Source organism: Brassica napus, chromosome C4, assembly GCF_020379485.1.
Source record: "Brassica napus cultivar Da-Ae chromosome C4, Da-Ae, whole genome shotgun sequence".
NCBI classification, from domain to species: Eukaryota; Viridiplantae; Streptophyta; class Magnoliopsida; order Brassicales; family Brassicaceae; genus Brassica; species Brassica napus.
In genome coordinates, this window is record NC_063447.1 from 13,369,750 (window position 1) to 13,512,309 (window position 142,560).

General features: G+C 39.0%; 12 protein-coding genes and 3 pseudogenes across 18 annotated transcripts; 11 read left to right on the plus strand and 4 right to left on the minus strand.

Annotated features, from left to right (window-relative positions):
* Positions 1-3,338: 3,338 nt before the first annotated feature.
* On the plus strand, positions 3,339-5,381 carry LOC125585010 (annotated as a pseudogene).
* A 3,200-nt stretch (positions 5,382-8,581) lies between these two features.
* LOC106430035 (poly(ADP-ribose) glycohydrolase 1) lies at positions 8,582-11,009 on the plus strand. The gene is made up of 9 exons (XM_048754674.1): positions 8,582-8,880; positions 8,968-9,153; positions 9,228-9,331; positions 9,510-9,711; positions 9,801-9,905; positions 9,997-10,115; positions 10,207-10,350; positions 10,432-10,591; positions 10,670-11,009. Exons 1-9 carry the CDS (start codon positions 8,632-8,634, stop codon positions 10,883-10,885), a joined length of 1,485 nt encoding a protein of 494 aa, XP_048610631.1. The 5' UTR covers positions 8,582-8,631; the 3' UTR covers positions 10,886-11,009.
* A 339-nt stretch (positions 11,010-11,348) lies between these two features.
* LOC125585798 lies at positions 11,349-12,963 on the plus strand (annotated as a pseudogene).
* On the plus strand, positions 12,830-18,406 carry LOC106430021 (type II inositol polyphosphate 5-phosphatase 14). The gene is made up of 13 exons (XM_048754672.1): positions 12,830-13,100; positions 13,180-13,268; positions 13,411-14,448; positions 14,527-14,779; positions 14,888-15,692; positions 15,783-15,907; positions 16,104-16,188; positions 16,370-16,535; positions 16,642-16,682; positions 16,794-17,061; positions 17,185-17,308; positions 17,398-17,734; positions 17,825-18,406. The coding sequence occupies exons 3-13, from the start codon at positions 13,599-13,601 to the stop codon at positions 18,170-18,172; spliced, it is 3,402 nt and encodes a 1,133-aa protein (XP_048610629.1). The 5' UTR covers positions 12,830-13,100; positions 13,180-13,268; positions 13,411-13,598; the 3' UTR covers positions 18,173-18,406.
* On the minus strand, positions 18,345-21,125 carry LOC106430022 (ankyrin repeat-containing protein At5g02620-like). Of its 2 annotated transcripts, none has more exons than XM_013870794.3 (3): positions 19,955-21,125; positions 19,461-19,870; positions 18,345-19,381 (listed from the first exon to the last, which is right to left on the minus strand). In XM_013870794.3, exons 1-3 carry the CDS (start codon positions 20,628-20,630, stop codon positions 18,515-18,517), a joined length of 1,953 nt encoding a protein of 650 aa, XP_013726248.2. In that variant the 5' UTR covers positions 20,631-21,125; the 3' UTR covers positions 18,345-18,514. The 2 variants fall into 2 exon arrangements, with proteins under 2 accessions (XP_013726248.2, XP_013726247.2); XM_013870793.3 differs by having other exon boundaries at positions 19,458-19,870.
* A 2,198-nt stretch (positions 21,126-23,323) lies between these two features.
* On the minus strand, positions 23,324-27,607 carry LOC106430039 (acetolactate synthase small subunit 2, chloroplastic). The gene is made up of 12 exons (XM_013870815.3): positions 27,275-27,607; positions 26,972-27,185; positions 26,771-26,854; positions 26,599-26,667; positions 26,003-26,086; positions 25,671-25,823; positions 25,212-25,298; positions 24,747-24,851; positions 24,553-24,675; positions 24,289-24,441; positions 24,002-24,067; positions 23,324-23,595 (listed from the first exon to the last, which is right to left on the minus strand). The coding sequence occupies exons 1-12, from the start codon at positions 27,490-27,492 to the stop codon at positions 23,506-23,508; spliced, it is 1,446 nt and encodes a 481-aa protein (XP_013726269.2). The 5' UTR covers positions 27,493-27,607; the 3' UTR covers positions 23,324-23,505.
* A 14,171-nt stretch (positions 27,608-41,778) lies between these two features.
* Positions 41,779-45,328, minus strand: LOC106430036 (UDP-glycosyltransferase 74C1). Of its 2 annotated transcripts, none has more exons than XM_013870811.3 (3): positions 44,938-45,328; positions 43,928-44,288; positions 41,779-42,660 (listed from the first exon to the last, which is right to left on the minus strand). In XM_013870811.3, the coding sequence occupies exons 1-3, from the start codon at positions 45,219-45,221 to the stop codon at positions 41,935-41,937; spliced, it is 1,371 nt and encodes a 456-aa protein (XP_013726265.2). In that variant the 5' UTR covers positions 45,222-45,328; the 3' UTR covers positions 41,779-41,934. The 2 variants fall into 2 exon arrangements, with proteins under 2 accessions (XP_013726265.2, XP_022567306.2); XM_022711585.2 differs by having other exon boundaries at positions 44,794-45,026.
* Positions 45,329-48,061: 2,733 nt separating this feature from the next.
* LOC106430008 (probable E3 ubiquitin-protein ligase ARI11) lies at positions 48,062-62,963 on the minus strand. Of its 4 annotated transcripts, none has more exons than XM_048754677.1 (7): positions 62,693-62,963; positions 62,493-62,589; positions 62,366-62,422; positions 62,065-62,148; positions 56,012-56,074; positions 55,308-55,385; positions 48,062-50,572 (listed from the first exon to the last, which is right to left on the minus strand). In XM_048754677.1, exon 7 carries the CDS (start codon positions 50,511-50,513, stop codon positions 49,380-49,382), a length of 1,134 nt encoding a protein of 377 aa, XP_048610634.1. In that variant the 5' UTR covers positions 50,514-50,572; positions 55,308-55,385; positions 56,012-56,074; positions 62,065-62,148; positions 62,366-62,422; positions 62,493-62,589; positions 62,693-62,963; the 3' UTR covers positions 48,062-49,379. The 4 variants fall into 4 exon arrangements, with proteins under 4 accessions (XP_048610634.1, XP_048610635.1, XP_048610632.1 ...); XM_048754678.1 differs by having other exon boundaries at positions 56,012-56,243; XM_048754675.1 differs by having other exon boundaries at positions 48,062-55,385.
* LOC125585799 lies at positions 52,906-54,930 on the plus strand. The gene is made up of 9 exons (XM_048755488.1): positions 52,906-53,143; positions 53,211-53,307; positions 53,397-53,521; positions 53,626-53,710; positions 53,800-53,929; positions 54,016-54,209; positions 54,300-54,423; positions 54,518-54,733; positions 54,841-54,930. The coding sequence occupies exons 1-9, from the start codon at positions 52,906-52,908 to the stop codon at positions 54,928-54,930; spliced, it is 1,299 nt and encodes a 432-aa protein (XP_048611445.1).
* LOC125585800 lies at positions 55,864-62,352 on the plus strand (annotated as a pseudogene).
* A 967-nt stretch (positions 62,964-63,930) lies between the features above and the next one.
* On the plus strand, positions 63,931-67,930 carry LOC106430040 (eEF1A lysine and N-terminal methyltransferase). Its single transcript, XM_048754679.1, has 16 exons — positions 63,931-64,427; positions 64,502-64,603; positions 64,699-64,765; positions 64,835-65,007; positions 65,079-65,327; positions 65,439-65,522; positions 65,604-65,651; positions 65,725-65,789; positions 65,947-65,995; positions 66,140-66,389; positions 66,474-66,598; positions 66,707-66,787; positions 66,864-66,938; positions 67,023-67,192; positions 67,279-67,429; positions 67,536-67,930. Exons 1-16 carry the CDS (start codon positions 64,038-64,040, stop codon positions 67,737-67,739), a joined length of 2,283 nt encoding a protein of 760 aa, XP_048610636.1. The 5' UTR covers positions 63,931-64,037; the 3' UTR covers positions 67,740-67,930.
* Positions 67,931-70,839: 2,909 nt separating this feature from the next.
* Positions 70,840-71,871, plus strand: LOC106373380. The gene has a single exon (XM_048755489.1). It carries the CDS (start codon positions 70,840-70,842, stop codon positions 71,869-71,871), a length of 1,032 nt encoding a protein of 343 aa, XP_048611446.1.
* A 5,248-nt stretch (positions 71,872-77,119) lies between these two features.
* On the plus strand, positions 77,120-79,191 carry LOC106430001 (transcription factor bHLH154). Of its 2 annotated transcripts, none has more exons than XM_048754681.1 (6): positions 77,120-77,431; positions 78,038-78,257; positions 78,355-78,420; positions 78,494-78,559; positions 78,645-78,689; positions 78,782-79,191. In XM_048754681.1, exons 2-6 carry the CDS (start codon positions 78,144-78,146, stop codon positions 78,929-78,931), a joined length of 441 nt encoding a protein of 146 aa, XP_048610638.1. In that variant the 5' UTR covers positions 77,120-77,431; positions 78,038-78,143; the 3' UTR covers positions 78,932-79,191. The 2 variants fall into 2 exon arrangements, with proteins under 2 accessions (XP_048610638.1, XP_013726229.1); XM_013870775.3 differs by having other exon boundaries at positions 77,121-77,431; positions 78,142-78,257.
* Positions 79,192-79,300: 109 nt separating this feature from the next.
* Positions 79,301-80,428, plus strand: LOC106430000 (protein FAM136A). Its single transcript, XM_013870774.3, has 3 exons — positions 79,301-79,540; positions 79,837-79,974; positions 80,062-80,428. The coding sequence occupies exons 1-3, from the start codon at positions 79,412-79,414 to the stop codon at positions 80,242-80,244; spliced, it is 450 nt and encodes a 149-aa protein (XP_013726228.1). The 5' UTR covers positions 79,301-79,411; the 3' UTR covers positions 80,245-80,428.
* Positions 80,429-87,244: 6,816 nt separating this feature from the next.
* On the plus strand, positions 87,245-87,628 carry LOC106430012 (F-box protein At2g35280-like). The gene has a single exon (XM_013870785.1). It carries the CDS (start codon positions 87,245-87,247, stop codon positions 87,626-87,628), a length of 384 nt encoding a protein of 127 aa, XP_013726239.1.
* Positions 87,629-142,560: the final 54,932 nt, after the last annotated feature.

Sequence of the window (142,560 nt, forward strand, 5' to 3'; positions counted from 1 at the left end):
ATGCACTATGTAGTGATGACTGTTATTATGTTTTTGAAACTCTTGTCCACCTCTCACCCTAATTACACTTTCTGACTATAGCTACAAATTGTTTTACTGGCACATTGTAATTGGAATCTATCTGCCTTGTTGTCCTTTGTTAATCTGATCTTGTGGTTTACATGTATGAAAGTGGGATTGGCTGTGTAGCTTGCTTTGAAAATTGTGTTGTTACTATACTGAAGCCTGAAGGAGGCTTGATGATGTTTTGTATTCACTTGTGGAGTCTCAAGACCTCGACTGTCTCTCACTATAGGAAGCTGTGGATTGCCCTAGTTACGCAATTCCTGTATATTTATCGAAGTTCCTAGTTAAGATTCATAGGTTATCTGCTGCTGTTGTGTTAGTCTATATTATCAGGGAGGACAACACAGTTGTGGATTCTTGCTGTCTGAAAAAGAAAAATGAAATAAATGGGGCTTTAACAATATCTCGATCAAGAATAGTATTTTAGATTTGGTTTGCCTTGGTCTTAAAGCTTGTCAAATCATATTTAAGCATTCGTTTATGGTTGTAGAACTTAGACAACCCACCGGGCATCCCATTTCTTATTCTTTGACATGATTTAAGACTATTCAAGTCATTTGCTTGCAGCTGATGGTTGAGGACCTTAGGTCACGGTGTGGCTCATGCTCTCTTCTTTTGTTTGAGCCTCTTAAGTCTTAACAAGTTATTAGCTTTTTGACTTGTTGATTGAATCTCATGTGGTTTGATTTTTTTTTTTTTGTAGTAGACAAGTTATACTTATGTTGTGTCGTACAGCAATCATTGCCTTGCATCTGTCACGATCCACTCATTCTCGATGATCATTAATTTCGAAGGGTAGGCTCTTGCCTTGGACATCCCGAGTATGCAGACATCCCTCGCTATCAGTAATATGTTCTATGGTTTCTCTTGCATTGAATTTTGTGAATAATCAAAAGAAATTCTTCTATGATTTTTTATCCGAATGTCAGGCTGAAATATTGCCGTTGACTAATTTATCAGCGTGATGAATTTTATCTGTAATATATCCTTTCCACGTTTCTTGATCCGCAAGCAAGGATATAATAAACTAATAATCTCTTGAGTAAAAAATGCTTAGTTCAATTAACCAGTCTGGTGAGATCTTTTTATTCAGCAAAAAAAAAACTTCACCTCTCAAGAATCAAGAAAAAGTTGAAAGAAATAAAGAAAACAGAGGAATGGAGAGAAGGGAAGATCTTCACACGATTTTAGCCTACTTGCCGCTAGTGATTCAAGATTCTTCACTGTCTTGGCCATCCTCGCATTTGGAGGAGGTTTTTTTTTTTATTTTTTTGATAAAATGTAAATTATATTATCAAATCAAAGTTTGATTACATCCGTAATAAAACCTATCGCTTCTATGGCCAAAAAAATATGGAAAAACCAGTGAGAAGCCAAAAATTTGCATCCAATGGGGCTCAGCTATGGGTAAACCAAAGGGAGAGGAGACGACCACATCCCTTTCGATGTTTTCGTGCTAGTAAAGTGTCCCTGATGACCCTATCCAATTGCTTGAAAAGAGATGGAGGAGTACTTGCAGTAACCCCATGTCTTCTGATGTTCTGTTCCTTCCAAGTTAAATAGACGACAGCCTGACAGACGAGCTTCAAGAGGAGCCGAGTCTTGGCCGATGTGAGTCCATTTAGAACGGGTGGAGGTTTTAGAAGCTTTAACCACAGGACTGAGTTACAGCCGAGTTGACTCGGGACAAACTCTGTCTGATTCCATTTCTGACATGAGACAATCTCTATTTGTTGGTTTTTTTATCTTCCATAAGCCCAAAACCCAAAATCATGATCCATATTAAAAGCCCAAAAGAAGAGCACAAGGAGAAAGAATTATCTAGAATTACGGAGTAGAATAATTAATGTTAGATATTTTGAAATAAGATAATAATTTAGAGAAATCTAGAACATGTTAGAGTTTACTTCTTCACTTGTATAAATAGGGGTGCTTAGCACTATTTGTATCATCAAGAATCAAGAAAAAAGAATAGAGAGAAAACATTTCATAAAGAGTTCTAAGAGTCTTTAAGAAATCTCCAAACACAAGTCTTAGTAAAAATCTCTTTCCTAAAATACGAAGGTTATCTCAAACATAAACCGTCTATATTCCATCTTAACCTCTCAAAGAAAATATTATCCGCTAACTTTCCCAACAGCTGGTATCAGAACCAGGTTACCGTTATCTTTGAAGAAGTGAAGATGGAGGCCACTGTTACCTTTGAAGGTGACATGTTCAAGCTCACGACGGACAACTTCTCTTATTGGAAACCGATGATGGAAGATCACTTTTATTGTAAGGATTTGCATGAACCCATCATCATCAAGGATAAACCGGAAGGAAAAGATGATAAAGCATGGGAGATTCTTAATAGAAAGACGGTTGCCGTAATACGTAAGTATGTCGACCGATCTCTCTTTGAACATGTCTCTATACCTACACAAATGCTTTTGAATTATGGACAAAACTTGAATCCATGATTCAAAAGCATTTATGTAGATAAAGACATGTTCAAAGAGAGATCGGTCGACATACTTACGTATTACGACAACTGCCTTTTTATTAAGAATCTCCCATGCTTTATCACTATTTTTTAACTCCACAACTTTCTTATTCAGAGAAACTCTGACTTCTCCTTCCCTAGACGCGATCCTTGGGGCACATTCTTTGTTTCGGCTCAAGATGGATATATTGGCCTAAATCACTCAAAAAATGTGGTTAATAATGAGATATATGAAAACAAACAATTAATGATGTCGTAAAAATTGCATAACTCATACCAAAAAAAATTCGCTTAACCACATTCGGATGTTCCTTATGCTCCTCTTCAGTATGACACAATGTATAATAATATAGGGCAAATCTCCAAAATAGCACCTTTCTAAGTTTATATCACAAAAATAGCACTCAAAAACTAAAATGACCAAAATAACACATTTCTAAGTTTATCCTTTGAAAATTTTAATTTTTTTATTTTTCAAAATTTGAATCTTATCCCTAAAACCTCATTTCTCAACTCTAAACTCTAAACCCTAAAACCCTAAACCCTAAACCCTAAACCCTAAACCCTAAACTCTAAACCCTAAACTCTAAACCCTAAACCCTAAACCCTAAATCCTAAACCCCACCCTTTAACTCTAAACCCTAAGTTTGTGACTTTTGATAAAACATTAAGTGCTATTTTTGTGACTTTTGACCTTGAGTGCTAGTTTGGGAACAAAAACTTGATTTAGTGCTATTTTTGTCTTTTTCTCAATAATATATTATAAAAAATACAAGAATAAACTTACCTAGATACGGTCTAAAGTCTAAACACAACTTCATTCCAGACACTAAAAAATCGTGTGAGCAGTTTCAGAGATTACAAGATAATTCCAACTCTCATGTTTCTTTGTAATCTGGAAAATGAAACAAAACTTTAAAGAATTGCTTACATTTTGAAAAGTAAAGAACGATGCGCCGTTTTTACTGGACAAACGACACGCAAATTAACATGATGTCATGTGTGTCGTTTCAATCAAACGAAAACGACACAAAGTGTAACTTTTTTTACATTTACAATCGGTCGGAATCGGATTGGTTAATTTGCATGTCTCCCAACTATCTAAGGTTTGATGAAGAAGCAAGCGTTTCCCTCCACCATGACGTCATGGGGGCTCAACGTCTCGGAGTCTCCTCAAACTATACGGCGACGACGCAGCTCACGGCTCAGTGCAATTGACGAATTACTTCGGAAGCTCCCAATCGATCTCATCATCGAGATATTCTCGAGGCTGCCGTCGAAGTCTATCGCGAGGTGTCGCTGCGTCTCGAAGTGGTGGGCCTCCGTACTCCTACGTCCCGATTTCACGGAGTTGTTCTTCACCAAATCTTTAGCTCGCCCTCAGCTATTGTTCGCCCGCCAAAAGGAGGGTGAGAATGAGGCGATCTTCTTCTCCTCACCTCAGCCTAATAATCCTCATCATGATTCGTCTCCTATAGTCACCGCCATTCGTCATGTGAGTTTCCCCGTGGGGCGCCTCTTATATAAGACAATGCTTTCGTTTACCTAAAATGAAAATGAAGAAAAGAAAATGGGAACCTGATATGAGAACCTTTTTAGGGTATGATCCTGTTGAGAAGCAACACAAGGTGTTGGCAATGATCAGACAAGATGATAGAGTTGCTGAGCATCAAGTTCTTACAATAAGATAACCTGACATGGAGAAGGATTGAGTGTGGCATACCCCATTCTTTTCCTGAGTATGAATATGTATACATCAATGGTGTTTTGTATTACATTTCTGAGGCTTCCAATATGGTAGCTTGCTTTGATGTCAGATCCGAAAAGTACAACTTTGTTAAACTCATGGGAAGAGAAATGCTTGATGCAACTCTAATAAACTTCCAAGGTAAACTGGCTTCTGTAAGGACCCCAATGCGCTATTGTCTTAGTGAAACATGTACAAGTTTTGAGATGTGGATTCTAGAAGACCCTGAAAAACATGAATGGTCCAAACGTATTTTCAATTTACCTCCTATGTGGAAGGATATAGTAGTTGCAGGAGAGAAATTATACTTTGTTGGAGTAATTGCTACAAATGAATTTGTTTTTTCAGTGGACTTTCCATCTGACATTGTCCATGTTTACTGCTACAATTTTGTCTAGGAAGCTATAACAAGAGTTGAAATCCAAGGAATGGGAATGTTTAAGAGGTGTTCTAAACTTTTCACCTTTCTGAACCATGTAGAGGACGTGAAGGTTATATAATTTTTTTAGGACTTCATTCGGAAGTGGATCTTAAGTTTTCATCTAGAAGATCATGCAATGTTTTAGGACTTTATTGTGTGTTTGTTATAACTTTTCGGTTATCAAAATGAATATTCTCTATTCTCTACCAGATAATTACCATATACTCTCTTGTTCATAAAGCTTGCCAAATAATATTTAATCATTCGTTACTGCTTGTGGGAGATGGAAAATGCTAACATGGAACTTAGAGAACCCATCAGGCATCTGTGACATAATATACGACTATTCTAGTCAATTGCTTGCAGGTGGTGGGTTAGGCCATGGTGTGGCTCATGTTGTCTTCTTTTGTTTGAGCCTCTTAACAACATATATTATTAGCTTTTTGACTTGTTGAATGAAGTGGTTTTGATTTTGTGTAGTAGACTAGTTATACTCATTATGTAGTCTTACAGCAATCATTGCTCTTGCTGCCGGAATGTTGGTTTGCTACTGCATTAATTTTGTTATGTCCTTCATATCTTGTGTTGAACAAGAGCTTCAAACATGTCTAAGGTGCCTAGTGAGTCAATGGTTTCTCTTTTTTTTTGAAACACAACTAACTTTCATTCATCAACTTTCTTGAATACAAATACTAGAGGGAATTATCCATCCTCTTTGATAAAAAACATAAGATACAATAACAGACCAAATTAAGAAAGATAGATCTTCAAAGCAAGATGACAGCGAATTCAAGACAAAGCTTGGATGCGTCGATGGAGCATACCCGACAGAGTCGGACAGCTGAGACTTAGTCACATAATGTGACGTTGAGGGACAACCCTCACCTGCGAGACAACACATGGTAATCTCGGTTGCATCTTCTGGCCCCGTACAGACCGCTACACAAGATAACAAACCGGTGATAAAGCTGAAGCCGAAGTTCGGCAGCGAAGCCGAGAAATCATCTTCTTCCATGGGAAGAAGGTATGGTGGAAAAGTCCTCTCTTCAAAAGACGAGGAAGATTGAAATGGAAACTGTCTCGGTGAATCCACCGATAATTAAACTATTCTTAACAAGATAATATGCCATTATACGCAAAAGTAAGGCTCCGGTGAACCCACCGGAAATCCTTATCAGTACAGTCGGTACCTTCAAAAGCAGTACCGTATTTCTTGGTATTGTGTAACTGGTTTGTGGGCTATAACAATAAGGGAGATTAGCAGTCCAGGCCCAATTAGTGTTCACCCTTGGCCCAACCCAAGACGATTGATTGAGTGACGGTGTTGCAGGCTGGAAATCAGGGATGGCAAAATGGTTGATGAGAGCTTGATGGATCGACCAAAGATATGATCGGATGGGCGATAGGATGGAATGCAAGTTATGATCCTGAAAACAAATGCAAAAACAAATGAGATATGATTTCTAATATGATAAAACAAGATAAATAAAGATAGATATGATGGAATTAGGCTGCTGGTCGTGTGACACTCTCAGCCTAATCAGTTGATGATTGAAGTGGATTGAGATGGTGCTTTGCTTGCTGGATGTGTATCACTCTCAAGCTTGGCAAACGAATTGGAATGGAAGGATGGGGGGGTTGAGGACGCCACAAGACTCTATGGAAAGGAGCCTTGATAAGTCAAGGTGCTTTGGAGTTGCTTCACACAAGCTCAAAAGACTTAGAACAATAGTTTTAAGAAAACTAGAAAACTGAATAATTCTTATTACTTTCAAAATGGGGTGATTTACAATGAAACAAAGACTAGAGATTTATAGGCTCGACCAAGGACTCTCTAACAGTCATAAAATGACATAAGGAAAGAAATAAAAATCGAAATAATAAACTTGGAAGCAAAGGAATTGATGGCTCCTTGAAAACTAGCCGTTGGAGGCTTAATGATGAGAATCTTGGCCAAATGAATGTAGATGGTGTCCTCCCTGTATCTGGACGGTTTGAGGGGGTAAGTGAGCTTCCTGGGAATCTTCTTAATGGTCTGGAAGGTGCTGATGTCGTGCATAGACTGAAGGAAAAAGAGCTGTTGGAGTTTTAATGCTTGAGACTCCAAATAAGGCAGTTTGGTGATAATGGGGATCTTCTTATTCCTATGTGGGCTGGTGCATGGGATGAAGTTGTAGAACTCTTCTGGCTCGTGTATAATGTCTCCTGGATGTCTTGGTTTGGTCTGGACGTCGTCTGGTTCTCCTGGTTGGATTGGAATTGCTTGGAAAGGATCAAACCGAAAGATTGTCCAATCTTTCCATAAATAGCTCCGGTTGGATTTAAGTGATTCTCCATTGAACCAACTGATCTCCTGGGTTCTGGTACAGCAAAGGACTTCTGGAATACCTCCTGATTGGTTAAGATGATCTCCTGGTTCCCATAAATAGCTCTGGGTCGAACCAAGTTGAATTGGTTGGAGACTTTCCATAGATGACGTCGGTTTGGCCGGTTCTGTGGAATTGATCATAACTCCTAATTTCCGTGGCCATTTCTCCTGATCTTGGGCTTTCTGGAAAGCCGATAAACTCCTCTTGACTCTTATGATGGGATTTGCTTCAGGACGCTCCTTATTTGAGCTTGAATCTCCTTCTAAAGTTGGGTACTCGCAGATGGACGGGCTGAGAAACCTCTGACTTGTAAAATTCATATCTTCTGTCTCCGTGAATATTTTGGCCCAATTCCAATTGGCCTGAACTCCTTCTTGAGTGTAGAATCCATAAAAATTAGCCTTGTCATTTAAACCCTCCTGGTTTGTAATATATGTCATTTTTAGTGCACGTATGTCCTGGCTGGTGCCTTGGCTGGTTGAGTAGGGCTTTGGGTTGACCTCTGGTTCAGTTGCTGATCTGATGACCACATCAGACGGGAAGGAGTAGATACAGACGCCAGGGATGGAAACTCCGGCGGCGATGGATACTCGGCCGTCTAGCCAGGGATGGTGCGCTTCAGCGAGCGGTGAGCTTGGAACACCGGAGAAGATGGGCCTTACAAACAGACATAGAGGAAGAGCAGCACAGTGGATCTCCTCGGAATCCCGGAGAGGACCGTCAACTTCTGCGTTTGTCAAGCTAAATCTGGTGGGAGAGGTTCGGAAGTGGCTCATCCTTATTAGGTAGCACGATATCGGTACTGAATCCTTGGAAAACAGTGGAACCCCACGTACACAAGGATATAGATTACCGCGACCGGGCACTAGATGTGGTAGAGAAGGTGGAAATGGCCGACGACACTGTCGAAGAGGCGTAGATCTAAAGGTTTGGGGGTGACTGAAGCTGGCCGGCATTATGGAGAAGCATGGAGACCCCAGAAGGTCATGGATCCGGTGTCCCAGACTCCGAAACGAAGACACGAGCGGCGGAAACGATTAGAACATGGTGGTGAGCGGTCTGAAGACGATAAGTAGCAGGAGACAGAGCATAGGGCCCGACGCCGGCGGCCAGAGGCCTCACCGGCGTCGAGAGAGATGATGTTTGTCGGCTTCTCGATTTTCGGGCCGAAGAGATAATTAGGGCGAACTCTTTTTCATAGTTGTGTCTGTCAATGGTTTCTCTTGCACTGAATTTTTGTGAACAAAAGAAATTCTTCTATGATTTTTAATTCGAATGCCAGGTGAATATTGCCGTTGACTAATTCATCAGCGTGCTGAAATTTATCTGAATAATTTTTTTCCACAATCTTGATCCGCAAGGAAGGGTATAATAAATTAATTAATAATCTCTTTTGTCAAAAGTGTTTAGTTTAATTAATTATTCTTGTGAGCTGTAGCGACTTTATATATTTATGTTGTGGCCTCATCTTTCTGAGAGAAACCTGCAACTTCACCTCTCAAGAATCAAGAAAAAGGTGAAACAAAATAAAGAAAACAGAGCAATGGAGAGAAGGGAAGATCTTGAGACGATTTTAGCCTACTTGCCGCTAGTGATTCAGGATTCTTCACTGTCTTGGCCATCCTCACACTTGGTGGAGGTTTTTGAAGCTTTGACCAAAGGACCGAGTCACAGCCGAGTTGACTCGGGACAAACTCTGTCTGATTCCATCTCTGACATGAGACAATCTCTCTCTTTGACTCCTCATCTTTCTTATTCAGCACTTCAAGGCTACGCTCTCTTCTTCGACGAGGTAATATAATATAAAAAAAAAACTCAAAAGTCTTTCATTGTTTTTTTCAGATTGATTTGAGTGAATAATGTATTTGCTTTGGTGCAGAAAATGTCAAAAGAAGAATCAAGCAGATGGTTCAACGAGGTTTTGCCTGCCATGGCTTGTCTTCTTCTGAGATTCCCATCTCTCTTGGAATTACACTATCTTAATTCGGAGAATCTCATCAATGGAGTTGAAACCGGTCTTCGTGTCTTATGCTCCAACAAAGCCGGCATTGTATTCCTCAGCCAGGTAAGTGTTCTTTAAGCCAATTCTCATTACAGCTAGAGATATTCAAATGTGTCTTTTGTTTTGGCTTATGACAGGAACTTATAGGAGCCTTGCTTTCTTGTTCTTTCTTCTGTTTGTTTCCTGTCGATGATAGAAGCTCTAATCGTCTTCCAAACATCAATTTCGACAAACTATTCGGGTAAGTAGATTTGATTTTTTTACTAAGGAATTTGCATTGAATAACACATTTGATTGGAAAATACAACTATATTTTAAAAATAAAAAACAGAAATATAGAAAATAGTTATAATTCTCAGACTACAAACTTCATATACAAAAACAATACTCAAGATCAATGTTTTGACCTATTATTGCAGAAGCCTAATCAGCACGGGACGAAACGAGCACCAAGAGAACAAGATAAGGTGCATAACTCATTACTTCCAGAGGATATCTTCATGTATCCCTCCTGGCTTCGTCTCATTCGAGAGGAAGATTCTCTCTATAGAATCTGGCCTCCAAGCCTTTCCTGACGAAGGCTTTTGGAGTACATCTACTGTCAATCTCTGCCCTGTTGAGGTTATACTTAACTAAGTATATCAATGCTTGATTCTTTTTTGTCTCTGTAAGGGTTTTGTGTCCTAGTATCAGTTCCAAATGGTGTATAGGTTCACACTTGTGGTTTGATAGAGGATCAAAGCGTTGAAGCTCTTGAAGTTGACTTCGCCAACAAGTACCTAGGAGGCGGCGCTCTTCGCAAGGGATGTGTCCAGGTCTATAATAAACTGTATCTTTGAAAATCCTTTTGATCTTTTGAAGTTTTTGTACAAATCTTGACTATGTTTCAAACACACACACACACAGGAAGAGATTCGGTTCATGATAAATCCAGAATTGATCGCTGGTATGCTCTTCTTACCAGCCATGGAAGTCTCTGAAGCAATTGAAGTTGTTGGTGCCGAAAGATTCTCTCACTACACAGGGTGACACACTTTTCCAAAGATACTTTTAGTGATTTATAAAATGTTTTACTTTTTAATTATGAAAGAAAATAGTTTATTCTCCATTCTGCAGATATTCATCTTCATTTAGGTTCTCTGGTGATTACGTAGACACAAAGGAAAGAGATGTTTTTGGAAGGCGAAAAACAAGAATCGTCGCCATAGATGCTCTGCGTCATCCAGGAATCTCCCAGTACAAACCTGAATGTCTCCTACGGTAAAAACTGAATCAAATCTTTATATAGTTTAACTAGTCTTCTTTATATCAAACCGTTTCTGAACATTTTTTTTTCTCCAGGGAGGCTAATAAGGCTCTATGTGGTTTCCTCCATGCCTGCAAGAACCAGTGCATAGATCATGAAGATGGTGTTGGTGTTGCTACAGGGAACTGGGGATGTGGTGCTTATGGTGGAGATCCTGAGGTCAAATCTCTCCTTCAGTGGATTGCTGTTTCACAGGTTAATTCTTAACCTAAGTGTGTAATTTTTAAATCAGTGGCTGTTTCTTTGTCTCACAAAACATTACTTTGTTCTCAGGCAAGAAGGCCTTTCATGTCTTACTACACTTTTGGATTTGAAGCACTTCATAACCTAAATCAGGTAACGGAATTGGTTATATCTAAAGGATGGAGGGTAGGAGATGTATGGAGGAAGCTGGTGGAGTATTCGAACCAGAGATTAAGAAGCAGCAAGAAAAGAAGAGAGCCTAAAGCTGGTTTGTTTGATTGGCTTATTTCTACCAATGCTGCTTAATAGCATTGGCCTCCCAACTTTTTTCTAAGCAACAAAAGATAAATTTGGTTTTTAGCAGTGTGTACCATTTGTATTTTCGAGTGACGTCTTTATAAAATTAAATTGAAGTGAGAAGTAACTAAAACTTGCGTCCCACGGTAATGAAACAAGAGGCCACAATTAACAGAGACTGGTTACATAGCATAGAGCTGCTTTGGCCGTCGTTGTGAGAATGTCTAGTTTCAACAAGAGCTGGAGCCGAATCCCAAGTTTATGCCAGAGAAGAAGAGAGGATGCTCCAGAAACCCTTAGTAGGTTTTAATACAATTAGGCCGACTCCTCTAAAGAAAAAGGAAAAGTTATTTTCCACTGTTTTGAAAACCGGACCGAACCGGCTGATCGGACCGAGTGACTTATCCATCTATCTGCTCCTATGATGCTTCTCTTCCCACTGGATGAGTGAGCAAACTCTGACGTTGGGCGGATGGCGGCTTCATGGCATTCTAACTGGTTACAAATTGTACTAAAAACCGGATTTGAGTTAAACCAACAAACTTGGTTAAAAACGGGTGAAACTCGTTAAAACCGGTGATTCTGTTTGATATTAAAACTCGGTTTTTCAAATTCACAAAGAAAAATATAGAAACTACAAATTTAAAAAAGAATTCGTTAAAAATTCATACTATTTTTAAAATATCAATTGAAATAAATTATTTTTATTTTGTTTTATATTATTTTAAAAAATTTCATTCCATTTTTATATTATTTTTAGATTATAACAATGATATAAAATAATTTTATAGTTATACGTATATATATATATATAGTTACTTAATAAAAATTAAGTTAAATTTAAAACTCGGTTGGACCGGTCCGAACGTTGACCCATCTACATAGTGGATGTCCCATCTGGTTTTGGAAACATTGTTATTTTCGTAATTTAAACAAAAAATATTTGTGTGTGATGGTGTGTAATTTTCTTATTTGACACGATTATTGTTGTACGATTCTGTGATCCTTATCTTAATCAAACAAAAACTCGTTTCGCCAAGGTTTATCGCTCAAATACAGTTTTTTTACAATTGAAGCTTCACAAGTCCAGGTATTGCTGATCTTATTCAAATCCATTTCGATTTGAATATTTTGGTCTGTGAAGTTCACTTAGAAATGTCACTGGGTGTTTGAATTTCAGAGAAAATGATTATATACGAGTGTTCCCGGTTCGGTGAAGGGTAATGTGATGAGGTGGAGAAGAAATATCAAAGCTTTTGGGTTAGTTGATAAAACTTGGCAACAAGTTATGGACAGAAGGAGAAGAAAGCTGACAGTGAAGAAGATGATGAGAAGGATGAAGTCAAGAAAGATACATCTAGAAAAAGATCAGCAGGAGAGACTGGGATGGAGGGAGAAGATAAGAGAGGTGATTGATAATCACAATGATGTTGAAGATGCAAAACCTTTTTTCTTGCTGATTATTGTCAACGAGGAAAATCCTAAGTAGCCTGAAGATGCTGATGGTTTATCTTCAACTAGTTTCTTTAATTAGATAACAATTAAGAACGAAAACAAGGATGATGATGATGGTGGAGATTGTTTTGGCAAGATGATCACTACATACATTACGCCTCATTAAAGATCTCACTGCTGCAGATGGGGAGGAGGCGGCGTTCAAAGATATAATTAAGTCCGCTCATGGTTCTTGTTCGCAACTGCTACAAAAGGTCTGTGGTAACTTCTTTTACTCTCTCAAATGCTTTTATGCCTAGTGGTCTCTTTGCTTGCCTCATACCATACCTGACTGACTCTGCCAAATTTCATGCCTGCTTTGATTCTCGCACCGCTACACATTCAGTACTGTTTCTGACATTTGGTTGATTAGCTTTGTTAATGGATTCAATTCAACTCACTTAGTGTTCACTACTGTCAACACTTTATTGTACTTGTAGGCAGATCTGGCTCTCCCTTCTTTCTTAAATCTGACTTGCTGATGGAATCTTTCAACCCTCATTATAGCATATTTCTAACTTTGTTGTTGAAATGAAGAAGTTTAGGTAAGAACTAGACAAGGGGATACAAGTAAGTGTGCTAATCACCATTCATACAAATTTGGTTTGCTGTGTGTTTTGGTTGATGCTGTGGTTGAGACTTGAGACTGATTTGGTTTCTTCTCTGCAAGTGTCTTTGTTCCCGGAGATCATCTTAACTTAAGCCGGAAAGACATTATACCGTGAGAAAGGTAATGCCTCAAAACCCCCTAATCGTTCAAAACCGGAATCTCTATTAGCTTCTTGTTGTACTTGAAACATATTTTGCAGGCATTAAGACAGCAGATGAGCTGTCAAAGATCATGGCTTTCTTGTTTGAATGGTGTTGCCAATTCCCAAGAACAGATTCCTTCAGTCCTGTAAGTGTGGATTAATCATATGCCTTGGTGATTATGTGAAGTAGTTTCTTTGCTAAGTCTTAAGAGAATGCATGAATTGATGAAGAAGTTATCAGTCTTTTGAATTTAAAATATATATTTTTTTAATTTCTTTCTTTCTCAGGTTGCTATTTATAGTGTGAGACTCAAAAGCAGAGACTTCGCGTTATCTACCATCTCTCTCTCGTGACGTGCTCCCTTCTCCACTTCTCTCTCTCAATCTCCCGTTCTCATCTCCTCTTCATGGTTGCATTCATTCCGGTTTCAAAAAATTTCTTCATTTGGCGAGAGTTCCTTTGATCTTCTTCTTCCATGGATTCGGTTATCATCGAACAAGACGAGCGTGAGGCGTTGTCATCGCTGGTTCCCTCTCATCCACCGCCGCGTAAGACACATTCCTACGTCGAGCAATACGAGCAGAAGCCGCAGCATCACCCGATCCGCAAATACAGCCTTGACGAGGGCTCAAGATCCGTGCCAACAGATTCCGAACCTGTCTATTTCGATTCCTCCGACGGCGAGTTCTCCACCGTAGACGGCAGAAATGGTGGCGACAGAGGCAATGAGGAGGATCACTGCGTCATCACCCCTCCGTCCAAACCAGCACCGCAGCGTGGTGAGATTGCTGGTCACGGAGGAGGAGGAGAAGAAGGAGGGAAAGACATTGAGCCCCTTCCGGAGTTCATGGGAGCAGGAGGTGGTGTAGACGTTTTCAAAGTTCCTGTCCGTGCAGCGGTGAACCCTGGACGCCCGCCGTGTCTTGAGATCCGGCCGCATCCGTTGAGAGAGACCCAAACAGGGAAGTTTCTGAGGAACATTGCTTGCACAGAAAGTCAGCTATGGGCGGGACAGGAGAACGGCGTGAGGTTCTGGAACCTGGAGGAAGCATACGAGGTCGGTTATGGTGTAGGCGGGCAGGTGCGGCGAGGGGACGAGGATACAGCGCCGTTTCATGAATCTGTTGCAATCTCTCCCACCTTGTGTTTGCTTATCGACCACGGGAATAGGCTTGTGTGGAGCGGCCACAAGGATGGCAAAATCAGGGCTTGGAAAATGGATCAGCCGGTTACCAACACTGCCGATGATTCAAAGCCTTTCAAGGAACGGCTTTCGTGGCAAGCTCATCGTGGTCCTGTGAATTACATTGTCATTAGCTCCTATGGTTAGTGTTGGCTGATTCTGATTCTGAGGTTTCATGGTTTGTTGATATTTGGATTCTCACATCCTTTTCGTGCTGCAGGTGATATGTGGTCATGCTCTGATGGCGGAGTGATTAAGATATGGACTTTTGATTCTTTAGAGAAGTCTCTTGTGCTTAAAGCAGAGGAGAAGCATATGGCTGCGTTGTTAGTGGAGAGGTCTGGTATTGACCTTAGGAGCCAAGTTACTGTCAATGGTACATGCAGCATTTCTTCCTCAGATGTCAAGTTTTTGTTAGTTGATACCGTAAGAGCTAAAGTGTGGGCCGTGCAGCATCTCTCATTTTCAATGTGGTAAGCTTTTCTTTGTTCTTAGTCTTCAACAGATTATGAATATATTAGAAATATTTGGAACTTTTTTCTGTTTTGATCATTCAAAGAAAGTGAGATGTAATTGTGCAGGGATGCTCAGAATAAAGATCTTCTGAAAGTCTTCAACATTGATGGACAAGTCGAAAACCGTGTGGATGGCACACCTGCACAAGGGCAACAAGTTGAAGAGACGAAAGCGAAGTTCTTCTCCACACCGAAAAAGGATAAATCTCAAGGCTTTCTGCAGAGATCACGGCATGCCATAATGGGAGCTGCAGGAGCTGTCCGCCGAGCTGCCACTAGAAGCACAGGAGCTTTCGCGGAAGATCCTAGGAAAGTTGAAGCTATTGCCATTGCGGCAGATGGGTCAATTTGGACTGGAAGCATGAACGGAGTAATTGCTCAGTGGGACGGAAATGGAAACCGCTTGCGCGAAGTAAACCATCATCAGCAGGCTGTTCTGTGCTTTTGCACTTTTGGTGATCGAATATATGTAGGTTATTCGAGTGGTTACATCCAGATTTTGGATCTTGGTGGAAAGCTAGTTGCAAGCTGGGTTTCACATAATGAACCTGTGATAAAGCTAGCAGCAGGTGGTGGTTTCATTTTTAGTTTAGCCACTCATGGTGGTGTGAGAGGATGGTATGTGACATCACCAGGACCTCTAGATAGCGTAATCCGAACGGATTTGTCTCAAAAGGGGAATACTTACGCCCGGCAGGACAGTGTTAAGATCTTGATTGGTACCTGGAATGTTGGTGAAGGACGAGCTTCAAGGGGAGCGCTTATGTCTTGGCTGGGCTCTGATGTTTCAGATGTTGGCATTGTAGCTGTGGGGTTGCAGGAGGTGGATATGGGGGCGGGTTTTCTTGCCATGTCTACTGCTAAGGAAACGGTAACTCCTGTTTGAGCTATTTACTCATGACTAATTTTTTGCCTGCGTTTGTTTGGTTTAAGTCGGCTCATCTTTGTGTTCCGGTCGCAGGTAGGGGTTGAAGGAAGTGTTGTGGGGAAATGGTGGATTGATGCAATTGGAAATGCACTGGATGAGAGAAACACTTTCGAACGTATGGGTTCAAGGCAATTAGCGGGACTGCTAATATCTCTTTGGTAGGCAAAGACTTCATTCCAGTCAAGTTACATTTTTGTCTTTCTCTATTGTTTACAGGTGTACCAGACAACAGTCTTTTTCTTTTCTTACATAGCACCTAAAGTCTTTCACCTGTCTTCAGAGTGTTAAGTCTATATATATTGTCCAAGGTTAACCATTATTTTTGTCACCTCATTCTCACAATTTTCTGCTTAGGGTGAGGAAGGATATTAGAACACATGTCGGAGATCTTGATGTTGCAGCAGTTCCATGTGGCTTTGGCCGCGCCATTGGCAACAAGGTCTGCCATTTAATATATCTTTCACTTAGTTATGTCTAATACAAAATCAGTTAGCGTGATGTGTGATTCAGTATCAATTAGTCTGGTGTTGGAAGTAGCTTCTCTTTTAGTGGTTACCTTGCTAACCTCAGTTGAGGATGAGTCATCATTGTTAATCAGATTAATACGTTGTTAAAAACAGGGAGGTGTGGGCTTGAGAATCAGAGTTTATGATCGGATTATGTGCTTTGTGAACTGTCACTTGGCTGCTCACTTGGAGGCAGTTACTCGGAGAAACGCCGATTTCAATCACATATATCGGTCAATGGTCTTCTCCAAAGGACAAAGTTTATATACTGTTCCAGCTGGTTTGTCTTGCTCACTTGTCTTCTCCATGTACTTATTTTGGCTGCTTTATTCTTCTGGCTTACAATTGACTCTCTCTCTCTCTCTCTCTCTCTCTCTCTCTTACAGCTGGTGCTTCATCATCTACCCAAGCACAAAAGAATAACACTGTATGAACTTAGCCTATTAGCGCACTAGTTACAGAATCTAACATTTTTTTGTTCTCGAGCTTTTGGTGTGTGTCCCTTCTAATGTTATTGTTCTTTTTCTTTGCTTCCAAGAATACAAACATCATCACTGAAGAGGAGAAATCTGATTTAGCAGCAGCAGACTTTGTTGCATTCTTTGGTGACTTCAATTATAGGTTATTTGGTATAACCTACGACGAGGCGAGGGACTTCATTTCTCACCGGTCATTTGATTGGCTCAGAGAGAAAGACCAACTCAGGGCAGAGATGAGTGAAGGAAAAGTGTTCCAAGGAATGCGTGAGGCGTTGATCACCTTTCCACCAACTTACAAATTCGAAAAGAATAAGCCAGGCCTTGGAGGTAAAAGATAGATTTGAAATTCTCTTCAAACTTATCCTGGTTGCTCAAGAACTCATCATGCTTGTAGAAAAGGAGAAAAAAATTGGACCAAGTAATTAAACTCTGCGCTGTTTCTATGTCCAGGGTATGATTCAGGGGAGAAGAAGCGTATACCTGCGTGGTGTGACAGAGTTATATTCAGAGATAACCAATCAACTCCATTTTCTGAGTGCAATCTGCAGTGCCCTGTTGTTTCTTGTACTGTAATGTAATGTTTCATCACGCAATCTCATGATCTTCTTTCTCTTTACTTTCACCTTTCGGCTTTCTCACCACCTTTTGCATTGTGTTTAACAGGTATGAAGCTTGCATGGATGTGACAGAGAGTGATCACAAACCTGTGCGCTGCAAACTTCATGCAAACATAGCTCACACCGATAAATCTGTGCGAAGACAGGAGCTGGGGAAAATAATAAAGTCTAGTGAGAAACTCAGATCCATGTTCGAGGAACTAAGATACGTTCCGGAAACATCAGTGAGCACAAACAGTATTCTTCTTCAGAGTCAGGACACGTTCATCTTCTCAATCACAAACAAGTCAAACTCGAGTAGAGCCCTCTTCAACATCGTCTGCAAGGGCCAGACTGTCGTTAGAGATGACGGAGGCACCTTTGGTCTCCCTCGCTGGCTTGAGGTTATTAATTATTCTCTTCTTTGTCACTAATTGTTTTTTTGGCCTTTTTAGAGATCAGAAAGTTTAATGATCAGATAACTATTTGTGTAGGTTTCTCCAGGAGCTGGTATGATAAAACCAGACGCTTCAGTGCAGGTGAAGGTTCATCATGAAGACTCAAACACCTCAGATGAGTCCTTTGATGGCATCCAACAACAAAACTCATCGTGTGAAGAAGCTTGCGACAAGGAAGTGACCCTGATGGTAATCATCCAGGGAAGCTGCTCGACCAGAACAACAAGCCACTCTATCAAAGTCCGCTACTGCTTCTCAGCAGCCAAATCAGTTAATCTCGCTTATTCCAAACCCAAACCCAACAACGCCACAAAGAATAATCAAGAGGGTTCCACTCGTTACCAGCCAGAGAATTACCGCGGTGGGAGCACCAGACGGGGTTGAAGATGATGATTCCTGCTAACATCACACACTATAGCTAGATCTTAGAAGCCATCTAAAGATATGCATCCAAACCAGACCCAGTAGGAGATCAAGTTTTATAATATTCACAACTAAGATTCTGAGTATCATCAGGTTATGGTTTCTTCAGTTCTCATTCTTTGATTCATTTAAATATCAGAAAAAGTGTATATTGCGTTGATACTTCATTGAACTCATTACAAATCTGTTATTCTACTCGAGAAACTCTGAAAAAATATCGAATAGCAACGGTTTACAGATACAAAATACAAGTATATACTGGCCACTCTTACATGAGGAGAGTATCCTGTCCAAATTGGTTGTTCATAGTGCATACATTCTCTTGTTGTATTCACCATTTAGAATCTCTGAATCAGAAGGCATACGAGACATAGAGAAGGACTGAGACTTGCTTCTCTCTTTCCTTATGCTTTTTAACTTAGATTCCTCCACCCTGTGCATGATCACACAGTAACACATGGCACCGATCGTTGTCAACATGATGGTGCCGCCAATGACAGTTGCACATACGGCCAACCACATCTCCTCTTTGCCCACAACAATGTAAGAGAGGGAAACAAAGGCAATGGATATGAACAGACAAGCACACCACATGAGCTTGTTGATCACAAAGACGAGCTTCTTCTTCGCCTTTTCCTCAATCACAACAACTGAAGTCTGCACAACAACAACAGCTAAGGATATAAACAGTGCCAAGCTGTCAAAGATGAAGAAGACCAGAAACGGTGCTTTGTTCGCTATATGAGCTTGTCCTAGCAAATCTCCTTTCGACCGGTCCTCTTCATATTGACCAGGGATTGTGAAAATGGCTGCGAAAGCCACGGTGGCGATAAGCACAGCCACGACGGTTGCCGAGTTGATAGCGTTGTTTAGACCGCTAATGTGAAGCTTCTTGAGTCTCTTTGCTATCTTCTGGACTCTTACACCGGTTTGTCTAGACTGCTGAAGCTGAGATTGTACCTCGTGCTTTATGTCGCTGACTGTTTGCTTGAGTTGCTTAGCTGGGTTCTGAGGCTTCCCTAGATCTTTAGCTGTAGCAGCTCCTGCTTCTTTCAGAACCGACGCAAGCTCTGCGTTTCCTATCCTCTCAGCAACATCGAGTGGCGTATCTCCAGCTTTGTTTATTGGGTTGAGGTTAATGCCTTCAAAAGATAACAAACATCGGACTATCTGCATAGAAGAAAGATCATTCCATGATAAATAACGAATTTGAATGATTGAGAAAAGCTAAGTAAAGAGTTACTACTACCTTGATACGGCCCTTGTTTGTGGCAATGTGCAATGGAGTGTTCCCTTTGTTATCCTCAACGCTCAAAACCGCAACATCAGGCTTCACCAACTCAACAACGATCCCATCGTTTTGACGTTTAACAGCCATGTGAAGAGCAGTTTGTCCCTTTTTATCAGTTCTAAACCCAATGCTTGGATCATTACCTATCAGAGACTTAACAACTTCCACATGACCCATCCTCGCTGCAGAGTGAAGCGCGGTTTTACCATTGTTCTTAGCTATCTTAGCCAAGTTAGAATCCGTCTCCAGAAGAAGATTCACCACATCGATGTGCCCTTGCGTTGCAGCTGTGTGTAACGCAGTTGTACATAGTAAATCAGTTGTCATCGCCAAGTTTGGGAATGTCTCCAACAGAATCTTCAACACCTCTGCAAAAAGAAGAAAAGAAAAAAGTAAGAGAACAATCCAATCCATGGATGGTGGTTCTATAGTTTTAGATTGTTTTTAATTACCAAGATGGCCTTGTTTAGCTGCGACATGGAACGGATCAAACCCGTTTCTAGCAGCGATTGAAGCAGTTTGGAGATCCATACGCTCCAACATCTCCTCAACAACAGCTGAATGACCATTCTCTGCAGCAGTGTAAAGAGGAGTCTCTCCTTCAAGATTCTGCTTTGACAACAACTCCTCTCCATCGCAACCGCCTCGAAACAGATCTTTAACCTTACCTAAGTTCCCAGTTCTAGCAGCTATATGAAGAGGCGAGTCACCTCTCTTCCCTGGCGACTCAGTCTTCTTCCTCCTCTCGCCGATGAAGCTCAACTGCCTCTCCATCACCACACGGAAGCTCTTCTGCTTCTCTAAGAACCCGCCGCGGAAACTCTTCTGCCTCTCCATCGTTGTTGATGCTTTGCCAAAACTAGGAAGCTTCTCCATAATAAGTCCGCGTTTCTGATTCTCTGCAGTGGTCACGCCTCGGAAGCTCTGTTGCTTCTCCATTGATCTTCCGAGCCTGCTTGGGTGATGATGATTCTCGACACTCACGCCTTGGAAACTGACTTGTTTCTCTAAAGATCTAGCCTTTCTTGGCGGGTTGTTGTTGTTCTCCACGCATCGAAAACTCTGTTGCCTCTCCATTGTTTTCGTCTGATGCACAGGACTACTCTGCTTCTCCTCCATTATAGTCATACTGTTACTCCAATGTTTTCGTCGTTATCAACAAAGATACCTAAACCCAGTTTACTTATAACCCCAAATCTAGAAAAAGATACAAACTTTTTCTTGATATCACCTCGAAGAATCCATGTTTAAGAAAGAAAGAAATGAACTTTATGGAAAACGAATTGGCGAGAAGACAGCAGATTTCATCCCAAAGCTGTGAATAAACTTGGAATTGATTGAAGATTGGAAAAGGAAAAAGTTAAGATTGAAGCTGATTGATTCAGTTACCTTCTCAGAAGACCAAGAAAAAACATTAGCAAAATCTGAGAAACCCCAAAAGAGCTCGAGTTTGAGTCTTTTTTGTGCTCTCACCACATGTATGAAGATTTAATTCCTCAGCCGTAGATGAAGAAGCTGCGCAGATACAGAGAAGGGAGAGAGAGAGAGAGAGAGAGAGAGAGAGAGAGAGAGAGAGAATGTCAGAACATCAGCATCATCCAAAATTCTTTTTTAGCAGACACCACAACTCTTTTGTTATTATTATTAGTGCCTTCTTTTAACACGCTTCAATTTCACCTCACTCGAGAGATAATAAAACGTTTATGTTTTTATTATTTTTGTGTGTCGGAAGATATCAAGTTTAAAGTCTGTAAAATACTGAAATGTGTAATAAACAGAGATTCAAATCCTAACTAAACTTTTAAGATTTTTCTAATATTTTTTTTTAAATAAGAACAAATATTTGTAAGTATTAGATTGTTCGATTCTAATATCATTCAATTTATTTCACATATAAAATAGTATAAAAGTGTTTATGATTTATTAGGTTATAAAAGAATTGGTTGGACTTGAAGCCAAACATTTGTTGGTGGAGGACTGGAGGTCACTACTGACTAAAGATTATTGACTCTTCTATTGATGATGGTGCCATGTCACCTAATTCGAGTTTAAAGTCTAAAGAAGGTAAAATTTAAAGACAATACAACTTGTCATAATTAATAGGGATCTCTAATTACTATTCTCGAGTGGTTTGTTAAAAAGACAAGTTATTGTCACTTATAGTAAGCTAGCCTTTTTGTTTATCGCTTTGTTATTTCTTTTTTAATGCATCGCTTTGTTAGTTTTTTTTTTTTTTTTTTTTGATAATTCAGGAATTTCCCACTTACGTGGATCATTCTCCTAGACTCGGTTAGACAGCGGTCCACTTCACCCGGGAGGACTTTACCTGGGCTGGGACAAGGCCCAACACCCAGTACCGCATTTGTTAGTTAAATAACGATTTCTCTTAGTTTTATAAGGACGGCTAAAAGAAAAATGGATTTTTTTTAAAAAAGGTTTTAAAACTCTGCATTTCTAGCCAAAATTTACTTCTTTTATTAAAAGATGTTAAAAATTAATTTTACTGGATTTTTTTTCATAGCTGTTTAAGTTTTATTTTTTCAAGAAAGCAGCTAGTTTGTGTGTTACTATACTCTTTACCTCATTATTAAAGATAATTAATCTCATTTCACTGTAAACTTACGATATTACCGTTTACAATAATGAGTATATTATTTTCAATACTATAAATTCAATAATTTATGTTTCATAGAAGACCAGGAAAATAATGATTTATTTTGTTCGGTCGAGAAAGTATTGATATAAGATGATCAATCATCCCCTAAATAAACGAGCAAGCCATAAAAAAGCACGTGGTCAGCTCGTTAATCATTGTGCTTTTATAATTCCAATATAACAAAACTTTTTCTTTCACATATGCATATTAAAAAAAACACTTCTTCCTCCATTTTTCCAAATATAAGGTTTTCTATCACATGTAATACGATGATTCAAAGCTTTCCCCAATAAATCTCGAAAAAATTGTTAGATATTGGAACATGTATTTAGGGCATTCCCAACCCCTTTCTGGACGTTAAAATGATTGAACTTCTTTTGTCACGATTTCGAAAACCAGTAAATTTGAGGATATTGTTGTCCCCGTCCAGGTGCAGTAGGCGACATTTTTCCCCCACAAAAATAGAGCAAATCCAAATTTATTTGATATTGAGTTTGTGTAAAAGTTTTTGGTAAAAGAATTTGTATTAAGTTTCTATAATCAAAAACAGTAGTCATACGAATAGATAACAAACTCTTTTCTTTAATTTTTAGAATTACGAGGGGATAATAATTCTAAAAGGGGATAGATAATACGAAAACCTTTTAGACAAAAAATTAAGAGGGGAATATATACTTTTGAATTGCTGATATGCGTAGGAGAGCTGCAGAGAATGTTATTAGCATATATGCTATTATTGGTACATGATTTGAGAGTAATCTTGACAACCTATACTTACAAACAACTACAACATAATTAGTTTGTTTGGTTCACCATTTCGTTTCTTTCTTTTTTGCTAAAATTTGGTGCTGGTTGACCATATTAATAAGAAGTTATACTCTAATGGGGTTGCATGTTCGACTAACTTAGGTGGAATAATGGCTGACAAAATGTTGACCACTAGCCAGTTATCCGTTAGTGGAACATGCACGTAAACTTTCAGATACAAATATTTTTAGGTACATGTCCGGTTCAGTCACCGCCTACTTAGTTTGACTTTGACTCTACATTTTAACAAAGTCAGTCCATTTGTGCTCTAGATCTGTAGTCTTTTATAGATGAATCACATACCCCTATTGGGAGAGCGAAGACTGACACATATTTCTCAAAATAGAGGAGCTGAAAATTAAAGTCACTAAAATCCAAAATCTACTTAATTATAAAATAAATAAAGCCCCAAACATATCTACAGTCTCTCTCTGGCTTGACCTTTGGGTTGTCTCATAAAACTAGTGAAACTTTTATATTCAGAAGTCTTTTTTGCTGTTCCATGGATACAGCTTTGTATCCTACTCTGCGATTGGATTATTAACTTGATAAAGGGAAGGAGTATCCACGAAGATAATTAGAGTCCACTCCAGATTCACGAGCCAATGCCACACGCCCGGTTCTTGCTACCTGTGATTCATTGTACATGAGAGAGAGAGAGATATCAACACTGAGGCAATTAAAGTAGCAATGACTGTTAAACTGATTCTTGTTCTAAGCACAACCAGATGAGTTAGAACACAACCGAACATGGTCCAGCTTCGGTTCTCGATTTTACAAGACTTAGATTTCACTCCTCTGTTTCTAAGACTACAAACTGTTAAATGTTTCAACTTTATCCGAACAACTGAGTCAGCCTTCTACTTACAGCTCAGGATTTTATCTAGGACTACTATGAACTACTGCCAATTTTCATTTGGATTTGTGGTTCAGAGACCATGCGAAGGATAACAACAACATTGATGGATCTAGTTAACGCTAACACTTCCAAGTTATAACATTGAGTAAGATATGAAAATAGATTGCAAAAACTAACCTCGCATATACCGTAGGGCTCCAACAACCTTTGCAGTGCCACCATCTTGTCAAGATCACCAGTAAGCTGTATCCACCACAAACAAATGTCAGCAACAAATCCCAAAAATCTAAGGAAGAAAGGGATTAAGATGGAAATTCCAAGCCTGCTTCATATATTTTGTCAAACAAGTTAAAAAGACATGGAAAGGTGTGAAACTTTTAAGATATCTCTATTGGCGTGATCTCTCATCTGATCTGCAACTACACATCAAATAGAAATTCAGTTTTAAGAGAAATGCATTTTACCTGCAGTGTAATTGTATGATCGGACACGTCAACAGTTTTAGCCCTGAAAACACTAGCAATGTCCAGGACATCTCTTCTTGCAGCAGCATTCACAGCAATCTTAATCAGCATCAGTTCTCTCTCAGCAAATGGCAAATGAGTAAGATCACGCACCTGCCGTAAAATCCCCACAAAATTTAATAAATGCTTTGGATAGTTATTGTACAGCATCTTCGGGAATCTTGTCACAGAAGCTTGTACAAAATCAGGAACAACTGATTATACCTCATGCACATCTACGAGTTTATAAAGTTGCTGCACCAATTTGCTGACTGATTCATCTGTTGCAGGAACAACTGTTGTAATGCGTGAAATGCCCTCTGTTTCAGCATGTCCTACAGCCAAGCTCTAGACCAAAAAGAGGATCGGTCAGTGTAAGTAAATTTCAAGAGTATGTGTAGGAGAGATAAGGACTATGCCTGAATATTGTATCCCCTTCGAGCGAAAACACCAGTTACAAGATTAAGGACTCCTGGAACATCGTTTACAAGCAAAGATAGAGTGTGGGACCGTAGTCCACTCGTCTGAAAGATCAGAAAAGAAGAATTATTATAAAAGAAACAAAAATAACCTAGTAACACTGCCATCTACGCAAGTAAATAGAAACAATCTCCACAACCATCTTACATACTCCATGTATTTATGTAAGTAAATTGATCACACCTAACCATGTCTACCTTAAAACATTGGAAATGACTCATTCGTACGAAATTAATAGTAAGGATTGTTCAAACTCAAGAGTTCCAGACAACCTGGTCCTGTACTGCAAACCAGATTCTGAACCCGCTACCATTTATGTTATATATTTATTTAGCAACATGGATGTGCCATACCTATGGCAGTATCTATAGAATCTATATAAATCTAGCAACAAACTCACTTACATCTTCGTCCGTGAGAAGTCCCCAGTGAGCGTCAAGAACATGATGTACCATCAGGTCAGAAGTTGGCTCAACGGGATAAACATCTCCCTACACTTCAAAGCAGAGATAACTTTTAACACTGGAAGTTTCTTGTGAGGAGATTTAATTTAGTTACGGCTACAAACAAAAAAAAGCGTTTGACTTGCATGCCTAAAGAATTTTCTCCTTTTGAGAGAAGCACATTAGTTTGTTCTTATTTTTCAGTTGTATACAAGCATACTTAGATCTGCAGACCATCAAAGATGTGCAATTCCCAATTGCAGTTCCAAACAATCGTACGCAGCCACCACAAAGAAAAAGAAAATAACCACCCTCTATAGTTCCGTTAAACTTCATAAAATGACATAATGCCAAATCTGAAAGAAAAGTTAGGAGCTTCAAGCTCAAATTAAGCAATCTAAGTAGGAGAGAATCACGCACCCCTGCTGGTTTTTCATTTGGAGGGAGCACATCTCCTTTTTTGCTACCTCGAAGAACATTAACAGGTGCTTGCTCCTTGAGATCTGGATAGGACGCTGCTGAAAATCTCCAAAATGGAGCAGTAGCACCCATCTTTTCCCTTCTCAGTGCTATCTGTTAATAAAATCATCATTCCACATTTCTTATATAAAGTGAAAGTACACAAGATCTGTCTTTATGACCAATGTCCACTGAAAGATGTAATTATTAAATACATCCATTAGAAAGCACACACTGGATGATAATATGATATTCAAATGCCATACAATCTAGTTACTCCACAAATCCCCTACCTTTCCTGTCCTGACAATCTCTCTGATCTGAAACTTTCTCAAATTTCTTTCTACAGCAATCATCTTCCCAGGATCTCCAGTTACCTGCAAGATAGCTTAAGAAGTGAATACTAAAGAACTAAACTATGTAAATTACAGAATATCCCACGTCCTCATAACCAAGGTAAAAACAACAATATGTGTATGGTCTTGTTTCTCTAACTATCATAAACAACAATAATCACTCCCACAGAAATCAGAACAGACAATACAATTTAGAATTCAGATTAGTGTCATAGTATGCTTCAAATGTAGCAACCTGTTCAAGAACTTTCACGTAATATTAGTTAGTAGACTGTCAAATATATTAAAGGAGACACACCATAAGTTTCTAACAAACCAAAATACACAAAACATAAATTGAATCTCTGTTCGGAAACAAAAGCCTGCATGTGGATTATCATAAGTTCAAAAAAAAAAAAAGCAGCATAGATCAAATGATACACTAGAAGAAAAAAGATTTGTCTTCCAATGATTAGTAAGAGGATGAAAACAGAAGTCCAAAACCCATAGACTATTATAGAGTAAAACAAAGCACAAATCATAAGAAGATGTACCTCGATAGTCAATGCATGTTCCGAAATATCCACAACTCTTGCTCTGAATGTGTTAACTAGCCACATGATCTGTAAATTCATAGAAAATAAAAAATCCACCTTTATACTGAACCAAAATCAACCAGCAAGTAGACAGTAAACTCTAACATCTCCCATAGGCAAAGAAGACTACCTCTGCCCTGGATTCCGGATGCGCATTCACTTTCACAAGCATCAGCTCTCGCTCCACTTGCGGCTCACTCGAGATATCTTCAACCTAATTACCAATTCAAAGTCAGTTAAAGTATTTGGAGATGCATGCAAAAATCGAAACTTTACATAGTCCTAAAGCAGTGACAAGTAAATCAGGCGATTTAGAAGAAAAAAATACAACCTTGAGAACATTAACGAGCTTCTGGAGCTGCTCGATGACCTGCTGAAGCACCCTCTCAGTACCAGAGACAACAATGGTGAACAGAGCCTTGTCCCTGTTCAAACCAACAGCAAGACTCTGGATATTGTACCCTCTCCTGGCAAAGACTCCTGCAATCCTGTTAATCATCCCGCTTTCATCTCCAACGAACACTGAAATCGTGTGCTTCCTCACCCTGTTTCCAAAACAACACAACACATTATCATCATGTTACAAAAGACTTGTAATAAAAAGTCTTAATTATGTAATGAATATTCACACTACTTCGAATTTGGAGTTGCGGAGGAAGCGTCAGAGACGTTCCCGTTGACGCATCTGACGATTCTCTCCGTTCTCTTGCCCATTTCATTGCCACGCGTCGAAGGTTTCATCGTTGGGAACGATACACGCGTCGTCGAGGGGAAGAGAGGGAGAGAAGGATCGGTGCATGCCGATCTCGAGGAGAAGAGAGATAGGGAGGAGGTTGATGAAACTGACGCCATTTGAAGAGAAGAGAGACGAGGATTTGCCTACTGCCGAGTGTGGGATTCTGAAGATTGTAACTGAAACAGGAATCATAGTACGAGAAAAGTTTTCGAGTGGGCGTCTATTCGTGGGTCATACATTAACCCTAAGTGGGCTTTAAAGCCTAAAAGGGCTGACGTGTCAACCTTATCTAAATGTTGAGAATATTCATGGATAGTTTTGGTAATTAGAGAAGTTTAGGTTTATCACAGTAAAAACTCTATAAGTTTATTATGGGACTATATTATTTTATTGACTATCCATGAATATTCTTATTGTTTGTCTTTTTTTTTGTCATTAATGTGATGGATGGAAATTTTGAAATTACATAGATTGATGAGTTTGATATAAGAATGAGCGACGAAGTCATATACTGATATTTTCATATCTTATATGTTCAAAATTGAGAGTGATGAAACTTGTTAGTGTTTACTTGTTTGTATATAAATTAAGAGAGAGAGAGAGAGAGAAAGTTTTCTCTCTAGAGTCTCTCCCCCAGCACCTTTAACCTAACCGCCACGTCTTCTGCTCAACCATCTCGGTGGTCGGATGCTTCTGCTCCGGTCGCCATCCCTGATTGTGCTCCGATGTCCAAGCCTTCTCCATGTTGCTCTCTCGTAATGTCTCTTCTCTTTCCTTGGCGGCTCTGGATTTTCTTCAGATCTATCGGAAATCATGGGCGTCCACGGTTTCTTCGGAGTTCCAGCGAGGTGAGGTAGACCGAGGGTTCCTCAGGGGCTTTGAATCAGCCTGGGATGAGTCAATTGTGCTCAGATCTGGGTCAGATCTGAGGCCCGAGAACCACCAGTTTCGTGTGATGCACCGTCGCTGCTCCTGGCTCTAGGTTTCGCTCCAATCAATTTGTTCCACCGCTGGCCCAAGGTATGTGTAGAGCTTCTCCTCTCAGTCTCTGAGCGAAAAGTGGTGTGTAGGCTCGCCACAGAGGACCTCTGTTTTTAGTTTGTGATTCAGCTACCATGGCGTTCTCCTGTGAGCTCTTGTGCTCTCCCTTCTAGTTTGTTGATGCTGATAATTAGGGTTTTTAGGACAACCCTACGAAGGTGTCTTTGCTTGAAGGTGTAGCTCTCGTTCACAATTGGTGATGCCTGTTGTTGAGGAGTCTTTCGTCAGCCTCCTTCTGCGTTCTCACGTCCCTTCTTTTGCCTCCGGCGAAAGCTTTGTGTTCCCTCTCGATGTCTCCACCACATCCTCTAGGTCCGTGGCCGGTTGAAAGGGTGATATTACCGCCTGCATTGACCTGATTTCTGCTCTTCCTCTTCACTGGTTGGAATGTCGGGTTTACACTTTGTCTTTCTGCTGCGTCAGATTCGGGTCTGTTTGTTCGGCGTCCTCGTCCTCTAGTGTTTTGAGGCTGTTTCCAGGCGCCTCCGTTGAAGCTGTTTGGAGCCACCTTCGTGTGTGCGTTTGTCTGAACTGCTTGTAGCTATTCTCTTGTTCACCTTAGGTGATCAGGAAGCAGTTTGCTAGGGATCAATTATGTTGTCTCTTGTTCTAGTTTTAAATTAGCTTCATTGCTCACCATTAATGGTTTGCTCTAGACCTAAATTATAGTTTCTTAGGGGTTTTTTACTTTTTTTTTTGCGATTCCTAAGAACATAATGGCTTTAATTAGCAGATTTTGGTTCAAATTTTGTAACCAAACCATCATTCTAGTAATGACATTATATATAAATCAAATAGTGCATGGAAAAAGATAATAAATTTGGATTTAAAAATTTAACAATTTAAATAAACAATAAAATAAAATTTTCCTCTTATTTCACCAATTGTTTTTATAAAAACATAGAATTTTAATATATTAAAAAAACTTATAACATTTTTAAAATTACACACTTAGGAAATTATTTTATTTATATATTTTTTCTGGACTTTGGTATAGATGATTTGGAGTTGACCAAAAAGTCTGAAATATGGCCCAATATAATCTAATCTATTAAAACTGAAGTACAATTAGAAATTAACCTCTCACTTTACCTTTTTAATTACAAATTTATGTCATTGAGATAATAACTATTTATTCCACACAATCATTTATTTCCTGCGCCATGCGCATATATAAAATATTTTAAAATGTTATATATAAATAAATTTTTCTATTTTTCTATTTTACTTTTATTAGTTTAAAAAATAAAACCATAATGTAATTGTTTTTAGTTTGATTTATTCAAGTTTACTTTGACCTTTTAATTTTGCATTATTTAATTTTTGATAAAAATAATTGAAATTTATAAAGTTACTTTATTATATTATTATTTATTTAATTTCCATTTTTAAATATGCCTATTTGTAAATATATAAATTATTTCTAATAATATATACATTAAATAAAAATAACTTATATACGTTGATAAAATATATTTTAAACTATACTTATTTTAATAATAAAATATGATTTATATATTGATGTAAAATTTTAATATCGTAATTATTATTTATATATAAAAACATGGGAAATTGCCAAAAATATCATTTATAAAGTACCACTTTTCATGTTTACACTAACCACTTTTACCTTCATCTTTAATGAAGAGTAAAACACATTTATAACATTTTGATTAACTTTGACAAAAAGACATATGGTTAACTAATATAAAATTAAAACATCAACTCTAAACCCTAAATCATCAATTCTAAACCCTAAACCATCAAACATCAACTCTAAATTCTAAACCCAAAACCTTCAAATCTAAACCCTAAAATATCAAGTCTAAACCCTAAACCCTAAATCTAAACTTAAAACATCAACTCTAAACCCTAAATCATCAACTCTAAACCCTAAACCAGGAAACATCAACTCTAAACCCTAAACCCTAAACTTTCAAATCTAAACCCTAAAACATCAACTCTAAACCCTAAACCCTATCTTTCAAATCTAAACCCTAAAACATCAATTCTAAACCCTAAACGTAAACCGTAAACTCTAAACCCTATATTTTTCTGAAATTCGAACCCTAAACCCTAAAATTCTAAACCTTAAAATCTAAACCCTAAAACATAAACTCTAAACCCTAAACCTTAAACCTTCAAATCTAAACCCTAAAACTCTAAACTTTCAAATCTAAACCTAAAACATCAACTCTAAACCCTAAACCCTAAAACCCTAAAACCCTAAGCCTTCAAATATAAACCCTAAAACATCAACTCTAGGGTTTTAGGATTTAGGGTTTAGGAATTAGTATTTAGGGTTTAGGGTTTAGGGTTTAAAGTTGAAAGTTTAGGGTTTAGGGTTTAGATTTGATGTTTTAGGGTTTAGGGTTAATTTTTTAGAGTTTAGGGTTTAGGGAGTAGGGTTTAGGATTTAGTGTTGATAGCTTAGGGTTTAGTGTTGATGGTTTAGGGTTTAGAGTTGAAGTTTAAGGTTTAGGGTTTAGAGTTGATGTTTTAGAGTTTAGAGTTCAAGGTTTAGGGTTTAGGGTTTAGAGTTGATGTTTTGGGGTTTATGGTTTAGAGTTGATGTTTCAGGGTTTAGGGTTCATATTTCAAAAACAAATAGGGTTTAGGATTGATAGTTTAGGGTATAGTGTTCGTATATAAAATAAAAGAGTTTAGGATTGATGGTTTAGGGTTTAGAGTTGAGTTTTAGAGTTTAGGGCTTGAATTTGGATATAGTTTAATTCGAAAAAAAATTAAAAAAATATTTTTTATTTTTTTAGATTTTTATTTCCTTAAATATTTATTTATTATATATATAAAGAATAAGGGCATAAGAGTCTTTTGCCTCTTAAGAAAGAAGATATTTTTGAAAATGTTCCTTTAGTGATGGTAAAAATGAAAAATGGTGGCATGAAAATGGTAAACATGTAATTTCCCAAAAAAACATATTATTTTAATAGATATAGAAAAGTTATTAGCTAAATATTTTATAACTGATGAAATGAAGGATTTGATATATATTATGCATAATTTAAACTATATAACATTCATTTTTTTACAAATTTGTTAAATATTGCTATTGATTTGATTTATGAAAAAAAGTGCTAATCCTTTTTGAAATTGTCACAAATCACTTTGTTGATTCAGAAAGTGTAACTTTTTTTATACATAGACATATTTGTTCTATTTTTCAAACCAGTTTGGTTACGAGGATGAAGACTTTGATACTGTATTCTAATATTTGTTTGGTGCACCCAAAGATTTCGATTATCAATCTATGAAGAAGAGGTTCGATGTTGGTGCTCACCCTTCATGGTTTTCTGGTTTCTGTTGACCTTATGGATATTATTAGTATCTATAGTAATAAAGCAGAGTTTTCTCTCACCTTAGCCCTCCACATCAGCAGGAACCTATAGGCAAAAAAGGACACGTGTCTTCTCTTTTCCGTTCAACAACATATCTTTGTTTTAACTTGGGTTCTTAATACTTGTTCTTTTGGTGGGCTATTCCTGTAAATATCCATGTATGGCCTATCTAATTGTTTTCCCCAAAAACGACCACATATGTCTCAACTCTTCCTCCGCCACTCTTCGTCTCCTAGATACTCCGACTACCGCCCTAAAACGTATTAGATCTCCTTTAATCTCAACATTAACTTCGAACCCACTTTCTCTCAATTAAACATTGTCATTATCAAATGTAACCCCTTGAAGCTCTTGAGTATAAATGTGTTTCTTCTCTGCGATGAAACCCACCTTCCCATCCGATACAAACCCTGGTCGCCGGAGATGACTTACCCTCCCACGACTCCGCTCACGCTTCACCTTTACGATGATCATTAAGCGTTGCAATAATGTCAAGTCATCAAGATCACCCACAATTCCTACTAACTCTTTTTCAATGGAAGTATCACTCTACCTTCTCGACTTCATTCCACTCACATGTATATATACACCTCCTCAAAGTGTTAGATGTATCGTTTATCTCTTCTGTTTTGCAGAGCTTCTTGGTTTTGTTCAAAAGTTATCTTCCAATCATGGCAACTTCTCAGATCCAGAATTGAAGGCCGGCCGCTGCAAACAGAGTCTTCAGACAAGACTATTTTGTTTTTGGGAAGGGTGGAATTACAAGAAAGGGAAAGGGAGTGAACGGATTGGTGTTGATATGGTTCTTATTGATCACAACCAGCACCCTCCTCTACCTAATTTTGAATTAAACGTAAGTAACAATACTAATAGTTAGTGTTAGCAAGACTTTAAAGTTGTTAATTGTTGTGGATGCTTGAACTTTCTCAGGGAGGGAATGACCATATGTCTGGTGCTAGAGCAATCAAGAAAAAGCCACCTGCTTTGAACACTATTCGCCTGAACAATGGAGGCTGCACAGCTAATGTGAATGCTACAAGCCATGCACTCCCCGTGTACATCCCAATTTAGGACCCTGATTGGAACAGTGACATTGGAGAGGAGGAGTTAGTTGAAGAGGAAGGCTGAAGCGCTAAGAAGACCCGCAAAGACTAAGTGATCTATATCGGGAGTGAGTGTGAGCTGGTTTAGTGTCATAGCTATTTTGCATTTCAGACTTTGTTTTTATGTTTTCTGCATCGTGAGTAACTACATTTCCAACATATTCTGAACCTACGGTAGGTTCTTTGTTTTTTTTTTCAAAATTATCTGCATATTTGACTTTTTGTTGATCCATTTATATTAGTGAACACATATCTGAAACAATTATTTACATCATCATCTCGATTAAATCACATGATTAGTTTGCTTGGAAGATTATCTGCATATTTGACTTTGTTCAAGATACTACAAGAATCGTGAAAACAAAACTTTGAAACTTTTACAGCCTCCTTTGAACAAAAAAAAGACAACCTCGACTTGCATTATCTAAGAAGAACAAACTAAGATTGCAACTACGAGAAAATGCTTTTCCAAATGTTCATCAGCCTCTATTTTTTGTGGATTCATCTTTCCGATAATAATAGGTTTATGCACATTCACCTAACCACTTACGATTCAGATTACCTCCACTCTTACTTAAAAAATCTAATACTTTGTCAACAAGTCAGAGATAATAACGATCGGACTTTCACTCGAAAAGTTAACAAAGAGAGCAGCAAATCACATTTCTAACTGTGACAAAACAAAAGATTCAAGGAAAACAGCTGTAGCCCAAGCTTCAATACAACTTGACCAAAACTAGGCCTAACCGAAACAAGACAGCTAAAACCACATCAATTAACTTATCACAATCAGTAAGTTGTCTAAAACCACATCGATTAACTTATATCACAATCAGTATAACATAAAACACAACAATAAAATAAACAAATAACTACGGGAAACAATCCGCGACAACTAATAATAAGCAGAAATACACGATGTTTTATAACTGGTTTGTGACAATCTATAACTTGAGCTGTGACAACTAATAATTTAGATAAAATACATAATATAATAAGCAGAAAAATCAATAAAACCCAAAATAAGAGAAATTCATTATAATATTGCTTTACATGTTTTATAAAATCCAGACCAATAAAAATAAAAATTGAATCACACGAAAAAGTAATTTGGTCAGCAAAACCAAATTAAAGAAATTAATAAGATAAAATATGGATAACCGTATTTAAAGATTAATAAATATTCAAATATACAATATAAAATAATAAACTGTAAAAATAAAACATAACTCAAAGCATATAAATTTTAAGAATAAAATTATGAAATTCATAAGAACAAAAAGTAAGAAATGACCCGTCAAACCATTGACCATCTATATCCACTTACTTTTCTAAAGATTTTATGACAAAATGTTTATCAGATGAAAACTTAAAAATTCTTCATGTAAAAAACATTCAAGAATATTATGATAAAAACAACGCTGACAGCAGCTTCCATCATCTACAAACATCAGTAGACGGTTATACCTAGGTGAGGTTATGTATACAGTCTAACAATGCTTTGCAAAGGTGAAAAATATAAGAGAAACCTACATTGATAAAATTGGTTGGACGCAAGACTATAAGCTTGGCGATCAATGATAGAGTCAATTGCATTAAGAAAATATTGCATGGAATATTAGTTAAAAACTTAAGTGTTACTTTATCATTTTACAAGCAACAAAGGTTACAATATTTGTCATCCAAACAACATCAACAAGAGATACAAAAACTGTTATTTCTATAAGCAATGATGAAATTCATCTACTTCAATTGATAAGTGGTGAGTCAATTTTTATTGCTTAACATTTGAACATTAGATCCCAATTACTTTTATGTACTTCAACAATAACAATTATTTGTAGATTTATGTTGGCCACAAATATAAAAATATTATTACTCTTTTACGATTACTTTTTGTCTAACTTTCTTTTCTCAGACATATATACTACATAAAATAAACGTTTATACAATACATTAAAAACTTAATAGTTTAACAGAGAAGCAAACAAATATCTATCAAAGAAAATTTATACACTCCAAAAGAAAAATTCTACCACACTATTATGATTTAATTCCAAAGGCACCAATAACAAACACATCACATACTTTTCAAGAAAAACAAAAAAATAACATATGTGAATAGCCCAACGGCAAACAATCCACGCGTAGCAAACACATACATGTTTTTCCATTTTAGGACATTAACTTAATCGCTAGGTGTTTGCCCGCACATGCGGGCTTAATCGTTTTACAAATATTTATTAGTTTATTTTTATTAATTCAAAAATCAGCATGATAACTTATTATTTATGTTTTCAAAAAAAGTAAATTAAACATTAAATTATATATATATGACAAAAAAAATTAATTAAAATATATATGTTTATTATTGTGCAGAAATTTTAAAAGAAAACATTCACATATTAGAAATATTTTAGAAAATATCTTTATACAAATTTAGTTGATTAATATTTATTTATAAAAAAATTATATGTTATTTTTCTAACTTTTATAATTGAAATTTTTTTTAAGGTAACAACAAAATATCTAAGAATTTTCTTATTTAAAAAATCTAATATTATTAATAAAAATTTGTTTTAATTATATATAAAACTCATTAAGGATAACATTCCCCTTGACTTTAACCACTTAATTTATTATAATTTTTTTATATATTTCTTTTAAATTTTATAATTGAAAAATATGTTTTAAGATAAAAACACAATATATAAGAATTATCTTATTCTTTTAAAAAAATTAATATTATTAATAAATTTTCTTTTTTGATTATATAATTAATTATATATAAAATTCATTAAGGGTAGTATAGATATTAACCGCTCTAACTCTGAATGTGAGAGCTCCCTTGCTAAAATTTACTTCGCAAATAATAGTATAGACTATATTTAATTTGGCGTAACTATCAGCTATTAATTATATTTTTATTGAATCGATCAATGAAAAACACTTACACTCCTGTTACTAACCACTATCAAATGAATCAAAAAATAATTTTAAACTCACTAGAGAATAAAACGTATGAACCCGGCGCGTAGCGCCGGAATACAACTAGTATATATTATGACAAAGAAAAATAAGTAGTAGAAGAAGGAGAGAAAAAAGGAGGATTTTTATAGGAAGAAAAGGAAGAAGTATAAAAAATAAAAGAAGAAAGTTACAGTTCTAGGAATGCTGGAGATCAAAGTTTCAATTTGATGAAAAGGAAAAATTTAAAGATGTCAAACATGAATGCATTCATTTAATTTCTCATGATCAACATTTCGGGTATTGGTTCGGTTCGGTTTGGGTATTTCGGGTTTCGGGTAGTTCAGATAGGGGGCTAAAGGATCCATTTAGTACTTGACCTATTTTCGGTTCGGTTCGGTTCGGATAGTAAATGTAGGAACCGAAAAATATCCGGAAAAAGTTTGTTCTCATTTGGATCCGGTTCGGGTTCGGATAGTTCGGGTAGTTCGGATAATTTGGATAAAATATTGGCTATTTAGGGTAAAAATATCAAATAATTAGGATGATTTAGATTAAAAAATTTGGATATTTCGGATTACTTTGGATATTTCGAATAAAACTATCCAGATAGTTTCAGATAATTTCGGGTAGTTCAGATACTTTATGATAATTTAGTTATCCTCAACTATTTTCAGATACTTTTAATAGAATTTTAAATTAAATATATATATTTAGTAATGTTATATATATATAATTAATATTTTTATATATTCGGGTACCCGTTCGGTTCTCGGTTTGGTTATTTCAGATATAAAAATATAGGAACCGTTCGGGTATTTGAGGGTATTGGTCCGGTTCCGGTTTTGGGAATTTCGGTTCGGTTCTTTGGTTCCGGTTATTTTGTCCGGCCTTGATCAAACTTTACGTCTTGCTTCCTTTTGTTTTCGTTTAGATATAGAACTTGTGCATTAAATGATATCCAGATTCACGAGGACTCTACCAAGGTACGTAAACCAATAAGATTCTTCTTCTTCTTCTCTCTTTTTTTTCAAACTTCATTGTAAGTGTTTTATATGGTATGTTATAATTCTTGAATATATAGACATGATGAAGCTGGAGCTAAATTCAAGTTCTGAAATAAGACTTATCAAGTGCTAATCCTTTCTAAGAGATTAGATGTTTTCATCATTACTTAGATTTCTTATAACAAAGTGTTTTGATTATTTAAAAAAAAAAGGTTTTGATTATGAGTTTATGACCCTTAGCAACTAATATACTAACAGGATCCAAGTATTGTTATGTATTGTCCTATCAGTATGAAAAACTTAACTTACAGTGTACCTATTAGTAAAAATTGTTTGTCAAAATATGTGTAAAAATATTTTTCTAAAAAATCTTTGTAACTGATTTTAAATTTGACTCGACGCGGCATAATATAGTAATAGTTCATTTAAATCATGCAATAATACATGAAAAAATGTTAACATAAGTTTGCTCCGGTATATTTATACATAGATTTAGAAAAATCAATACTATTAAAAAGGAAGGAGTCTTAAAAAATCTACTTATACAAGGTTGTTGCATCTATTTATTTTTTAGTCCAACCTATTGTATACAACTAAATATTATTAACTATCCCCTATTATATAGCAACCAAATAATATCTTCTAACATTTAAATAAATCTCACCCACTTTACTAAGTTCATGACAACATAAATGGAATGTTTCAAATGGTTATTTTACTTAAATCAACTTCCTTCAATTTAACATATATACATATAAATGACACCAAAATTTCAATACGTAGGTTTTATTGTCATATATATCTTCCTCCTCCATTAGATCAAAATTTTCTTACGAGATCAACTTTTGAAATATAAATGAGCCATGTCCTATTAAACATTATTGATCAAGCCTGAAGAGTATTTTCCACCCAAAATTTTATAAAACGAATCAATGAATTTTGCTAGGTCTGGGGTTTTTGGACCTAATTAGGTATTTAGAAAAAAATTATTTGGGTTCGGATCGGTTTCTTTCGGATCTGGATGGTTTCGACTCCATAATTCAAATACCTAGAAAATATATGTTATTTTTTGTACGTAACGGGTATGGATCCGTTCAGATATTTAGGACTCAAATAAAACTCGATAAACAAAAAAATACTCAAAACACAAAAATGTCCAGAATCTAAACAAATACCCGAAAATCAGAAAATACTCAAAAGACCTAAAATTGTACTCGAAATCTGACTAAAGAACCAAAAAATACCCAAAATTGTATCTGAATACCCAAAAATATATTTTTAAAATTTGAATTTTTACTCGAAATCCAAAACTATAACCGGAAATTCAAACCAAAAACTCAAAAATATATGTATACCAAAAACATATCCAAAATACACAAATATATCTAATATACACAAACATTTTGGGTACTTTGGCTCCCAAACAGGTTTCGGGTAGGTCTCAGACGCGAACAGAGACCCGCATTTCCAAAAACAAATACATATTTTTCTCTGGCCCCGACGTGAACCAGTATTTTCGAGTTGATTTTGGTTTGGTTTTCCGGGGTCCATGTAAAATACCCATGCGTAAGAGAGAATTACATAAGATTTATACATAATTCCAAATAAAGTAATTTATGAATTATATAATTTTTTAAAAATGAGTTATTTTATATAATTCGACTTTGTAACATAATAATGTAAAACAATCACAAAATACTAATTTATATCAAAATTTGTTATAACAAAAGAACTCGCGCTTTCAAGCGTGGATCAAAATCTAATTTCTTTTTTAAAGCAGGGCTTTAAAATGTTAGGATTTCAAAATAACTGGCCTTGAATTTGTGGTACTGAGAAAACTATTAGGACTTCAACTCCTCTTTTCCTCTCTGTCGGGAATGTGTGCACTAATTTCCCGATTCATGTAGGTAAAATTGTTTCTTAGTTTGTGAGATTGAAAAACATAGATTGATTTTAAGCATGATTTACGAGAGGTTTACTTGCATCAGCTTCGTCTGCCGTGGGTGTTGAGTTCGTCGGCGCCAGATGTTAGACTTGCAAGAAAGAAGGTCTAAATATGTCAATTTCGTGTTTTATTTTTTCTTCTCTCGTGTTTTGTGGGTTCCACTCTTTGCTCAGGATGAACAAAAGATGAAGTCTGGCTAGGCCTTCTCACTTCTCCGAAGTATTCCTTTGATCAACCTCCCACCAACATCTATCTTCTGATTCTGTCTTGTAGTCGAGAAGCTTCCAGAAAAATTAGCTTCCATTTGATGTTCCGCTTGGAATGGAGAGTTCTGAAATGCCGCATAAAAAACATATTGGCAAATGACTAATGATTGTCAACAACTATCGCTATACTAAATAGAAAAGAAATCAAGATTTTTTGTTCTGCACAAACTAAAAGCTTACAACAGGGTTGTCAAGGTCTTTTTCAGGAGCAAGATCTTTTTCTTCCCAGAAATCATAGTCAATGCAATCCCTGGGAGAGAGCTATCTATGACAGAGGCTTAAGTTGCGTAGATGAAAAAATAGATCAGAAACACAGTAGATTTTTTAAGAATAAGAAAAATATGGGATAAGCTGTTGACTAATTACCAGTTTCAGTTGGTGATATATGTCATTCCACTTGAATTTGCCTAATTGTAATCTTGCTTGGAGCTTCTAAATATTGTCGAACAGTATAATCTTGACTGGAGATTGATCTCAGGAGCACCTGTGATGACTTCATCAATAATTGTTAGTGAGATGAAACGAATAAGGAATGGATGATCAGTTATCTTGTACATGCTTTTGCACCTAGCAACCTCAAAATGATCGACTCTCACAATGGAACCTGCTTTGAAAGATGGCAAGTAATGATTAGCACGTCCGACGGGAGTAAACTCATCAATCACGGAATCTGCAGATAATATTATTCAACAAAGAATCAAGAAATCAATTAAAAAATTATGTTAAATAAGTGTGATAGATCGAAGATTAACTTACTTTTTTCATCAAGGAAGAGAACCATGATTCTCACAAACTCCATGTATTTCTTGAAGTTCAGGGAATCCCAGAAGCGGAGGAAGCCAAAGGCTATGCTCTGACTACTATGGCCAAGACGGAGAGACTTGAAGGTTGAGTGATGGATGCCGGGATGCTGGTTTGAGGAACTGGAGAGGCAGAGAAAGACATTTTCTAGAAGATGGTTAAAGCTAAGAGGAATCAATGAGTTTTGTGGAAATGTTCATTGGGTTCATCAAAGATGAGAATCATATATATAGGGTTTACAGAGGGGCTACAAATCAGAAACATTTATAATAAAGAGATTTAATATGGAGAAATGACGAGTTCGCCGGTGAAAAAAAATAGATTACAAACACACACGGTGCAACTCTGTAACTCAGACTTGTTTGAAACTGATGAAAAGAACCCCAACTCATGTTAAACGACGACAATTTACAATATAGGAAAACCATAATTGTTGCAAACTTGAGTATTTTTTATATAACGTGATGAATCCCATTAAAAAATGAAACCCATAATACACTTGTAGGCCCGAGCCTCAGAGGAAGCCGAAGAAGCAAGGGCTTCTGACCTTCATAAATATATATTAGGTTCAGTTATCAATGTACAAAATATCATTTAGCTTAGTGGTATAAATGTTTGTGTTTATATCTAAAAAATCGGGGTTTGAACCATGTACTTCACACTTTTTAACACTTTTTAAAAGTGGGGCCCATAAAACGCTGACGTGGCACGATGAGGAGTGAGCAAAAATTCAACTATTATAATATAGATTTATAGAGTTATTAGCTTATAAGAAAAACTTTTAGATTTTTTATTTTAAAATTTATTTTTATAAAATAAAAAAAATATTTGTACATTAACTAAATTTTTGAAATGCGACTTTCATATGGGTTTTATTATATGATTTAGGGCATATAAAATATGCTTTACATAATTTTAAAGTGGTTTTAAATATATTTAATAAAATCATCAAAATATAATGAAATATTATGAAGATATAAAGATAATTCTATTATGAATATAAAATAAATAATATAATGGTTTGTTTGTATTAATATAAAATATACATATATGTAAATTATAAAATTATGATTATAATGAGATTATATATTTATATTAAAAAAATTAAAAAATATTATCATATTATCTTATCGATTTATGTTATATATATTTTAACCCACCAATTTGGGACCGATGCAGTGTTTATTAATTTATCAATATTATTTTATAGAGTTTCTACCGTATATTAGATAGGTAGCCAAGTAAGTAACGTACAAATTACACATGTTAAGCATTCGTGAAGGTGCTGCTCCTCTACATTTCTTTATGGCTGTATCTGGGCTGGGTTGTAATTCACTCACTCCTTTAAGATGATCGTTTCACTGAATCATGATCTTAATGATTCTTCAGATGATTGATAGAGTACAACAATCCATCCTAGTCATTATCAAACCTCACCATTTTGTAATAAGTAATTGCGTTTTTTCTCTTTGTTGGAATGACTTGTAATAAGATATGTACAGTAAACAAATCTTCTTTTTTATCACTAATCTCAGACCAATCAATCGAATATTGATTAATACACAGTTGATCAAACACTACTTAGCTAACGTATTTGAAAGGAAGAAGACCCCTTCCAAGATGGAGTAAAGTGTAGTCATCATTTTCTTGGTCCTTGATTATTCTTTACCCAACCTCTTTCAACATATAATTTATTTTAAACAGATTGATTGAGGAGTGCTGGGATGCGGAAGCTGCTGTTAGGCCCACAATTTCTGATTTCATAGTTGGAGTGGACCGGATCTTTGTACACTGATCAAAACAAGGATGGTGGAAAGATACATTCAAATTTCCTTGGTAAAAAAGCTGTCTCTTAACAATTATTTATCACAATGTTTCTTTTAATATGTAACTGACTAGAGACCAGCTCTCACATATAATATGAGTTTGTTCCTTAACTAAATAAAATGGTTTCTCAAGACATATATAGTACAAGAGACGAGGAGAACTTGATTTAACTCAGACAAAGAAGTCATTATTCAGTAATTAAACTAACACACTGACAACACTCAGATCATCTCAGTTTCAAATTTTCAAGTCGTCATAGCAACAAATTCATCAATTTTCTTGTCCGAACTACCTCCTTCTGAGATAGCCTCACGTGCCAACACCTTGAAATTCTCAACATTCTTCCTCATCAATTCCCCTTTCTCTCCTTCCATAACCTCAGCAATGCATCTAGCAATCTCCTCCTTACTCACAAACCCTTCTTCATCGGTCTTCACTCTAACCCCAATCTTCCACACATCCTCTATAAATTTAGCGTTCGTTGGCTGATCCGTCCACTGAGGCATCCCCACCAATGGAACTCCTAAGCATAATGCCTCCAATGTTGAGTTCCATCCACAGTGTGTCACGAAACATCCGATTGAGTCATGTGCTAAAACCTCTAGCTGAGGAACCCACTTAGCCACCATTCCAATGTCTTTCTCCAAAGCTTCTTCCACAAAGCCAGACGGTAACTTGCTTCTCTCAGAATCTCGAACAGACCACAAGAAACTGTATCCGGTTTGTTTAATGGCCATTGCCGTTTCTTTCATCTGCTTCTCACTCAAAGCCACCAATGTCCCAAACGCCACGTAAACCACCGACTTTGCTGGTTTATTCGCCAACCAACTCAAAACAGACTCGTCAGGCTCAGTCTTGCTATCCCCTAGTTCGTAATCTTTGTCTTCAGGCAACCGGTTATCCAAGAACTTGGATGGAACCACCGGTCCAATGTTCTTCACCGGCCACTGACCATCCATCCATTTCACTACCTGAGAAGTAAAAGACAAAGGTACACTTCTCAAAACTTACATGATGAAACCAAAAAAAAAACTAATTAAATAAAGGCTTTGAATGAAAAGAGAGAATAATAAATTATTTTTCATTCTTCAAAATTTAAACTATATATAAATAATACATTTTACAAATGATTTTTCATATGTTTTTATTGAATTATAGAACAAAAGTATTCTTCATCAAATTTGAGAAATAATAATAAGTAAGATTTTATACATTATTTCTCCAAAAAAAAAAGATTTTATACCTTTTCAATCATGTTATTTTGTTCATTTTCAGTATACTAAATAAAGGCGTGGAATGGTGACCAATAGAACAAGGAGAATAATAAAATTGTTTTCATTCTTAAAAATTTAAACCATATACAAATAATACATTTTACATATGATTTTTTATATATTTTAGAGAATTATAGAACAAAAGTATTCTTCATCGAATTTGAGATATAATAATAAGTAATATTTTATACCTTATTTCTAAGAAAATGAAGATTTTATGCCGTTTCAATCATGTTATTTTTTCCCTTTTCAATTTACTAAATAAAGGCATTGAATGATGACCAATATAGCGGGAGACCAATAAATTATTTTCCTTCATAAAAATTTAACCATATATAAATAATACAATTTACATATGATTTTTCATATGTTTTAGGGAATTAACGTATTCTTCATCAAATTTGAGAAATAATAATAAGTAAGATTTTATACCTTATTACTCAAAAAGTGAAGATTTTATACCTTTTCAATTTTTTTTTCCTTTTCAATTTACTAAATAAAGGGGATGATTTGTAATGGCTGTAACTTTATATTTTTTGCTGTAAAATTTAATCTGTAGATTTATTTGTTGTATTTTTCATTGTTGTTGCTTTGTAAATCACTAAACTTTTGCTCTGAAAATAAAGCTCTTTACAACTATTTTTAATTTTCTACAGATATTTTTTGCTATAGGGTTTTTAAAGAAATGAAAATTTGATTGGTTGATATATATGACTCTAAACTAAATTTTGGCTTTCTAAAATGTCTACAGTCACAACCAATCACCCCAAAAGGTTTTGGCTTACATATGATTTTTCCATATGTTTTTTTTATAGAAAAAAAGTATTCTTCATCAAATTTGAGAAATAATAATAAGTAAGATTTTATACCTTATTTCTCCAAAAAAAAAGAAGATTTTATACCTTTTTCAATCATGTTATATATTGTTCCTTTTCAATACAGAGCTTAAGTTGTATACCCTTACCTTAGGTTCAAGTTGATCAAAAGTGTTGCAAAGAATGCAATCAGCGCGCCGCAAGTTAGAGAACTGGCTAACCACAACTTTGAATATCAGAGGGTAAGACCCCTTCTCGCAAGCGAAAGAAGGCAAATCATTTTGGCTTAACAACGGGAACCCCGGAAACGATGCAAGTATCGGGTCCTCGTGCCTATCATCAGGAACATCGTAGGTGCCTTCGTTGATGTGATAGTAAATAAGACTAGCCAACCATGGCTGAGTAAAATAGGCCACTACGTATAGACCCAAGTCCTTGGCTACGTCCAGTGCAAAGGGCATGAATGGATCATAGATCAGAGCTTTTGGAGGGTTGCCCGATAACTTCTGCCTGAACAAATACATTACGACACTAGTGTTGAATAACATTTTTCATGTAACAATCATATAAACGCTGACGAATGGTTTTAATTTATATAATATCTTCTTTTTAATGATTGTGGACAGCCATGATTGCCCTATGATGAATAGATTAATCTCTAAGTTGGTTATATCATATAAAGATGGTTATTTACATTCTTGGATTAAAATTAATGTTTCAGAATATCAAAAAGTTCTTCTTCATTTAACAACTCGGTAAAGTCTGTAACTATAAGAAGTTGGTTTTATATATTAAGTTTGACTAGTAAGATAAATAGTGGAATGATTGAATAGAAGAAACATATTAATTAATAAGTAAAAAATAGTTATAGTAGATTAATAATGTTTTATTTAATTTATATTTATAATAAATTCATAATACATTAGCGAAATTACTTGAAAACGTAAAAAAGCTTTGAACATGATTATGTGTTGAAGGGAGAGAAGATGATGAGGATAAATGATAAGCGGTATGCCTGGTTATATGTTTTACACATCTCGTGTGGCGCATGCTTTTTCATGTTACCATTAGTTTAGGCGACTTCAACGAAGTTGTGGACCAGTTAAAAAAGAGTAAGCAAACTTTCAAAATCTGCCAAAAGAAAGAGAAAACTTTGTACCTAGAGATGAAATCTGTGAGGCTACGAGCAGTAGAGTCATTAAAACGTGGAGGGTCTTTGATCTTGGCGTGAGGGTGTTCGTGTGGAAAGAAACCGTCGTGGATGGTGTGGACGGTGATGGAGTAGTCCTCAGAGGTGTACGGTTCACGGTGGATGTTGGAGGCAATGATCAGTGAGACGGTGAGTCCCTTTTTGGATAAGCGTTTGCCGAGTTGGATCATTGGATTAATGTGGCCTTGTAACGGATATGGGAAAAACAGTACGTGACCTTTTGCCTCACCCATATCTTTTATTGTGTTTTTGTTTAAAACTGAAGAAACAGAAAGTGGGTGATGATATGTGTTCTGATTCTACTCTCCTATGTGGTATTCTAGTATTTATATGCAGCCCTGTCTCGTTATTTACAATGTTTGGTGAACTCATAAAAGTTATTGAATTTTTGAGGATCCGCATTCGGGTACCCTTTCGGATTCGGTTCAGGTCAATTCGATTTTCAGATTTTAGCAACATTTAGATATTTATAATTTTCGGTTCGGGTTTGGTTCGAATCTTTGCAGATTTAGTTTGGGTTCGAATAACCCGTTTAAATTGTTTTCTAAATTTTAAATTTCATAAATACTTTAAATTTCTCAAACTCTAAAAATTAAAACAATAGATAACATATAAATTTATATGCCAAAATACCTAAATTTAACATAAAATTTAATTTGATTTGAATATTTTAATGAAGAATCAATATTTATTTTGAGTATTTTTGGTATTTTGAAGATTTTTTAACTATTTTAGATATTTATTTTGATTATTTGTATATATTTTCAATTTTTTTTATAACATCAAAATATCTTATACATTTTAGATATTTTTATGGATATTAACTTTAAAAGTTCTTAATATATTCAACTATATTTCTGATTCGGATATATTCGAATACCTAAAATATTTCGGTTTGGATCGAATTCAATTCCAGTTTTCTAGATACCAAAATTTTGAACCCATTCGGATATTTAATCAGTTTCGGTCCAGGTTTGGTACTATTTTTTCAGATCTTCGGTTTTTCTGGTTGGAATTTTGCCCAACCGTAGAATTTTTCAGTATACTTTTACTTCTTTTTATTTTATTATTTTTTATTTAAAACGGTCGACTGTAAATTTTGAAGGATCTTTCATTATATATATGCATTGTAAGAGTATTTACTCTTTTTCTTGGAGAGTTGATTTCTCTGAAATATATTCGGTTAAAATCAATTTGGTATGAAGTTTATAGAGTGACCTGCAAGCTCCATAGAGATGGTAAAAAGATTTTCAACTAGCTTGTATTAAAAACGTGTGGAAGGAAATTAGGTGCGTGGGTACCACAAAGGTACTATTATTTTCATCGGTTTCTCTCTTTTTTGTGTGTATCTCGTATTTTCTTGATATTATTATTTATTTATTTTTAAAAGAATTCAAGAAGTTGTGGACCAGAAGGTTATGAACAAACAAGAAGAAGAAATGTAATGTTTAGTTTTATGTTTTATAGATGCCTATGTTCTCTCTAATCTCTATTACGTTCTCTCTATTGCAATAGAACTGTGCTGCTGCGTATACTGTTTTCCAATGTTTTCATTTCTAGCCGCGAGATTATATGTTCCCACATCGGAAAGACCATTCTCCAAAGCTTTGACTATATTTTGGAAGTAGGTTTTGATCACTTTAGCCAAATCTGTTGAGCGACCAGAGACTAAAGTAAAAAAAAAAAAAGTATTGGATGTTTAAGTTTCCTGAGTTTTAAGGATTCTCCGACAATGACACTAAATTTGGTATTGAAATTACACCAAAATTATTATTTTGGTGTCAAACTTTTTCTGTAATCTCCAACGATGATACCAAATCTTACACCAAAAGTAATATTATATATTATTTGATGTTTTTAGTTTTAAAACTTTTATATTTCTATTATTTGTAATTGATCAATAATTATTTTGTTACACCTCGAGTACATTTATATTTTATTATTTGTAAGTGATAAATAATAATAGTTATTTAATAATTCATTTTGAAAATAAAAATAAAAATAAAATAAAAATTTAATTTTTAATTATGTGAAAATAAATTAAAATACAAATAATATAATATAATATTATTTATTTTAATTACAAATTTGATAGTAATTGAATGAAACATATTAAAATGTATTTTAGAGATTTTGTGTGATGAATATTATTACACCAAATGTGAAAATAAATTTAAAATACAAATAATACAATATATTTATTTTAATTACAAATTTGATAATAATTAAACTATATTTTTCAATGAAACATATCAAAATATGTATTTTAAAGATTTGATGTGATTAATAGTATTACACCAAATTTGATGGGATGGTGTCAATTTTGGTGTTTTGTTGGAGATGAAATTACACCAAATTTAGTGTGATTTCATCTCCAATGGGACACCAAAAATGACACCATCCCACCAAATTTGGTGTTACACCATCTCCAATGTAACACTATTCACCACACCAAATATTAAATATTCATATTTTATCATGTTTCATTTATTGATATATCAATTATTATTATTAATTAGTTTAAATTTGTAATTAAACATAAATAATTTATATTATTTTTATTTTTTAATCATTTTACATAATTAAAATACTTTTTATTTTATTTCAAATCAGAAATCACAAAGTGATTATTATCATTTTCCTTATATTGTAAAAAATAAAATATCATAGAACTTTTATCTTTTATTTTATTTTCAAATAAGAAATCACTAAATGATTATTATCATTTACTTTATCTTATAATGTATTTTATTTTAAAATCTCGATTATAATCTTTATTCAAGTTATATTTAATCAGTAATGAAAATTAATAATATTACATTATTGTAATGTTAGATTTAATAGTAAATAATTAAAACTTCATGCAATACTATTAAATTCAACAAACAATAAAATAAAATTTTTATTTTTTATTTTATATATAGTTAAATTAACTTGTATTAATACAAAGTTAATTAAAATAAATATATTATTTTGTTACATGCTTTTCATAATTAATAGTTTGTAATTTTTAATATAATATTATATATAAAATAAATAAATAAAATGTATAATATTTTTAAACCAAAAATATAAATGTAAATAAATTTGTTAAACATATAATTAAAAAAAATTAATAAACATAATATATAAGTGTGATAAACCAATCATTTATCAATTTCAGATAATAAAAATATAAAATTATTAAAACTATAAACATCAAATAATATATAAAACTATTTTTGGTGTAATAGTTGGTGTTATAGTTAGAGATGACAAAAAGAATTTGACACAAAAGCACCAAATTTGATGTAATTTCAACAACAAATTTGGTATCATGGTTGAAATACTGCTCTTCTTTGCTTGATGAGATTTTCTAGGCAGAGGACCTTTCCAAGGTAAAAAAACAGGTACGAGGTAAAAGCAGACTTCAAACCTCAAAATTCAAAATAACAATGCAATTTCGTTTATGCTAATGAATAATTAGAAAATAAGGTTTAAAACTGTTACAAACTCTAAATCCCTTGGCAGGAAAAACATAAAAACATAGAGTATTTTTCAGTTTTTTGCATTCTTTTAGTAACCGAAACAGAAAACTTTCAATTCCCACTTGGATCTTCCTCTTACCGTTATCACCAACTTTTGTCTTTTGATAGCAAATTTGGAGATTGGTTTTTATTTGCAATCATCAACAGCTACATCAGCGAGATCATTTTCTAAAGCTTTCACTAGATTTTCGAAGTAGGTTTTGGTTACTTTAGTCAAACCAATTAGTTTCTTGCGGAAATCATCGAAATCTGTAGATAGATCGTCAGTTTCATCAACAAAGTGTTGCAGCTCCTCCTCTGCACAATGATGAAGCCTCTCCAAACCAACTTCAGCCTCCCCTTGCAAATACTCAAAAAATTGTTTCTTGGTTCGTTCCTCCTGAGGAAGGTAGTATCCATATGAATATGACCATTTCAACACCCTCCTACACTCGATGATCTGCAGTCGTAAAATCAATCATATGAAAGACATTGATCTGTTAATGAAAAATGTTGCAACAATATTCTACTTAATAACTCCTATAATGATCGATTTTTCCAATATTTTACCAATGATACTCTTTTAGTTTTAGTAATTCATCTGCTTTCACAAGATTTATAAAAATTTATTTGTGAAGCCAATGTTTTATTTTTGATAATCCGGGATACCCGACGGGCCTAGACCCAACCAACTGATTTTCTAGGGTCTGGTAGGTTTCAAAGGGTGCATAGCACCTGTCCAAGTATACCATACCATTCGACCAATGCTTGTGTGGTCTCTGAAGCCAATGTTAATCAAAATAATTTCAGTCTTATTCTATTCCAACATTCCGTTCTACATAACTTCTTTTTTACGCTACGCAATGTTATCAATGAAAGTCTTAGTTACTTAATACATGTGTCCACTACCTGAAGCCATGCATCTACGGTGAATTGGAGCTGAGTTTGTGAGATGCATTGTTTGACACTAAGCTTCTTAAGCTGCACCACTTGCAATTTCTTCAAATCTTCCATAGCCTTTAACCTAGAAGATTGATTGTTTGCCCATCTTTCATAGTAATGCATGTATCTGTCAATTGTCTTTTTCGCCCTTTTTTTTTTAAATTTTGTCTCATCATCACCCTCAAACTTGTGGCATGTGTGGCCACCATTATATGTACAAAGACAAATCCAACAATAGCTGTGATTACAAATTGAGCAGGTCATACGATTACATCCTTGGTTCTTCTCGATATGACAGTTGCAGTTTGGACAAGGCTTTGTATTCGCAAGTATCCAAATCGTGTTTTTGGATTCATTATCCTTAATATGTTTAGTAATCCATTTTGACACCATGTCACAATTCACAGGACGGTGAGCATCTTCACTACAATTCCAGCAAAATTCATAAGAACATAAACAAGTAACATCATAATTTTCAGTTCCATTCGTGGTTCCAAAATCAACTGCGTATACGCATCCAGGTGATGGACACCACTTAATATTGTTTCTTCCCTCTTTGACATAAGATCTAAGAAAATATCTATAATACTTCTCCTTATCTTCTTCTATTGTTATAAGCTTATCGATCATATTTTGACCAACCACAGCAGAACAAGAAGGCTCAGGACATTTAATCATCAAACATCCCGGACCATTGTTGATTTTCTCAGTTATGTAACTGGTCCAACAATTCTTGCAAAAAGGATGACCACACGAAACCGTCGCGATTTCCTTGTAAAGATATGACTCAAAGCAAATTTCACATTCAATATTCACCTCTTGGTTATTGAGATCAACCACATGCTCCTTCAATATACCAACGGTTTTACGGACTCTGTCTTCGTCAGTAAACCATTCATCTTCGACTTTACTAGAACTCCACTGATAGTGAAGAAGCAGAATGATTGCTTCAACTTGGTTTATTGAGAGAACCATAGAAACTTGTTCAACGCCGGCCTTTTGATGCTCACGAATGTCTTCTTCTTTGAGAACTACATAACTTAACTGAGCTCGCTTCGATGTGGAATTGTTGTGCATGTCTTCTTCCGTTCCATAATCGGATTCGGCTGTGTGGTCACTATATAAGTTTTCTTCACCTGATCCAGTATAGAGTGTGCCATCATCATCCGAATAATCCATACTACCCCTAAGAATTTTCTCTTCTCCTTTTTTTTTTATAAACTTTTATATCCACAATATGTGCAGAAAGAAAACTCATGATTTGTTTCTACTAAAAGTTTAAGTTTTTAATTTTCTTCCTTTGCTATTGAGATTATTTTCTTAAAATGCAAAGAATTCAAAAAAATATCGCTGATTTGCGAGGAATATTTTTCCTTTCAAATTTGTGCGTGAAATGCAAAAGATACATAGCCTGATCTGATATATTTCGGTCCAGAAATAAAGATATTTTGACCCACTATTTTACAAAAACTAAGTTTTAGGATTGAACCCAGCTCTCAGGCGTTCTACAATATGTTTTTAGCAGTAGAGTTACAAAATATATTTGTTACATTAACCCCTAAAACATATTTAGTGTTGGCCGGCTCTAAAAGACATGCTTCACGAGCTTTTGTTCAGGGTCGTGTTCAGGGTCGACCTTGATAGTATACTAAGATGATTTATGAAAATTTGCGCCTACAATTTTGTTTACATTTATTCGAGTTTTTCCAATCAATATGCACAAATAAATATAAATTATACTACTGGATTTGAATCTAAACTTTTTGAGGGTATTTTAATGGATTTGAAAATACAAATCAAATTTAGTGTTATTGGTTCTGTGATTTTAAAATCCATATTCAAATTCATTGTTATTGGTTATATGATTTTAAAATCTATATTCAAATCAATTGTTATTGGTTTTATGATTTTAAAATAGATTTTAAAATCAAGTGTTATTCAATAATAGTAATTTGTTTAAAGATTTGATTTCAAATTAGATTTGAATGGATTTATGAATGATTTTAAGTTAAAAATACAAAAAAGCAAATATTGAGTTGAACCTTGATATTTTGACAAATTTGTATTATTGGTTTTCCTAATATCTTTTCGGCGCCAAGTTTCGTATATATGTATTGCATACGTTAATTATAACAAGCACTCACAAAGATATGATTATTTTGTTAAACGGTAGTGTGTTTGTAACTTTTCCATTAAAAAACATCGAGCACTCATCACACTTTTGAAAGTTTTATATTTGTCCAATTGTCCAATTTCTACATTTTCCTAGTTTTCTATTTCTATCGTAGTGGTCGGTCTATCATAGTTATATATAATCTCGACTATGCATTAGAAAATTAACACAAGAAACAAACACTTTAAAAACCTAAAAGAGCATCAATGGGAGAATCACAACAAGAATCAGAAGAAGGTGGAAAAGGTTTTTATGTTCAATGGAATCCTCGAAGAAATAAAACTTCGATAAATCTACTTTTAGAATGTATTGCTGCAGGTTTACGTGATAGTAATGATCTATTCAGCAAATTCATAGAGGAGAAAAGAATCCTACCTCCTCTCAATTAACTATTTGACTGATTTATAACATAATCCAGTTTTGATTTTAAAATCTATATCATTGATTCTGAAATCTATTTATCTTATATATTAAAACAGAAGTCTTAAACTTGATTCATGTGTGATTTTTTAAAAATGAACCTAATGGACCTATTACTAGAAACTATGTTACATTTAATATCTAATAATCAATGTTGTTATTATGCCTAACTAAATGACATCAATATGACTAAAATTCCGTAAAAACATAACCACTTAAATCTCGACCGTAACCACATTTTGGAAACCAACATTAATGACAAACAAAATATCCAAACGATTTTTTCAAAAAAAAAATTGCTTCAGGATTGGCAGTTCGAATAATCTAAGAATATGTATCAAACGTATTAGTTAGATTTCAGTAGTTACTATTTCCCTTAACTAATCACGAAATCTTCTATATTTTTCATAACAACTAATACAAAATATCCTAATTTTATTGCATCCATAAAAGAATATATCAATATCCACAATATATTAACAAAATCAACCGAATCATAAATCGGTTACAATATATTATAGATTTTACCGAATATACTCTCTACAATACCCTAAATATTTAACCATCTATAAAAACCAACCATAAAACTCATTCTTCGACGTCAACTAATCTTTCTTTCACCCATGACTAAAAATAAGAATATTTCTTTGCTAAACGCCATCAAGCCCTACAAACAGGGATGGTGCATCCAAGTGAAGTTAATTCATTCATGGAGACAGAAAACCAATTATGGAGGAGATACTCTTGAGCTGATCTTCGCAGATGAAACTGTGAGATACATTTATAACTTATTGTCAATATCTTTTTCTCTTGTGATTGTACTAATCTGTGTATATATTTACGTTTCTGGGTGCAAAAATCCTTTGTTCGTGTAAGATGAATTACATTCAACGTACTCAACGCAAGTTAAGGCTTGGTGAATGGCGACTTATAGAGACGTTCTCTGTCTCTCAAGCAGGGGGACAGTATCGGCCAACAAACCATACCTACAAGATCTCTATCATTGAGGACACTTCGATATCACCGAGTTCTTATGAGTGTGATGATAACTTTCTGAGCTTCTCCAGCTTTGAAGAGATTGGAAATGGAACACTCAAGGCTTCTTTCCTAATCGGTTAGTTTATGAAAATCTATTTTTATTGTAACTACTGAAATACTGATATGAAACATGCATATTTCAGATGTGGTTGGTCAAGTGATCAGTCTTCGTGACGTCCAAAGTGTCCAGGTATCCGGGAAAGATAAGAAGAAAGTTGAATTCCGCTTGCTTGACATCAAGTATGTGAATCTTAACTATTCATTATTTTCAATCATTTATATCTTGTATAGTTTGTTTCTAACTCTATATTATGGACTTTAAATTACAGTGGTCAAAGCATGGCCTGTTGTTTGTGGGGCAAGTATGCAGAACAGCTTGAAGAGCATCTCCAAAAGTCAAATGATCCTAATATGGTGTGCTTGATTCGATTTGCGAAAATTGGTTTTTACAAAGGTTAGAAGAATCTTAACGAATTAGTACCTATGTTATTCAAGTGTATTGATTTATATTTTTTTTCATTTGAAATTAAAGTTATTAAATTTACTTATGTTTTATAGGAGATGTGCAAGTAACCAATGCATTTGATGCATCTCTTATCCAATTTGATCCTGAGTTGCCAGAAACTCTTGCTTTAAAGCTGAGGTAAAATTCATAAATACTATATTAGGATCATTTTCATAGCCATTATACTTTTTTATTGTTTAATCTGTTGGTCCTTTTATATTTGTCAGGGTCTCTAATGATGAGTTTACTCTTGCTCTTACTGATGCAAAGAAACAAAAGCGTCTGACAAAGGACCACACTGTTCATTGGAATAATGTGGAAATGAAATCTATCTCCGAAATCATGATGGCAACTGTGGTTTTGTTCTTGAATCCAAGCGCATTTTATATACCATCATATATATGTTTTGAATTCTGACAAATATCTTTACTTTGTGCTTTTAGGAGGAGGATTGCAAGATTATATGTTCAATAGAACGTATGGATACAGATTGGAGCTGGTTTTACTTTGGCCATAACAGTTGTAAGAGCAAAGCCTTGATATTCAAATCTAAGGAAGGTGGAATTTTGTTTTCAAATGAGAAGCCATTGTTCTGGTGCACATCTTGTCATACTAAGGTCACGAGTGTAGCACCAAAGTGAGTTTAACCTGCTTTTTAATGTACTCCATTATGTTTAATATATAAGATTGTTAGTTCAGCCGAACTCATTATAATCTTCCTGATCAGGTACAAACTGCATATGGTTGTCAAAGATGACACAAGTACTTGCAAACGGATTATGCTTGATTCTGTTGGTAAACTCATTGTCGGATGTGAAGCTGAAGAACTTTGGGATGGCTCCTATGATGAGGTTAACTATCTATTTGTTTTTTTTGTTGGTTTAATTATGGTGGTTTTATTGAGTCACTAAAGTTTTATTTGTTATGGATTCTTTGAGTATGCAGATTGAAGATCCGACAGATTTGCCTCAACCTATTCAAGATTTAGTTGGTAAATCTCTGTGTTTTGGTATCACTCTTGGTTCTGAAAATGTTACAAATGGATCAGATGTCTTTCTGGTTGCACAAGTTTGTTCTGGGGATAAGATGCTTCAGATCGAGTCAAATTCAGACCCCATGACTCATGTTATGGATGGTTCATCAATCATGTCTGGTGGAGAGGTAAAAATTTAAAAACTATGAGTGTTTATATTGTTTGTATCCTTAAGGTAATTGTATAGTTTGATTAGTGTTATTCATTTTATGTTGTTTGTGGATTTTATAATAAGGTTTCTGTGTCGGAAAAGAACAGTCAGAATTCATCCGAAGGAACCTCAACCCCATTCTCAAAGCGCAAAGAAAAAGATGAACTTGATTAGAATTCGACTTCAAAGAAAATTTGTTCCAAGTCTGTCAAGATGGAGAAGATTAAAGATGATTAGCTGGAAGTAGAAGGTGTCAGGCGATGGGGATGATTTCTTTCTTGCTTTTTTTTTTGGTTTTTTTAAGTATTCTGGTGTTTCAAAAATGTCTGCTGTTTCTTGAAACAAATAATTTGTTCTCTTTATTAAACTTAATAATTATGTGTTTTGGTTTTCCTAATTAAAGTTTCTCATTTCCTTAGTGATTGACAATAACGAATCTATACTTAATTAAATCATGAAAAAAATGATCCTTTTTTTTTAATAAATTACCTTCTTATCTAACCAAACAACTTAAATATTCTATCAAACAATAAATGGTTTAAGGAACTGACCCGAGTATAAGATAACAAAAGGAAGTCAAATAGTTTGGCGGGAGTCTTTGATATAATTCGTTGATGTGAAGATCATTACTGAAACAAAGAAAAAAGATTAAATTAGTAATTGATGAAATATTTAATCTACTATTTACATAAATCCAAATATATTCATTAGTTTCATACCATATACTTTTACAAAAAATCTAATAATATCCCGACATAAGAAAACTATTAGAAAATATAGATAGTTAATAAGAGATAAATTTCGGATATGAATATGTTTATTTACATTTTTAAGTCATAAATCTTCCTTTTCTAACAAGAAATTCTAGATTGTAGCAACTAAATATTTTACCATCCTTTTACCAGAAAATAACTCTAAAATACTCCATTTCGTTTCTCATATGCTAGATTTTTTCAAACCTTTTCTGTATCACCATGTTTGGTTTTCACTGAACAAAGAACAGAGATATTTTAGACTACTTCGAAACCTGAACAGGTCAATTTTATTCCCACATTAACAGTATAATATATATCGAAATTGTGTTGAACTAATACCATTGCAGGCATAATGAAACGTAAACCAAGTGCTCCCCCTTTGGTGAATTCAACCAAACGAACAGATAGGAAAGCAAGACCAAAACAGAATGATGGCAATTTTGTTCATGTTCAAACCAAACGTGGTAGAAAAAGTGCAATCATTTTGGATATCCCTTTACCTTCTGTTTTCAAGAGATTATACGAAGGTGTTGGCTACATTCCAAGACGTTCTGTTCCAAGTCCTGCAAATCAAGGAAACTTGATCACTCCATGTACACCAACTAACAACAGCAAGTGCTATAAAAGTATGTTTTAAAATTACTAACTGAACTTCTGATCAGGTTCTCTTTATTCATTGTTCATTGAGTTCTAAAATCATAGGTATGGATTGTGGGACTGGCCAAGCTTCAACTGCAGGTGAACAGAGAAGTTGTGTAACATCTTTAGCATGTGAGTTTTAAAAAGTATTTACTCATTAGTGTAAACTATAACTAAAGATTGTGACTCACTATCTATTTGATTTTGCTTTTTTTACTAGATAAATCTGGTGTCAGAAAGAGACCACGGACTGACTTCCAATTCCCTACTAATATATCAAATTTTCTGAATCGTCTGGAGGAAGATTTATTACCTGATACATTTCAATGTGAAATGAGTGGTGATACAAGTGAAGAGGATGCGAATCCATCAGCCTATGATTCTGACTATGCAGGTTATAGTTTATTTTACTTTGTCAATCTAAACATATTCATCCATGAATGTTTATGTATGTTTACTAACGTTACTATGTTTCTCGTGGATGTAGATAGATTTGATGGAAATTTTCAAGGAGATTTAGACTGCAGTTCTAAAGAAAACACAGATTCTGATTCAGATCCAGAAATAGAAGTACTTGACTCAACTGTCACTACGCAGCCAGATAACGCACTTAACAGGGGAAGAATTAAATCTCTGGCTTTCCTTTTCGAGGAAGCATTTCATGCAACAGATAAGCCAGCTAAAAAGTCTCTACCTAAAGAAGATGGTAATAAAACTTAAAACCAGTAAACTAATATGTACAATTACAATATCTTTCTTATACTGATTATTTGTTATCATTTACAGCTTATCTAGATGAAGGGGATGCTACTTACACATGTACTTACTGTGGAGCTATTATGTGGTTTGGTGAACGCTTAAATAGGTGTTGGAAAACTCGAAAACCTAAGTTTTCTCTCTGTTGTATGCAAGGACAAGTGCAGTTACCATTACTAAAAGAACCACCAGAAGTCCTAAAGAATTTGTTGAATGGTGATGATAAATTAAGCAAGCATTTTCAGAGAAACACAAGGGCTTATAACATGGTGTTCTCATTCACTTCACTTAGTGGAAAGGTTGATAGATCTGTTCGAAAGGGAAAAGGTCCAAACATGTTGGTGCTCCAAGGTGAGAATTACCATTTAATTGGTAGTTTACAACCACCAAATGGAAATGATGCGAAGTTCGGGCAGCTTTATATCGTCGACACTGAAAATGAAACCAAAAATCGAACCAATGCTCTGAGATAATTGTTTCAATCTGATTTATTCTTTTAAACAGATTTTTTTACTGTTATTATTAATCTAAAATGTATTTTTTTTAACAGCAAAGGGGTACAAGCGAAAGCTTATAAAAAAAATGATGGACTAAAGAAGGAAATTATTGGCCTTCTGATTAAGATGCTAAATGAGACCAACCCTTATGTTAAGCAGTTCAGATCAGCAAAAGACCGTTTCACTATCAATCCTAAAGACTCTTTTCATATGAGGATAGTCAGTGACAGAGCACAGAATGGAAGAACATATGACACACCCACAGCATCCGAAGTTGCAGCACTGATTCCGGGAGATTTTAATCTTGACATGGATAAAAGGGATATTGTTCTTCAACAGAAATCGGGCAAGTTGCTAAGGATTGATGAAATACATGCTTCATATCTTGCACTTCGGTATCCTCTTTTATTTGTACATGGAGAGGATGGTTTCAGACTTGGGATAAAGAAAGGTGTTACTAAAGCTACAGAGAAACTGAAAAAGGAAAACATCAGCATGAGGCAGTTCTTTGCATTCCGTTTGCATGAACGTAAGAATGAGGCTCATACTCTCCTAAATTCCGGACGGTTGTTTCAGCAGTTTGTTGTGGATGCCTACACAACTATAGAATCCAATCGCCTGCGCTATCTGAGGACTCACCAGACGGCTCTGCGTTCTGATACTTATGACTCTATCAAAGAGTTAGGAAATGCTGGCATGATTGATATGGCCGAGCAAGGATCGTCTTTTCTCTTGCCAGCTACGTTCATTGGTGGTCCTAGATATATGAAAAACCTCTATCTCGATGCAATGACTATATGTAAGCATTTTGGTTTTCCAGATCTTTTCATCACTTTTACATGCAATCCTAAGTGGCCAGAGATCACAAGACATCTTAAGAGCTGGAAGAGTCTGGCAGAGGACAGATCAGACATCATTTGCAGGATGTTCAAAATGAAACTGGATTCATTGATGGATGATTTAACTAAGAAGAATATCCTTGGCAAAACTGTATCATGTGAGTTAAATATTCAGCTTTCTTGATCATATGCTTTTATATTTTCAACTATTTACTGAACCAGTGTTTGTTGTCTGATCGTTGCAGCTATGTACACGATTGAGTTTCAGAAACGTGGTCTACCACATGCTCACATTCTCTTATTTATGCATCCTACGGCCAAGCTTCCCACAACAGATGATATTGACAAGATCATTTCAGCTGAGATTCCTGATAAGACTCAAGAGCCAGAGCTGTACGATATCGTTAAGGATATGATGATTCATGGACCATGTGGAGCTGCTAATATGAATTCTCCTTGCATGGAAAATGGGAAATGTTCGAAGCTATACCCGAAATCATTTGCTGAGAAGACAACAGTGAGTAAAGAAGGATTTCCGATTTACCGTAGAAGAGAAGATACAGATCGTTATGTAGAGAAGAATGGGGTGAAATGTGACAACAGATTTGTTATTCCTTATAACAAGAAACTATCTCTACGTTATCGAGCTCATATTAATGTAGAGTGGTGCAACCATGCTGGTTCTATAAAATACTTATTTAAGTACATTAATAAAGGAAGTGATCGTGTGACAGTAGCTGTGGAACCACCAGATCACATGGTTGCAGAGGCGCTTGGTATTCCAGAAGGAGAAGTGGACCAAAGAAAAAGGAATGAATTCAAGGAGTTCTTTGATTGCAGGTTTTTTTTTCAACACAACTGAATTTATTTGAATCAGTGCATGATATAAAAACACTAATGAAATCTGTTTTGTTTGGTATTGTAGATATGTTTCTTCGTCAGAAGGATCATGGAGAATTTTTAAGTTCCCCATTCATTATAGGTCTACTGCAGTTGAGAAGCTTAATTTCCATCTACCAGGCAAACAGACCATTATTTTCAAGAAAAAAGACAAGATGGAAATAGTGATCAGTCGTAAACTCATTGAGAATACAATGTTCTTAGCATGGTTTGAGTTGTGTAAAGTTGATGATCTGGCTAAAACTCTCACCTATGCTCAGATTCCTAACTTCTTTACCTATTCAAAGAAGTTGAAGAAGTTCATAAGACGTAAGAGGGGATTCAGTGTCGGCCGAATCAACTATGCTCCACGTAATCAAGAACATGCTTATTATCTCCGTGTGTTGTTAAATTATGTGAGAGGTCCTACGAGTTATGATGACATCAAAACATTTGAAGGTGTTGTTTATCCAAGCTACAAAGATGCATGTTATGCTCGAGGATTGTTAGATGATGATCAAGAGTACATTGATGATATTCTGAGGAGAAGCTATGAAAGCACTGGAGCTGAACTAAGACGATTGTTTGTTATGATGCTCATGAACAACAGTTTATCTGGGCCAGAGGATGTTTGGGAGAAGACTTGGGAATGTCTTTCAGATGATATTGAGCATCAGAGGCGTAAGACTTTCAATAGGCCTGGTAATTTTACATCACTATTTCGGTTTCTTATTTCATTTTCTACCTAAATTTTTCTTACTTTTTTATAATTTTTTTTTAAAATTGATAAATTCCTTTTGTAGGACTATTGTTAAGTGACAATGAGAAAAAGAAATTTGCTTTGATGGAGATTGAAAAGATTCTGAAGCGTTGTGGAACTTCTTTGGCAAAGTATCCTTCTATGCCACAGCTACCAAAGACACATAGTAAGGATTCAAATGTGTTGATATTAGACGAGAGAAGCTATGATCGTGAGGCTTTGTTAGAAACTCTGGATAGAGATATTCCAAAGATGACTCCAGAGCAAAGAAAAATATATGATGAAATCCTAGATGCTGTTAACAAGGAAAGAGGTGGAATGTTTTTTGTGTCTGGATTTGGTGGCACTGGAAAAAATTTTCTCTGGAAATTACTATCTGCAGCTATTAGATCGCGAGGAGATATTGTCCTTAATGTTGCATCGAGTGGGATTGCTTCTTTGTTGTTACAAGGTGGTAGGACTGCTCATTCAAGGTTTGGAATACCACTTAATCCAGATGAGTTTTCTTCGTGTACTATGGCTCATGGATCAGATCAAGCTAATTTGGTGAAAGAGGCATCACTGATTATATGGGATGAAGCCCCCATGATGAGTAGGTACTGTTTTGAGGCACTGGATAGAAGCTTATCTGATATTATTGGGAAGCATAGCGACAAGCCTTTTGGTGGAAAGGTTGTAGTTTTTGGAGGCGATTTCAGACAAGTGCTCCCAGTAATAAATGGAGGTAGTAGAGCTGCTATAGTTATGGCTTCTATGAATTCTTCATATCTGTGGGAGCATTGTAAAGTGCTCAAATTAACTAAGAACATGCGATTATCATCTGGTGGTTTGTCAGCTGAAGAGTCGAATGATCTTAAAGAATTCTCTGAGTGGATCTTAAAGGTTGGTGATGGTACATTTGGAGAGCCTAACGATGGAATTGCTGAGATCGAGATCCCCTCTGAATTTTTGATTACTGATTCTGATGAACCAATAGAGGCCATTAGCAAAGCAGTGTACGGAGATCATTCTTCATTAAAAGGAAACAAAGAAACTACATTTTTCCAAGAGAGAGCTATTTTGTGTCCAACCAATGAGGATGTTAACATGATCAATGATTACATTTTGGATAAGCTGGATGGTAATTTTATTATCAACTTTTTGTGATTGATTTTATAGCCAAGATTTACTGTTTCTTAAATTCACTGACTACATCCTATGTTTTAATTTTTTTTTTAGGTGAAGAAATGATTTATCTGAGTGCAGATAGTATTGATCCTACTGATACAAAAGCAGTGAATGATGAAGCACTTGACTCAGATTTTCTAAACAATATTAAAGTGTCTGGATTGCCGAATCATAGACTTCGCCTAAAAGTTGGTTGCCCGGTTATGGTTCTCAGGAATGTTGATCCTCCAGAAGGGTTAATGAATGGAACAAGGCTACAAATTACTCAACTGATGGAATTTATGGTTGCGGCTAAGATTATCACTGGATCTAATGTTGGGAAGACAGTATATATTCCTAGATTGTTGATAACACCATCTGATACGAGACTGCCTTTCAAAATGCGCCGAAGGCAATTGCCTTTAGCTGTTGCTTTTGCGATAACAATAAACAAAAGTCAAGGGCAGTCTCTCTCAGAAGTTGGACTCTTCCTACCCAGACCTGTGTTTTCACACGGACAGCTCTACGTAGCTATTTCTAGGGTCACATCCAAGAAAGGATTGAAAATTCTTATTGTGGACAAAGATGGAAAACCTCAGCATAAGACCTTCAATGTTGTTTTCAAAGAGGTTTTTAATAATATGTAAGCGTAAGGCGTCATGATGAGGTATGTGATTAAGTCTGCATCATTTGCTGTTTATTACTATATGCGAAGATCATTTTTAAAAATCTCTTTGAAACGTGATGTGTTTTTCAGATTTATGCACTTCGTGAGTAGAGAGGAGGAAGTTCTTTATCGTACTTGAATTTCTTCAAGCTGTTTTTGACTTATTTATGGATTGGTGTTTTTTTTTATATAACTTATCGTTTTCTATTGATTTTCTAGATGTTAAAACTATAGCAAAGAAATAAAAACAACTAAACCAAGATATGCAACCTACAATCAACTCACAGCCAAAAGAATTAATGGTTCCCTTCTTATCTAACCAAACCACTTAGATATACTAGCAAACGATAAATGGTTCTACAAAACTAACCTGACTTATCGAATAGTGAGAGTCAAATCCTACTGTTAGTTTGGCTTATCATTCCTCACGATCTTCCTTGGCTTTCTTTGGAGCCTGTTTGTATTATATATCTGTTAAGAGAATAAATTTTATATATCTGCAAATCCTAATGTCATGTTCTCTCTCGATCCCCAGAAACAAATTATTATCAGTTGATATTACATTAATTCACTTAAACAGTATCATCCACATGGTCATTATATAGCTTCTGAAAATATATTTTATCTGCAATCAGAGATTGAATCTGAATCAAAGCAAGGAAACTACGTACCTGGATCGGATTGTTCACCCTTGAGAAGATTAACCGGTATTCACTCATATTCAAGACCTAAACACATATCCGCATCAGATGGGAACAAAACAAAATAAAGAGTAGAATAATCATTGGCTAGCAAGACCTTTTAGAGATAGGGCGATACGGACACGATGAGCGCAGGAGCTTCTCTAGTAAGAGTAGAGCTTCAACTTCTCCTTCTTCTCTTCTCCCAAATTAGCCTGGTCATCAATCAGAATATACACAAATTTAATTAGTGAGTTGAACACCATAAATCAATCTGATACATGACTATTGATAATTAAGAGCAGAAAGAGGCTTAACCATGTTTAGTAAATGGAATCTTCTTTTTCTTCTTCTTCACAGAGGCGCTTGGTATACGATTTGATTCTAAATTCGGAAGTCAAGAAAGTATTGTACCTGAGAGCCGGATTTAGTCTACGATTTTGTAGGATCGTAGTTAGGTGTAAGAGAAGACCTAAGTTAACAGGCTTCACCGATCAAATTTGGTAGGTAAAGGACATTTTTTTTCCCGGAAAAAAAGTTGTTACCTGATCATTTTGGGCTAAAAACATTATTATTGGGCTTTCACTAATTAAATTTACAGAATTTGAACCCATTAGATTTATATTTTAAAAAATACTTGACCCATTTGTATACTATTTATTTAACTCTTTACAATCATAACTTTTAAAATTATATAGTTCATTTAAAAAAATATAATTAAATGTTAAATTAAATTCTTTTAAAAATTTATACATGCAGCTTTAAGTTTATTTTTTGTTAAGTTTTTATTTTGTGAAATGTTTGATTATCTTGCGCTTATTAATATTTTAATAATTTCCAATTTCTATTTCTATTTTTATATTCAATAATGAAATACTAATCCAACCAACAAAAAAATTGTTAAGAAATCTTTATATATATATATATATTTATAAGTTAAATAATGAAATAACAATAGAACAATATTTACCAATCTTTATATATAATTTCGAGTTAAATACTGAAATAACAATCCAAAAAAAACATAATAAAAAAATATAAATATATGTGAAAGTTTGAAACCACCTATTCAATAAAAAACATATATGGTAAAACTATTATGTTTTAAAAAGTGATACATACACCTTATATATATTATATAATATACCAATTTATAATTGTAAAAAAAAATTATATAAAAATAAAGTTAAACAAATACCCGCGCGGTCAAGATCTAGTTTGACTTTAAAATCTATGTATTTATCAAAAATTTCTAAATCCAAGAAAGAATCATAAATTCATTAAAATAGTATAACCAATAACCCCCGCTTTAATGTAAAAACGAAATGAATCTTTAGAATTTTCACATATTCATTTTTATTCATGTCAAACTCATGAGTATATAAACTCACGGGACCGTTTAAAAGATTGATAACCCATTCTTAAACATTCATGGTGGGACTAGCGAAATACAAATAAGGCCCAATTAATTCAAGCCCAAGTTTTGGTTACTTTTCCGGTTCGGTTTGGTTTGTTCCGGCTATTGATTCCTGAACTAAAAACTAAACCGTATCCCAGTTCTCGCTTCCATCTCCGAGCTTCGCCACTGCGGTCAGCGAGATAGATAACATCATTGGACTAAGAACTAGGGTTTTGGGGACTTAAGGTTGATTCAATCGCAGCTATGGGGAAGAAGAAAGGCACCAGCAAAGCAGACGCAGCTGATGACTTCCTGCAAACACTCGAAGACTTCACCAGCAAAGAGAATTGGGACAAGTTCTTCACTCTCCGAGGCAGCGACGACTCGTTCGAGTGGTACGCTGAGTGGCCTCAGCTCCGCGACTCGCTTCTGCCTCTCCTCCGAGACTCCTCGCCCTCTTCTTCCTCTGGGTCGCTTCAGATTCTGGTCCCGGGATGCGGAAACTCCCGCCTCTCCGAGCATTTGTACGACGCGGGGCTCCGTGACGTCACCAATGTGGACTTCTCCAAGGTTGTTATCTCCGACATGCTTCGACGGAACATTAGGAGTAGGCCTGAGATGCGGTGGCGTGTTATGGACATTACAAAGATGCAGGTTTTGTGTGCTCTGATTTGTACAGCTTCTCGTTGTTGTTGTTGTCTCTCATTAACACATGCTTTATTGCGTAGTTGGGTGACGAGTGTTTTGATACGGTGCTGGATAAAGGTGCTCTTGATGCTTTAATGGAGCCTGAAGTTGGAACTAAGCTGGGAAGTCAATACTTATCAGAGGTGTGTGTGCTTTGTTCTTCTTCTTACAGATTTTTTTCATCAAAGCAATTGAAAGTTGTGTGCTTTATTAGTGCGTTTATACCTCTTTTTCTCAGGCCAAGCGTGTTTTGAAACCTGGGGGGAAGTTTATTTGTCTAACGCTGGCAGAGTCTCATGTATTAGGTACTTGCTGAGCCACAGCTTTTGTGTGAAGTGTTTTCATGGTTATTGAAATTCTTGGTGTTTCTACAGCATTGATTTTCTCAAGCTTTCGTTTTGGTTGGAAGATGACTGTTCATTCAATCTCTCAAAAACGATCCAGTCTTAAGACGTTTATGGTGGTGGCTGAGAAAGAAAAGTCCACTGTCTTGCATGAGATAACATCTTCTTTCGATCTTTTATCTCTTGGCCGGAATGATGCTCAGGTAATACTTTTATGAAAACTTACCTGTGCTCTGCCCCCAATGTAATACATGGTTTTGAATTATTCTTCTAGGGTTCTGGTATGTGTGAAGCCCTTGAAAGTGAGAACCAGATACGTAGAGACTGCAACAATGGATCAGACTTGTTGTACTCTCATGATGATTTGAAACTTGGTGTCAAAGGAGATTTAGCTGAGCTTACTGGAGGTCGTCGTGTAAAATTTACTTTAGGAAGCAATTTCAGTTATAGGGCCGTGCTTCTTGATGCTCAGAAGCAGACCGAGCCGTTCGTGTATCATTGTGGTGTTTTCCTTGTCCCTAAGGTAACTTTTTTGTCAACATCATGAGTCTCTACAAGTTAAATTTGCAGAAACTTATGTGGATATTAGTTTAATTTCGTTTGAACTAAGAAAAGGAGTGTTGAAAATTTTCAGACTCGTGCTCATGAGTGGCTGTTCTGTTCAGAGGAAGGACAGTGGCAGGTTGTTGAGAGTTCTAGGGCCGCTCGTCTCATAATGGTAAGCTCTATCTGATTAAGCCTTTCTCGGTGATGTATACTCGGTATGAGAATCTGACCAAATATTAATTTATTGTGTAAGGTTTATCTGGACAGTAGCCATAATGGCGTCAGCATGGAGGATATCCAGGTACAGTCTGCATACAAAGCTGTCTGTTGCATTATATTACTTACTTACTTACTGGTTAATTATTTCTCCTCAGAATGATTTATCTCCCATGGTGACACAACTAGCTCCTAGAAACGATGATGAAGCAGCTCGCATTCCGTATGTTCATTTTCTTGTTTCTCTATATTCTAAAAGCTTTTGATGCAACTGTTGATTTTTTTTAAAACTTTCTTAATTGTTCTAAACTCCTAAATTTCAAAGCCTCTTCTCATTATCTCTTGTTGTGTTATCTGTTGAATTGGATTTTGTGCTACAGGTATATGATGGCAAGTGATGGGATCAAAAAGCGTAATACTATCCACGAGGTGTTTATTACAATAAATCACTTAAAAAGCTTCAATTTCTTATTCTTAATAAGATTATCCACTTGTAGATGCAAGAGTGAATTTCTGCTAGTTGCTATCTGGATCTTAGTTTTGTTTCTTACAATTCTATCTGGGTTTATATAGGTGACGTCTTCCTTGACTGGGGAAGTTGTGGTTGAAGATGTGGTTTATGAAAGCAGTCCTAGTAACACCGGAGGCTTATCTCCTTCTGATGATTTGGCATTTAGACGCCTTGTATTCAAAAGAACCGAGTATTTGATACAGTCTGAAGCCTTGCTTGTAGAGGATGGTGAGATTGTTGATGAATCTCAAACAGAGAAAACTAAAACTGCTTCCCAATCAAAACGGAAAGGAAATAAAAAACGAAACCAAGGTAAAAAGAAAAGTCTCGACTTAATTAGGTATTGTGATACAGAACATTTCATGCTCTTTTTTTTAATGTTTGTATCCATTTCAGAAACGAGCGGACCCATTATGAAGGTCTCTCATGATTATTTGGCTAGCTCTTACCACGCTGGAATTATTTCTGGATTCACATTGGTATCTTCCTATCTGAAGAAGGCTGAATCGAGTGGAAAGATGGTAAGCATTATTCACTTTGGCCACCTTGTTTTAGATAAGTTCATGGTGCAACTCCTCTGTTTTTTTTTTGCCTTGTACTGATCCTGCAATGTTTCTGATGCTTTACAGGTTAAGACTGTTATAATTGGTCTTGGAGCTGGATTACTTCCCATGTTCCTCCATGGATGCTTTCCATTTTTTGATATCGAGGTAATATCATTTAAAAAGGGTTATTCAAATTGAGCCTCTTCGATTGCCACTTACATGATAGTATCTCGTTGAATAGGCGGTTGAGCTTGACCCGGTAATGCTTGACGTCGGCAAGGATTACTTTGGTTTCACACAAACTGATCGCTTGAAGGTAAACCCCTTCTTTTTTAATACAAAGTTCCTATCCTTTTTTATGTTTATATTCAATTTATCATCACTCAGCCTTTTATAATAGGTGCATATTGCTGATGGAATCAAATACATTAGAGACGTAACAAACTCTGAATCTTCTTCCGAGAAAGCGTCGGACGCTGTCTCTAAAACAGAGTCGACTAGTTCCAACAATGCGGAAGGCAGCACTTGTCCTGACATCTTGATTATAGATGTTGATTCAGCAGATTCAAGGTATGCACTAGGCCAACTACTATTTACATTTCTATGACTTCTTGCATTGATCTTACCGTTTTTTCATGTTTGCTTTCTGTCTGTAGCGGTGGATTAACCTGTCCTGCATCTGAGTTTATTGAAGAGACATTTCTTCTTTCAGTTAAGCGTGCTCTCCCTCAGCATGGTCTTTTTGTAGTGAACTTAGTCTCAAGGTCACAATCCGTCAAAGATATGGTTGCATCAAGAATGAAAAAGGTAAAAACCAAGTGTGATTCGATCCTTGTGAATCTGCTGCTACACTAGTAGTTGGTTTTGAGTCGGAATTTGTAACTGGTGTCTTTTGTTTTGCTGTGTTTACAAGGTTTTCGATCGCTTGTTCAGCCTGCAACTAGAAGAGGAAGATGATGTAAACGTGGTGCTGTTTGGGCTCTGCTCAGAATCTGTAATCGGTGAGAGCGATATTCCAGAGTCTGCAGTTATACTTGAGGAACTGCTCAAGTGTCAGAGATTGGAAACGAAGCAAAGCATCATCGACTCTACAAACAAGTTGAAATGCTGGAAATGAATCAACAGCATTTCAACCTGTTTGAAAACTAGCTTTGTCTTTAGCTGTTTTAAAAAAGGATTATTTCTTGTTTTGACATGTTTATACGTGCTGTTTGAAATTTTTTTAAGCTTACTGAAGATTATACTTATGTGATAGTTTCTTCCTTAAACGCAAGTGGAAAATGAAGCGTGGGGTTTAGTTTAAGATAAGCTTCACTTTATCGTTAGACAAACCCACATATTGAGGCATTCAATTTGGATGATAGTGATGTTCGATTGTAACAAGTTAAAGACATCATCAATGTATCTATGATTTATTGTTGCATTTTTGGAAACAATCCGTTTTTTTTTGCTAATGAAAGGTACCAACGATCCGCGTTGTTGCCTAACCAAATGGTTCGAACGGTGATATTGCGATTGGAGCGGTGCATGCAAATACATTTGGTCTATCAACTTTTTTTTTCTTTAAAGATTTTGGTTTAGTTTTTACTTAGTAACAAAATAGATAGATAAACAAAGGTCGATCATGTTGTGCGTGAACAAGATAGTTTACTTGTAAATATATAAACAAAAATACGTAAATGAATAAAAATCTGGCCGCGGCGGAAGACAAGAAAAATAGAGACAAAGAAACAAACGCCGAAACCGCGTGGGTCCGAACGACGTTGTCGCTTGTAATAAGTTGTAATATTTTGCATGCAAGATATATTGTTGTTAGGTCACATGTTTATATATATAAAGAGAGAGCCTCCAGTGAAAGATATAACCTGTTATCATTGTTGACATTAATGTTAAGCATTTAAACATGGGAAGAAACTAGAAAGGTAGCTTGCAAAAATCTAAGGTGGGTGACCTCTTCTTTTGTTTTTCTGCTGGATTTGTTATAAGAAGAGATTTAAATTAACTTTTCAGGTTTACTTTAAGTTGATATTATGCTATTTTATGTGTTCATATTCTAAATGATCAGAACCTAGTTCAAGCTGATACAAACTCGATGATATTCGTTTCACAGTTTAGGATCTAGTTAAGTTGAATTGTTTATCTATAATTTAATGAGAGAAAAAACAAAAGACAGTTCATATTTATATAGAAATTTGCGACACTGTATAGCATTGACGGTGTCTGTATGAATGTACTCGGATATCAACCGAAAGGTACAATGCATTAAACCTCTCTCGTAGAAAATTCCAAGCATAAAGTTGTAAAGGAAGAGACAGATGCTGCAGAATTGGTCAAAATCATTTTGACAAATCTAAATAAAAAACAATCAAATGTCACTTTCAAAATAATTACTAGCGACAAAAAAAAAATACTACTTCCTCAGTTTTTTTAATATAAATCATTTTAGAAAATTTTTTATGTTCTAAATTATATGACGTTTTCAATTTTTTATGTAAAATTTATTAACACTTAATGTTATATGACCAATGATAATATAACTTCTATTTTATTATTGGTTGATTTGTGGTTAGCTAAATAACTAATGATGTTTTTGTTTAGAAAATATAAAAATTTAATGATTTTTTAATCTATGCGTACAATTCTGGAAAGACTTATATTAAAAAACGAAACGAATTGTTATAAACCATTTAGTGATCGACCCATTTATCAGCCCGTGTAGCAAGACGGGCCAAGCCCATCCGCAGGATCATATTGGCACCTATCTACTCTTGTGTTTATCTACATTATAGCTGGTGTTTATCTTATGTATTGCTAGTCATTATCTAGTTAAGGATAAGTACGATCTCATGTCGATCCAGTACTTAGACCTTCATTACCATATGTATATAAAGACCAGTTGGTCGACCTAATAATACACACAAGTTCCCCTCTTCATTCAAAACACGTTATCAGCACGACCTTGTCTCTAAACCCTTCCAAAAATCCACCACCCATAAATCAGAAACCAAACGATCTCTTGCTATTTTCCGGCGACTCCTAAAGCTCTTCCAGTCGCTTCCTTTTCTCTCTGTCAGCAACCAGCAGCAGCTCTCTCTCCTCACAGACCGTTCAACTCATCACAAAAGGTTCAGGTATCTTCAGAAAACTCAAAACAAAACCAAAAAGGATTTAAACCCTCAGCCGCATACATACAGTTACATCTAGCTGTATGTCTTTGCAGAATAAAATCTAAAACCCTAATCTATTTTCAAAGCTTAAATCTCGTCTTGTTTCACCCTGTTTAAGCTTTTTTTATTTTTTTTAATCTTTCTGATGTGAGTTAATTGCTAGAACCTTTTAGGTTGACAATTACACCAATTTTTTTTACATATCCGACTGCTGCATCAACTTAATCTGATTGTTTGCTTGCATTAGAAACTTGTTCTTGAATGTTTAAAGTCTTTCTCTGATATGTTGAAATCGACTGCAACCTGTCTCAAATTTGAAAGATTTTTTTTAAATATTTTTAAGATAAATCCGATTTTTCTTATAGATAAATCTGAAATTTTTAAAGATAAATCCGATTTTTTTTGATAAATCCGACTGAAAACAATATATTATATATTTTAATTCGATTTTCCTATTTTTTAAAAAACCTTATATCTTTATCTTAAATAAAAAAAAATAGGATTTTCAACATTTATCCGAAAAATATCGATTTATTTTTTTTTCCTAATCCTACTAGGAATAGGAATTGCTAGTATTTATCTGAAAATAAATAAATTTCGGATTATTACTGATATACTAGCATTATCAAATCATTATATTTAATCTGATAAATATCGAAAACAGATAAAAGTAAGAAATGATTGCATTTTTTTGAAAATGTATACTAATCTGATTTCATGCATGGATTTAACTTTATCTCGATTTTGTATAGGTTTAACTTTACCTTCCTGCATATCACATGAAATCATCTGATTAGGATAGATCATTCACACTGATTAGTTTACTTTCATGTCGAAAATTGATAAAACTGATCAGATTTCATGCAATGGATTTAACTTTATCCTAGATGTATAGGTTTAACTTTCTCTTCCTGCATATACATGAAATCGTTTGGATCATTGAAAAAAAAATATTGTTATTTACTTGCATTGCTTGTACCCGACTGAAAGAGTATGTGAATGATCCGATTATTTTCTTACTAATGGGGATAAACTACAAATATTTTTCAGATGTCAAAGATTGCGAATCTTGATTTCAGTGCTTTGAAAAGCAATGGTGACAACTACCTGGAATGGGCGCTTGATGCAAAGATCATGCTGCGATCAAAAGATCTTGGTGACACAATCACCGAAGACAACAATTCCAGTGACAAAGACAAGTATAGAGCTATCTACATGATACGCCACCATCTCCAAGAGAACTTGAAAACTCAGTACATGACCATGGAAAATCCATATGACCTTTGGATCGCTTTACAGCGAAGATATGACCACCAGAAAACGGTGTTGCTTCCAAAGGCTCAATATGATTGGAAACACATAAGGTTCTTGGACTACAAATCAGTAGACGAGTACAACTCAGTCCTGTTCAGAATTGTGTCCTTGTTAAGGTTATGTGGTGAAAAAGTAACCGAGGAAGAGATGCTTAATAAAACTCTCTCCACGTTTCCTCAAACCAACATGGTATTGCAACAGCAGTACAGAGAGAGGAATTTCGCCACATATACTGAGTTGATAGAATGTCTCTTGTTGGCTGAAGCTAACAACGAACTGTTATTGAAAAACAGTGAGATGAGACCTCCTGGTACAGCTCCATTACCCGACATCTCTAAGCTGGCTATAGAGCCAAAGAAAGAGAGTAACCTTGTCCAACACAATGACCATCCCGGTCCAAACCGTGGAAGAAGTCAAGGACGAGGTCGTGGTTCTTTTAAAGCACACGGGCGAGGACGTGGTCGCGGTACCACACCCGGCTTTAGCCGTGGTCGTGGCCGAGGCCGTAGTGTGTCTTTTAAACCACAGATCAAAGCTGATCGATGCCACAGATGTGGTATGGGTAATCATTGGGCAAAGAATTGCCGAACTCCTAAGCATTTGTGTGAGCTTTACATGGAGAGCTTAAAAAGAAACCCGGAAGCTAACATGGTTCGAGACCCGGGATATGATGATGATGATGATGACTTGGAAGACGTCCAGGATCACCAGCACGAGTCAGACAAAGTTGATCACATGGAGTTTGAAACTTCAGACATACTGAAATAAGGAATTAAAATTCCATATCGTTTTTTTATTGTTTTCCCCTGGATTTGGTGTTCTTTAAGATTGTTTATCAGTGTTTGGCTTTGGATTTAACTTTATCCTTATGAATGAATAATTTTTTTTCATTTCTCATATGCCTAAGAATTAGATCATTAAAGATACCATCTCTGAAAATTTTATTATTGTTCATTAACTTTATGATTATTGTTTTTGAAGAATGAAAAGTGGAATGGATACAATCGTGGTGGACAGTGGCACCAGCCACACCATTTTGAGAGACAAACGATTTTTCATACATCTCACACATAAGGTAGCTAACATCACCACTATAGCTGGCACGGCTAGCTTAATTGAAGGCTATGGCCACGCCAATATCTTATTGCCAAAAGGTACACATCTTGAGATTGAAGATGCTTTGTACTCACCTAGCTCAAACAGAAGTCTATTGAGCTTTAAAGACATAAGACTGAATGGTTTCCACATCGAAACAATGGGTGAAGGAAGTAAAGAATTCCTACAGATTTATAAAATCACCCAAGGCAATAAGAAAGTCTTTGAGACTATACCTGCGTGTGGGACTGGTCTTTATTATGCCCAGACCAGTCTTGTTGAGGCTAATGCCGTCTTGAATAAAGAATTCAAAGAAGAGTTCACTCTTTGGCACAATCGGCTGGGACACCCCGGTTCGAACATGATGCGAAAACTCATATCAAATTCAAATGGTCACAGTTTGAAAACAAAAAGAGTTATCCCTAAGAATATCACATGTGAAGCATGCTCACAAGGGAAACTAATTACTAAGCCATCACGTACCAAAGTGAATAAGGAAGTGACAAATTTCCTAGAAAGAATACAAGTTGATATTTGTGGACCAATACACCCACCCTGTGGGACATTTAGATATTTTATGGTCCTGATTGATGCATCCACAAGATGGTCACATGTTTGTCTCCTATCAACTCGTAATCTAGCACTTGCAAGATTGCTGGCTCAGATAATAAGACTGAGAGCACATTTTCCAGATTTTCCATTAAAGACTATACGTCTAGACAATGCAAGTGAATTCACTTCCCAAGCTTTTAATGACTATTGTATGTCCATGGGGGTAAGTGTGGAGCATTCTGTAGCACATGTCCATACTCAGAATGGCCTGGCTGAATCCTTTATAAAACGGATCCAGCTGATTGCCCGGCCACTCTTAATGAATACCAAACTCCCAGTATCAGCTTGGGGACATGCAGTACTACATGCAGCTGAGCTAATTCGCATCAGGCCATCTAGTGAGCACAAATACTCGCCATCCCAACTACTAACGGGTCATGAGCCAGATATATCCCATCTAAGAGTTTTTGGATGTGCCGTCCAAGTGCCTATAGCACCACCACAGAGAACAAAGATGGGACCTCAGAGGAGGATGGGAGTATATGTTGGATACGATTCCCCTTCTATTATTAAGTACCTAGAGCCAACAACAGGTGATTTGTTTAAGGCCAGGTTCGCGGATTGTCATTTTGATGAATCCCAGTATCCAGCATTAGGGGGAGATTATGGTAAGCTGGTACAGGATATAAAATGGAATCAAACGTCCTTAACATGGCAGGATCCTCAGACTAGAGATTGTGATCTAGATCTAGAAGTCCGGAAGATTATACATCTTCAAGAGCTAGCTAACAGATTGCCAGATTCCTTTGCTGACCCAAATAGAGTAACCAAGTCATACATACCAGCTGCAAATGCACCAATAAGACTTGATGTCCGTGATGGACATAATCAGGCTGCTACTACGTCTAAACCACAATTGAAACGTGGTAGACCAGTAGGTTCCAAAGACAAAGAAGTTCGGAAAAGAAAGAGTGCAAAGAAATCCGACAAAGTGGAAACTCTAGACATGGAAAAGGAAACTCATGTACCACCAAAAGATACTTGGGATGCTAAGAATCAAGGTAATGAAGTTCCTGACAATAATGAGATCTCAATAAATTATGTCATGTCTGGAAGGAAATGGAACAGAAAACATGTCGACATGAATGATATATTTGCTTATAATGTAGCAGTCGAATTGATGGATAATAAGGATCTAGAACCCACATCTATACTAGAATGTATGCAACAACCAGATTGGTTGAAATGGAAAGAAGTCATTAATGTGGAGTTAGAATCACTGAAAAAGAGAGGAGTGTTTGGACAGATCATCCGGACACCTCACAACATAAAACCAGTGGGATACAAATGGGTTTTTGTGAGAAAAAAAAATGAGAAAGGAGAAGTTGTGAGATATAAAGCACGACTTGTTGCACAAGGATTCTCACAAAGACCATGAATAGATTATGAGAAAACTTATTCCCCTATGGTGGATGCTACGACCTTAAGATTTCTAATAAGTCTGGCTGTAAGAGAAGGTCTTGATATGCGGTTAATGGATGTTGTAACTATCTACTTATATGGTCCACTGGATAATGAGATATACATGAAAATTCCAGATGGTATTGAATTGAAAAACAAAGAGAGTTCTCGAGAACAACATTGTATCAGATTGAACAAGTCTCTTTATGGATTAAAGCAATCAGGTCGAATGTGGTACAATAGACTATCCAAATATCTCCTGAAAGAAGGATACAAAAACGACCAGATCTGCCCGTGCATATTCATAAAAAGAGTTCAATAAGGGTTTTGTAATCATTGCAGTATATGTAGATGATTTAAATATCCTAGAAACCTCTGGAGAAATTTCCTAAACTGTTGAATATCTCAAGAAAGAATTCGAGATGAAAGATCTTGGAAAAACAAAGTTTTGTTTGGGATTGCAACTTGAGTATATGAAAGATGGAATTCTTGTGCATCAAAAGGCATATACAAAAAAAGTACTCAATAGATTTAATATGGACCAGTCTCACCCATTGACTAGCCTCATGGTCGTGAGAAGTCTTGGTCCGGACACTGACCCATTTGGTCCGAAGAAGAAAAATGAGGAAGTCCTTGGTCCCGAAGTGCCTTATCTCAGTGCCATAGGAGCTCTGATGTATTTAGCTGGCCACACACGACCATACATCAGCTTTGCTGTGAACTTACTTTCTAGGTTCAGCTCCTGTCCGACCCAAAGGTACTGGAACGGGATTAAACATATACTTCGTTACCTACAAGGAACGAAAGACTTGGGTCTTATGTTTACTGACAAATCTAAGGAAGATTTAGTTGGTTTTTCTGATGCAGGTTATCTCTCTGATCCACATTATGCTAGATCTCAGACTGGTTATGTTTTTACACACGGTGGGACAGCTATATCCTGGCGGTCCATGAAGCAGACCATGGCAGCCACATCCTCTAACCACGCAGAAATATTAGCCATGCATGAAGCCAGCCGTGAGAGTGTATGGATGAGATCCATGACACAACATATTCGTACCACTTGTGGTATGATCAAAGGAAAGGATCCACCGACCATCCTATACGAGGATAACACAGCATGCATCACACAGCTTAAGGATGGATACATTAAAGGAGATAGGACGAAACATATTCTTCCTAAGTTCTTCTTTACACACGAGCTTCAGAAGGCAGGAGAGGTCCAAGTATTGCAAGTTCGTTCGAGTGAGAATTCAGCCGACCTCTTCACCAAGTCACTACCAACCTCAACGTTCAAGAAGCTCATATGGAAGATAGGCATGCGTCGACCGAAGGATCTTCAGTGATGCATTCATCAGGGGGAGTTCATGTGTTGTACTCTTTTTCCTGTCTTGTTTTCTCTTTTACCACATTGGGTTTTGGGTTTGTCAAGAGAGGTTTTAATGAGGCAACATCCAAAGCATGAATGAACCTTGACCGGATGTGTCGATCAAGGGGGAGTGTTATAAACCATTTAGTGATCGACCCATTTATCAGCCCGTGTAGCAAGACGGGCCAAGCCCATCCGCAGGATCATACTGGCGCCTATCTACTCTTGTGTTTATCTACATTATAGTTGGTGTTTATCTTACATATTGCTAGTCATTATCTAGTTAAAGATAAGTACGATCTCATGTCGATCCAGTACTTAGACCGTCATTACCATATATATATAAAGACCAGTTGGTCGACCTAATAATACACACAAGTTCCCCTTTTTATTCACAACACGAATAGTGTTTTGTGTTATTATAACGAAAATAAAATGAAAGCGACATCAATCTGGGACTGGGGTAAAAGGACCCCGTGCTCTCTTCATTGGTTGAGTTGTACATTAGCTGTCAAATTATTACATCTCAATATACATTCGTTTTTTTTTAGGGACAAATCAATATACATTCTCCAAATATATACATTTAGATGGATGGTACAACCACATTCTTGGAGTTACTTCCCAATTTCTATTGTAAATAAGTCATCATATAAATGTTAAAATTACTGAGTTGCTTCATTATACTACATGTACTATGACTCCTGATCTTGGAGTTACTTCCCAATTTCTATTGTAAATAAATTATCATATAAATTTTAAAAGAGAAGATGATTAGGATAGTACTAAAAAAGTTTTTGTCACAAATATAGCTTTTAAGAATAAAAATGACCACAATAGCACTTAATGTTTTATGAAAAGAGATAAATATACACTTATACTCCAATGGTAAATTAATGGGTTTAGAGTTAAGGGGTGGGGTTTAGGGTTTAGGGTTTAGAGTTTAGGGGTGGTGTTTAGGGTTTAGAGTTAAAGGGTGGGGTTTAGGATTTAGGGTTTAGGGTTTAGGGTTTGGGGGTTAGAGTTCAGAGTTTAGGGTTTAGGCTTTAGAGTTTAGAGTTTAGGTTTTAGGGTTTAGAGTTGGAGAGTCGAATTTTGGGATAAGATTTCAAATTTTGAAAAATAAAAAAATTTAAATTTTTCAAAAAATAAAATGCTATTTTGATCATTTTTGTTTTTGAAAACTATTTTTGTGACATAAGTTTAGAAATGTGCTATTTTGGAGATTCGAACATTTTAAAATTACTGAGTTGCTTCATTACGTTATGTATTATGATGTCAGGAGTCACTGCCTAAATCTTTACATTTTATCTACAATAAACCGGTATAATTTGATATTTAAAACTGAAACAAAGTTGTTAATTTATATATATAGCTAGTATCCTGATAATTTTATGTAATATATATATATATATATATAGATATATATAGATATACAGTATTTGTCTCACAAGAAAATCTAGATTTAATGAGAATTAAATGACGAAAAGAAAGAAACAAAATAAAGAAAAAGACATATGAGACGTAGTCCCCCTCTTCTCTTTGCTTTCTTCTTCTATACACAAACAAAGTTCTCTCTCTCCCTCATGTCTAGTTTTCTGCGGTTGCCCTATCTCATGACCCTTTAGGTTAACGGCGTTTTCATCAAACCTCTGATTTATGCGTCACCGCAGGAGCTCGAGTTTTCACTAAAGTCGTGGACTTTCTTTTCAAGATCAAAAGCCTTTTTGTGCTTTTGGGTTATAAACCAAAAAAACACATGGAAGCTTAGAAGAAGAAAGCTTTCAGAGTTTGTGAGGTTGTTGTTGGTTAGTTTGTTGTTTTCTAGCAAATGCTGAGTCTCTTCTCTCTGTAAGTTCTTTGATTTCTCCTTTCCATTCATTTCCTCTGTTTTTTTCTACACTTTTGGTATTGTTTACCAACTTAAACTATCTAAACACTAATCTTAATCATATAGAGCAAGATGGATTGAAGATTTTTTTCTGCTCTTTTTGTCGTTGTTGTTGTAATCACCTTAATGATTTAACCAGTTATACTCATTAAATGAACTTGTAAATGAGTTAATTTCGTGGTTTCTTGATTTAAGAAAATGTTGAATCTGAAAGTTGATTAAGAAAATGTATTGTCTATGATTGTGCATATAAAATGTATTGTCTCCGTATGGAAGCAAAGTATGATATCATATTTTAAACATCTATGATTGTGCTACTAAACTCAAAAATAATATACTTCAAACTGATAAGATCTTAGGGGCTTAACCTCTGACAATTATCTACTTTCTTTGACTTTGGCTACTAATTTTATAATCCAAAGCCGTGTGTATTGGTTGCTCCAAACACTTTTGTAGTTCAAATTTCATTTTAAAAATTTACAACCAAGTCACCAGTTTGTTTGTCTGTCTGAGGGTACCTTCAAAAAGACAAGTTGTTTTTGAGTTGTAATGTTATGTTTTTTCAGCTGCAACTTGCTTTACTAGATGAGCCATGATATTAGCTTCTCCCAACATGGTCTTTATAAAAGGGCATCAAGTAAACGACCGATCTTTTTGTTTTGATACCAAGGAATGGAATATTCTAGAGACTCGGCAGGGATGATGATGGAGAATAAGCGCAATGTCTACTCTCTTGAAGAAGGCAGCATTAAACGACACAAGTCTGATCTCTCTTTCTCTTCCAAGGTCTTATGATGATTTTCTCGATCTTCATGCTAAATGACCTTACCACATTCGTGGACCAACATGCTAATGAGTTAATGACCCGTCTGTGGTTTAACAGGAGAGGAAGGATAAGGTGGGAGAACGTATCTCAGCTCTTCAACAGCTAGTTTCGCCTTATGGGAAGGTACTAACTATTCCGTCTGAAATTTCCTTGTCAAGCGACATACATGATCAAGCCCCTCTCTCTTTCTCTGCAGACCGACACAGCATCAGTACTTCTAGAGGCGATGCAATACATTCAGTTTCTTCAAGAACAAGTCAAGGTCTGCTCTGTTTCCTTCACTGTTTCGTAACAGAACAGGCTGCATTTGTCCATCTTCTGATCCTACAATGACTTTTTCTGTACAGGTTCTAAGCGCTCCATATCTGCAAGCAACCCCAATTACTACACACGTGAGCAAAATCTTGACCCCTTTCTTTAACTAGGATTGCTATTAAAAATATGTGATTTCGACTCAACATCTCTTGCTTGTCTCCGTAACCAGGAGGAGGTGGAGGAGTACAGTTTGAGAAGCAGAGGGTTATGTCTTGTCCCAATGGAGTACACAGTAGGTGTTGCTCAGACCAATGGTGCTGATATTTGGGCTCCGGTAAAGACTCCTGCTTTCAGTCTCCAGTCTAATTCGCCCATCTGATGATCTGTCTTTCTCAAGACTAAATGAAAAAGATAATAAAAAAATGTTAGTAGTCTGATGATAATGATGATGATCTCTTTGTAACATATATAAAAATTGATGAAGACCCATGAAGTTGTCTCATAGTCAGTGATGTCTGTTTCTGTTATTCTTACTGCTTAATCTCCCAACTCTGTGGTGGCTTCATCCCATTACTTGAATTTGAATAAGTTGTCTACACTGATAGTGATTTGATTCTAATGATAAATTTAAGTTCCTAAGCTCCAGACTCCAGCGGCCTAGTAACATACATAGCACGCTGAGATCGATCACTACAGAACCAACTCATACATACGAACCGGTCACTGACGGATATAACATCCGGTTTATTAGGAATCCGGTCTAAAACAATACCGTACCTCTTAAAGAGCAGCTGCAGCTGAACCCTAAGCCCTAAAATCACGATCAGATCAGAGAGAGAGAGATTACGATCGATCGACGATGGATCATATAGCTGCGGCGGAGGAGCAAATCGTATCGGAGAGGCTAAGAAGAAAGCTTGAAGAAGTTAATGTAGCAGCTCAGTCTCAGCTTTCTCCTATCCAAGATCACATCAATTTCACCCTCCAGGTATCTTTTTGATTCACAGCTTTAGCCTTCTGGGCATGAACATCTTTACTGGGTTTGATCCAATCTTTCTTCTTTAAACTCAGTCAATTCTCCAGAAGCTGTCACCTTTAACTTTTTTTTTTTTTTTTGCAATTTTAGCTTCGTGGAAAGTAAGCAACTTTTGTTTTTGATGAATTGAGTTAGATATCTATTTGATTAGAGACTATAGATAAAAAAAAAGTTATCTAAGTTGTGAAACACCTTCTCTTTTGTTACATTGAGTTACATGAATCTGTATTTCATTTTCATTGTTGCAGCAAGCCTATTTCAAATGTGCATATGAGTGCTTTGACAGAAGAAGAAATCAAGAGGATATTAGTAACTGCGTCGAGCACTGCAGTGTCCCCGTTGTCAAATCTCAGCAGCATTTTGAGAATGAAATGGCTCAGTTTCAGGTAGTATATCTCCACTAAAAAGAGATTCAAAGTGCTTATAAAAGATGATGATGAAGAACTGATGATTTTTGCATTTCTGTTGTATAGGAAAGACTGAACAGATCATTGGTGGTGTGTCAAGACAAATTTGAGGCTGCAAAGCTCCAGAAGATAAGGCCTGAAGCGGTTAACGAAATGGAGAGCTGCGTGCACAAAGCCATTGAAGAGAACCTCAACACATTACCTCACATTGTTCAGAGAATGAAGACAGCATTTAACATAGCTAACTAAAACCTCAGCCACTTCTCCTCCCGGGGACATCTCAGAACAGTGAACTCCAGGACCTGAGTTGAATATTGCAGACTTTAAAGACCTTTTGTGTTGTCTAATTATATGATTTACAATTTTTTTTTATTCTTCATATATAAAGAGATTGATAGGTTTACATTGGGCACTGGAAAGATAACTGTTTTTATTTGTTTTGTTCTTTTCGGCCTTGAATCACAATCAGAAAAGACATGTCTCAATCAAATACTGTATCCTCAAGCTTTGTATAGTAACAAAGCAATCACATGTTTCAAAGCCAACTGTATAGCCAATCTCTGTTAGCCCATAACCACAAGATCAGTTTAACAAATAATAAAAACTCACATGGATTCCAATTACGGTGTAAAACAATTTGAAGCTATAGTCGGAAAGTGCAGTTAAGTAGATCACCAAATAACATAGTATGACAGTTAGACAAGAGTTTCAAAAAACATAACTAGAACAATCACTGCTCCATAGAGAATGAACAACTGAAACAAGAGGATATATGGTACCATTGTATCTAAGATAAGATGAAAAACATGGTAGACAACGGAGAATATTCATTCCGAGAACCGAAAACCTTATAATAAAAACACAAAAACAATGGAAAGAGAAGGGCTCTAATCAAGACCACATGATATACAAGACAAGAACTTAAGAGCCAGTATCCGCTCCAAAGTCCTAAAATGATTCCATAAGCTTCACGTCCTCAACATGGTTCAGAAATATGCGTACTTTAAAAGGCTTCTCAAACGCTCCCATTCCCTGGATTTCAACTCTGGTTATAGATTCTTTGACGAAATTGTAGTAGTAAACACGGAAAGGGTCGGATGGAAAGAACGGAGCAAAAACAAATTCATTTGTATCAGTCACTCCAACGAAGTACAAGTACTCTCTTACACCTGTGTCCTTACACATAGGAGGTATATTGAAAATTCGGTTGGACGATTCATTTTTTTCAGGGTCTTCTAGAAGACTAGAATCCACATCTCAGAACTTGTACTTGTTCCACTAACTAAATAGGGCCTTCTCGACTTTACTGAAGCCAATTTACCTTAGAAGTTTATCAGAATTGCAAAATGCATTCCTATTTCCAGGGCTTTAACAAAGGTGTACTTCTCAGATCTTAGGTCAAAGCACGCAATCATATCACCAACATTGGAAGCCATAGCAATGTAATACAAAAATCATTGATGCATACACATGCCCCCCCTGGAGAAGAATGGGTTATGTCACATTCAATCAATCTCCATTTCATGTTTCCAGTTCCTAATGTCAGAATCCGATGTTCCACAACGCACTTATCTAGTATGGTCACTGACAACACCTTGTGTTGCTTCTCAACAGGATCATACCCTAAAAAGCTTCTCAACCCAGCCTCCTTCCGAGTCGGTTTTATGAATGGGTCGCGTTAAGTTTTAAATTGTAGGCTTGGATCGCGGGAAATTATAATTTGCGGTTTGCATACCTAGTGGAAAGAGAAACAATATATGACATTTTTGGGACCCATAAACTTAACGAATTTGACCCAAGAAACTTAAGTTGAAACCATGAGAAAGCGACCCCATAACTTGGTGTGACCCATGTTTATTGACTTCCTCACACATGTGCGAGACTAACCGGTTACCTGCGATTCCGGTGACCTTTGTTACCGGTAATTCCCGCCAAATTGTAGAATGTATAAGTCTGGTGGATAATATATGAGAACCCTAGTAGAAGAGGAAGTGTTGTGGGTTTGATTTCGCAGAGATGCATCCACCAGAGCTGAATTTGATGGAAATTGAAAACGGAAGCTGTAGCCGCGGAGCAAGCTATAGTGGTAAAGGGAAGGAAATTGGTAACAAAAACAGCAAGAGTAAGGCGTTATAACCCTAATCTACATGACTGTTAGTTGATTTTCTGTGTTTTTTTGCGACTATAAGTTAAACGATTACTTGTAATTCGTGTGTAGGTGTCGCCAATTCGTACATTGTCGTTATGGCTAGGCGGTGGATAATGTATGATACTGGTTCTTGGGATTTCAAGATAGATAATGATAGAATGGGTAGAGCAGTCGATAGCTCAGGAATCAGAGGCGCTGACGGTTTGAAAGATAGGATTCTTAGAGAATATGGTCTTTTTGGAAGAAAAATATTTGCTGAAATGAACTATTGGCTTAATGATGATGAGAGTGATATGGTTGGTAAAGGTTCTGCTCCAGTTCAGAGAGCAACTGACACTGATTACAAAATCTTCAAGGCTCTTCAAAGGGACGACAAATCTGTTAATGTATTCGTTACATTTAGAGAGTTTGTTGGAGGAGAACGAATATTTCTAAGATCTGAACGAGCAATTGCATCGCAAATGACTGGATCTGTCAGAATTGTGGATGAAGACTTAGTTTTTTTGAGGCATGTAGAAGCACTTGAAGCAGCTTACGCATGTAACTCAGGGACGACGAAGCCGGTGTATGAGAAATCCACGGATAATCCAAAAAGTGGAGAATATGTTGAAGTAGGTAGTGTTGTTATTCCCGGTTCAGACAGTCTTCCTCATCAAACCTGCAATGAACGAGATAAGGGGATGAGTTCAGGAGATGATATGGTTTCGGACATGGGAAAAAGTAAGGAGGATAACGCATGCGTTGCTTGTGTAGATGTGGTAGAGGAGAAGGGAAATTCCAAGGAAGCTGACACTGAAGAAACTTGTCAACAAATCGTAGTGGACCGCGGAAAAAGCAAGGGAAATGGGACTGAAGCGGGGTTTGAAGCAATGGAAGTTGACAAGGAAAAAGGTAAGGGAGATGACATTGGAGAAGATGAAGGTGATGATTTCGAATATGACTTCAATTGGTGGCATGATTATGTTCGAAATGATTGTATGACAGATGATGATAAAGACGATGATGGAGGTCCAGTTGCAGGTGGTAGTGGTCGAGGTATGCTCTCATTGGGCGCCACCGTTCTGGAATGAGAGGTCATAAAGGCCAAGGGTCTCGCAAACCGGGGGCTCGTAGAGGCCGATGATCGAATTGTACAGGTGGATCTAAATCAAGGACACAACATTTTAAGAGTAGATGTTGTGAAGAAGACGCAGATGATGCAACATACTATTTATGTACTTCTCGAATCGTTAGCTCTGCGTACACCGAAGAAAGAGATACCAGTGAAAGTGTTGATGCTGATAATATATCTAGCTCTCCAACTTTCAGCAAAGGAAGAGGTAACATATTGAACTCTCCGAGTGTTAGCTGTGCGTACACCGAAGAAAGACTTACCGGTGAAAGTGTTGATGTTGTACTTGTTACTCCACCTAAACAAAACCACAAACACCCCCCCCCCCCCTGCGATGGAAGATGATGATGATGATTTTGATCAACCTCCTACCACCCTAGGTGCCTAAGATTGTGGTGGACAAACATTCCCCAAAGGAAGTGGTAATATATCTACCTCTACACACGTTAGCTGCCCACACAATGAAGCTACAGAAATCGGCGATAGTGTTGATGTTGTTCTTGTAACTCCACCAAAACAAAACCCCAAACACAACCGTGCAATGGAAGATGACAAAGCTTTTGTTCATTCTCCTGTCACCCAAGTGCCCGAAGTACAGAGTGGAGAAAGATCAACGAAAGGAAATAATTTTATATCAATCTGTGGAACTGTTAGCAGTGGGTACAATGATGATGATTTTGTTGATCCTCCTGTCACCCAAGCTGGCCACTTCCAGGGTGGAGAAGAATTCATGAAAGGGATTCAAGTTTCAGAAATGTATGGACAAGACGCAGACACCCGCGTATTCCCGATTGCTTTCGCAGTGGTGGAAAGTGAGAACTCAGATTCTTGGAAATGGTTTCAAGAGGTTGTCCACTATTGTTGAAGATAGTAGTGAATTAAACTTAATTTCGGATAGATGCGCCGCCATATTTGCAACTAAAGAAAAATGGTACCCACGTGCACACCATGGCATTTGCCTCGTACACCTTCAGAGAAACGTCGGGGACAAGTACAAAGGGCTTTCGCAGAAAGCTATGGTTGGCTGGGCCGGAGAAGCATTCAAAGTTTCAGAATTTCAGAAGGTGTAGGCAGTTATAAAGCTTACGGATTGGAGATGCTGAGATTATTTGGAGAAAATCGACCGCAAATTATGGACACGTTCACATTTCGACGGGGAGAGATATAACATGATGACTTCAAACATTGCTGAATCTTTGAATCATGCCTGTTGGACCCAATTTTGGTCAATTAGGTAATTGGGCCCGAATGGCTTAGGCCGCACGATCAGTGAAGAAGCCCGACTCCAACGAGCAAGGAGAGACCGTTCAAGAAGCCGGAGATCGTGGAGCAGGTCCGGAGATCGCGGGATCAACCCACTATAAGAAGAGATCGATGGATACGAGGATACACACGTTGAAAATCCTAGAGAGAACTACACCCACACATCGACCTTGTTTTCACCTAGCTTTACATCTTTTCTCTTATCGATCTCGCTTGTAACGTTCGATTTCATTTCATTCATTGTATTCACCCTTATTTATCAATACAATCCATCTTTGCCTACTGGAAACTGATTACATCGTTGTGGTCTAAAGATATCGTTGCCTACATCATTTTATCTTCCCTAGATTAAACTCCCGATCACTATCAAATACTTAGTGTAGATTTTAGGATCTACAATACCCTTCTGCCCGCGCGTGATAGTCCTTTAATGGCCCAGCTATAGTTTATCCGCCGGATGTTGACTAGATGGTTTGAGAGCAGACGCTGCGACATCACAAAAATGAAGGGGATCATTCCAAAGGAAATCGAAAAGATACTTGTTGAACAGTGAGTGTTGTCAATTGGCTTTCTGATTTTGCCATCTTCAACTTGGGAGTTCGAAGTTACACATAAGCAAAGTGGATACAATTGCATTGTTAACCTGGAAAAATGAACTTGCTCGTGCCTTGAATTCCAGATGCTTGGGTTGCCATGCCGACACGCCATAGCGGCTGCTCATCGTAACATGGAGTACATCATGTTTGTTTCAGAATACCATGTGAAAAAAACATGGGCTGAAACTGTAAAGGGTATCATACTACCAGTTCCAGATCCAAAGGTTGCTGATGTTCCCCCTGAAGTGTTGAAGGTAGAGCTTTATCCGCAAACTACCAAAAGATCAAAGGGAAGGCCATGTATTAAAAGGAAAATGTCAGCCGGAGAGTTTCCGGTAAAACTCGTCCTGTACACCAAAATAATATTTGAGAATACGCAATATAGAACATTCAATGATATTGACTTGTTTTCTTTGTAGGAGGGGCCGAAGAAAAAGAAGGCCGACAATTGTTCCAGGTGTTTTATGGAAGGTCACAAGAAGACTACATGCAAGCAACCCGTGCCCTGATATCTACAGAAACTTATTCGGGCAACGAAGAAGCCATTTTTGGAATGATGGATGTTATTTTGAACTTAAAGGCTGTACACCTCTATGTATATGTACACCTAAATTTGGATGTGTGGTATTTTGATAACTAAGAAATTCTGGAATTTTTATATATATATATATGTGATTTTTTCATGCAACATAGTATTTACGATATCTGGTTGTCTTTTTAAAATTAAAGGCTGAACACCCTTAACTTCTGTTCACACCCAAACCATTTTTCTTAACATAAATCATAACAGTGGAGTGTAAATGTCGACGTGTCCATTACCCTAACCGCCACAACTCAAACCCTAAATCGCAAACCCTAAACCCTAAACCTCGAAAAGGGAACTGTAAATGTGAACCCTACAAGATAAACCCTGATGTGCAAATCCAAAAAAGTAAACCCTAGAACTCTTTTACAGTCATTGAATTTAAATAACACAATAGTAATGACATTGTTGTAACATGAAGTCTTTAATGTGGTTTCAGAAACAACAACTTTAAATAACACATGTTTTAATTGGTTCTAATCATTGTCGGAGCTGGTTTGGCTATCATTTTCTGGCCGTTCATCAGGGTCCTCGTCGCGATAGCCAGTCTCCCTGAACTCCCCCGACGAAAGGGTATCGTCTGTTAAATCTTCTTTGACACTGTGGTGTTCAGATTCATCCATACACCAATCTGAATCATAAATACCCTCTTTCTAATCATTGCCATCAGAGAAGCCAAATATATCCCGCAGGTCGGGATCCATTTCAGGGATCGCTTCGTCTGATGTGTTGGATGAAGTTACGAATAGTTCTCCAGCTTCTAAGGCGCTTTCAATGAGTTCCTCAAGACTGGAGAACTCCATATTTCCTAACTCATCGCGGATCTCCTCCTTCAGCCCGTGACGAAACATGGACATCAATGTCGTTGCGTCATGCTTTTTGTCGACATCATGTTTAATGAAGAAATCAACGTATTCATCGACGGTCGACGAACACTGATCGATTTCCTCCCGATGTCCTTGGTAAGACCAGAACGAAACATGGAGATCAATGTGTTTGAGTCATGTTTTTTGTATACCTCATGGTTATCGAAGAACTGCTTGTATTCTTCAACGGTCATACAACGCTGTTCAATCGGATGTTCAGCCAACCGAGCACATTCCATCAGTTTTTCGAGCGTTGAGAATTTCGTTCCCTTCAAACTATTGCGTACTGTCTCATTGAGGCAAGCAAGGTACATGGAGATCAAGATTTTTTCACTCATAGTTTTGCAGACTTCATGTTTAAGAAAATATTCGTCGTATTCTTTTACAGTCATTGAACCCTGGGTTGACAGATTTGAAGCCATTTATGGTTGAAAAGAATATGGGACTGTTGATGTGCAACTCAATTACTGTCATATATATATATATATACATTTCCAAATGTCGTAAGTTTAAGTCCATTTGGAAACCGTTTTTTCAAGGTTAACCGTTCTGCCTTATCGAGAAGACAACAACGGAAATAGACATCCCTTTGTTAGTGTCGGTTACTTACGGTTGCACTCCTTATAAATACAGAGATTTGCCACATAATTTCCAGCAGACGAAAAAGATTTTGTCGCTATTATGGCAGAATTCCCGATTCTCGATCTCCCTTCAGAGGTCCAAGCATTAGTGGTCGAACGCGTGGCAAATAAATCCTTCCAAGATCTCTATAGACTCCGATCTACTTGTAAGTCAATGCGTGCGTTGGCAGACATGCGTCAAGTGTATGCTTGGTTTGATATGTTTAAATTCCCTTGGTACGTCGGCTTGCGGAATACGTTGTTGAGAAGATGCTACAACTTGGGAAGCCCAAGTACTCTTTACATCAAGGGTGTAGAGTATTTCTACCTGTTAGACCGTCATGAAGAAGGACTTGCTTTGATAAAGAGAGCAGCGGATGCCGGATTCGAGCGAGGTTTGTATACCTATGCAATGCCTCGCAAACTATACTGGGAGGATGAGTAGTGCTTCGCTTGTTTTACCAGAGAATCAGTTGGTAAAATAGTATTGTTGGTTAGAAATGAAGATCCGGTTTGGGGGAACGTAATTAGTGACAGCTTCTTAACAAAGAAGCATGTGTTCATGCCAACAGGCGTCCCTTTGTTTTATAGTTGCCTGTGTACACTTTGTTTGGACAAGGATTGGGTTCTTTGGTACATTCAGCTAAACAAGGCTGAAGACATGTGTAACCGATGCTTTTGGATCAAAGAGGTTTCTCTTTTTCTACGGGATTTTTCGTTGCTATACGGGTTTTCCGTCTTTCGACAGTTGGCCCTAATACTTCATTGTTGTAATGCATTAGCACTAATAATTCGGTGATGATTTAAACATTTCACCTTCGTCGTGCTGTATTAAACGCTACGTCCATATATCTATCCATGTACGCCGGTCGTAATATACACTTATTACGATGTACACTAGTGTTCAGGTACACCAATATATTTGTACACTAGTGGTCATGTACACCAATATCCATGAACACCATTAGTCATGTACACTCGAACTTTTGTATACCAATATCCATGAACACCAGTAGTCATATACACTTTAATTGATGTACACTAATACTTGAGTATTGGATACAAGTGTACGTTGATAATAGCGTACACCAACATCCACGTACACCAGTATCCATGTACAAAAATACTAAATTTTATGTGCACCACTTGGTTAATGCACTGTGATTTGTTAAGAAAATAGATAAACCAACATAACCATTGCTGGTGTTAAAAAATAAAACAAGAAAACATAGCGAAGGGAGATTTTAGAGCATGTGAGCAATATTGGAACACATCCAATAGAGCCTGTAGTTTTAGCAACATTAATGTTGACATTGTTTGCATGAACTTGACATTTACCAACTAATTTCAGTAAATGCAGTTCGGATAGCATTCATGTTGACACCCACTCCCAAACAGTAAATATATTTTGGATATTACATAGCCTCCTATGACAGAAAGGGTAAAAGTAAGTGTGGAATTAAATTTGACATTTACCAGCTAATGTCAAATTTATTAACTAATGTACACATCCTATGACGACACGTACACCCCTAATAAATTGGAGGGAGATGATTCACATATTATATTTACATCTACTGTTTGAATTTGATAGCCATAAATGAAGCTGTGTACATTTTACTAAAATATATCAGCTAAGCAATTACTCTAACCTTAACTCTCAACCAAACTACCTTTACTCTAACATTTACTCTAACCTTTACTCTAACCTTTAGAAGTATGGGCCAAATGTATTTCGTTGTTTATCATTGCAGGTCCAATGTATTAACATTAAGACCGACTTCGTGGTGGTTCGCCGAACAAAATGCCATTAAGTGGTTTTAGAATGACTGACGTGACAATTGAGTTGCTAGTAGTATAAGTTCCCTCTACCAAACTGTTTTTTTCTATCTTCGTCATCATATTTTAGATCCACGAAAACAAGTGGAACTATAAACCATTCAGCATCTGCTTCCATCCGTCTCGGGGACCGTGATGATGCCGGAGAACCACCTGCTAGGTTTTTGACATTTGAATCTCGCCTCGAAACAAGTCGGCGGTTCTTTATTGGTAACTAACCGGTAGCAAACCCATGGTCTCGTCGTCATGAAACTGAAGAAAGTTTTAGTAAGTATCAACAACTATGCATACAAGGGTTTTTAGTAGAAGGGATTTTACTGTTAGATGATCCGGCTATTGCTGAAGCTAAGCGAATAGTAGAGGATGTGGGTGGATTTACACTGTTTTGCATGTCCGGCCTTTCTGTCCAAGAGTAGTTAGGGAATGCATCTCTAACCTATGCACTGTCTGTAACACCCCCGAACCGTCCTAAGCACAGGTCGACCCACCGGCCAACAATCAAACAAGAACATGACCGACGGACGACCCACACCAAGGGTTGGAGATGAGAGGCCAACCGGCCAGCCAACAATCAAACAGAACATGACTGACCGTCCAACCCAACACCATGGTCCGGAAGCGCTACATGACGGGCTAGGGACGATCTGGTCAGAGTCATAAACTTTACTCCACGACCTAGACCAGTTCATCCCCTAACTCGTCCCGCTGCGTCAAGGCATAAGGCTTTGCAACCCGTACCTAGAGTTAGCGTTTTCCGCTAGATCAAGGCCCAAGGCTTTTCAACCCGTACCTCGACCTAACGTTGTGTTATACCGGACTAGTCAAGTATCAGAGTACTCATGAAGCGCATATAAAACAATTACTTTTATTGATTTAAGAAATATTCATACATTGAATAATTCAAGACTGGGCCCTGCCTAATGCCAAATCGAGTCAACATAACGCAATTCACAATACCGTTTACAAAAGGCATGAAAATCTACACCGGCGGTCCTAACGTCCAACACCAAGCTATCCGATCATCCTTACCTAAAGCGACCTGCAAAAAGGACAACGGAGTTGGATGAGTAATCTAGTATTACTCAGTGAGCTGGCGGCCTCTACCCGCAACCTAGACTCTAACCCAGACAACCCAAAATAACAATCAATCTAGCCCTAGCATGCAATAAAACCTAAGGCTAAGCAAACCGTTACTAAGTTAGACTTGGCCTCCTGCCATGATCTGGCTTCAAGTAACGGGAACCTGCATTTAAACAAGTCAACAACCAATCCCTAGTCAACCATATATACGCTTGAGTTTAGTACTCATGTAGTGTTAGATACTTAGACTATACAAGTATCATGAGCCGGTCGACCAACAATCAAACAAGAACATGATCGGCCAACCAATGATACCGCATAGCTTTAATATCTACCACCCTTCACAAGCAATCCTTCAAACACATACATGCCAACGTCAGGCCTACACTAACCAAATACACACCAAGCCTAGTCCGGTACCTAAACCAGACTTAGGACTTAATGTCAGAACCTGTAAACAAAACAATCAACAACCACAACCACAACAATAATAAGATAGTATCTACCAATGACTCGATCTTACTCGTAACACCGTATATCGGTGCTACATTAACTCGAGGGTTCCATAACCCTCTACGACACACTAACACACCACTCTAACCTGGGCCCTGGTGACTTCATGTTCATCCTCTCTATCGGCAATATCCTATCTTCATGCCACAGAGGCCAGAAGAAGGAACTTTCAACCGACCGCGGCCCACAGTCCTTCGGGTCACCACGCGACAGCCCACAGTCCTTCGGGTCACTGCCACATTACACCATCGTGTAATACTCAGCCATAGGACATGACCCGTTCGTCTGAGTCTTCCCGATCCAGCGAATAAGGGGTTTCCTTGAACCCGCTTGGTACGAGGGCGAGGAAACAGTAGTCCACCCCAAAACATGCCTAGCATGGGCGGGTTTCGCACCTGCTGTCGGCATAACACACACTCGACACAATTATCCCTACGAAAGACCTAAGGGACAAGACTCCGACCCAAAACTAAACAATATATAGGAGTCTATGACAATATCAACCAATACTCGTAGTCCAGCCTATATGGCATAGGACCCGTAGTATCAACATCACAACCAAGAGATTGGCCTATATGGCCAAAGATCCCCTAGACAACAACATTACCACAATCCCTGCACAAACAATAATCATTACCAAGCAATCATCACTAAAGCATGCCTAATCCATAACTAATCAACCAAGTAGTAAATAATCAAGACATGCATCTCATCTTAATCTCAATTCAAATATAATCGATCATCTTAGTCCTAGTCAGGTTATTATCTTAGTCTTAATTCCATTTCATCTCAGCATAGCCCGTGCTAAACTGAGTCCGGTTTAATAAATAACCCTAAGGACTCTATCATGCAACAGTGTGAGCATTCTACTCTATATGAATACTCGATCTTCCCTAAGTTCCAAGTGGAACTCAAACAAACCAACTCACAGTGTTCTAGGCGAGAAGCAGCTGGTTGATCGGAGAGGACATGGCCAAAATCCAAGATGAACGTCTTGACTGGACTGGACTGATCTCGTCTTGGACATAACCTTGGCTTCATCATGAAGACACTAACAGGTCTGGACGGACTGATCTGGATTCGGACAGAACCTCCTTTAGCTTCTGGACAGTTCTTCGGACTTCCCGGCGGAGTATCGAGCAGAACTTCGACTGATCTTAACCCGTGGAACTGAACTAACTCTGGACAGTACATCCACTTGACCTTAGAAGAATCTGACTGGCGTGGATGGATATATTTGGACAGAGCTTCCGCCTCACAATCGTAGAGAATCGTCGATTGGACGGAACTGGCCTTCTCGGTGGAGTATTGGTCTTCAGAATCGACCATACTCTTAAATCGACCACTTTCCTTCTCTCTCTCTCTCTCTAGCCACGCTCTTGAAGTGGCTTTTTTGTGTTCTGGATGTCTGAAACTGAAGGGGGTGGCTGGGTATTTATAGAAAACACCAGCCAATCAAATTTCAGGTTGGTGGCAGCCCGTGTGTCGCTTCGCATGGCTCCGGACGCATGCGCGGTGGCACCTCGTGCTCCACATGGCTGGCTGCATATCCAGGACACATGCAGGACGCCACCAATCCTCCCATATGTCAGGCTGCATGACTAGAGCTCATGAAAGGCGCCACAGCAGCACACACATGTCGATCAGCATGCTTCAGTTGCATGCGCGGAGACACCTCGTGCTTGGTCGATCCACCTCGTGCTTCTACATGTCAAGCTGCATGTGCTGCTTCCATGAATGGTGACACCTCGAGCTTTTGTAGACACTCAGCTGCTTAGATGGTAGTTATAACGGCCTGGCCATATACGTAGAGACACCTCGAGCTTCTTGGTCGGTTTACGCGATATTTGACCCTTCCGGCAAATTTCTGACTCGCAATTAACCCCGAATATTTTTCTGCTCCCTTTCTGATGAGTTTAATATTTTTAATAAACTCCAATATGAAGTCTGACCTTGGCGGTAAATACTTCCCGAGCCTCCGGCTTTATCGAAAATTCCATAATACCGAACTTAGGGTTTTCGTCCAATTTCGGGTTTTCCCGTCGTGCTTTGATCCTGTCGTGCTTGCTTCCCGTCGTGCTTAATTCCCGTCCTGCTTAATTCCCATCCTGCTTCCAATGTCTTCAAAATAATATTTTACTGATACGAAGATTTTCCGAGAAAACTTCGTGATGAAGAAACATCGGTCTTCAAAAACGTCGAGCTTCTAAACCGTCGTGCTTCCAAAATTGTTATGCTTCCAAAACGTCCGTCTCATCAATCTTGGACATCTTCTAACTATGGTCGAGCAACTTATTCGACTCATAGTTTAGTCACGATCACTTCTTCGCCCACCTCGTACTTCAAAACTTCTCGATCGATCCTTATCACCCGCAACTCGACCACCACAATGATACTCGACCATTCTCTTTTTTTTTAAGGGGTTTCCGTTTTTGATTTCGATCCCATCGTGATAAATCAACTATTTATGACTCCAGTTGTGGAAAAGTCTCACGTTTGTGAGCATGAGGATCTGACGCAGGCAACCGTCTTCTTGACCGGTGGACGCTGTCCAAGTTGTGATACATTCTCGTTAACCTATCTCCTACCATAGTATCATTGCCTGTATAAAATATGTGAGCTTAAATGGCTCCGTTTTCTCTTCGCATTCGTCAGAAACAAGCCGATAGACTTTGGTCGGTTGGTTTATGACCAAGTTGTGGATATGGCTCGTGAATCTGACGCTGACAAGAAAATTATTCTCCCCAATCTTATCTACCAGATGTAGGAACCAAAATTTGCATGTTGATTTTCGTTTAAATTAGGAAACTAGGAAAACCCAATTTTCCCAGAGGTCCTGGATCTCTACGAGAGCCAACGACAAGTGACCAAATAGATGAGGACAATATGAAAAGATAACAAAACGAATTTAGAGAAAACAGTAGATCTTATTTCGAATCCGTTGAAGGGCTTTCTGATCATTACAAGAGATTATAAAAGCTTTGGCCGCAAAGGCTGTCAGCGAGTTACCTAGTTCTAGTGACCTAAAACCTTAAACCTTGTTGAGTCGCAGCTCGATAACAAAAGACGAAAAAGATACAAAAAGGTTTTTGATTGATTTCGGACTGAAACTTATTAAAGGCTGCCTATGTACCCCTTTCGAGGATCAAGCCGAACGTAGTTCAATTGATGGATCTGGACAAGAGATCGAACTGCCTGGGTGAGTTCGTCTAGTAATTGAGTGCCAGTCGTAGAAACCGAACTTGTTGAGAATAAAACCTAAAGTTTCTAAGTGCAGAAAATCCTATGTCTAAAAAGTTCTCCCTTGTGCCTCTCGCCTAGGACTCCTTTTATACTCCCTCCAAGGTCGGTTTGAGCTTTTTCCTTCCAGCCCTTAAGCCGTCATAACTCGAAAATGGAGTTATTCTAGTTTTTCCGATCTTCATGATTATCCGCGGAAAGTTAACATTTATCTGCGGAAATTTGACATTTATCCTTTCTTGTGGACAAAGTATAAACCGCCATAGTATCTATGGGCTTTTCCTTAAAAAATCGTAAGTGGGTTTCTAATCGCGTTTTAGACCTGTTTGGGCCATCTTTCAACTCGAAACGTTTATTACGATTTTTATAGATAAAAATAAAATTTCCTAGATTTTTACCGTAAAGTTTAAGTGATAACTCCAATAGATGGGAGTGAAAAATGATATGGCTGCGGTACTCGGGAACTAGTGAAAAGGATTAGACGAGATCGTACAGATTTTGGACGTACCCGTTAATCGACGTTCGAGATAGTTCGGTCGCTACGTAGCGATCGAACAAAGGGATTGTTCGGTCACTATGTAGCGACCAAACGTGCTGGTTCTGTCGCTACCTAGCGACCGAACGTGTTGGTTCGGTCGCTACGTTTCGGTCGCTATGTAGCAACCGAACGTGTTGGTTTGGTCGCTATGTAGCGACCTTGTTCCGATGTTTTTTTGAACGTGTTCTCGGACTACCGGTGTTTAGTTTTGATGGATCAACCAGGATTAGTGTAAGATTTTATCGGAAAGTTTCTCGTAGAGAGTTCTTTATGAAAATTACTTTTAGTACAAATGTCCATGCTGATTTTTACGGACATTTGGATATTAACTTCGTCGTGACCGTTTTCGACCCCAACACTTTTCCGATGTTCTCGGACAATCGGTGTTTGGTGGCTCATTTGAGGCTTTTTTAAGAGTTTTATCGTAAAAGTTTCTCGTAAAGGTTTCTTTACGAAAATCACTTTTCCGAGAAGTGTTTAGAATTATTTTCCGAAGAATTTCAGGAATTGATTCCGTTGTTACCGATTTTGACCCCAACAGTTAGCCTCCCAGCTCGTTAGAACTGTGGATCGTAGATGTGAGGTTCTAGCGAGCGATAAGACAAGCTAGGCAAGTTAGGCGGAATTAATGGTTGAAAATGTCATTTGAAAGTTGTACGTTCACTCTAAAAAGAGTGCAATTTGGTAAGATTGGGGCTGCGCTCTATGAAAGCTGCCTACGTACCCTTATCAAAAGGGATCAAGTCATTCGTAGTTCGTCTTGGAGTTAAGATTCTTATGACCTGTTTTCCAGTGAGACTTTTTACGGTCCGGTTATGTTGCCGTTGATGGCATTTTGTAGTGGACCTTTGTCGGCCTCGAGATTAGCCTTGAAGGCCGTTTGCTTTGGCCGAGTGTGGCCGTATTTAAGTTTTCAGGACTGAGCCATGCGGCTTCGAATGTCTGCCGCTTTGCGGTTTTTTACTGAACTGAAGACTTTTTTTAAGTTTTCATGACTGAGCCATGCGGCTTCGAATGTTTGTATTCGTGCGAATGTAGAGGGAAGAATACGAGTTGTCATCTCGTATCTAACTCTTTTGTTGGATCGTCGTATTCGCTGCTCGTTCTAGATGGTATTGTTCGAAGAATTTGATTTTTCAAATATTTCCGAGAGAGTTAGAATATTGACAAAGGGACATGATTTAAGATCTCGTTATCACATTTGGATATCATGCCTTGAGATTTTAGAGACCAGTGTGTTGGGTTTAGGGAAAGACCTAGGTTTACTCCTGGTTTTAGAGGGTGCGATGAATAATTTTACTTATGTATCCCGTTTCAGTTTCATCCTGATTCCATACCGATTTAAAGTCTGCGATAGGTTCTCGGCTTATACGACTTGTATGGTTGGAACCGAGCATCTCTCCAAGGAAAATTTTTAAGCTTCCTGGAAGTGCTGACAAAAAATTTTGGGTTTCTTTTAGAGCGCTATTATCCTTGTGTCGGATGTACGAGAGTCATCTCTACGAGATGGCTAAGTCTGTTTAGGACGTTAAGAGTTTGTTGTGATCAGAAACAAACTTAATGGACCGTTTTGAGTCTTCGTGAAGGATATGTTTTGAGAAGATGTTAGTGCGTATGACTGTCTGGTTTTCCAAGAAGGTGTTTTTATCGAGGAAAAAAATTTCGTTGAAGAAAGAATCTTCAGGCGTCTGCGACGTCTCGCGATGCTGAAGATTTGTTATTCTTTCGTATGCCGCGTTTTGTGCTTGAAATGTTCGCGGGCTTGAAGGTGTTCCGGTGTTGCAAGGGTTTAGTCTTAACCCTGCGTTGGAGAAACGTCTTGGTTTATCTGCGGATGTTCGCAGCCAAAATTGTTGTTCCATTTTTAATGTTAAGTAGTTTGATTTATGATTGAGGGATTAGGATCAAGGGGTCGCGTAGATTTGTCCCTGGGAAGAAGCGTTTTTCTTCACTGTGCTTTGTGAAGAGTCAGCCCTCCGAGATTTTATTTCGTGCATTTGAGGTTGTTTCGTATAGCTCTAGAGCTCTGTTACGAGTTGTCCGTATATGCGGCATTTTACGGGTGAAACATAGCGGGCTATAAAGTTATCGGTGGAACATATTGAACTTGGTCGATTGTCGACAAGTTTAGGTTTTCCGTTAACCGTTTGGTTGATAGGACTGAGTTTTGTTACGAATGATTTATCATTTGATTCCCGACTATGGGTTATACGATAATTATTTTCTTGATAGTCACATGACTTTTTTAGACAAATCGCGGATAGTCGTTTAGCCGTTAAGTGATGGAGCGATGGTTTCTCAAATACTTTGGCTTGGTGTGAAGGATGTGTTCACTCAGATAGCCAAGGACGTTGTAGGTCATGCATCAGACCATGGTACTTTCGTGTTAACATTAAGGTCGTGTTAGTTTACGATTGTCTTTAAAGGGGATGCCGAATTCTGGTTCGGATTTTTACTGGAAGACGTAATTGACCAAGGGCCAAAGAGCGCTTGTCGAGATTGATAGGCCAAGTTTGCCGGGGTTATCCTTGTTAATATAGCCGATAGTCATAGGAAACGATTCTCCGCTCTAGGTTTCAGTTATACGACGAATATTTCGTATAATGTGACCTATAGTCTTATGAAAACCGAGTCGTTTTTGTCTGAGGAAGACGAAGCCCAAGAGGTTTGTGATAGACAATGGATTTGACCTACTTTTACCCATGGTTTATAGGTGTTTTTACTTATAATTATTATATTATAGAGTCTATACACTATATTATAAGAGCAGGAGTAATTTGGAGATAAGTGATAATTTTGGAGCATTTTGGAGATATTTGGAGCAAGCACCCGAGATGACCATCGAGCTCGAAAATCGGTCGATATTGAAGAGAAGTATTCGATCGATGTTAACATCGTGATGTCGATCGATAGCGAAGCGCGCAGAAAGCTTGTTTGGTCACAGCCGACTTGAAGCCCAAGTCTTCACCAATTTACAAGATTACCCCTGACGAGTTTTAACCTAACTATATAAACTTTGCCACCATGTTAGAGGCAAAGTGTGCTTTATTATTTTACTAGTTTTACAGCAAAGGTTTTCTAGGATTTTAATAGATTGGAGAGAAGATCCAAAGTTATATTTGTGATTGGAACTCCATTGATATCTATTTTATTATTCTAATGCAGTTTTTATACCTAATTGCTGTCATGAATTGCTTAGCCATGTCTGAGGAGTTCCTTTGTTAGATTTTAGGGTTTAAATAGGTTAGGAGAGATTAGCCCCAACTATAGATTGCTAAGTTGTGATAATCATCTTTAGGATTGTGATTTAATGCCCGTATCTAGATTAGCTACCTAGAACCTGCCCTTGGATTTGATTGATAAAAGCGAGAGCTTTAATCTCATCCTGAAAACATTCTAATTAAACAATGTTATACCTACGAGCAAGGCGAGAGCTGATCTAGTGAGCTTTGTAAGCTATTATTCAACCCGCGCATAAAGCTTGACTAGAGCGCGTCGATCGATATCACACTTAAATAATCGATCGGCGGGGTAAAAGGTGCATCGATCGATATCCCTATAGGATTATCGATCGACTCTTTTTATTGATCAAAATACGATAGTTGAGATCAATAGATCTAGTTAATAGACGAGTCCAAACATTGCGAACACTGATGGACTTGTTGATCAAGTAGTTGAGCTTTACATTATCATGTAAGCAACTCATTAGGCATCTATAGGATTATAATCCCAATTTTCCTGAATAAAAACCCATAGTCTAGCTATTTCCTTAATAAGTACCAAAACCTCAACCAGTCAATTAAGCAAATACTTTGCTTGATTTCTAAACCGCTATTTACATTTAAAACCGTTGAAACTTCAAACTTAATAAATCATATTAGATTTGTTAGGTTCCATTGCTCCCTGTGAATTTGATCCCTAAGTATTACAACTCAACCTCTTATTTGAGAGAGTATAAATCACTCCTTAGGGTAATTTGAGTGGTATCAAATTTGGCGCCGTTGCCGAGGAGCTTTGATCGCCTGTTTAATTTAATATTTGTTGAGTTTTTGACATAATTTTTTTTCTTGGATTTTCAGGTGGATTTTTAGGTACATGCCCAGCAGTACCAGAAGCAACAAGGAAACCCAACTACTATTCTCACCAGATCCTGCAAGTTTGGAGCGTATAATCCGCAAGAAGATCGCTCCTCATCGATCGACAACAACACCTGTTCGTCGCTCGATTTCGCTCAACCACCGTCGACCCAGACACTAGTCCCGTCGACCGATACTCGCTCACCACCGTCGACCGAAGACACTCATCTTCCATCGACCGACATCCTCCATCCGATATCGATCGATAATCCAGACAAGACATCGATCAATACTGAGCCGCGAGACATGGTTGCTACTCTGATACTTGTACGAGACAACAATGGGGACCTGCATGACCAGGAGGGCCATCTGCGTAATGCAGCAGGTCAGAGGATATATGCTCAGGGGGCTGCAATACCTGAGCCTGATGAAGCTGCGCAACTTAAGAAGTTGGTGGACTACAACCGTCCAGATCAGTTCTACACCAACAGATCAGCCATTCGTCCTCCCACTATTCAGAGGGATTATGAGCTGAAGGCGCAGTACTACACCCTTGTGGGACAGATACCCTACCATGGATTATCTCACGAGCATCCTATGGACCATCTGGAGAGGTTCGATGATCTGATTTCTGCTATTAAAGTCAAGGGAGTCCCTGAGTATTACCTCTTGTGCAAGCTCTTCAAGTTCTCACTTTCTAGAGAAGCTTTGCACTAGCTTAAGCAGCTACCACCAGGATCTCTCATATCCTGGAGCGACATCAAGAATGCATTTCTATGCAATTTCTTTGATGAAGCACACGCTGAAGACTTGAGAAGAAAGATTGCTACATTCATTCATGAGCCTGCAGAATCATTCAAAAGCCCTTGGATCAGATTCAAGTCTTATCAGAAAGACTGTCCAGGAGAGGCAGTAAAGGTCAGTACTGTCCAGGAGAGGCAGTAAATAATTCAATGAAGTACATCTGCTCAGTACTTTCTACAGAGGCATCGCGATGCAGTACCAGATGGCTCTTGATGCTTCCAGCAATGGGAACTTCAACACCAGGAATCCAGGAGAGGCAGTAAAGGTCATTGAAAACCTAGCATCTATCAACAGCACCAAGAACACTGATTTTGAGAGGAGGAAGTCTGCAACCATCCTTGGGAATGATCATATGGATGAGGTAAAGGAAAAACTGGACAGTGTTCACAAGATTCTCAGGAAGCAAGTCTGCTTGGTTGGAGATGCAGAAGCCATAGAGACAGAGGGTAGAGAAGAAGAAGAAGAAGTGAACTTCATTGGTGGAACAGGTTTCCAAGGGTCTGGAAACAAGGGTTGTTGGGGTCGAAAACGGTTGCGGCGAAGTTAACGTCCAAATCCCCGAAGGATAAAAACGAAGAACCTACTTCGACAAATACTTTTTCGAAATAGATTCTTCCTTACGAAAAGCTTTGCGGAGGAAACACGAGTCATCGGACAAGAGCTCGAAAAGGGTCGCTACGCAGCGACCGAGCTCAAGCCAAAGCTCGGTCGCTACGTAGCGACCGAGCTCGAGCCAAAGCTCGGTAGCTACGTAACGACCGAGTATCCATTCCGCTCCGTCGCTACGTAGCGACCGAGCTTGAGCCAAAGCTCGGTCGCTACGTAGCGACCAAGCTCTTCCGAAACGTCGATACGACATTAGTCCATGCATTCTCGTCTACCCTTCGATGCTATCTTCCGAAGACCGTTGCGAACCCATTTCACGTTCCCCGCCATTCTAATTTATCGATCAAACTTTACCGTAAAAACCATGGAAAGTTCGTTCTTTATCGAAAGAAGCCGTAATAAACGCTTCGAGTCAGAAGACGGCCCAAAGTGACCTAAGACATGACTCGAGGCCAACCTTACGATTTCTTAATCATCAGCCCGTAATAGGCCTGGGCATCCGGGTCTTCGGATCGGGTTCGGGTCGGGTATTGTCGGGTCCGGGTCTTTCGGGTCCTAGCAATTTAGACCCATATAGGTACCTATAACTTTTCGGGTCGGTTCCGGGTTGGGTCTTGTCGGGTCCGGGTCGGTTCGGGTCTATAATTTCAATACCCGTAAAATACTCAAAATTTTTGGGTATATTTCGGATCCGGGTCTGTTCGGGTATTTAGGACCCGAAATAGACCCGAAGTACCCGAACTGGACCCGAAAACTCTAAAAATACCCGAAGAACCGCAAAAATACCCAAAAATTTATCCAAAATCAGACCCGAAAACCCAAAACATACCCGATTTTTACTCGGATACCCAAATTATATTTTCTAAAAATCTAAAATTTCTCCAAAAACCTACAATTATACCCGAAAATCCAAACCCGAAACTTAAAAAAAATCCAAAATACAAAAAATATACCCAATCACTCAAATATACCTAGTATATACAATTATTTGTGGGAACTTCGGGTACCCAAACGGATCTCGGGTAGGACCCGGACCCGAACCGAGACCCACAGGTCCAAAAAAAGACCCAATAGGTACTTAGCATGGACCCGAACCCGGACCCGAACCTGTATTTTCGGGTCGGTTCCAGTTCGGGTCTTCGGGTCTTCGGGTCTGGGTAAAATGCCCAGGCCTAGCCCGTAAGCCACATGAAGGTTTACGCTTGGTTCGCGAGGAAAGATAAATGTCAAGTTTCCGCGGATAAATACGAAATTTTGAAGATAATTACGAAGATCGGAAAAATGGAATATCTCCATTTTTATGCTATGGCGGCTTAAGGGCAGAAGGGGAAAAGCGTAGACCGACATAGGAGCCAGTATATATGGAGTCCTAGGCGAGAGCCATGGAAAAGAGATCATGTAGCTCTACTGGTAACTTTACTCTCAGTGTGAATTTCGGTTCCCACAGTTTGGCGCTAGAAGGAGGGGGGGGGTACGGATCAATCTAACCCGCAAAAGCCACTCAACGATCAGGACCGATATGCAAGACTCAACGGGCGCGAACGTCATCTCGTTCAAGGGGGGAGCAACGGTCGATCGAGCCAAACCTCGAAACGATCTCCTTGTTATCGAACTGACGATCCGAGATATCGACGTCGCTAGGGTGCTAATCGACACCGGAAGTTCGGCCGATATCATCTTCAAAGATACTCTCGAAAAAATGGGGATCAATCAATCCAAAATCGTGAAATACCCTAGCCCACTACTGGGACTTTCGGTAGAAACGACCATGGCCTACGAGTCGATTAATCTCGCAGTCAAAGCCGGAACCGTGTCAAGAGTCACAGAGTTTCTAGTCGTTGACCGTCCCGCATCTTACAACGTTATCATGGGAACGCCATGGTTGAACACCATGCGTGCCATCCCATCAACGTACCATCTTTGCCTCAAGTTTCCGACCCCTAACGGAGTCGAGGTAATATGGGGAAACCCAAGAGTATCACAGGTGTGTTTCGCCGCAAAACAAAAACGAAAAAGACCCGACCTCGAGACCACTCCTAGAAAAACGGAGAAAAAGGTCTCCAACCAGGATTCACGAAGTCAAGATTCGGCTGAACTCTTCTGGCAGTCTCGTAACATCACGGCCCTAGAGGACAAACGCGAACCAACTTGAGAACCTGTGGTCACAGTCTGTCTCGACGAAGCATCTCCGAAACGATGCGTCGAGATCGGAGCAAATCTCCGCGAGCCTTTGAGGACAGAGCTCATAACCTGTCTAAAAACGAACCTCAATACTTTCGCATGGGCCGCGGAAGATATGCCAGGGATCGACATTAACATAACGTGTCACGAATTAAATATCGATCCGACCTTCAAACCCGTCAAAAAAAAAGGCAAAAGCTAGGACCTGAACGGGCTTCCGCGGTCAACGACGAGGTCGAAAAATTGCTTAAAGTCGGGTCAATAACGGAAGTGAGGTATCCAAACTGGCTCGCTAACCCTGTAGTAGTCAAAAAGAAAAACGGAAAATGGCAAGTTTGCGTGGATTTTACCGACCTAAACAAGGCCTGTCCAAAAGATAGTTTCCCTCTGGCACATATCGATCAATTAGTAGAAGCAACGGCGGGAAACGAACTTCTGTCTTTCATGGACGCCTTCCCAGGTTACAACCAAATTATGATGAACCCTGACGATCGCGAGAAGACTACGTTCATTACCGATCGCGGAACCTATTGCTACAGGTTAATGCCCTTCGGCCTCAAAAACGCTGGTGCAACTTACCAACAACTCGTGAACCGTATGTTCTCTAAACAACTCGGTAAAACGATGGAGGTTTATATCGACGACATGCTCGTCAAATCCCTCCAAGGAAAGGATCACGTATCACATCTCGAGGAATGTTTCGCGCAGTTAAATTCCCATAACATGAAGCACAACCCGACAAAGTGCAGGTTTGCCATGGCATCAGGGGAATTCCTCGGCTACCTAGTCACATTCCGCGGCATCGAAGCTAATCCAAAACAGATCAACACACTGATCGAGATGGCTTCACCGAAGAATAAGCGGAAGTCCAAAGGCTAACCGGTAGAGTCGCGGCACTTAACCGGTTTATTTCACGATCGACAGACAAGTGCCTGCCCTTCTACGATGTCTTACGGGGAAATAAAAAATTCGAATGGTCAGAAGAATGCGAAAACGCTTTCCAATAGCTGAAGCGGTATTTAGCTTCCCCTCCAGTCCTCACAATACCCGTGGAGGGGGAACCTTTGTTCTTGTATATCGCTGTATCGGCAACAGCTGTGAGCGGCGTGCTGATCAGGGAAGAACGCGGCGAACATAAACCTATTTTCTATATAAGCAAAACCTTGCTGGAAGCCTAATCTAGATACCCGCTAATGGAAAAATTAGAATGCGCGGTCGTAACATCGGCCCGAAAACTAAGACCATATTTCCAATCCCACACGATCGTCGTCCTCACGACTTTTCCCCTACGAACGATTCTGCATAGCCCGAGTCAATCGGGCTGGTTGGCCAAATGGGCGGTCGAACTGAGCGAGTACGATATCGAGTACCGACCGAGAACAAGCACAAAGTCACAAGTGCTTGCGGACTTCTTGGTCGAATTACCGACAGAGACCGTAACCAACGGGGAACCAAATTCCACTTGGCTCCTTCACGTCGACGGATCCTCGTCCAAGCAGGGATCAGGCATCAAAATTCGCCTCACATCTCCGACAGGCGAGATCTTAGAGCAATCATTCAGGCTGGAATTCCACGCCTCAAACAACGAAGCCGAATACGCAGGACTCGTCGCAGGACTGCGTTTGGCTCACGGCTTAAAGATACGAAACATCCACGCTTACTGCGACTCCCAGTTAGTGGCAAGTCAGTTCAGCGGAGAGTATGAAGCCAGGGACGAACGAATGGACGCGTACCTCAAACTGGTCTAAAAACTAGCTCAAAAGTTTGACTGTTTTGCCCTTACGCGAATTCCCTGTTCCGAAAACGTCCAGGCAGATGCTCTCGCGGCCTTAGCATCAAGTTCTGACCCAGGACTTAAAAGGGTAATTCCGATCGAGTTCATCGAACATCCGAGCATCGGACCACCAATTGTCGTCAACCTCAAGATGACGAAGAAGAAGAAGTTACGATACGACCGCAATCAGAGCAATCTGATTACGGCTGCGATACCCCATGGCTGCAGAAAATTCAAGACTACATTATCGACGGACACCTGCCCACCGAGAAATGGGCAGCCCGCAAAGTCCGAACACAGGCCACTCGCTACGTAACAGTAGGCGGCGAAATTTACAAATGGAGATTCTCCGGACCACTCATGATGTGCCTGGAAGGGGAAAAAGCGAGAAACATGATGGAAGAAGTACATTCTGGGTCCTGCGGCAATCATTCCGGCGGAAGATCACTGGCAGTGAAAATCAAGCGCCATGGATACTACTGGCCAATGATGATCAGAGATTGCGAGAAGTTCGCACGAAAATACGAAAAATGCCAGAGGCATGCTCCAACCATCCGACAACCAGCTGAAGTTCTCTCCTCCATCACATCGCCCTATCCATTCATGCGCTGGGCCATGGACATCGTCGGTCCCCTTCATAATTCAAAGCAAAAGCGTTTCCTTTTAGTCCTCACCGATTTCTTGTTAAAATAGGTAGAGGCAGATTCGTACGCAAGTATAAAAGATGTCCAAGTCGAAAGTTTCGTATGGAGAAACATCATCTGTAGGCATGGAGTTCCTTACGAAATCGTAACCGAAAACGGATCTCAGTTTATCTCCACCCGGTTCGAGGCATTCTGCGAAAAATGGAAAATACGACTTAACAAATAAACGCCCAGGTATCTGCAGTGTAACGGACAAGCTGAAACGATTAATAGAACCATTCTCGATGGACTGAAGAAACGCTTAGAGGCCAAGAAAGGCAGGTGGACCGACGAACTCGAGGGAGTCCTCTTGTCCCACCGTACCACCCCGAGGCGAGCAACAGGAGAAACCCCTTTCACTCTGGTGTACGGAACGGAATGCATGATTCCCGCAGAAGTTGAGTTCCCCGGAGTTCGAAGAAGATTACTTCCCGAACGAGAGGAGCTCAACAACGCAATGCTCCTCGACGATCTCGATCTCATTAACGAGCGCCAAGATCGAGCGTTCATCCGAATCCAAAATTACCAACACGCAGCCGCAAAGTACTACAATTCCAACGTACGGAATCACAGATTTAATCCGGGGGATCTAGTCCTTCGCAAAGTCTTCCAAAACACCGCTGAACGAAATGCGGGAAAACTCAGAGCAAACTGGGAAGGACCCGATAAAATCGAAAAAGTCGTCCGACTGCGCTCCTACGAAATAGCCAACGTGCAAGGCATAAAAATTCCAAGGACCTGGAACGCGATGCATCTCAAAAAATACTATCACTAAACAAACCAACTCACAATGACCGAACTACGAGACGACTTGATCTCCATAAGGAGTACGTAGGCAGTTTGTCGAAAGGCAAATTCAGCTGTCCCCCCTCATTAAAAGGGGGGGGGAGAGTGGATATGTATACTCGTATACTCTAAAACTCGGAAGCATCCGACCACGCCTTCGATGTTTCCGACATATCTTAACCAAGCAAATTATCTTTCGTCCGCAAAACATTTTCGATATGCGAAAATAAAGCAGCCGTAAGGAGAAGCAGCCTTTGGCATCGCGAGACGTCGCGAGATATGCCTCGAGGGTTACTTCTTCCGAACGACGAAAACGGATACTCCGTCAAAAAAAAAAAAATCACGAACATTTTAACACATATCTTGTGCAAAAAACTCTAAACGACGGCATCTGCCGCCAAGTTCGGTGCTGATCACATCGAACTATTGAACGTCCTAAACAGACATATCCATCTCACGAAGATGACTCTCGTACATCCGACACAAGGATAATAGCGCTATAAACATATCCATCACGAAGATGACTTTCTTTTCCTTAAGCAACGAACTCGCCGTCTTCCCGAGGTCCCTCTCGAGCTCCCCTATCGCGACTTCGAGTTTCGACACTTTCACGGAGTGAGAATCCTTGACAGCCGTCAGCATGGCCTCAGTTTCAGACCATCTACCCTGCAGCTCCAACAACTCCCCGGCGAGACGACTTGTCTCAGAACCGCACTCGCTGATCATCCCGTTAATCAACGACATGAACTGCGAAACGAGAAGAAAGTTAGGGATCCGTTTTCTTTTAGAAAAATATGTAACAATCAAGAGAATAAGCGAGCGACAAACCTTTCCGCGAAACCCCGATGCTATGCTCTAGTCTCCTTGCTGCGAAGATTCCCCGTCACCGCCCTTGGTAAACTTCCTCTTCTGGCCCTTAGGCTGAGCGACCGGAACAACACTAGGAGCGCGCAGCGCTAGAACGATCTCTTTCCTGGCCGGAGTAGGAGGCATAGAGTCAGCAGCCCTCTCCTTATCTTCGACGAGAATCGGAGTCGTGGACGATCCAGCAGGTAAAGCCGAAGCATCCGGAATGACCAAGCCTGCGAGAGTTCCCGTATCTCGCGGAGTTACGCCCTCGGTCCCATGACCCGGAGCAACGGCCAGTGCAGAAGAGGACGGTAACTCGGTGTCAGCTCAAACCTGTTCTTTCTCGGCTTGGCGACGATCTAATCTCTCTCGAAAGGAGAGATGGTCGGCGACGCAAGCCGACGCTTCGACCGAAGAAGTCGGAATCGGCGCCGGAGAGGTGGCCTCACCCATCTCCACATCGGAACTTCGCTTGTCACCATGGGAAGAAGACATGTTAAAAACAAGAGATTTGGAGCTAGAGAGGTTTTGAAGGTTTGAAAAAGGGAAGATATGAAGCAAATGAATGACAAGAGCTCACTACTTATAGAAGTAAGGGCTCGGAATTTTATATTTTTTAATAAACACTTTCTCGAGAACTCTCTTTCGCTGAGTTTGAAGTAAACTTCGTTCAATACGCCTAACTTTGCCAAAATCGTCAAACCGCCCGCTAGAGTCTCGACTCTAACGAGCTGGGGGACTAACTGGTGGGGTCAAAAACGGTTGCGACGAAGTTAACGTCCAAATCCCGGAAGGAGAAAAACGAAAAACCTTCTTCGACAAATAATTTTTCGAAATAGATTCTTCCTTAAAGCTTTGCGGAGAAAACACGAGTCATCGGACAAGAGCTCGAAAAGGGTCGCTACGCAGTGACCGAACGCATGTTCCGTTCGGTCGCTACGTAGCGACCGAGCGTCCATTCCGCTCGGTCGCTACGTAGAGACCGAGATCGAGCCAAAGCTCGCTCGCTACATAGCGAACGAGCGTCCATTCCGCTCGGTCGCTACGTAGCGACCGAGCTCTTTCGAAACGTCCGTAGCGAACCCTTTTCACGTTCCCCGCCATTCTAAGTTATCGATCAAACTTTACCGTAAAAACCGCGGAAAGTTCGTTCTTTATCGAAGGAAGCCGTAATAAACGCTTCGAGTCAGAAGACGGCCCAAAGGGACCTAAGAATGACTCGAGGCCCAACTTACGATTTCTTAACCAACAGCCCGTAAGCCGCATGACGGTTTACGCTTGGTTCGCGAGGAAAGATAAATGTCAAGTTTCCGCGGATAAATACGAAATTTTGAAGATAATTACGAAGATCGGAAAAAATGGAATATCTCTATTTTTATGCTATGGCGGCTTAAGAGCAGAAGGGGAAAAGCGTAAACCGACCTAGGAGCCAGTATATAAGGAGTCCTAGGCGAGAGGCATGGAAAAGAGATCATGTAGCTCTACTGGTAACTTTACTCTCAGTGCGAATTTCGGTTCCCACAAGGATAGAAACAGAAATTCCTATGGAAATAGGGGAAATTTCAACCAAAATTAGCAATACCAAAAACCCTACAGCAACAACAAGAATTTTGGAAGTTCCTACTACCAGAAGCCACCGCCGCCTACTCAGGAGAGCAAGATTGAGGAGATGCTTGAGAGGGTTCTTGAGACACAGCAGCGCATGACAGTGGACTTCAATGGAAAGATTGACTCTGTCTACACCAACCTGAACACAAATTTTGATACTTTGAACACTCATGTGAAGAAGCTGGAGACACAGGTTGTTCATACAGGAGAAGCTCTTAAGAGGCAGGAAGCCTTAACAAGAGGGGTAGGAGATGATGTGATGAAACACCACGTGAATGCCATCATTGGGGATGATTTCTTGCAAGTGGTGAAGGAGGAGAAGCCACAGGAAGGAGATTTCAAAGTAGAAAGCTTGATGAGCTTTGGCGGATCGCACTGGTGTCGATCGACGTCAGACCATGCATATCGATCGACAACCCTTAGTCTGAATCGATCGACATGATCTCCACAGCATCGATCGATGACACCAACGGAGTCATCCGCATCTTGCAATGCCGTGAGGATTCTGACTCACGAGGAGTTCACAACAAAACACCCACATCCGCCCAACCCAGATAAGGTACGAATCGCTCGATGAGCTAATGCCTCTATCGATCGACATGGAGAACCAACTATCGATCGACAAATGGATGTCGACATCGATCAACAACCACCAGCTCCCACCATAGATCGACAACCACCAGCTCCCACCGATCGACGAGCACCTATTACGTACCGAGTGCAGATGCCGAAGATAGATGTGGCACGTCTGAATGCAATCAGGCCCAAACCTAAACCTTCAACAAACCCACCAGAGACCGTCAGGACACCTTCAGATGATGGAGAGGAATCGATGGAAATCGATAGGGTTCCTTTGGGAAAAACCCTAAGGAAAAGAAAAGGAAAAGTAGAGAAGCATCTGAGAAGGGGGGCCAATGATAAGGAAAAGGAAAGTTTCCGGAAGAGAGTCTTCAGGATTCCTATAGATAAGCCATTCGAGGATGCTTATTGTACTCACAAATTGTGGATGTTCTTCAGAGAGACAAAGGAGAAAGAAGAAGACATCAGGAGAATGTTCTGTGAAGCTAGAGAAAAGATGAGAAAGAGGATTACACTGAAGAAGAAGAGTGATCCTGTGCAGTTTTCAATACCATGCACGGTGAAGGGTATTGAATTCCCACATGCTTTGTGCGATACAGGAGCATCAGTCAGCATCCTACCTAAGGTTATGCCAGACCATCTGGGTCTGCTTGTGGAGCCTTCCAACGAGCTGTTCACCTTTGTGGACTGCTCTCAGAAGATTTCTGGAGGGATTGTGAAAGACCTAGAGGTGCAGATTGGTAATCCCCTAGTTCCAATTGATTTCCATGTCCTGGACATAAGCTAAACTGGAACTCTTCTCTATTGCTTGGGAGAGCCTTCTTGTCAGCAGTAGGAGCAGTGTGCAACTTGCAAACCAACCAGTTGTGTCTAACACTCATAGATCCTGACACCCAGTATGACCTTATTCCAGTCAAGAAGTCACAGACGCTCTCCGGACGAATCAATGATCCAGGAATCATTGCAGCTTGCCACTATGAAGTGGAATACGAGACAGATTACTCGGCATCGATCAAAACTCACACCGCAACATCGATCGACAGTTTCCGTCAGATATCGACCGACAGACGACATGAAGAATCGGTTGACATTCGTCTAGACGATTGGGAGAACGACTACTAAAATCCCGCTATTGCCGCTTACACCAGAAAAAACTTGCCTACAGAGGAGTATGATGAGGACTATGAGAAGGAACGAGCTACTGAGTACAGAGCAATCATTAATGAGGAAAATAAACTCCTTCATCATTCTTCTTGGAAAAGGAATGTACCATCGATCAACGGAACAAGCTCACCATCGATCGATACTCAACCTCATCGGAGAAACATGAAACAAGCATCGATCGACACTGCCTACTACAAATCGGTCGACACTGACGTCAACCGTGCTCGAGAAGGAAACTACTCGATTGGCAGTTGGGCAGACGAACACCACCACGAAAGCTTTGCAGTTGAAACATCAACCTACGCCCCAGAAGCAAATAAACTACAAGACAGTTTCGCAGACGAGGAGCTGCTCAACATGCAAAGACGCGATGATACATATCAGATTCAAGCAGAAGCTGCTTGGGAAAGAACTCGTTTCAGCCAATCGATCGATACCCGTCATCAACAATCGATAGACACTCGTGGTCCACAATCGATCGACATTAACAATACCACGTTGACGACAACCACCCAATACCGAAAACCACTGTAAGCGAAAAGGATAAATCATATAAACAGTATCTAACTCCGGACGAATTTGGTATTCTCAGGGACCCATATGGCTACGCAAGGGCAATAGACGGCCGCACACTACACGTATCTCGAGAAGACATCGCAGATATACTTCAGACAGGCAATAGCACATACAATCTGTTCATGCATCACCGCAGCAATCCAGAATAGAAGGTTACAAAGGAGTTCTATGACACAGCTGGTGGCATAGACAACAGCTTCATACATAAATCTCACCATCCCAGTCGACCATCGATCGACGCTACCGTTCCAGTATCGGTCGATGGACATCACGAGTTCGGCAGAAGAGCTTATGATCTCTATGGTAACCGAAAGTTCTCCTGGGAAGTAAAGGACGAGTACGGAATCTACAGAGATGATCAGCGATGTGCAAAAGGCATGGATGGACACAAAATCAGTATATCCAAGGAAAACATCAGAAGACTTCTGGAAAGAGCTTCGAAAGATGAGCAAAACTACATATGTCTTCCTGAGCATGCTAACTTATTCGCACAAACCAAGCTGTTACCAGAGATCTACACTAAGGATGAGATCAATGAGATGTTCTATGGAGTCTGTGGAGAACAAGGGAACAACAAAAAAGCCTTCCAGATGATGCTTGATGGTGTCTACTATCCACTGAATGATTGCATCGGTTGGTTAAATACTTCCATGGAGGAGATGAGGCAAGACATAGCCAGAATTCGGCAAGCAACCGAAGCTTCTCTCCAGACATCGATCAACAGACGTCAACAGGCATCGATCGATTGTCGCCAACCAACATCGATCGACCCACGCTTACCAGCATCGATCAACATTAATCCATAACACTCAAATCCGATGCAGCCGCAACGGAACTTTCACAGCAGAGAAGAGATAGATCAGTTGGTAGAAGAGATATACAGAGCTTTCGAAACTACAGAAGAGAGGCTTGATGGGAGATGTGATGACATCTATTTCCCAATGGATCTTAGCATCACTGCTTTGACTTCCAAGATTGAAGCTATGCAAGGGTAATTGGTGGAGATACAAAGATACATTGCCCGTCGAACAGAAGCATATGCATCGATCGACAGCCAACAACAAATCGACCGACATTCATCATCACACATCGGTCAACGACGCTACAAACCGAGGCCGGCTAGTACCAAAGACGAAATCAGACATGCCTGACACAAATTACCATGGAGAGGAGACCTCAGCTGACACTTACGCCACACTTAGAAGACATAAGTTCAATATTGAGAGTCTTGAAGAGAGATTGCAGAGAATGGAAAACAAAACTGCAACAATGAAGGAAAAATGGTGCAGAGGGGATGAATCAATGAGAGACTTCACTGGTACATGGTTCAACAAGCGCAAAGAAGAGATGAACACTTGTTTTCCAGCAGGTTCCATTTTCCAACACTACTAGCCCAATCACCTCCAAAGTCAAGCTATATGACTATAACAAAGCGCTGAGTGGGAGGTAACCCACTATTAGGTAATATTTATCTATTTTTATTGATATACTATTTATGTTGGTTTTCATTATTGCAGGTCATAAAAAAAAAGAAAAAAAAAGATCCGAGTAGACGATTGCCGTGAGTATCGACCGACGAGACTCTGTCGACATTGATCAACATTGCCAAACTTGCCTCGACCGATATCAACAACCCTACATCGGTTGACATCCATTCTGGTCTGGTATATCGTTTTAACTTGTTAAATTGATTCCATATGATTTAGTTCTCACCATAACTCCGACTGAATTTACACTGAGGACAATGTAGCTTAAGTCTGAGGGGAGGTTTACTGATAGTTATCTATCTATGAGTCTTATTAAAAATGTTTTTCTAAAAGTTTTATTGAGTCAAGAAGGGGATAATGAACTTATAGATTTTGCTTGTTATCTAACCACTCTTTAGCACCATTCTAGATTTACTGATTGCAGATAGTACTAAAGATACTAAAGTGGATCAACCTATCAACTATTCACACTTGCTGAGATTGTTTGAAGGAACCAAAGCTGACCTCCAACACTAAACTTGACACAACTGCTTGTCTTGGGGCTTGGTATACATGGGATCGGATTCTTCAAATAAGTCTGGAAGGTAAAGCCTTGTGTAGATAGATTAATCACCCTTTCTCTCTCTATTTTCGAAATTATAGATAAAAAAAAGAATTATATATGTATATTATTAGATCTACTAGAGATTTATTAGGTGGAATCCGAACATGACTTGGTGGCTACAACCATTAAGGCTTGCTTCATAGGGATTCCAACAAAAAAAAATGAATTCGAACGGTACTTGGTGGCGGCAATCATCAAGGCCCGATTCAAATGAATTCTTGAATATAAGTCAAAAAGAAGTGAACAGGACTTTGGTGGCAATCACCATTAAGTCTTGAATCATGGAAGCCTGTCCAATCTAAGTCAATAATCTTGCAAATAAAAGCAGATTTTGACTAAGAGAGAAAATTAGAGAGAGATGATAGGAACTAATGTTTACCTGCAGGTCCAGATACTTGTTTGAAAATCCTTGCATCCTGTGATCGATACCCCCAAGGTAAAGCCTGCACTTTTATTTATGCTAAGAAATGAGGTTGGTAGATGGGAATGTCAGATAAGATTTGATAAGTTGTTGGCTAGATGAATTTGGTTGCTAAGATAGGATATGGTATGATGTGCTTTTGTGAATAAGACTGTTTAGATGTGGATGCAATATTGTAGAGGCTAAAGATTCTAAGTTTTAAATCATGCGAGTCCCAGCTGTTTTCAAACCTCTTTTAGAGAGACTGCCTGTCTGTTTTGCTTTAGGACAAGCAAAAGGGTGAGTCTTGGGGAGTTGATAGACCATGGATTTGACCTACTTTTACCCATGGTTTATATGTGTTTTTACTAATAATTATTATATTATAGAGTCTATTTACTATATTTATAAGATCAGGAGTGATTTGGAGATAAGTGATGATTTTGGAGCATTTTGGAGATATTTGGGCAAGCACCCGAGATGACCATCGAGCTCGACAATCGATCAATGTTGAAGAGAAGTAATCGATCGATGTTAACATCGTGATATCGATTGATAGCGAAGCCCGCAGAAAGCCCGTTTGGTCACAGCCGACTTGAAGCCCAAGTCTTCACCAGTTTACAAGATTATCTCTGACGAGTTTTAGCCTAACTATATAAACTTTGCCACCATGTTAGAGGCAAAGTGTTTATTATTTTACTAGTTTTACAGCAAAGGTTTTCTAGGATTTTGATTGATTGGAGAGAAGATCCAAAGTTATATTTGTGATTGGAACTCCATTGATATCTATTTTATTATTCTAATGCAGTTTTTATACCTAATTGCTGTCATGAATTGCTTAGCCATGTCTGAGTAATTCCTTTGTTAGATTTTAGGGTTTAAATAGGTTAGGAAGGATTAGCCCCAACTATAGATTGCTGAGTTGTGATAATCATCTTTAGGATTGTGATTTAAAGCCCGTATCTAGATTAGCTACCTAGAACCTACCCTTGGATTCGATTGATAAAAGCGAGAGCTTTAATCTCATCCTGAAAACATTCTAATAGAACTATGTTATACCTACGAGCAAGGCGAGAGCTGATCTAGTGAGCTTAGTAAGCTATATTCAATCTGCGCATAAAGCTTGACTAGAGCACGTCGATCGATATCACACTTGAATAATATATCGGCGGGGCGAAAGGTGCATCGATCAAAATTCCTATAGGATTATCGATCGACTCTTTTTATTGATCAAAATACGACAGTTGAGATCAATAGATCTAGTTAATAGACGAGTCCAAACATTGCGAACGCTGATGGATTTGTTGATCAAGTAGTTGAGCTTTACATTATCATGTAAGCAACTCATTAGGCATCTGTAGGATTATAATCCCAATTTTCTTGAATAAAACCCTAAGTCTAGCTATTTCTTTAATAAGTACCAAAACCTCAACCAGTCAATTAAGAAAATACTTTGCTTGATTTCTAAACCGCTATATACATTTAAAACCGTTGAAACTTCAAACTTAACAAATCGTATTAGATTTCTTAGGTTCCCTAGCTCCATGTGAATTCGATCCCTAAGTACTACAACTCGACCTCTTATTTGAGAGAGTATCAATCACTCCTTAGAGTAATTTGAGTGGTATCAGTTTGCTACATAACCAGTGTGGAGTCAGCGGCGGGATGACTGCCTTCTCGGATGTGACCGAGGGAAAAGAAAGCAGAAGCCAGCGAGCCGCATGGCTAAAAAATGAGATCTATTAGATCGTAATGCGAAGAGATAAAGTTTAGATTGATCATCGAAAACCAGATCTTACAGGTTGGTGTTTGCTATACAGAACATACTTCTTCATAAAACCTGTTATGTTAACTTTAGAAAGTTTCTTCGTGAGATTTGGTATGATTGTATGAAGGATTTTTCGTGTAAGTAATGGGGACCGGTTTTAAGAAGGTTGTAAATCGGTGATATGTATACATATGTCAAAGTAGCGTTGTTTCTGCGGGTTTTACGAGAAACGTTTCTGCTGTGATTTCGGTCTTAGGTGAAAGTTGCTTGGAGTTACTCATAGAGTGTTACCGAAGTTTATTTCATTATGATCTTGTCGCAGAACGTTTTTCATAGGTTTTTTTGAGAGAATTCTCATGACACATTCGTTTCTGGAACGAATTGGTCAACCAGAAGTGGATCTAGCCAACCATCGGGAGGAAATTATTGCTTTTAATGTGCACGATGCTATATCTATTCTCGAGTTTTCTTCATCGCAAATGTTTTCAATGCTTTTTCGTAACTCACATGGTACAACGGAAACTGAAAGAAATGCTTTGGTGCTTGAAGATTTCTCGTAGAAAATTTTAAACGAAACTGGCTTTCTAAAGCCGGAAAGGGCTTCAATACTTTGGCTAATTGTCGAGTTTCAGTTTGATATTGGTACAGGTTTTCTGTACGCATGATTGTGACAAGAAATGCTGTATAGTCTTTGAGATTATGTTCATGATCGTCTGGATATGTTGCTAGTGTTTAGACAAATTTTAGATTGTCGTTTGCCTATTTGGGACGATTTGCTTTGACGAAATTGTTTTCTTGATGATTTGCAAATTTTGTTGAAGTTTGGGAGTACACGAGTATAGTATACGTACCTACTCCCCCCCCTTTTCTTTTACGAAAGAAAACGGTTGAACCGATACTTTGAAGGGTTGTGTAAGTTTCTTCTTCCGAGGTTTGGAATGCTCGATAATCCTAGACAATTTAAAGACGACGCTTGGACTGTGATTTGGTTGTTTCCACATTGACGACTTGGAATATGTCGGTTCTGAGAAAATTGCTAGAAACAGATCGGTTTTAAGACGACGTTCATGTCTCTAGTTTTTTTTCTCTTTAGGAAGCGAGCTTGATATGCGTGGCGATTGTTTCTCAATTTTCGGAGAGTTTAGATCGGTTTGCAAGATCTAGCTGAACAGTTATGAAACGATATATCGAGACAGGAAAATTTTACGTTCCCTAAAGTTCTATTGGCAGTCTCAAAGGTGTTTTTATTTCTTAGTAATTTCCTACGAAAACTCAAGTCTGATTTCAAAAATTTCAAGTCGGAAATACCTTAGTTCTCTCGAAGAATATTGATTCTTCCTGAATTTCTCGGCTTTCCTGGCCGTGTTTTGGCTGATGCCAACCTTGCGGTTTTCGTGATCCACGTTTCAATCTTAGTATCATTGGATTTACGAAAATGAATAAGCATCTCGTCGAAACCTTTTTAGCGTTTAGGAATAGCCAGGGACGATCAAGAGATGCTGAGGATGATCAGGAAGACTCGCCAGGTGATGAGGTTTTGGCGACAGATTAAGGCACGAGAGAAAGGATGGTGAGACCTGGGAGAGAGGCCGATGGGCGAATTTTGATTCTCGGATTTCACTCCATCTCTTTCCTTTATCCGAGAGTCTTTTTCGTTGTTATATTTTCGAAGGTTGTCATATGTTGCCAATTTTAGTTTTACGAAAGTTTTCCGAAAAAATAATATCAAGTTTGATTTTACGACAGTTATTCCGCAAAATGTTATCGATTTTAATTTTACGAAAGTTGCTTCGTAAAATGTTGTCGAGCTTAGTAACGCAAGCTTATGATCCGAGAGGAGACAATAAACATAAAAAATCGTAAAATGTTGTCGAGCTTAATATTTGCGAAGGTTATTTCGTAAGATGTTGTCGAGGATAATTTTTATGAGATTTGTTCCGTAAAGAGGTTTTCAAGTTTTGGCTGTATGAGAGCCGTGACGAGGTTAATTATTACAACCAAACTTAGTCAGAAGTTTTTCTCTTATCCGTGGGATTGATCCGTGGAAGTTTTGAGTAGTTTTTTCCGAAGTAAGATTTAAGTGACAAACATCGACAACTCGCAGAGTTTGTTACTATGAAAGTGATACTTGAATTCTTACGAAATCTTAGGCTTCAGAAAAAATTTAGCGGTGGGGATACGATCTCCCGTTTCGCTTTATTTAGTCTTCGTCAGCCGTTTTAGGTTTTGAGTGATTCTATAGAAATCAACTTCATTTCTCTGAAAGTTATTTGGAGGCAGTACAGCCACGATTTGCTGCGCTTCCTTTTTCTACGATTGATCTAAGGTTTTTCCGAAAGATATTCGGAAGAAGTACACCGGTGAGTTATGTACCCGATTTGCTGTGCTTCCTTTTTCCGCGATTAACCTAGAGTTTTTCTGCGGTTTTGTGGAGAACAAGTTTTACTTTTCCGAAAAGTTTTCGGAAAGCGTGTTTTGGTAAAACCCTTACACATTGAGACTTCTTTAGCTCGGTAATGAGCCAAACTTACGGGGTTTGATAAAATTTATCGTTTCCCTTTATGTTTAGACAGAGAAATCGCGAGCTCATTTTGTAGCACTTCCTGTGGCGAAAAGTCGCGGCTAGTTTTTCGATTTTTTTGAGCACTACGGGGTTTGCGTAAGTGTTGGCCATTGGAGCAGTCGCTGCTGGAGTTGTTTTACCAGCATTGTTACGAGCTGCAATTTTGTCTTTCGTATTTCCAGACATCGTTTTGATCAAGCGTTTTGCGGCTATGAGTTAGAGTAATCCGTACCCCCCCTCCTTCTAGTGCAAAACTGTGGGAACCGAAATTCGCATTGTTTATTTCCGTTTAAATTAGGAAATTCGGAAAACCCTAATTTCCCAGAGGTCCCGGATCTCAGCGAGAGCCAACGACAAGTGACCAAATAGATGAGGAAAATATGAAAAGATAACAAAACGAATTTAGAGAAAACAATAGATCTTATTTCAAATCCGTTGAAGGGCTTTGCGATCATTACAAGGGATTATAAAAGCTTTGGCCGTAAAGGCTGTCAGCGAGTTACCTAGTTCTAGCGACCTAAAACCTTAAACCTAGTTGAGTCGCAGCTCGATAACAAAAGACGAAAAAGATACAAAAAGGTTTTTGATTGATTTTTGGACTGAACCTTATTAAAGACTGCCTACGTACCCCTTTCGAGGATCAAGCCGAACGTAGTTCAATTGACGGAGATGGACAAGAGATCGAACTGCCTGGGCGAGTTCGTCTAGTAATTGAGTGCCAGTCATAGAAATCGAACTTGTCGAGAATAAAACCTAAAGTTTCTAAGTGCAGAGCATTCTATGTCTAAAAAGTTCTCCCTTGTGTCTCTCGCCTAGGACTCCTTATATACTCCCTCCAAGGTCGTTTTGGGCTTTTCCCTTCCTGCCCTTAAGCCGTCATAACTCGAAAATGGAGATATTCTAGTTTTTTCAATATTCATGATTATCCGCGGAAAGTTAACATTTATCTGCGGAAATTTGACATTTATCCTTTCTTGCGGACAAAGTATAAACCACCATAGTATCTATGGGCTTTTCCTTAAAAAATCGTAAGTGGGTTTCTAATCACGCTTTAGACCTGTTTGTGCCGTCTTTCAACTCGAAACGTTTATTACGATTTTTTTTTTCGAAAAATATAAACTTTCCGCGATTTTTATCGTAAAGTTTTAGTGATAACTCCAATCGATGGGAATGAGAAATGATATGGCTTCGGTACTCGGGAAGAACTGATAAGGAATACACGAGATCACACAGATTTGGGACGTACCCATTAATCGACGTTCGAGATAGTTCGGTCGCTACGTAGCGACCGAACAAAGGGCTTGTTCGGTCGCTACGTAGCGACCGAACAGAGGGCTTGTTCGGTCGCTACGTAGCAACCGAACAGAGGGCCTGTTCGGTCGCTACGTAGCGACCTAACAAAGGGCCTGTTCGGTCGCTACGTAGCGATTGAACGTGCTGGTGCTGTCGCAACGTAGTGACCGAACGTGTTGGTTCGGTCGCTACATAGCGACTGAACGTGTTGGTTCGGTCGCTATGTAGCGACCTTGTTCCGATGTTTCACGAACTTGTTCTCAGACTATCGGTGTTTATTTTTGATGGATCAACCGGGATTAGTGCAAGATTTTACCGCAAAGTTTCTCGTAGAGATTTCTTTACGAAAATTAGTTTTCGTAAAAACGTCCATGCTGATTTTTACGGACATTTAGATGTTAACTTCGTCGTTGCCGTTTTCGACTCCAACACTTGTCCGATGTTCTCGGACAATCGGTGTTTGGTGGCTCGATTGAGGCTTTTTTAAGAGTTTTATCGTAAAAGTTTCTCGTAAAGGTTTCTTTACGAAAATCACTTTTCCGAGAATTGTTTAGAATTATTTTCCGAAGAATTTCAGGCATTGATTCCGTTGTGACCGATTTTGACCCCAACAACAGACACTCATTCTTCAGAGGGAGATTACTGCTCTTCTAGGTGATGAAACCCTTATTGGACATGCACAGTGGATTAACGAGGTCGAAGCGGACAGTTCAATTCGAAGAGAAAGAATAGCTCAGATCAATGTCGAGAGCGGATAAGGTTTTCTATTTTATTAGTATTTCGGCCTGAAAGGGATATAATTTTTACTAGTATTGCTGTTTTGATAGACTATGGATTTGACCCGTTTTCATACATAGTTTATAGGTGTTTTTACTAATAACAATTATATTATAGAGTCTATTTATTATATTTATAAGATCAGGAGTGTTTTGGAGATAAGTGATGATTTTGGAGCATTTTGGAGATATTTGGAGTAAGCACCCGAGATGACCATCAAGCTCGACCATCGGTCGATATTGGAGAGGAATAATTGATCGATACTCACATATGTGTATTGATCGAAAGCGAAGCGCGCAGAAAGCCCGTTTGGTCACAGCCGACTTGAAGCCCAAGTCTTCACCTTTTTGCAAGATTACCCCTGACGAGTTTTACCCTAATTATATAAGCTTTGCCGCCATGTTAGAGGCAAAGTGTGTTTTTCTAGTTTTACTATTTTCACAGCAAAGGTTTTTAGGATTTTGATAGATTGGAGAGAAGATCCAAAGTTATAATTTGTGATTGGAACTCCATTGATATCTATTTACTATTCGAATGAAGTTTTTATACTTAATTGCTGTTATGAATTGCTTAGCCATGTCTGAGTAGTTCCATTGTTAGATATTAGGGTTTAAATAGGTTAGGAGGGATTAGCCCCAACTATAGATTGCTGAGTTGTGATAATCATCTTTAGGATTGTTCATTAATGCCTGTGTCTAGATTAGCTACCTAGAACCTGCCCTTGGATTTGATTGATAAAAGCGAGAGCTTTATTCTCATCCTGAAAACATTCTAATAGAACTATGTTTCTTGCTATGAGTAAGGCGAGAGATGATCTAGTGAGCTTAGTAAGCTATTATTCAACCCCCGCATAAAGCTTGACTAGAGCGCGTCGATCGATATCTCACTTGAATAATCGACCGGCGGAGAAAAAGGTATATCGATCGATATCCCTATAGGATTATCGATCGACACTTTCTATTGATCTAAATACGACAGTTGAGATCAATAGATCTAGTTAATTGACAAGTCCAAACATTGCGAACGATGATGGACTTATAGACTATGTAGTTGAGCTTTACATTATCATGCATGCAACTCATTAGGCATCTGTACGATTATAATCCCAAGTTTCCTGAATAAAAACTCTAAGTCTAACTATTTCCTTTTTAAGCACCAAAACCTCAAACCAGCTATTGAACAAATACTTGTTCAATATAAAAACTGCAATTTATATTTAAAAACTCTAAAACCAATCTTGCTTAACAAATCATATTAGATTTCCTAGGTTCCCTAGCTCCCTGTGAATTCGATCCCTAAGTACTACAACTTGACCTCTTATTTGAGAGAGTATAAATCACTCCTTAGGGTAATTTGAGTGGTATCAAATTTGACGCCGTTGCCAGGGAGCTTTGATCGCCTATTTATCTAATTTTTGTTAAGTTTCTGACATAAAACTTTTCTTTGATTTTCAGGTACATGCCCAGCAGTACCAGAAGCAACAAGGAAACTCAACTGCTATTCTCACCTGCAAGTTTGGAACGTTTGATCCGCAAGGAAGCGTGCTCCTCATCGACCGACAACACCACTTTTGTGTCGCTCGATTCTGCTTAACCATAGTCGACCCAGACACTAGTTCCGTCAACCGATACTCGCTCACACCTGTCGACCGACAACACTCACCTTCCGTCGACCAACACCCTTCATCCGACATCGATCGATACTCCATCTCAGACATCGATCGATACTGAGCCGCGAGACATGGTTGCGCCTTTGATACTTGTACGAGACAACAATGGAGACCTGCATGACCAGGAGGGTCATCTGCGTAATGCAGCAGGTCAGAGGATATATGCTCAGGGGTCTGCAATCCCTGAGCCTGATGCTACAGGTACTACTTTACTTGTGGATGAGGCTGCGCAACCCAGAACGTTGGCTGACTACAATCGTCCAGATCGATACTACACCAACAAATCAGCCATTCATCCTCCCAGTATCGAGAGGGATTTTGAATTGAAAGCGCAGTACTACACGCTTGTGGGACAGTTACCCTACCATTGATTATCCCACGAGCATCCTATGGACCATCTAGAGAGGTTCGAGGATCTGATTTCTGCTATTAGAGTCGAGGGAGTCTCTGAGGACTACATGTTATGCAAGCTTTTCAGGTACTCACTTGCTGGAGAAGCTCTGCATTGGCTCAAGCAGTTACAACCATGATCTCTTAAATCCTGGAGCGACATCAAGAATGCATTCTTATGCAATTTCTTTGATGAAGCGCGTGCTGAAGACTTGAGGAGCAAGATTGCTACATTCACTCAAGAGCCTGCATAATCATTCATGGGCTTTTTGATCAGATTCAAGTCTTATCAGAGAGACTGTCCACACCATGGATTCAGTGAAGTACAACTGCTCAGTACTTTCTACATAGACATCACGGTGCAGTACCAGATGGCTCTTGATGCTTCCAGCAATGGAAACTTCAACACCAGGAATCCAGAGGAGGCAGTCAAGGTTATTGAAAACCTAGCATCCAGCAACAGCACCAAGAACACCGATTTCGAGAGGAAAAGATCTGCCACCATCCTTGGGAATGATCAGATGGATGAGGTGAAGGCAAAGCTGGATAGTAGTGTTCACAAGCTTCTCAGGAAGCAGGTTAGCTTTGTTGAAGATTCAGAAGTTGTAGAGGGTAGAGCAGATGAAGAAAAAGTGAACTACACTGGTGGAACTGGATTCCAAGGTTCTGGAAACCAGGGTGGAAACAAAAACTCCTATGGAAATAGGAGTAACTTCAACCAAAATTCACAGTACTAGAAACCCTTAAACAACAGCTACATCAACAACATGAATTATGGAAGTTCCTACTACCAGAAGCCACCGTGCAAGATTGAAGAGATGCTCGATAGGGTTCTTGAGGCACAACAGCGAATGACAGTGGACTTCAATGGGAAGATAGATTTTGTCTACACTAACCTGAACAAGAAATTTGAGACTTTGAGCACTCATATGAAGAAGCTGGAGATGCAGGTTGTGTAGACATGAGATGCTGTTAGGAGGCAGGAAACCTCGACAAGAGGAATAAGGGATGATGTGATGAAACACCATGTGAATGTCATCATTGAGGATGATTTTTGGCAAGTGGTGAAGGAAGAGAAGCTGTAAGAAGGAGATTTCGAGGTAGAAAGTTTGATGAGTTTCGGCGGATCGCAATGGTGTTGATCGACACCAAACCACGAACATCGATCGACATACACCAATCCAAATCGATCGACAGGACCTCCAGAGCATCGATCAACGACGCCTATTGAGTCAGCCACGTCTTGCAATGCTGTGAAGATTCTAACTCACGAGGAGTTCGCAGCAAAACACCCACATCCGCTCAACCCTGATAAAGTCAGAATCGCTCGACGAGCTGATACATCCATCGATCGACATGGAGATTCCTCCATCGATCGACACTCAGAGGCCGCCATCGATCGACAATTTCCAGCGCCTATCGATCGATGAGCACCTATTACCTGTCGAGTGCAGATGCCAAAGATAGATGTAGCATGACTCAATGCACTCAGGCCCAAACTCAAACCTTCAGAATACCCACTAGAGCCCATTAGGACACCTTCAGATGATGGAGAAGATCATATGGAAGAGGATAGGGTTCCTACTTGAAGAACCCTAAGGAGAAGAAAGGAAAAAGTGGCGAAACATCTAAAGAGGGGAGCCAATGATAAGCAAAAGAAAAGTTTCCGGAATAGAGTCTTCAGGATTCCTATAGATAAGCCATTGGAGGATGCTTATTATACCCACAGATTGTGGATGTTTTTCAGAGAGACAAGGGAGAAAGAAGAAGACATCATGAGAATGTTTTGTGAAGCCAGAGAAAAGATGAGGATGAGGATTACATTGAAGAAGAAGAGTGATCCTGGGCAATTTGCAATACCATGCATGGTGAAGGGTATTGAGTTCCCACATGCCTTGTGCGACACAAGAGCATCAGTCAGCATCCTACCTAGGGTTATGGTAGACCATCTGGGTCTGCAGGTGGAGCCTTCGCAGGAATTATTCACTTTTGTGGATTGTTCCCAGAAGAACTCAGGAGGAACTGTGAGAGACCTAGACGTGCAGATTGGTAATGCCCTAGTTCCATTCGATTTCCATGTCTTAGACATCAAGCTAAACTGGAACTCTTCTCTACTACATGGGAAAGCTTTCTTGTCAACAGTGGGAGCAGTGTGCAACTTGCAAACCAACCAGTTGTGTCTAACAGTCATCGATCCTAATGCCCACTACGACCCTATACCAGTCAAGACGCCACAGACGATCTCCAGAAGAGTCAATGATCAAGGAATCATTGCAGCTTGCCACTGTGGAGTGGAATACGAGACAGATTACTCGGCGTCGATCGAAACTCACACAGCAACATCGATCGACAGTGTCATCAGAAATCGACCGACATAATAATCGTCCAGATGATTGGGAGAACGACTACTACAATCCCGCTATTGCAGCATACACCAGAGCCACGCGTGATGAAGACTATGAGGAGGAACAAGCTGCTGAGTACAGAGCCATCCCTGATGAGGAAGATAAACTATTACATCATTCCTCCTGGAAAAGGAATGCACCATCGATCGACATGACAAGTTGGCCATCGAGCGACATCCAACCTCTTCAATGATATCAAAAACGAGCATCGACCGATACTGCCTACTACAAATCAATCGACACTGAAGTCAAATGTGCACAAGAAGGAGACTACTCGATTGGCAGTTGGGCAGATGAACACCACCACGAAAGATTTGCAGTAGAAACAACAACCTACGCACCAGGAGCAGATAATCTACGTGACAGTTTCACAGATTAGGAGCTGCTCAATAAGCAAAAACGCGATGGAACAGATCAGATTCGAGCAGAAGCTGCTTGGGAAAGAAATCGTTTCAGCCATCCGATCGACAGGACAATCCGCCCATCGATCGACACTCTTCACCATCAATCGATCGACAACACCAATGCAACATCGATCGACAACCGTCGTATACCAAACACCATTGTAAGCGAAAAAAATAAATTCGATCACCAGTTTCTAACTCCAGACGAATTTGGTATTTTCAGGGACCCTGATGGCTACACAAAAGATATAGACGGCTGCACACTACACGTATCTCGCGAAGATATCGCATATATCCTTCAGATAACCAATGGAGCAGACAATCTGTTCATGCATCACCGCAACAATCCAGAACAGAAGGCTACAAAAGAGTTCTATGACACAGCTGGTGGCATAGACAACAGCTTCATACAAAAGTCTCGCCATCCAACTCAACCATCGATCGATGTTGCCGTCCCAACATCGGTCGACAGACAGCCAAAATTTGGCAGAAGAGCTTATGATCTCTATGGTAACCGGAAATTTTCCTAGGAAGAGAAAGATGAGTATGGAGTCTACAAAGATGATCAGAGATAGGCCAGAGATCTAGAAGGAAACACCATTCATCTTCACAACACAGATATCAGAAGAGTTCTGGAAAGAGCTTCAAGAGATGAGCCAAGCTACATATGTCTTCCTGAGCATGCTAACTTATTCACACAGACCAAGCTGGTACCAGAGATCTACACCAAGGATGAGATCATTAAGATGTTCTATGGAGTCTGTGGAGAATACGAGAAGAACAAAGAAGCTTTCCAGATGAAGCTTGATGGTGTCTACTATCCATTGAATGATAGTATCAGTTGGCTAACTACTTGCCTGGAGGAAATGAAGCAAGACATAGCCAGAATTCAGCACGCGACAGAAGTTGCTTGACCTCCATCGATCGACAGAAGACGACCCCGTCGATCGACAGGCATCATCACACATCGATCGACAACCACACGTCAGCATCGATTGACGACAGTCCACCACGCCCACATACGAAGAAGTCTCAAAAAGATCTTCACACCAGAGAGGAGATAGATCAGTTGGTAGAAGAGATCTATAGAGCTTTGGAAACTACAGAAGAGAGGCCCGATGGGAGATGTGATGACATCTATTTCCCAATGGATCTTAGCATCGGTGCTTTGACATCCATGATTGAAGCTATACAAAGGGAATTGGTGGAGATTCAGAGTTACCTTGCCCGTCAACTAGAAACATCGTTATCGATCGACACACGCAACAACATATCGACCGACATTCACCATCAAACATTGGTCGACAACGCTACAAATCGAGGCCGGCTAGTACCAAAGATGACATCAGATATTTCCGACACACATTACCATGGAGAGGAGATCTCAGCTGACACTTATGCCACACTTAGGAGACATCAGTTCAACCTTGAGAGTCTTGAAGAGAGATTGCAGAGAATGGAAAACACAAATGCAACAATGAAGGAAAAATGGCGCAGTTGGGATGAAGCTATGAGAGACTTCACCGGTACATGGTTCAACAAGCGCAAAGAAGAGATGGATACTTGTTTTCCAACAAGTCTCAGTTCTCAACGTTACTAGCCAAATCACCTCCAAAGTCAAGCTAAATGACTATAACAAAGCGCTGAGTGGGAGGCAACCCACTATTAGGTAATATTTATCTAGTTTTTATTGACATACTATTTATGTTGGTTTTTCATTATTGCAGGTCATAAAAAAAACAAAAAAAAAAATCCGAGTAGACGATTTCCGTGAGTATCGACCGACGAGAAGCTGTCGACATCGATCGACATTGCCGAACCTTCAGCGACCGATATCAACAACCCTACATCGGCCGACATACATTCCGGTTTGGTATATCGTTCTAACTTGTTAAATTGAGTCCTTATGATTTAGTTCTCACCATAACTCCGACTGAGTTTACACTGGGGACAGTGTAGTTTAAGTCTGGGGAGAGGTTCACTGATATTTATCTACTTATTAGTCTTATGAAAATGTTTTCAAAATTAATTTATTATTAAGTCAAGAAGAGGATTATGAACTTTTAGATTTTGCTAGATATCAAACCACTCTTTAGCACCATTCTAGACTTACTGATTGCAGATAGTACTAAAGATACTAAAGTGGATCAACCTGTCAACTATCCACCCTTGCTAAGATTGTTTTGAACGAACCAAAGCTGACCTCCAACACTAAACTTGACACAACTTGTCTTGGGGCTTGGTATGCATGGGATCGGATTCTTCAAACAAGTCTGGAAGGTAAAGCCTTGTGTATATAGATTTATCACCCTTTCTCTCTATTTTTGAAATTATAGATAAAAATATATATATATATATATGAATATATATATATTATTATTTATATAGAAATTTATTAGGAAGGAATTCGAACAGGACTTGGTGGCTACAACCATTAAGACTTGCTTCATAAGAATTTCATAGGTAAAGGATTAAAACAGGACTTGGCGGCTACAACCATTAAGGCTTGCTTCACAAATAATCCTAGGATATAGGTCAAAAAGAAGTGAACAGGACTTAGTGGCAACCACCATTAAGGCTTGATTTATGGAAGCCTGTCCAATCTTGGTCAATGATCTTGCTAATATTAGCAGACTTTGACTAGGAGAGAAAATTAGTAGAGAGATGATAGGAACTAATGTTTACCTGCAGGTCCAGATACTTGTTTAAAAGTCCTTGCATCCTGTGATCGATACCTCCAAGGTAAAGCCTGCACTTTTATTTATTCTAAGAATTGAGGTTGGTAGAGGGGAATGACAGAAAAGATTTGCTAAGTTGTTGGCTAGATGAATTTGGTTGTTAAGATAGGATATGGTATAATGTGCTTTTGTGATTAGGACTTTTAGATGTGGATTGCAATATTGTAGAGGTGATGATTCTAAATTTTAAATCATGTGAGTCCTTGCTGTTTTTTTAAACCTCTTTCAGAAAAACTGAATGTTTGTTTTGCTTGAGGACAAGCAAAAAGGTAAGTCTGGGGGAGTTGATAGACTATTGATTTGACCCGTTTTCATACATAGTTTATAGGTGTTTTTACTAATTATATTATAGAGTCTATTTATTGTATTTATAAGATCATTAGTGTTTTGGAGATAAGTGATGATTTTGGAGCATTTTGGAGATATTTGGAGCAAGCACCCGAGATGACCATCGAGCTCGACCATCGGTCGATATTGGAGAGGAATAGTCAATCGATACTCACATCTGTGTATCGATCGACATCGAAGCGCGCAAAAATCCCGTTTGGTCACACCCAACTTGAAGCCCAAGTCTTCACCTTTTTACAAGATTACCCCTTGCGAGTTTTACCCTAATTATATAAGCTTTGCCGCTATGTTAGAGGCAAAGTGTGCTTTTCTAGTTTTACTATTTTCACAGCAAAGGTTTTTAGGATTGGTCGCTACGTAGCGATTGAGCTCTAGCGACCGAGCACATACACGGCTCGGTCGCTACGTAGCGACCGAGCTCAAGCCAAGCTCGGTCGCTACGTAGCGACCAAGCACGTAGTGACCGAGCACGTAGCGACTGAGCTCTCCCAAAACGTCGGTTCGACACGAATCCATGTATTCTCGTCTACTCTTTAATGCTATCTCCCGCAGGCCATGGCTAAACCATTCTATGTTTCTCATCACTCGAAGTCATCAGTCAAACTTTACGATAAAAAACGCGAGAAGTTTGTTTTTATCGAAGAAATCGTAATAAACGTTTCGAGTCAAAGATGGCCCAAGGAGGCCTAAAACGCAGCTCGAAGCCCACTTACGATTTCTGAACCAAAAGCCCATAAGCCGTATGAAGGTTTATGCTTGGTTCGTAAGGAAAGGATAAATGTCAAGTGTCCGCGGATAAATCTGAAGTTTCCGAAGATAATCACGAAGATCGGGAAAATTGGAATATCCCCATTTTGAGCTATGACAGCTTAGGGGCAGGAAGGGAAACGCGTAAACCGACCTAGGAGCGAGTATATAAGGAGTCCTAGGCGAGAGGCACGGAAAGGGAACTTTTACACAGCAAACTTAGCAATTAGAGCAATTTTAGGCAATTTTCCGTTTTTGTTATTCGAGCTGCGACTCAATTAGGTTTTTGCAGTCTTAGGGTTTTAGAACTAGGAATCTCGCAGACAGTTCTCGTAGCCTAGGCCCTTACCTTGTTTCAAACGCTCAAACGCAGATTCGGAATAAGAACTATCTCGCTCTCTTTTTCGATTTCTTATATTTTATCGCTTTTATTTCGTGTTCTGATGGCTTGGCGTGTGGTATTAGCAGATATCCGGGACCTCTGGGAAACTAGGGTTCTCCTACTTTCCTAATTTAAACGGAAATCGACAGTGCGGATTTTGGTTCCCACAGTTTGGCGCTAGAAGGAGAGGGAGGGGGGGTACGGATCAATCTAACTCTCAGCCACAAAACGCTTGATCAAAACAATGTCTGGAAATACGAAAGACAAAATCGCAGTTCGCAACAACGCTGGTAAGACAACCCCTGCCGCCACTGCGCCTATGGCCAACGCTTACGCAAACGCCACAGTGCCTGAAAAAAATCGAAAACCTAGCCGTGACTTTTCGCCACAGGAAGTGCTACGAAACGAGCTCGCGATTTCTCTGTCTACACATAAAGGAAAATGATAAATTTTATCAAATCCCGTATATTTGGCTCATTTGCGAGCTAAAGAAGTCTCAATGCGTAAGGGTTTTACCAAAACACCCTTGTTCTCCCAAAAACCGCAGAAAACCCCTAGGTTAATCGCGAAAAAAGGAAGCGCAGCAAATCGATTACACAGCTCGGCCGCTACGTAGCAACCGAGCTCAAGCCAACTCTCCACTCGCTACATAGCGACCTGTCAGACCTCCAACTCGCTACATAGCGACCTGTCAGGCCTCAAAAAGATCCTCCTTTGCATTCTCTTTTGAATCCCGATCAAAACGCTTTTCGTTTCGTCTCAATTGGAATCTCCGTTGAGATTTTACGACGAAAACAAGTTAGAGTCGTCTAAACTTCTTGGCTTGCTCCTACTCGCTACGTAGCGACCTGTCAGGCCTCAAAAGGTTCCTCCTTTACGTTCTCTTTTGAGTCCTCATCGAAATGCTTTTCGTTTCGTCTCAATTGGAATTTCCGTTGAGATTTTACGACGAAAACAAGTTAGACTCGTCTAAACTTCTTGGCTTGCTCCTACTCACTACATAGCGACCTGTCAGACCACCAACTCGCAACATAGCGACCTGTCAGGCCTAAAAAGGGTCCTCCTTTGCATTCTCTTTTGAATCCTCATTGAAATACTTTTCGTTTCGTCTCAATTGGAATTTCCGTTAAGATTTTACGAGGAAAACAAGTTAGACTCGTCTAAACTTCTTGGCTTGCCCTTACTCGCTCCATAGCGACCCGTCAGACCTCAAAATCGCTACATAGCGACCTGTCAGGACTCAAAAGGGTCCTTCTTTGCGTTCTCTTTTGAATCCTCATCGAAACGTTTTTTGTTTCGTCTCAATTGGAATTTTCGTTGAGATTTTACGACGAAAACAAGTTTGACTCTTCTAAACTCCTTGGGTTGCCCGCCCTTACCTCCATCTTTGCGTTCTCCTTCGAATCTCGATCGAAACATCTCTTGTGTCTTCTCGATTGGAGTTACCATTGAAACTTTACGATAAAAAAAACCGTAAAGACTTGTTTTCTCGCATGGATTCAAATTAATCGTATAAAACGGCAACGGTTAACTTAACACCTTAGCCTCCTCAACTATACGATTACATTGATTCATTTTATAAAAATTGACGTCGTATCTAAGGAGAAGAAAACAGTCAAGTTCGGAAAATAAATGTTAAGTTTCAAAGGATAAATACCAATATCGAAAATGGCGAACATACACGAGAAGAGGAAGTGGAAATAAGCAAGCAAAACTGAGAAGAGACAAAACTGCATCTTCGAGAGAACTAAGGTATTTCAAACTTGAAATTTTTGAAATCAGACTTGAAATTTTTGTAGGAAATTACTAAGAAAGAAAAACGCCTTTGAGACTGCCATAGAACTTTAGGGAACGTAAAACCTAGGTGGATAGTCCAGCGAACTAAGTCTTAGACGATTTTTCCTGTCTCGATATATCGTTTCATAACTGTTCAGCCAGATCTTGCAAACCGATCTAAACTCTCCGAAAATCGAGAAACGATCGCCACATATATCAAGCTCGGTTCCTAAAGAGAGAAAAAACTAGGGACATGAACGTCGTCTTGAAACCGATTCGTTTCTAGCAATTTTCTCGGAACCGACATATTCCAAGTCGTCAACGTGGAAACAACCAAATCACAGTCCAAGCGTCGTCTTTAAATCGTCCCGGATTATCGATCATTCCAAACCTCAGACGAAGAAACGTACACAACCCTTCAAAGTATCGGTTCAACTGTTTTCTTTCTTAAAAAAAAAAGAGAGGGAGTAGGTACGTATACTATACTCGTATACTCCCAAACTTCAAAAACTTTTGCAAATCGTCAAGAAAACGATTTTCTCAAAGCAAATCGTCCCAAATAGACAAACGACAATATAAAATTCGTCTAAACGCTAGCAACATATCCAGACGATCATGAACATAATCTCAAAGACTATATATCATTTTGTCGCAATCATGCGTACCGAAAACCTGTACCAATATCAAACTGAAACTCGACGATTAGCCAAAGTATTGAAGCCCTTTCCGGCTTTAGAAAGCCAGTTTCGTTTAAAAATTTCTACGAGAAATCTTCAATCACCAAAGCATTTCTTTCAGTTTCCGTTGTACCAAGTGAGTCACGGAAAAGCATAACATTTGCGAAGAAGAAAACTCGAGAATAGATGTAGCATTGTGCATATTAAAAGGAACACTTTCCTCCCGATGGTTAGCTAGATCCACCTTTGGTTGACCAATTCGTTCCAGAAACGAATGTGTCATGAGAATCCTCTAAAAAAACCTATGAAAAACGTTCTGCGACTAGATCGTATTGAAATAAACTTCGGTAACACTCCACGAGTAACTCCAAGCAACTTTCACCTAAGATCGAAATCACAGCAGAAACGTTTCTCGTAAAACCCGCAGAAACAACACTACTTTGACATATGTATACATATCACCGATTTACAACCTTCGTAAAACCGGTCCCCATTACTTACATGAAAAATCCTTCGTAGAATCAGACCAAGTCTTACGAAGAAACTTTCTAAAGTTAACATAACAGGCTTTCTGAAGAAGTATGTTTTGTATAGCAAACACAAACCTGTAAAATCTGATTTTCGATGATCAATCTAAATTTTATCTCTTCGCATTACGATCTAATAGATCTCATTTTTTAGCCTTGCTGCTCGCTGGCTTCTGCCTTTCTTTTCCCTCGGTCACATCCAAGAAGGCAGTCATCCCGCCGCTGACTCCACACTGGTTATGTAGCAAACCTCTTGGGCTTCGTTGTCCTCAGACAAAAAAAACTCGATTTTCATAAGACTATATGTCACATTATACGAAATATTCGTCGTATAGCTGAAACCTAGAGCGGAGAATCGTTTTCTACAACTATCGGCCATATTAGCACGGATAACCCCGGCAAACTTGGCCTATCAATCTCGACAAGCGCTCTTTGGCCCTCGGTCAATTACGCCTTCCACTAAAGGTCCAAACCAATATTTGCCATCCCTTTTAAGGACGATCGTAAACTAACATGACCTTTAATGTTAAAGTACCATGGTCTAATCCTTGACCTACAACATCCTTGGCTATCTGAGTGAACACATCCTTCACGCCAAGCCAAACTATTTGAGAAACCTTCGCTCCATCACTTAACGGCTAAACGAAAATCTACGATTTGTCTAAAAACGTCGTGGGACTATTAAAAGAATAATTATCGTATAGCCCACAGTCGGAAATCATATGATAAATTCTTCGTAACGAAACTCAGTCTTAACAACCAAACGGTTAACGGAAAATCTAAACTTTTCGAATATTGACCAAGTTCAATACGCTCCACAATTCATTTTAAGCCCGCAACGTTTTACCCATAATACGCGGCATGTAAGGAAAAATTCGTAACAAAGCTTCTAGAGCTATACGAAACATCCTCAAATATGCACGAAATAGATCTCGGAAGGCCAACACTTCACAAAGCACTATGACGGAAAACGCTTCTTCCCATGGACAAATTTACGCGACACCTCAGTCGTAATTCCTCGATCGCAAATCAAATTATTAGCATCCAAACAGGAACAACAATTTTAGCTGCGAACATCCGTAGTCAAACCAGAATGTTTCTCAAACGCATGGTTAAGACTAAACCCTTGCAACATCATGAAACATCTTCAAGCCCGCGAACATTTCAAGAACGAAACACGGCATACGAAAGAATAACAAATCTTCAGCATCGCGAGACGTCGCAGACGCCTGAAGATTCATTCTTCGACGAAATTTCCTTCCTCGATAAAAACACCTTCTTGGAAGGCTAGACAGTCATACGCACTAACATCTTCTCAATACTTATCCTTCGCGAAGACTCAAAATGGTAATTTTTACCATTAAGTTTGTTGCTGATCACAACAAACTCTTAACGTCCTAAACAGACTTAGCCATCTCGTAGAGATGACTCTCGTACGTCCGACACAAGGATAATATCGCTATAAAAGAAACCCAAATTTTTTTGGTCAGAACTTCCAGGAGGTTTAAAAATTGTCCTTGGAGAGATGCTCGGTTCCAACCATACATGTCGTATAAGCCAAGAACCTATCACGGACTTTAGATCAGGTTGAAACTGAAACGGGATACGTAAGTCGAATTAGTCATCACACCCTCTAAAACCAGGAGTAAACCTAGGTCTTGCCCTAAACCCAGCGCACTGGTCTCTAACATCTCTAGGCATAGTATCAAGCACCCTGATACGAGATCCCAAAATTTGTCTCTTTGTCAATATTCGAGCGTCTTCTGAAATCCCGCAAGTTTACACAATGCGGAAAACTCTGGAAACAGTTCACGGATATAGCAGTTCACACAGAGTTAGACTACGAGATGACAACTCGTATTCTTCCTTCTACACCCATATAAAATGCCATCGGCAGCAACACGCCTGATAACCTCTACATATAAACTAGTCATAAGAACCTTAACTCCAAGACAAACTACAAAAGGCTTGATCCCGTCAACAAGGGTACGTAGGCAGCCGTCATAGGGAGCAGTCCCAATCTTATCGCGTACAACTTTTAGAAGATCAGACCACTTACCACAGACCTTTTCAACCATTAATTCCGCCTAACTCACCTAACTTGCCTAACTTGCCAAGCCACTCGCTAGAACCTCACGCTAGAAGCTCATGGTTCTAACGAGCTGGGGGGCTAACTGTTGGGGTCAAAATCGGTCACGACGGAATCAATGTCTGAAAGTCCATAAAAATCAGCATGAATAGATATTATTCCGAATCTGCGTTTGAGCGTTACAACAAGGTAAGAGCCTGGGCTACGAGAGCTGTCGGCGAGATTCATAGTTCTAAAACCCTAAGACTGCAAGACCTAATTGAGACGCAGTTCTAATAACAAAATCAGAAAGTTTCCTAAAATTGCTCTAAGTGTTAAGTTTGCTCTGAAAAAGTTCTCTCTTTGTGCCTCTCGCCTAGGTCTCCTTATATACTCCCTCCAAGGTCGGTTTGAGCTTTCCCCTTCTACCCTTAAGCCGTTATAACTCGAAAATGGAGATAATCCATTTTTCTCGATCTTCATGATTATCTGCGGAAACTTAACATTTATCTACGAAAATTTGACATTTATCTTTTCTTGCGGACTAAGTATAAACCGCCGTAGTATTTATGGGCTTTTCCTTAAAAAACCGTAAGTGGGTTTTTAATCACGTTTTAGACCTATTTCGGCCGTCTTTCAATTCGAAACGTTTATTACGATTTTTATCGATAAAAATAAATTTTCCGCAATTATTATCGTAAAGTTTAAGTGATTACTCCAATCGATGGGAGTGAGAAATGATATGGACGTGGTACATGGGAGCTGGCATTGAGGATCAGACGAGAATGCACAGATTTGGGTCGTACCCGTTGATCGATGTCCGAAACAGTTCGGTCGCTACATAGCGACCGGGTCTGCGATGGATCGGTCGCTACGTAGCGACCGAATGAAAGGCTTGGTCGGTCGCTATGTAGCGACTGACTTGTTCGCGACTCGGTCGCTACGTAGCGGCCGACTGAATGGCTTGGTCAGTCGCTACGTAGCGACAGGCTCGTTCACGGGTCGGTCACTACGTGGCGACCTTTGTTCGGATCCTTTTTCGATGTTCCATGAACGTGTTCTTGGGCTTTGAGTGTTTAGTTTCGATGAATGAACCAAGTTTAGTGCAATATTTCACCGCAAGATTCTTCATAAAAGTACTCTTTACGAAGAATATTTTTCGTAAAAACGTTCATGCTGTTTTTTACGGATATTTGGATGTTAACCTCGTCGTGTCCGTTTTTGACCCCAACAGTTAGCCCCCCCAGCCCGTTAGAATCGTGGATTACGATGAGATTCTAGCGTGCGGTTTGGCGAGTTAGGCAAGATAGGCGTATTGGACGGAGTTTACATCCAAGAATCCGTAGACAAATAGTAACTTTTAATGCCTATAAGAAGGAGGGTAACTTTCATCGTATTTTTCACTTACTTATTTTCGTAAGAAGTTTCTTGAGAGAAAATTTTCTTTCCCTTTCCTTCTCTTTTTTCTTTAAGTTTGAAAGATGTCTAGCAGAAAAAAGGTTTCGAAAAGAGGTACCTCCCGCGGTTCCTCGTCCGAAGGGTTTCATGATGATATCCTCGTCCCGAAGGCTGAGTTCGCGCCCTACTCGATAGATACTGCCGATGGTGAGGCGTACTGGAAAGCGAGATATGGTTCGATTACTCCCCCTAGCGAGAAGTCATTTCCTGTCATGAACCAGCGTTCAGTCGAAAGAGGCACGCCGAGCAGAAGCGCTGGCGAATTTCTTAAGACCGTTCGAGCGTTCTGTCGGATTTCAGACGCGGTAGAGTTTCGAATTCCTTGTCGAGGAGAAAGTGCTGACAATCCCTCGGATGCTGACAATCCCTCGGATGGTTACTTTACTTGCTACGAGTCGTTCTTGGTGTGCTACCGTCTGTGGTTTCCGATTCCTGAAATCATAGTCCGTGTGTTGGACCGTTTTGAAGTATCGATAAGCCAGCTGAAACCCACCAGCTTTCAGCATCTCATCGGCATTGTGATCCTGAGATATGAGCATGGTCTCTCCCTTACCGCTGACCACTTTGAAGCGATCTTTAGGCTGAAACTTCTCTTGAAGCTGCACCTCTACCGGTTGGTCCCTCGGACATATATGACGGTGATTAAGGGGCTTATTTCCAACTTTAACTCGTGGTCAAAGTTCTTCTTCTTCGTCCGTATAAACGCTGCATCTGTCGAAGAGAATTGCATCCCATTGTTCCGGAGCAAGCCGAATGACAGTCCCTTCATCAACCTGCTTCCCCCATTTCCGAAGACGTGATCGAAGTGAGGGATCTCCTCAGGAATGGTCTGTTGGGGTCGAAAACGGTTACGACGAAGTTAATATCCATACCTCCACAAAAATGAGTGTGAGCATCTTTTTACGAAAGTTATACTTCGTTAAAAAATGTCTTTACAAAGAACCTTGCGGTAAAATCTTGTTCTAATCTCGATCAAGCCAAGTACCGATTATCTCAAGGCAACGAACACGTATCCAAATCAGCCATGGACAAGCTCGAGTACGGCAGTCGGACCACAGACAAGCCAAGCTTGGTCGTTACGCAGCGATCAAGCATTCACACGGCGCGAGCACGCGTACGGCTCGTTCGCTACGTAGCGACCGTGCTCGAAGCCAAGCACGGTCGCTACATAGCGACCGAGCACGTGTGCAGTTCGATCGTTACGTAGTGATCGAGCTCCCTTAAAATGTCGATACGACACGAATCCATGCATTCTCGTCTATTCTTAATGCTATCTCCCGAAAACCGTGGCTAAACCGTTTCATGTTTTTCATCATTCGGAATCATCAATCAAACTTTACGATAAAAACCGCGGAAATTTCATTTTTATCGAAGGAACTGTAATAAACGTTTCGAGTCAAAGACGGCCAAAGAGACCTAAGACATAACTTGAAGCCCACTTGCGATTTCTTAAACCAAAAGCCCATAAGCCGTATGACGGTTTATGCTTGGTACGTAAGGAAAGATAAATGTCAAGTTTCCACGGATAAATATGAAGTTTTCGAAGATAATCACGAAGATCGGGGAAAAATGGAATATCTCCATTTTTAAGCTATGACGGCTTAAGGGCATAAGGGGAAAAGCGTAAACCGACCTAGGAGCGAGTATATAAGGAGTCCTAGGCGAGAGGCAGAGAGAAGAAGTTTTTCACAACAAACTTAGCACTTAGAGCGATTTTAGGCAATTTTTCGTTTTTGTTATTCGAGCTGCGACTCAATTAGGTTTTTGCCGTCTTAGGGTTTTTAGAACTAGGAATTTCGCCGACAGCTCTCGTAGCCCAGGCATTTACCTTGTTGTAAACGCTCAAATGCAGATTCGAAATAAGAACTATCTTGCTCTCTTTTTCGATTTCATATTTTATTAATGTTCTCGTTTCGTGTTCTGATTGCTTGGCGTGTGGTATTAGTAGATATCCGGGACCTCTAGGAAACTAGGGTTCTCCTACATTCCTAATTTAAACAGAAATGGACTGTGCGAATTTCGGTTCCCACAGTTTGGCGCTAGAAAGAGGGGGGTACGGATCAATCTAACTCTCAACCACATCACGCTCAACCAGACATGTCAACTGATGACCCAGACAACATGCAAACTCCTCTCAACGGAGGAAGCGACACCAATCTCCACAATCCAGCAGCGGATGTCTCCGCGGCCAACGCACCAGCCAACGCTGCAACGCTCGAGGTGTTAAAAAGATGTTCGCCACCTATGAAAAAAGGTCGGAAGAACAGAATAAGCTCGTGAACACCCTCACCAAACGGGTCAAAACCCTAACTGCAAGGACTCAAGCAATCCGTCCCCGCGGAACCACGACGGTTCGCGGGAAAAGACTCGACTTCGCAACCCTACTCGACAGGCCTGGAACATCGCGGGAACGACCTTCAGGCCAAAACCCTAGCGAAACATCCCCTGTTGAGAAAAGGAACTCTGAGAGTCCTCCACCTCCCGCAAAGGGCTCGGAGATTAATGAAGTCTAGCACGTTGACTTGGATCCCAGCGACATCTCCAACGATACCGAGGAGGACGCTGACAGACATCCAAGAAGAACCAGAAGCCGACCGGCTCGGGAAAGCTCCCCGTTAGATAAGCCAATGACGAAAGAGGAGGAAAACCTCTACTGGGTTGAACAGGAGGAGCTGGCCGAAAAACAAACCGAGATCACCCACAGAAAACGCCGAAAAACTCGTAAATCTGCTGATAAGACGTCGGACATTCGCGATCTTCGCGATTACATCACCAAAACTGATGTGCCATGGGGTAGGGCACCGGGCAAAATAGACATGCATGGCTTGATCATGGAAAGCAGTAAAGATATATTTTCATTGTTTGACTCATATCTTCGAAACCACGAGGCTTCTACGCATGAAATAACTTGGAGAATGTTTTCAATTCAATTACGGAGCTCCTTGAAGAAGAATAAGATCAAACAGAGTTCATATGTGATAGTTATGCTATTTACAAATCAGGTGATCTTCAGTTCTCGCGAATTCAGACCACCCGAGAAGCTCGAAATGGCTAACCTTCTTTCTGATGAACCAACGTCGAATTCATTCATGCCAAAGGTGATTATTCGTGTTCTAAATGTACAAGAAAGCATTGGTCTTGATGGTTGTCAAAAAGATTCAAAACCGAGCTTGTTTGGGCCAAATGGAGAAACCGATAAAATATTGGCTAAGGGAAAAGATGGATTTCGACCATGCCTCAAAGAGACATGTCTTGGCCCATATCAGGAGCATATTCTTCACTTTTCAAAGTCTTGGTTGTGCCTATATCAAGAGGCAGTCCAAGTTTCAGTCAAAGATTTTATTTAGTCAAGTCTTTGATTTTATTTTCAATGTCTTGTTTTTAACACATTCTTCTTTGGATTTCTACAACTTGTAATCCTATAAATAAGGCCTAAGAGCCAAGAAATAAAACAGATTGTTTTCCCCTTTGTTTTGAGTTGAAACTCTTTGTTCTTTGTCTAAAACTTTTCTTAGTTTCTTGGTGAGTCATATCCAAGCAAACACTTTCTCACATTCGTTGGTCTTTTGAGTCATATCAAGCAACGGTCGGGATTCTTCTTTTGGTGGACTTGTGAGTCATATCAAGCACCAACTGAAAGGGGAATATCAAAGGCCATTCCGCAACCTTTGTGCGATCCTTCAATCCATCAGTTCTCCATTCTGGAGTTCATACCAAATCAGATCCAGTCGAGTAATCCGATCTTAGGATCCATCAAGTGGTATCTGTTGGGGTCAAAATCGGTCACGACGGAATCGATGTCCGAAAGTCCTTAAAAAAACCGAATCTCGGTCAAAACTTCAAAAGCCAAGAAAATGAACAGCCGAAACGGATGGCCCGGCGAGCTCGGCCGTGACACGAGCCAGCTTGCCCGGCGAGCACGGCCGTGTTGCCGGTCGACTCGCCGGCGAGCTCGGCCGTGACACGGGCCAGCTTGCCCGGCGAGCACGGCCGTGTTGCCGGTCGACTCGCCGGCGAGCACGGCCGTGACACGGGCCAGCTTGCCCGGCGAGCACGGCCGTGTTGCCGGTCGACTCGCCGGCGAGGACGGCCGCGACACGAGCCAGCTAGCCCGGCGAGCACGGTCGTGTTGCCGGTCGACTCGCCGGCGAGCTCGGCCGCGACACGAGCCAGTTCGTCCGGCGGGCACGGCCGTGTTTCCGGTCGACTCGGCAGCTCTCGTGGCCTAGGATCTTACCTGTTGTTCACGCTCAAACGCGAATTCGGAAATAAGACCTCTTTGTTCTCTTTTCGCTCTTTTACGATTTATTGCTTTCGAATCTTTCATATTGATTGTGTTGTGTGTGGCCCAGCAGATAACTGGGACCTTCAGGGAAGGCTAGGTTAACTTGGCTTTCCTCCGATTAACAAAACTCGACGGTGTGAATTTCGGTTCCCACAATTTGGCGCTAGAAGGAAGGGGGGGTACGGATCTTTCTCTCTCGCAACCACACACGCTCAGTCCGATATGATGACCAACGCTGACAAAGACCCGCAAACGCACGATGGGACTCCCTTCGAGGCCAACGCTGATAAAACTCCAGCTGGAAATGTATCAACAGTCACTGCCGACACCGCAATACTAGACCAGATGAAGGAAATGTTCGCCTCCGCTCAGAAAAATACGGACGAACAAGGAAAACTCATGGCCTCTCTCACAAAACAGGTGGAAACCTTAACGGCGAAGGCCAGGAGGAAAGCCCCGCGCGGAATCACAAGAGCCCGCAGCGGTAGAAGACTTGATTTTGAAACTCCGGGCAATCGAACAGCACACGCGGACAAGGCTTCCTCAGGCCAAAACCCTGATGAAATGCTCCAGCCAGGTGCACAGCCAACTGCGGAGAACCTTCCACCTCCTACCGGGAGCAACGAAGGAGAAGAAATCGAGCGCATCGACCTGAATATAAGCGACCAGTCCGATCACTCGGACGACGGTGCTGACATCCATCCAAGAAGAACGCGAAGCCTGTCCGCTCGGCAGGACGCGTCCTTCGAAAAACCCATGACCGAGGAAGAAGAAAACCTCTATTGGGTAGAACAGGAGGAGCTGGCCGAAAAGAAAGCCAGGATCCACCGCGGCCAACACAGACAAGCTCGCAAGGCTGCAAGAAATCCTGATGAGATCCACGATCTCCGCGAGTACATCGCGAAAACCGCAGCGGAGGTGAAAGCAGTGAAATCAAAAATCCACCACGCGACAAGCGCTGCGCCCGAGATCGACAGACTTCTCGAGGAAGCACGCAAAACCCCATTCACTGCCCGGATTACTGAGACCAACGTCTCGGACCCGGGGAAGATCAAAATTCCCATCTACGATGGCACCACCGACCCGAAAGCGAACCTGCAGTCTTTCCAGATCGCGATGGGGAGGTGCAAACTCAAGGAACGCGAACGAAACGCTGGCTACTTCTTCCTCTTCGTCGAAAACCTCAAAGGAGCCGCGCTCGAATGGTTTTCTCGCCTAAAACGAAATTCCATCAGAAGTTTCCGCCAACTTTCTTCAGAGTTTCTCAAGCTGTATTCCATGTTCATGGACAGAGAAACCTCGGACGTCGATCTCTGGAACCTGTCTTAAAGAGAAGACGAGCCACTTCGCGAGTTCATGAACAGATTCAAGCTAGTAATGACAAGAGTCACCGGGATCAGCGACAAAGTGGCGATCGATGCGCTGAAGAAAACTCTCTGGTACACGTCGAAATTTCGGCAATGGGTATCCCTCGAAAAACCGAGAACAATTCAGGATGCTCTTCATAAGGCAACAGACTTCATCGTAATGGAAGAGGAGATGAAAATCCTCTCCAGAAGTACAACCCGCAGACGACGCTCACAAAAGAGAAAAGCTCTCGAAACGACAAGTATGTCGACCACGAGGGAGAAGACGTCCAGGGCGAGCACAACTACACTATCAATTCCGAACAAGGGAAGACCTCCGGAAACACCTGGTCCAGGAACCAGTAAAAGGATAACACCTACTGCGAGTTCCACCAGACCAAAGGTCATTCCACTACGAACTGCAAAGTTCTCGGCGCAAGGCTAGCCGCAAAACTGCTCGCTGGCGACCTCTCGAAGATCATTAGCATAAAAGACCTCATCCTGGATTCCGACCACCCTCCCAGGACTGATAAAGAGTCTCCCAAGAGGGACGCACGCGCAAATCAGTCTGGCGAGAAACGCGGAAGAAGGCAGGATGACCTTGGAGACAATAGTACCCGCCGGAGGATAAACATGATCATCGGAGAATCGCAATTCTACTGCGACTATGTTTCATCCATCAAGGCCTACGGAAGAAAGGCGGAAACAAGTTCTAACTAGATGACTCGGTCCCTGACCGACAACGCTCCAAACGATACGATTGTTTTCGAGGAGTAGGAAACCGTCGGACTCGATAAACCTCACTGCGACCCGCTGGTCATCGACTTGGTGATTCGAGACCTCGAAGTGGGAAGAATCCTCATCGACACAGGCAGCACGGCCAACGTCATTTTCTGCGACACTCTCCGGAGAATGAACATCGAATGCGGGGAAATCGTCCCGGAACCAAAACCACTGACCGGTTTTTCGGGCACAACATCAAAGCCCCTCAGATCGATCAAACTTCCGGTCATGGCAAGGGAAGTCACGAAAATCATTGACTTCGCCGTAGTCGATAACCCGGCCATCTATAATGTTATCATGGGAACCCCATGGATCAACGCAATGAAGGCGGTACTGTCGACTTACAACCTTAGCATCAAGTTCCCAACACCAAACGGAACAACAGTAATCTGGGGATGCCAGAAACAATCTAGGCTCTGCTTTTTGGCCGAGCATAAGCTACGACAAACTCGGAACACCCCTGCGGTTAGCCCGAAGCGAGTCAAGAAAACTCAGAGTACTCCCGAAGGTTCCACAAAGAGCGATTCGGAATCACTCGTCCAGGCAACGGCTCCGGACAGCGATGCGATCCCGGAGTCCATCGCCCTACCAGCGGAAAACCCGACTCACGAAACGGCTGCCGATTTAACTAAAGCCTCAACGGCCGAAGTAACAGAAACGGCCCTATCCAACGAGTAGGAACGCCCGCAACAACAAAGCAGAACTACGAGATGGCTTGATCCTCGAAAGAGGTACGTAGACAGCTTGTCCTATTGACAAGTTCAGCTATCCCCCTCTCCAAAAAGGGGGGGGGGGAGTGGGTACGTATACTCGTATACTCCCACAAAGTTCTGAATATCCACACATGTACTCGTATACTCCCACAATGTTCGGAATATCCACACATGTACTCGATATTTTTGAAACTTTTCCAATAAAACCCATTTTACTACGGTCTCCCGATTCACTTGCTACAATCGAAGATTAACCTGAGAAACACCCAAGACAAGGGTCTCCAAAGATGCATACCTTTCAAGCAGTCCTTGGATGGGAACTAACTTAAACAACAATCACTGCGTATCAATGGTCAAGCAAGACCAAATACATCTTCTCTAAAAACGAAGATCGTAACTTTCTCAGTACAAAGGATATACCTTTCGGAAAAAGCGAGACGTCGTAAATATTTTTGAGAGATATTATCCAAACACACGGTCCGTCCGCGAATCTAAAAATTGCCCGTCGATTGGCCCCGACGGACAAAACCAAAACGTTCTAAAAAAAAACTCGTAGTCTAACCTTTCGTAAAAGTAAAGGTTCTCTTACATCCGACAAGGATACCATAGCGCGCTATACAAGAAATTCGAAATTTTGGTCAGCACTCCAGACGGTCTCTGGAGAGTGCTCGGTTCGTTCCATACAAGTCATATAAGCCGGCGCCAAGTCGCGGACTTTAAATCAGAAAGAACCAGGTGAAAATCGCCCACATGCAAAACGAGAGCCGATCAGTCGTCGAACAGCCTCAGAGCCGAAAGTAGACCTAGGTCTTGCCCTAAACCCAGTTCTACTGGTCCACTAACATCTCAAGACATGATACGAGATCTTAAAAA

Excerpts from the sequence above, each read along its gene's own strand:
- LOC106430022 (XM_013870793.3), bottom strand. The coding sequence starts at position 20,630 with ATGACTATAATGGAGGAGAAGCAGAGTAGTCCTGTGCATCAGACGAAA. Across the intron at positions 19,871-19,954 it reads AGCTAAACAAGGCCATCTTG|AGGTGTTGAAGATTCTGTTG; the intron begins GTAATTAAAAAC and ends TTCTTTTTGCAG. Across the intron at positions 19,382-19,457 it reads ACAAGGGCCGTATCAAGGTA|ATAGTCCGATGTTTGTTATC; the intron begins GTAGTAACTCTT and ends TCTTCTATGCAG.
- LOC106430000 (XM_013870774.3), top strand. The coding sequence starts at position 79,412 with ATGGATCATATAGCTGCGGCGGAGGAGCAAATCGTATCGGAGAGGCTA. Across the intron at positions 79,541-79,836 it reads ACATCAATTTCACCCTCCAG|CAAGCCTATTTCAAATGTGC; the intron begins GTATCTTTTTGA and ends TCATTGTTGCAG. Across the intron at positions 79,975-80,061 it reads ATGAAATGGCTCAGTTTCAG|GAAAGACTGAACAGATCATT; the intron begins GTAGTATATCTC and ends TCTGTTGTATAG.
- LOC106373380 (XM_048755489.1), top strand. The coding sequence starts at position 70,840 with ATGTCAAAGATTGCGAATCTTGATTTCAGTGCTTTGAAAAGCAATGGT.
- LOC106430021 (XM_048754672.1), top strand. The coding sequence starts at position 13,599 with ATGGATTCGGTTATCATCGAACAAGACGAGCGTGAGGCGTTGTCATCG. Across the intron at positions 14,449-14,526 it reads CATTGTCATTAGCTCCTATG|GTGATATGTGGTCATGCTCT; the intron begins GTTAGTGTTGGC and ends TTCGTGCTGCAG. Across the intron at positions 15,693-15,782 it reads TGTCTACTGCTAAGGAAACG|GTAGGGGTTGAAGGAAGTGT; the intron begins GTAACTCCTGTT and ends TTCCGGTCGCAG.
- LOC106430035 (XM_048754674.1), top strand. The coding sequence starts at position 8,632 with ATGGAGAGAAGGGAAGATCTTGAGACGATTTTAGCCTACTTGCCGCTA. Across the intron at positions 9,332-9,509 it reads AATTTCGACAAACTATTCGG|AAGCCTAATCAGCACGGGAC; the intron begins GTAAGTAGATTT and ends CTATTATTGCAG. Across the intron at positions 10,351-10,431 it reads AAACCTGAATGTCTCCTACG|GGAGGCTAATAAGGCTCTAT; the intron begins GTAAAAACTGAA and ends TTTTTTCTCCAG.
- LOC106430001 (XM_048754681.1), top strand. The coding sequence starts at position 78,144 with ATGGAATATTCTAGAGACTCGGCAGGGATGATGATGGAGAATAAGCGC. Across the intron at positions 78,258-78,354 it reads ATCTCTCTTTCTCTTCCAAG|GAGAGGAAGGATAAGGTGGG; the intron begins GTCTTATGATGA and ends GTGGTTTAACAG. Across the intron at positions 78,421-78,493 it reads TAGTTTCGCCTTATGGGAAG|ACCGACACAGCATCAGTACT; the intron begins GTACTAACTATT and ends CTTTCTCTGCAG.
- LOC125585799 (XM_048755488.1), top strand. The coding sequence starts at position 52,906 with ATGAATTACATTCAACGTACTCAACGCAAGTTAAGGCTTGGTGAATGG. Across the intron at positions 53,930-54,015 it reads AAATCATGATGGCAACTGTG|GAGGAGGATTGCAAGATTAT; the intron begins GTTTTGTTCTTG and ends TTGTGCTTTTAG. Across the intron at positions 54,734-54,840 it reads CAATCATGTCTGGTGGAGAG|GTTTCTGTGTCGGAAAAGAA; the intron begins GTAAAAATTTAA and ends TTTTATAATAAG.
- LOC106430012 (XM_013870785.1), top strand. The coding sequence starts at position 87,245 with ATGGCAGAATTCCCGATTCTCGATCTCCCTTCAGAGGTCCAAGCATTA.
- LOC106430040 (XM_048754679.1), top strand. The coding sequence starts at position 64,038 with ATGGGGAAGAAGAAAGGCACCAGCAAAGCAGACGCAGCTGATGACTTC. Across the intron at positions 65,008-65,078 it reads TTGGCCGGAATGATGCTCAG|GGTTCTGGTATGTGTGAAGC; the intron begins GTAATACTTTTA and ends TTATTCTTCTAG. Across the intron at positions 66,939-67,022 it reads CACAAACTGATCGCTTGAAG|GTGCATATTGCTGATGGAAT; the intron begins GTAAACCCCTTC and ends CTTTTATAATAG.
- LOC106430036 (XM_013870811.3), bottom strand. The coding sequence starts at position 45,221 with ATGGGTGAGGCAAAAGGTCACGTACTGTTTTTCCCATATCCGTTACAA. Across the intron at positions 44,289-44,937 it reads CTCACAGATTTCATCTCTAG|GCAGAAGTTATCGGGCAACC; the intron begins GTACAAAGTTTT and ends GTATTTGTTCAG. Across the intron at positions 42,661-43,927 it reads TTGATCAACTTGAACCTAAG|GTAGTGAAATGGATGGATGG; the intron begins GTAAGGGTATAC and ends TTTACTTCTCAG.
- LOC106430039 (XM_013870815.3), bottom strand. The coding sequence starts at position 27,492 with ATGGCGTCAGTTTCATCAACCTCCTCCCTATCTCTCTTCTCCTCGAGA. Across the intron at positions 26,855-26,971 it reads AGCTCGTTAATGTTCTCAAG|GTTGAAGATATCTCGAGTGA; the intron begins GTTGTATTTTTT and ends ATTGGTAATTAG. Across the intron at positions 26,087-26,598 it reads AACATGCATTGACTATCGAG|GTAACTGGAGATCCTGGGAA; the intron begins GTACATCTTCTT and ends GCTATCTTGCAG.
- LOC106430008 (XM_048754675.1), bottom strand. The coding sequence starts at position 50,615 with ATGGATTATTCGGATGATGATGGCACACTCTATACTGGATCAGGTGAA.